General features: G+C 32.9%; 1 protein-coding gene across 1 annotated transcript; it reads left to right on the forward strand.

The window, feature by feature from the left end:
• Positions 1–13407: 13407 nt before the first annotated feature.
• On the forward strand, positions 13408–117598 carry LOC126888088 (alpha-tocopherol transfer protein-like). Its single transcript, XM_050656110.1, has 7 exons — positions 13408–13588; positions 26572–26720; positions 38922–39081; positions 83267–83519; positions 85061–85171; positions 101477–101579; positions 117329–117598. Exons 2-7 carry the CDS (start codon positions 26579–26581, stop codon positions 117475–117477), a joined length of 918 nt encoding a protein of 305 aa, XP_050512067.1. The 5' UTR covers positions 13408–13588; positions 26572–26578; the 3' UTR covers positions 117478–117598.
• The last annotated feature ends 18162 nt before the right edge of the window (positions 117599–135760 follow it).

The raw sequence follows: 135760 nt of genomic DNA on the forward strand, positions 1-135760 counted from the left end.
CAGTATTACTGTATGGATGCGAGACCTGGGCAATAACAGACGGAACTGTCAAAAAACTCCAAGTATTTGTAAACAGGTGCCTCCGAAAAATTTTGAAAGTATATTGGCCCAACATCATAACAAATCAAGAACTCTGGAAGAAAACCAAACAAGAGCCAATTGAAATTGCAATTAAAAGGAAAAGATGGAATTGGCTTGAGCTCATTTTTAACGTCGCATATCTCGAAAACTAATGACTTAAGCGTTACCAGTAAAGAGTATATTATTTACTTAGAAAGTATTGGAGAATCGAAAAATTTCGCTAAAATAGTAATTACCTCAGTGGCGAAGAATTTGGGAAGGGTTAACCATTAACTATCCCATGTCGTACGCCTCTGGCAGTAGCTAGAAACTTTTATTTATCACAATTTAGTAGACTGTATAGTACCCACACTTTCTGCCAAGTATGATAAGGATACGTCAAATAGTTTGAAAGTACTTGGTAAAAATAATTTTTAAATTTTTAAATAAAACACTCTGTAACTCAGTAAGTAGTCACATTTTATTTAAGTGATTTTAGACCAATTTTAATATTTTTAGGTATAGAATCTACAACTTAGAGATTCGACATTTTTAATGAAACTTAACCCTAAAAGGGCCCATAGTAATATAACTCCAAGAAAAAAAAAAGAACAGGAAAAAAAGACAAAAATATTTGTTAATTAGTGAAAAATTACCAGGAACCCAGTTATCGAAACGGCATTTCAAAATATTTAATACTCGTGACGTTATTAAAAAAACAAATTATAAACAAATTTGAATAATTTTCAAATGCCATTTTAGGGGGAAGTTCAATTAAAATTTGAATTTATCAATACATTTATCGAAAATATACATAAGAATAAAAATAATAAGATTTAATACAGGCGAATATTTCTTTGGCAACAACCGCGTTTTTGCGATTGAAAATAGAGTAACATTTGATAAACAAATTCCATATCTTAAAAAATATTAAATATTTTTGGACCAATTTTTTTTTATTAATACTGATAACATAGCGCAACTTCTTCTGTAAAATAAGATATTTTATAGTGCTTATTTAAAACGCTAAAAATATTTTTTTGCAAATTTGCTTTTAAAGTTTTAATGTATAATTATTTAAATAAATAGGGGGTCAAATTTTATTTAGTAAGTCTTATGTGACATATTTACCCTTCAAATTTGCAGAAAATATTACTATAGACCTTTATTAGTAATTGAATGACCTCAGCAGTTAAAAAAGTAATTTTTTGCAAAAATTACCCATTTTTAATTATTTAAACAATGATCCCCTTGTATGATTTGGATACTTTTTTGAAAATATCTTTTGTACCCACCTAAACCTTGATATAAAATTTGTTTCAACCTGTATGAATTTACATTTTGATTTACATGTAGTGTAATTTTATTTTACTAGACTATATAGTAAATTACACAAATCAGTAGTTAGCTTTACTTTTTGTTGTGGTATTACGACTACAGAAAATATTTGTTAAAAATTAAATGTCCAACAACAACTTTTGACATTTATTTAACTTAATTTAAAAAAACACTCTGAATATTTTTTGTTATTAGTCATTATAATTAAAACTAACAAAGTTATTTTATTTAAAAAAATATTAAAATAAAAAAGATAACATAAAATAAACAAACCAAAATTTATTATATAGGAACTTACTTCAGGTAATCTGTATTCCTATATAGTATTAAAGCAGGAACTTTTTTCTTAACTAATAATAATAAAAGACACTACAAAATTCTTAGGAATTATAACTATAAAATATATAAATAAGTAAGAGTATACTCTTGTGAGTCAGAGAAATTTTCTTCAGACAAGCTGGACTCTGTATTATGAGGAGTATCTCTCCGTCTCGCTTAATCTTTCACTTTCTGATATGGAGTTAGAGTCTTGCCCTGGTTCCAACAGATGAGTTATAGAAAGACTCTCATAACATACCATTTTTCCTTGTTGATGTTCTTTTAGGAATTTTGTTATTATGAACATTAACTTCCCTGCTCTATCTATAGTCAGTCTATTTCTCCTTTTATTATGTAAAGAGTATGTGCTATAACTACGCTCTGTTTTAGCGTAGGAAGCTGGTAACCCCAGTATTGTAATTGCCAAATCTTTTAAAGAAGTTTTGGTGCACATTCCTTGTCACCAGCTTATACAATCTACTGATCGTGCTGAAAGCCAAATAAAATCCATTGACCGAAGGTCTGCTTTTGCACAGAACTTTGTTAGTTATGTAAAAATGTTTTCGTTTTTGTCAATAAACTTGGGATGATTGGTTAATATCTTGTCTATATACTGCATAGCTAATAATATATGCTCTTCACCAGTGAGGCTTTGTCCTGTTAAAGAAGAACCATTTTTTTCTTTTTTCTAATTTAGCTAAGCATTCATTTTCCTCAGACTTACTGATTGGAAGTAAAGGAATATTCTCGGTAAAAACATATTCTGCATCCTTATATGCCTCCACAACCTAGGATATTTTAAACCAATTGCCTTCGAATAAAGTAACTAATCAATTTCACAATTGGTTCTGTTTAAAATTCCGTGAATATTTTAAATTTTACGAATAATAAATTGAATGTTATTTATACAATTAAGGATTGAACCCCATCTAGTCTTTACAGTAATAGTCCTGTCGCCAAGGGGGGTACAACGGCCTCCTGTATTCAGATGGACTTACCCAAGTTTTTTTTATGTATTTTGACCTGTAGAACACGAATTTTTTGGGTAACAGTTGATCCGGATGTCGATAAGATTGTTATAAACCAAGAAGTTGAGGAATCACATAACAGCGATTTCTCGCAAAACAAAACATTTTTTTGTATTTTTTGGGCCATTCTAACCAAAAAATGTTCCTACAAATTTTTTCTTAGGATGCATAGTTTTCGAGATAAACGCGGTTGAACTTTCAAAAAATCGAAAAATTTCAATTTTTAAACCTGAATAACTTTTGATTAAAAAATAAAATAGCAATTCTGCTTACCGCCTTTAAAAGTTTAAGTAAAGTTTTATCTGTTTTGAATATTTGCATTGCTAAAAATTTATTTTTTGATTGTTAAAAAAAGCTATAAACACATAGTGTTTCTCGTGCCTAATACATGCGTTTTAATGCATGCTACGTAGAAATAGCGCCGCTTGCACTCTTACCTCCTTTACCTACTCATTCGATTTTAAATGAGAAATCATTGAAAACATCACTCAAGCACTAGGTGTTTATAGCTTTGTTTTAACAATAAAATAATAAATTTTTAGCAATACAAATAATTAAAACCGATATAATTTGACTTGAACTTTCAAATGCGGTAAGCAGAATTGCTATTTTATTTTTTAATCAAAAGTTATTCGGGTTCAAAAATTGCAATTTTTCGATTTTTTGAAAGTTCAACCGCGTTTATCTCGAAAACTATGCATCCTACGAAAAAATTTGTAGGAACATTTTTTGGTTAGAAAGGCCCAAAAAATACAAAAAAATGTTTTCTTTTTCAAGAAATCGCTGTTATGTGATTCCTCAACTTCTTGGTTTATAACAATCTTATCGACATCCGGATCAACTGTTACCCAAAAAATTCGTGTTCTACAGGTAAAAATACATAAAAAAATCTTGGGTAAGTCCATCTGAATACAGGAGGCCGTTGTACCCCCCTGGCGACAGGACTATAAGTTTTAATGATATATGTAACTTTATTTTAGTTTTGAATTTTTTCTCTTTTGCAATAATCCCATGCATTATACCTATACTACAATCACAATAAAAATGCACTAGAAATAAACAAACGAAGACACATTGAATGTTCGAGGAGGACTCCCAAATCATGATTTACAATGTATATACATTGTAAATCCCAAATCATGATTTGCAAAGTTTATACATTGCATATTATGATTCGGGAGTACTCCTCGTAACATTCAACGTGTTTATTTATTTCTAGTGCACCTTTATTGTGATTTTAGTATAGTTTTAAGAATTTTTAGTATAAAAAAATGAAGGTAATATTCAAAACAATGTTCCTTTTGTACTTGGCAGTGGTATAGGTTCGCCGGCCGTGTGAATTAAATAGCGCTACTTTCATGTAAATTCAAATTACCTCACTGACTCTTATGTCCAAAAGGCTCTTGGAAATATTCTCAAAAGTTCTCGGAAATGTTGTGGAAAATTCTCGGAAACATTCTTGAAAGTTTTCGGAAATATTCTCGAGAATTTTCCATTGAAAGTTTCCGGGAATATTCGCGGTCAGGAGAATATTTCCATTTTTTATAGGACCCGTGTTGAGCTGGCCCCCCCCACTTGCAAAAATTAAAAAACAAATAGCCCTGATTTATGAGCTATTTATGAGCTCTCATATTCCGCAAACTAAAAATTTTGAGCTCGTTCCACTGAGCAGGAATTTAATACCCTAGTGGGGGGGCTGAGTCAGCCCCCCCTCCCCACTACTTAAAAATAGGAATATTGAATCGGTTTTTGGGGCAGAATTACGAGCTATTTATGAGCTCTTGAAATTATATAGTTTCGATTTTTGAGCTCATCCCCTTCACCCCCAAACAACCCTTTAATTGATTTAACTTAAGAGAAAGATGCTGAGAAAACTTAAAATATATCGTATTGCGGATATAATTCCTATAGCTTATATACTCTAGGAATAAACTATTAAATCAAGGGCATTTCGATTATTGAGCTACAACCCCTTCGCAAGAAAACCACCCTATCTTCCCGGCTTAAGAGAAAGTTGTACTTAAAATGCGTTAAACTAATTATTTGGCGACTACATATCATTTAATAATTTATAAGCTTCCAAATTACGCGCATTTAGATCAGTAAATTGCAATTTATTTTGTATAGTGCAGTCACTGAAGGTAAAAATCAACGATTACCTTCAATTTCGGTGAACCTTCATCGATTTTCACGAAACTTGGTCAGTGGTTAGAGGATACGTCAAGAAACAAAGGTGACATGGTACCACCTTGCGCCTTTACCCTGAGGGTGGATACCGCCCCTTCTTGGGGGTGAAAATTATTTTATAAAAAATAACTGCACAAATCAATAAAAGAACAAATTAAAAGCAAAATTTATTATACAAAGTTAATAAAATAAGTCAATACTTTTTAAGTTATTAAAGATCAAAGATTTTAATTATTTGTGAAAAAAATGCATGTTTTGAAGAGGTTTTTTGTAAATCACTGAAAAACTGTAAGTTTTTACAAAAAAGTTAATAGTAGTGTAATTCGTATAGCTTATATTCTAAGAATAAACTCTAAAATCACGCGCCTTTCGATTATTGAACTACAACCCCTTCGCAAGAAAACCATCCCTTATTCCCGGCTTAAGAGAGGGTTGTACTTGAAATAATTTAAATTAATTATTTGTCGACTATATATTGTTTAATAATTTATGAGCTCACAAAATATACGCATCTCAATTATTGAATTGCCATTTTCTTTCTATAGTGCAGTCACTGAAGGTAAAAATCAACTATGACCTTCGATTTCGGTAAATCTCCATTCATTTTCGCGAAAATTGGTGAGCAGATTTTGATACTATCAACTTTTTCTGGATCTTATTTTTGATGGGTATTTCAAAGTACTTTGACAAGTATTTAGTACCTAAGTGTTATAAAATGCATCTTTTTCCCGTTATTTAAGCTTGAACCCTTAGATTTGAACAGTCGCGGAAAAAAATATACATTTAATTACCAATAACTTACTTTAAATTAACATTAAAGGTTTTTCAAGTAAGCAATTTATTATATTCTTTATTAGCTTCAATTTTAATGATGAAAACTTTTTTGTAAAAACTTACAGTTTTTGAGTCATTTATGAAAAATCGCTCTAAAGCATGCATTTTCTTTCCAAAAATTAAAATATTTGATCTTTAATAACTCAAAAAGTATTGATTTATTTTAATCACATTATATAACAAATTTTGCTTACAATTTGTCCCTCTCTCGATTTGTGGGGTTATTTTTAATAAAGTAATTTTCACTCCCGAGAAGGGGTGACATATACCCCAGGCTAAAACGCCAAGTTGTTATTGTCAATTCGTGAAAATAAATGGAGATTTACCGAAATCGAAGGTAATAGTTGATTTTTACCTTCAGTGACTGCACTATAGAAAGAAAATGGCAATTCAATAATTGAGATGCGTATATTTTGCAAGCTAATAAATTATTAAACGATATGTAGTCGCCAAATAATCAATTTAAATTATTTTAAGAACAACTCTCTCTTAAGCCGGGAAAATGGGGTCGTTTTCTTGAGAATGGGTTGTAGCTATGTAATCGAAAGGTGCGTGATTTAAGAGTTTATTCTTAGAATATAAGCTATGCGAATTAAACTACTATTAACTTTTTTGTAAAAACTTACAGTTTTTCAGTGATTTACAAAAAACCTCTTCAAAACATGCATTTTTTTCACAAATAATTAAAATCTTTGATCTTTAATAACTTAAAAAGTATTGACTTATTTTATTAACTTTATATAATAAATTTTGCTTTTAATTTGTTCATTTATTGATTTGTGCAGTTATTTTTTATAAAATAATTTTCACCCCCGAGAAGGGGCGGTATCCACCCTCAGGGTAAAGGCCCAAGGTGGTACCATGTCACCTTTGTTTCTTGACGTATCCTCTAACCACTGACCAATTTTCGTGAAAATCGATGAAGGTTCACCGAACTTGAAGGTAATCGTTGATTTTTACCTTCAGTGACTGCACTATACAAAATAAATTGCAATTTACTGATCTAAATGCGCGTAATTTGGAAGCTTATAAATTATTAAATGATATGCAGTCGCCAAATAATTAGTTTAACGCATTTTAAATACAACTTTCTCTTAAGCCGGGAAGATAGGGTGGTTTTCTTGCGAAGGGGTTGCAGCTCAATAATCGAAATGCCCTTGATTTAATAGTTTATTCTTAGAGTATATAAGCTATAGGAATTATATCCGCAATACGATATATTTTAAGTTTTCTCAGCATCTTTCTCTTAAGTTAAATCAATTAAAGGGTTGTTTGGGGGTGAAGGGGATGAGGTCAAAAATCGAAACTATATAATTTCAAGAGCTCATAAATAGCTCGTAATTCTGCCGCAAAAACCGATTCAATATTCCTATTTTTAAGTAGTGGGGGGGGGGCTGACTCAGCCCCCCCCACTAGGGTATTAAATTCCTGCTCAGTGGAACGAGCTCAAAATTTTTAGTTTGCGGAATATGAGAGCTCATAAATAGCTCATAAATCAAGGCTATTTGTTTTTTAATTTTTGCAAGTGGGGGGGGCCAGCTCAACACGGGTTTTTATAGGCGAATATTCTCGGAAACTTTCCAATGTTCGCGATTATTCGCTTGGAAATATTCTCGGCTCACATCACTACACTGAACCTCCGAAAAAAAGACAAGACGGATCTTAATAATTCTTTTTGCATTCGATTTGTGAACGCGCCAGAGGAAACATTGTGAACCGGAGCCATGATATAATATTGAATAACTACATACAAAAAATGCATTATTAAAGTGCATCTCAAACAGACAATAAAAAAAATTCAGAACTCGTCAATTATCGGCGGAAATGAGTACAATTTTGTTACTCGAGGGTTTTTGGGATCGCTGAAAACGAATATGACGTCAAATTTGATCTCCGGAGTCCCTGGTGCCCAGGGTACCTACTGTGTACCTCGTCTTGTGGAGTTTTCGGCAAATTCATTAAAAATTAATCAAAAATTAGTCAAAAATCATTACTTGGGGGATTTTGGGGCAGCTAATGACGAATATGATATCGAAAGTAATGTCCGGAGTACCTGGTGCACAGGGTACCTAATGTTTACCTCGTCTTGTGGAGTTTTCGGCAAAAAATTTATTAAAAAATTAGTCAAAAATAATTACTCGGGTATTTTTGGGGTCGCTAACGACGAATATGACATCGGAAGTGATCTCCGGAATACCTGGTGCCCAGGGTACCTACTTCTTATGGAGTTTTCGGCAAATTCATTAAAAAATTAGCCAAAAATCATTACTCGGGGTTTTTTTGGGTCGCTGACGACGAATATGACATCGGAAGGCCACTACGGAGTACTTGGTACCCAGGGTACCTACTGTTTACCTCGTTTTCTTGAGTTTTTGGCAAATTCATTAAAAAATTAGTTCAAATTCATTACTTAGGGGTTTTTGGGGTCTCGACATCAGAAGTGATCGACGACAAATATGACATTGGAAGTGATCTTCGGTGTACCTGGTACCCAGGGTATCTACTGTTACGAAGTATTCTTACGAAAATCATAAGAGTGTGGATCTTTACCCTAACTAGTCGATATTCTCAGCATTTCAGAGTATTGTGTTTTTAAGGCATTGCGACAAAGATGGACTTAAGCCAGTCTATGGGAACTACTCCGGTGTTATAAAATATATTGCATTACAAGTTTTACCACTATCTTTGTGTTGTGTTCCTGTGTTCATCTATTAGCTTCGGCAACTCAGTTGGTATATCATTTAGCTAAACCATAAGCTTCACTAATTTTAGCATAATTTAGCGTGTTTCATAATTTCTGGGCCGTCAGTACCTATAATTTTAGTAGAATGATTCAAATTAGTATTTTTTCTTTTAATTTAACCACCATTTATTGATGGTTCCTCGTATGTATATCTATATAAAAAACCAATATTAAATTTGGGAGCCCCTTGAAACCCCACCATCTCAAAACAACAATTCGCGAGAAACCTGAAAAGTGTGCACCATCAGAAGTTAGAAGTTTTATTTTTACCTTGACCTCTGTTTGGTTCATTGTAAAGACACAATATTTATAAATTGTTTCGCGGCCAGCGTGTCGTTGATTATTTTTAATTATTAGTTATCAACATTAAATAATTAACAAAGCACCGATAAATGTCGTTGCTTGCAGTTTTTATAATTCACTAACTGGTGATTCTTGTTATATTAAATAGTTAATCGTGGTTAAAATATATATGAGTGTTGTTATTTAGATGTAAGTATAAAAAGTATTTATTAAGTTATGTATTATAGTTAATTATTGTTTGGAAGCAATTATTTTTTGTGGTATCTTAATGCAATTTACTATGTATTATGTTGCTATAGGCCACAAGTTTAGTTTAGAATTAAGTTTATTTGACGTTTCCATTTTCATTTCGGAAATCGCTATTAAAATACAAAACACTAATAATTAAACAAATTTTGTTTTTCTCGTTTGGTAAAAATTTTTATCTGACTCACTCATATTGTCAATGCAGACATTTAGAATAAATTACCTGCTTTAAAATATTATTGCCAATATTTATTTATGAGTTGCGTTCCTGGAATCCTGGGACGAATTTACTGGAAGATAGTTCACTATTAGATTACAATATGATATCAGCTTTTACTTCTTAAGAATATCCGTCAGAAAAATCATAGCACGTGATTTGTCTTTAAAAAGACACCGACACGAAATGATGACAGTAAAATTCTTCTGTTAGTGATCCTATGGTAAATCATGACCTCATGACTTACCAACATGGTAAATTTTAACAATACCATACATAAAACGATTATAGGAAAAACTTTAAACGATAGGAAAAAAATCAACATTTTAACAACATTCAAAACGACAAACACAGTGCTGTTTAGATAATATTTTATTCCCATTCCCATTCATTATTATAATATTTTATCTAAAACAAATCCTAACAATGAACACGAAAAAACAAAACTTTGTATTTATAAAATACCATGTGAATGCGAATATTTTGATTTAGGTGAAACATAAAGTTCATTAAATTTTAGAATAAGTGAACATCAACCATTTATTAAAATAAAGAATTTGATAGATCTCAAATATGTGAACATGCATAGGAAAATTAACATAGAGTTCAGTGAAAAGATTAAAGTATAGTCCTGAAATAAACAGAGGGTAAAAAGAGAGATCAAAGAAGTGGGATCGCAAATTACACAGCAGAATGCAGTAGAGTCTAGTTACCCATATTAAAAGAAGAAATCAATAGAACGAAAATACCACTATTAGTAGGTCAATAACAGATCGAGGATACATCATTTATGTTATAAAATAACATACATATAAAGTCATAATTTAGTAGCAATTTTGAGGGTAAACTAAATGTTTTACCAAATACCTACCATGTCGGGATAGTATCATAAAGTTTTTTCCTGTTTTTTTCCTCAGGATTTACTATGGAGTCACTAACAGGAGAATTTTACTGTCATCGTTGCATGTGGTTGTATTTTTAAACACAAATCATAATAGACTAAGTTTTCAATGTAATAGCACATAAAATAGTAATAAAAATATTACTCTACATTCCACCAGACTGAAAACAATGGGAACCTTCTCTGGTTACACCTCCGAGGCTTCTACAATTTGCAAGCCATACGGATGCCGAGACTAACGAAGATGAGGGAATTTTACAATTTATAATTCACGTCCCATCTGCTCAGCGCGGTAAAGTTCCAACGAGAATGGTACCCTTCGTACTCCAATCAGAGTAAACATGTAAATCAGATAGGTCTGGATCCCGCGTATGAAAAAAAATTGATTAATAGCAAACTGAAAATTTGTTAATAGCTTAAGGGTGTCTAGTCGGACAAACTTTGATATATGGGAACACTGGAACAGGGGAAGTTTTAATTGTGGAACATGTTAAAAATTTGGAACGGTCAGACCACGAAAACGGCACATGTATTTTGTCCGACAGAACAGACTTAAACTCTGCGAACAGAGATTAAACTCTCATGCAAAAACTAGACTGCTATTTATCACCAAATGGGCGTTTTAATGAGTGGAACATGTAGAATATGTCAAATGACAGGAATTATGACAGGTGATAAATAGCAGTCTGATTTTTGCATAAGAGTTTAATCTCTGTTCGGAGAGTTTAAGTCTGTTGTCTGTCGGACAAAATAAATGTGCCGTTTTCGTGGTCTGACCGTTCCAAATTTTTAACCTATTCCCCAATTAAAACTGCCCCTGTTCCAGTGTTCCCATATATCAAAGTTTATCCGACTAGACATCCTTAAGCTATTAACAAATTTTCAGCTTGCTATTAATAACATTTTTTTTCATACGCGGAATCCAGACCTAAGAAATGAATTACCATTTTCAATTGCGTTGCAACAGGAAACTACAGCCGCATTATATTCTAGTTCAATCAGAGAGTGCAGCAAGCACCTCTACCGGTTTCGAAACTTATTAGTCTCTCATCAGGAGGCGTAACTGCACGCCGGGCCGCCGGGATTTGTCCTGGTTGGGTCAGAGAGAGCAGCATATGTGCCTCCTGATGAGAGACCAATAAGTTTCGAAACCGGTAGATGTGCTTGCTGCACTCTCTGATTGAACTAGAATATGATGCGGCTGTAGTTTCGTGTTGCAACGCAATTGAAAATGGTAATTCATTTCTTAGGTCTGGATTCCGCGTATGAAAAAAAAATGTTATTAATAGCAAGCTGAAAATTTGTTAACAGCTTAAGGGTGTCTACGCAACGAAATTGAAAATGGTTATTCATTTTTGATTTACATATTTACTCTGACTGGAGTACGAAGGGAACCAATATCGTTGGAACTTTACCGCGCTGAGCAGATGGGATGTGAATTATAAATTGTAAAATTCCCTCATCTTCTTTAGTCTCAGCATCCGTTATGGCTTGCAAATTTTAGAAGCGTCGGAGGTGTAACCAGAGAAGGTTTCCAGTGTTTTCAGTCTCATGGGATGTAGAGTAATATTTTTAATATTATTTTATGTGCTATTCGACTGAAAACTTAGTATTTTGTACTAGGGCATACCCGCCATTTCGTTCTTTGCAATACGTAACTGCACGCCGGGGTTTGTCCTGGTTGGGTTAGAGAGAGCAGCATATGTGCCTCCCGATGAGAGATTAATAAGTTTCGAAACCGGTAAAGGTACTTGCTGAACTCTCTGATTGAACTAGAATATAATGCGGCTGTAGTTTCGTGCTGCAACGGAATGGAAAATGGTTATTCATTTTTGACAAATTATAATTATTATGGTCTGATTTTTCTGAAGGATATTCTAACTTAAATGTGATTTCATGTAATCGAGTGAACTATCTGTCAATAAAGTCGTCCCAGGAACGCAATTCAAAAATATTAGCAATATACAGGGTGAGTCACCACTAACGGGACGGAAGATTACAGCAAAATGGTAAAAGATTTGAAAATTTTTTAAAATTAGTAGTTTGTAAGTTGATAAAATCTACATTTTAAAATTATTTTGAAACATACAGGATGTCCCAATAAATGGCGGCGTATCAAAGTTATATTTTTTCTTGTGGAACACCCTATATTTTATTGCATTTTTTAATTTTCCGCAAAAAATAAGGTAGAGTTTCATAAGACTTCCCTATACCTATGTACAGAGTGTTCTGATTTATGTTGACTTTTCTTAAAATGTAAAGTTTTAAAAGACGGTTTATTCTCAAGTTATTTAAGAAATTATAAAACAATTACTTTTACATTTAAATATTTGGATATTGGTTGAATGTATTTCATGATTAATTATTACACATTTATTTACAGGGTGTTCAAAATTTACAGTTTCATTATTGGATTATTCAATGTGTCATATGATTCTTATTTTAAATGGAACACCATGTATATTATTAAATAATTATACTAAATAATTTTACCTCTTTTGAATGGTATATGGATGTCCTATACCTAGGTCTCATAGTTTTTGCGTAATATACAATTATTTAAATTCTTAATCTGTAAATCGATTTAAAAAAAATGTAGTTAATTAATGGGATTGTATGACATTGTCACCTTATGACAGTACGGTCTGGCTTTTATTTTATAATTAATGTATTCCATGATTGATTATTACACATTTGTTTACAGAGTGTTCAAAATTTACAGTTTCATTATTGGATTATTTAATGTGTCTTATGATGCTTATTTTAAATAAAACACCATGTATATTAATAAATTATTGTACTAAGCACATGTTCCCCTTTCGAATGGTATAGGGATGTTCTATAACTAGGAGTAATAATTTTTGAGTAATTTACAATTTTCTTAAACGTTAAGTTGATTTTAAAAATTATATTTATAGTCACTCTCGATTTTTAAACTGTACGAAATAAATCTTTGTTTACTGTATCATAATGAAATGAAAATTATGTCTATTTACTAGACCATTATTATGAAAAGTAGGTATATTGGTCTGTATACAATACATTAAAAAGTCAGGATCTTCTATAAAGTCTAAAGTCCATAAACGATAAGTTAAATATTTATCATAATCCTGTTTGGTCCAATTCTGGTGTAGTTGAGTTGTATATGGATAATAGTGGTTTCTCTTAAATATTCTAACAGTTGTTTGACTGATTTACAATTCACCTGAAATTTTTTCTTTACTAGTATTTGGGTTTTCCGTAGCAGAAAGCAGGACATCAAGCTCCTTGACGTCATCACAAATAACTGGTTTATTTTTATTTAACTTTCCGTATGCAACATTACCAGTAGCACGGAATCTATTGAAGTCTCTCAAAAACGTCCTTTTTTGGGTGTCTTCTATCAGGATAATTTTGAGCGTAAACTTAAGAAGGTAAGATACAATTTTGCAAACACTCCCCAATGCAAAGTACCATGTCTACTCTTTCGTAGATAACGTGATTATTCATTTTAGGAACAATTAAATTTGAATATCATACAGGGATGTTTATATTTTTGATAATTACCAGACCGTACTGTCATAAAATGCCAATGTCATACAATGAGATAAATCTTTTGTTTTAAACTCGATTTACAGATTAAGAATTTAAATAATTGTAAGTCACGCAATAACTATTAGACCTAGGTATAGGACATTGGTATACCATTCGAAAGAGGTGACTCCGTTTAGTATAATGGTGTATTAATATACATGGTGTTCCATTTAAAATAAGCATCATATGACACATTGAATAATCCAATAATGAAACTGTAAATGTTGAACACACTGTAAATAATTGTGTAATAATTAATCATGGAATACAGTCAACCAATATCCAACTATTTAGATATAAAAGTATTTTTTTTCATAATTTCTTAAATAACTTGACAATAAGCCTTCTTTTAAAACTTTATATTTTAAGAAAAGTCACCATAACTCAGAACACTCTGTACAAACTATACCTTATTTTTTGCAGACAATCAAAAAATGCAATAAAATACAGGGTGTTCCATAAGAAAAAATATAACTTTGATACGTCGCCATGTATTGGGACACCCTGTATATTTCAAAATAATTTTAAAATGTAGATTTTATCAACTTACAAACTACTAATTTAAAATTGTTTTCAAACCTTTTACCATTTCGCTGTAATCTTCCGTCCCGTTAGAGGTGACTCACCCGTATATTGTCAAAATTGATAATATATATCTGAATTATCAATATGAATCAGTCAAATAAAATTCAATAATTATTAAGAGGATTTTTTCAAGCAACAAAAATAAAAACAAAGTAATTTATTAAGAGGAAACAGTAGCGATCAACAGGTAGCGAAAACGCGTTCCAAGATTGGGGCTGTAATTTTTAATATCTTTTCGAGATATTTGGCACACGTATTCGTAATATAATAAAGAATGGCGGTACAGAGCCCAATTTGAGAAATATATTAATATGTGGAAATTACTCTGTAATTAAATACAATATTAAAAAAACGAGCAAGGACCGCCATTAAGAAGAACAAAAAAATACACTTTCTTCAAATAAACTTTTTTATCCGATGCCTACATTTTGTGTCATTTTGGAACTACTAATGAAATAAAAAATTTTAGTAGTTCCAAAAGGACACAAAATCTAGGCATCGGATAAAAAATTTATTTAAAGAAAGTGTATTTTTTTGTTCTTCTTAATGGCGGTACAGGCTCGTTTTTTTAATATTGTATTTAATTACAGAGTAAGTTCCACATATTAATATATTTTTTAAATTGGGCTCTGTACCGCCATTCTTTATTATATTAAGGATATGTGTGCCAAATATCTCGAAAAATATTCAGAATTACAGCCGCAATCTTGGAACGCGTTTTTGCTATTGTTGATCGCTACTGTATCACCTTAATATTTTGTATCTGGAGAACGATTTCTAAAATGCAAATCGAAAATCGAAACGTCAATTAAACTTATTTTAAAGTAAAATTGTGGCTTATTCCCAACAATAGTAGTAAATTGCAATAAATATACTTACTTTAGAATACCATTTCTCAATCAGAGTGTATGACATTAAGCATTATACAGTTGATCCAGGGTTCTTTACCCGTACGTCATCATTTACAGTTTAAAGCATACTAAATAATAGACCAGTAAGGATCTGCGAAAAAACGTCTATTTTTGGATGTGAGAGGTGGCATTCGGATTTTTGCAGATAAAGTTAGGTGACACCTTCAGCCTAGGCGTAACCAGGGGGGTTTTGGGGGTTGTAACCCCCCCCCCAAAGGGAAGTACTTTGAGCTCTATACGCTTAACACCATAGCCCTGAGAGACCTTCCAGTATTTGTAACCCCCCCCTTTCAGGTAGTTGTAACCCCCCCATTAGGATCATCCTGGTTACGACTATGACCTTCAGTAATAATAATTGACTTATGCTCCTTCTCAAAAAAATTGCCCGGAACATTATTAAAAAAATTAAAATATTTAAAAATTTCGAAAAACATCGATTTTTTTCTGCTTTCCTTGCTTATAACTTTAAAACGATTCGTTTTGGAACAAAGTCGTAGAGAAATAAAATAAAGATAATTGAATTTTGTATGATATGCGACTGGTAAAAAATGTCTTAAGGTATTACCTCTTCTGCAATATAGCAATAAATACAGAATAAGGCGGCAAAATAAGTCTGTTGTTTTTCAATATTTTTTAACCACATTGGTGGCACTTAGAACCTTTGTAATTCGCTTAGGAAATTCTTTGTAACATACTTAAATCGTGTACTAAATTTCATTAAAATCGACCTAGTAAATTTTGCATAATAAATTTGCAATCTAAATGTTTTTAAAAAGCTTCAATTTTTTTAAAATCTTTCTGAACAAAAAGTAGACCATTTAGAAGTTGGCTAATTTTTTTACATATAAAGAGGTACTCTACCTATCTAATACGACTAACGGTCGTCCTGTAAGGCTAGAAATTTTTCTAGTGATAATTCATAGCACACCAAGGCTAAAAACCATGACCTGGCAGGCCTCAGCGGTGCACGTGTATCTACCAGGTGAATCGAAAAATGCAAATTTAGGGGGTAAAATAAACTTTCTCCTGTAAGGTTTAAATTTAATATGTGTTTGAGTAAGTCATTTAGAAGAAATGTGTACAATGACAGGCGATTCTGAACAGCATAAGACCTTGCCAGGCGAGGGGAAAGATTAGGGGTGTTTCCTAAAATTATTCTTTTTGCATCGAACAAATTTTTTTTAAGGTTTTTTTAATCATTCCAAACAGAGAACGTCTTTAGTGATTTTTCTCTTAAGTTAATAGTTTTTGTTATATAAGCGATTGAAAATTTTGAAAATTGCGAAATCGGCCATTTTTAACCCTAAATCGGACATTTATCTAAAAATTTCAATGTTGCCAAGGTACGTAGAAATTCTTTAAACATTGATTGATGAAATCCCGAAGAATTATTTGCAATCAAATATCGAAAACCCCTTTGTTTCTTTAATTGCTAATCAAGCGGGCGCGTCACTGTAGTATAAGTGAGGACGTTTGAGTTTGCATAAATTCATTATCTCGAGAATGGGCAAATTTCAAGAGAAATCTTCAGACATGTCGATTTTTATTTTTGAATTAGGACTTTCTGGCAGATATATAATACTAGTGACGTCATCCATCTGGGCGTGATGACGTAATCGATGATTTTTTTAAATAAGAGTAGGGGTTGCGTGATAGCTCATTTGAAAGGTTGTATAATTCTCTATTCACTAATATAAACATTAACATAATTATTTATACAGGGTGTACAAAAAAAATGTTCTTCTATTTGTCAAATTTAATCAACGTTAATTTAATAAAAAAAAATTTTTTGTACACCCTGTATAAATAGTTATGTTAATGTTTATATTAGTGAATAGAGAATTAAATAACCTTTCAAATGAGCTATCACACAACCCCTACTCTTATTTAAAAAAATCATCGATTACGTCATCACGCCCAGATGGATGACGTCACTAGTATTATATATGCCAAAGAGTCCTAATTCAAAAATAAAAATCGACCTGTCTGAGGATTTCTCTTGAAATTTGCCCATTCTCGAGATAATGAATTTATGCCAACTCAAACGTCCTCACTTATACTACAGTGACGCGCCCGCTTGATTAGCAATTAAAACAACAAAGGGGTTTTCGATATTTTATTGCAAATAACTCTTCAGGATTTCATCAACCAATGTTTAAAGAATATCTACTTACATTGGCAACATTGAAATTTTTAGATAAATGTCCGATTTAGGGTTAAAAATGGCCGATTTCGCAATTTTCAAAATATTCAATCGCTTATATAACAGAAAGTATTAACTTAAGAGAAAAATCATTAAAACGTTTTCTGTTTGGAATGATTCAAAAAACCTAAAAAGATTTGTTCGATGCAAAAAGAATAATTTTAGGAAACATCCCTAATCTTTCCCCTCGCCTGGCAAGGTCTTATGCTGTTCAGAATCGCCTGTCATTGTACACATTTCTTCTAAATGACTTACTCACACACATACTTAAATTTAAACCTTACAGGAGAAAGTTTATTTTACCCCCTAAATTTGCACTTTTCGATTCACCTGGTAGATACACGTGCACCGCTGAGGCCTGCCAGGTCATGGTTTTTAGCCTTGGTGTGTTATGAATTATCACTAGAAAAATTTCTAGCCTTACAGGACGACCGTTAGTCGGAGGGTTCACTAGCTCTTAGACTACTATATCTGTTCAATGTACTGAGTCTAGGGCGTTCATAAAAGTAACATGTCTTTGTATTTAATAACAGGCAGTAGCTGGTTTAGCTGGGATTGAATAAATTAAAAATCAGTCTCTGTCTGTAACCATCGAATATAAAACAAATTTTTATTGCTTTTTCGCCTAAAATTTTTCAAATATCAAAGTGTAACTTTGATATTTGAATTATATTAAAATATTATACTTGTTCCAAACCAAGGTCAGAAAACAAACCAAAAAAATATTGGCCTCGGCAGATTATCGGAGAATAGGCCAATTTTGGGAAAAGTTATTTACCAGCAATTTTATTGCTGAAATCGAGACTTATGATTGTATATATTAATAATATAGGTATGCAAAGTCCGCAGATAGTGTTCTACTTTTTTTATAAACAAAATGGCGCCCGAAAATCGTATTTTTTCAATTTTTGCTCTATAACTCCAAAGATTTTAACTTTACACAAAAACACTCAAATAAAAATTCACCGTAATTAAATTATGCATAGAGACGTGTTCTTCCCGATTTACTTCGACAAAGCTTTTCCCCGGAAAATGCGGGTTTTTCCAACAAAATCTTTAATTTGCAACTAAAATTTTATATAGGTAATTGTTTATCAATAATTAAATAACTTGGTAATATCAAAGCTCTTTTCATATAGATTATAATTCCAGAAGCCGATGGAAATTAAATGAACAATTTAACAAAAATTTAATTGTGAAATAAAAATTTTCGGTCGCTATAATTAGCACAATAATTACGATACATAAGAATAACAACTATAATTTTTGTATAAAAAGACAATTTGTATATCAAATTTATAATAATAGTCTCCCGTTTTATACCGCACGCGGCTTTGGGAGTATAGCAGGGTAGTCTGCTATATCTAGGGCCTACGGTATACAAGGAAGGTAACAGGGCCAGTGCTACGCTTCAACCGCCTATTATTACCCCTGGTTTTACCCAAGGTGCTCATTTTTTTATTCAGGCTGAGTCGACCTGGGGCCTATAGACATTTTAAAAATGTCTAGTTTTTCTTGCCGGCGGTAGGATTTGAACTCCGGACCACCGGCATGCGAGGCAAGCACACTACCACCTGCGCTACGCCGGCCCATATCAAATTTACTTTACAGATTTGAAATTGGACTATTTAAGCGGCCTCAGGAATATTTTAAAATTATAAACAATTTTTGGGCTTATAATCAAATAGAATATCTCGGGAAATGTTAATTTAAATTAAAATCATGAAAACGGCATCGGAAAAAAGGGGCAGGATGCTTCTTTTAAATAAAAAACTTTTAATTATTGTGATGAGTGAGTCCTGAGATACAACCGATCAAAGTTGACCGGCATTAACGGCAAAGATATAAACAATAGGATCATAATTTTCGAACCATCACCTTTTTATTTCAGTCCTCTTTCTTCACACCAATTTTCATATATTTAAAATACTCATAACATATATTATTATAATAAAAGACTATCGATATTACGAGCGAAAAGTGCCAAAAATAGCAAAATTTCAATCAAAAATTAGGTTGGAGAAAATGTAATCTCAAAGTTCAAAATCAGTATATGTTAAAAAATGGATTTTCTTGGCTTCCCATGAAGCAATTTCCTTCATTCGTTTTTTGTTCCCAAGAAACTCGAGTAGAGCCATCTAACTAACGCATTATTAAATGTTAAAATTGCTTTTGTTTTGTTATAATAAATTAATTTATTTATTATTACAAAATTTTTTAATTTGTTTAAATAAAGATTGTTTAAATAATTATACAACTTTAAAATGAGAATATTTGTGTTTTTAATGTTAAAAGATACACCTGTAATTATTTTTTTTTAAAGTCTATAACTAGAAAAATGTGTAGTTTTCTTTTCTTATAAAATAAATTGATCTATTAACAAAACAAAAGCAAGTTTGACATTTAATAATGCGTTCGTTACATGGCCCTACTCGAGTTAAGTAACTCGAACAAAAAAAGAATGAAGAAAATTTCTCCACGGGAAGCCGAGAAAATGCATTTTTTTTTAACGTATACCGATTTTGAACTTTGAGATTACATTTTCTCCAACCTAATTTTTGATTGGAATTTTGCCATTTTTGGCAATTTTCACTCGTAATATCGATAGTTTTCATTACAATAATATATGTTGTGAGTATTTTAAAGATATAGAAATTGGTGTGGAGAAAGAGGACCGAAATAAAAATGTGATTGTTCGAAAATTATGATCCTATTGTTTATATCTTTGCCGTTAATGTCGGTCAATTTTGACCGGTTGTATCTCAGGAAACACTCATCACAATTAAAAGTTTTTCTTTTTAAAGAAGCATCCCGCCCCTTTTTTTCCAATACCGTTTTCATGATTTAATTTAATTTACTTAACATTTCCCGAGATATTCTATTTGTTTATAAGCCAACAAGGTTTTGTTGGAAAAACCCGAATTTTCCCGGGAAAATTTTTGTCGAAGTAAATCGGGAAAAACCCGTATCTATGCAAATTTAATTACGGTGAATTTTTATTTGGGTGTTTTTGGTGTACAGTTAAAATCTTTGGAGTTATTGAGCAAAAAATTGAAAAAAAATACGATTTTCGGGCGACATTTTGTTTATCAAAAAAGTAGCACACCATCTGCGGACTTTACATACCTATATTATTAATATATACAATCATAAGATTCGATTCTAGCAATAAAATTGCTGGTAAATAACTTTTCCTTGTATTTTGCTAATTAGCCCAGAGTATATATATTATAGTGAAATGGTCGCAATGCTATTGTCTTCATAGGCACTTTTTAGTCGACGGAAATAGTATAAATTAATGATGCAATACAATATTTTCAATTGTAGTTTTTGCAATCTGCAATGATCCAAGATATAAAATTTTTCAACATGAGCATTGTCAAAATGAGTAAATTTATTCTTCTTTAAATTAGAAATAAATCTACAGCTAACAGGTTTATACATATGTTACAGTTTAAGTTGATTCTCAGTGGTTAGAGTTAACTATACCTAGTTTGAGTCAACTTAAACTAAAACGAGCAGTAAGAGTTGATTCGAAAATTTAATTCAACTTTTACTAGTTTTAACCCTTGTTAACCCTTAAGTACTAACATCTTAAAGTAATGGCGTAAACACTAACTAACCGCCTGACAGACGGGTTTAACATTTTAGTGGTAATTTTTGTTTTTGTTAAATATATTAATGCAAAAAAATATCTCAATGACTTACTGAAAGTATTGATTACCTAAAAAACACAGTAATTAATCTAGTTTTTATGTACTTATTAAAATAAAAAACATTATAACAAGAATGGAAGGATTGTTTGTGTACCTTTTTACTCCTGAAAAAAAGTGTGATAAAAATGAAACAAATTATAGAATCTTAATAAAAATTTATAATCAAGTTAAACAAAGAGTAAGAAAAATGAAAATAAAAAGGTTTTTAAAAAATGTTAAAACAAAAAAAAACTGACAGGTACTATAGTTAGTACAGTGTAGCAATGGTAGTCAGTGAAAACATTTTCATCACAAATTGATTCCACTTCGCTTAGGTCGGCTTCTACCTCATCAAACCATTTCAAAAGAGTTTCCTCAGGGTCTTTATTCCCTTATTTGATGATTTTTGACGAACTGGGGCACATTATGTGTAATGACAAACTGGGCACAAACACTAACACCCCGTCTATTAGACGGAAATCACACTTTGAGCCTAAATATCTTTCGAATAACAACCTGCAGCAAATTGCCGAATTCAATACTACTAAAGAACAATCCAACTTGAAAAGTCATAAACGGGTGACCTTCAAAATTTTCTAGAAAGGGAAATATCCCACTTTCGACAAGCGATGCCGTCTGAGAGACGGGGTGTTAGTACTTAAGGGTTAATGAAAGTAGATCGCGGAAAAAAGAGAATTAACTCTTACTATTTTAAGTTGACTGTTCCGGGATCTCCTTCTTCAAGTGCCATCTCCGCGACGGAGGTCGGCAATCATCTTAGCTATTCGGACTTTGGAGACGGCTGAAAATATTTGGAAATGTTGAATAAAAACCACCACTTTATAGTAGAAATCAAATTTTACTAAAAACATCCCTTTGAGTGGACTCTAACTAGAAATAGTCAACTGCAACTCGATAATCAACTTGAACTGTAGCATATACATTTATCTGCTCTTTTACTTGATTATTTGAAGTGCGTCTTCCTCTGTTTTCTTTAATGTCGTTTCCACGTTTCTCACATACATCACTTCCTTGTGATGTATAGTGAGCGTGTTTCGTAATTAGTACAGTCGAACCCGCTTATTGGAATAGCCTTCTTGCCAAGCAAAAATATTCTTATAACCAGGATATTCTAATAACCGATCATTGGTGGCTAGCTCTAATAAGTGTACCGAATGTACGTTATAATAATACATACTATGTTAATATGTATATGTATATGGTTTTAGGTCTTTTTATGTCAATAATACAATAGCGTAACGTATTAATTAAAAAACCAAATTACATTATATTATGTGGAGGCATAGAGTAATTAATATGAAGTGTATGCAATATATGAAATGAGATATTTTCGTATTAAACTACATAACATACTTAATAAGGAAATTACTTATTTAGTCTTGAAAAATAATCGGTGATTGTAGCTTGTTTTCTTGTTATATAAAATACTAGTCAGTTTTGTTGCTCTGAATTATTATAAAAGTTAGAAAAATTTACAATGGTTTGGCCATCCCGGAAACGTTTTATAACTTTACAAGCGATTAGGATGGGCGAACTGTTTCTTAAAAATTTTATAACAAGCAAGAGAGTGCATGGCAATATGTATAGTTTGTAGACAAAGGAAATTATTTTACGACTGAATTTGTCGGTAAACGATTGAATTGGTACTCATGACAACGCAATAAAATATTTATTACCTATCTGACAAACCCAAATAATATAAATAAAACAGCACTACAGGCCTTCGAAGCCCTTGGCGAGAAACCATAATAAGACATAATTTAAATTTTTAGAATATTCGAAATTATAGGTAAAAATTTATTCGTTGACCTGAATAATATTCTAATAAGCGGTCTTGTTTTATTAATACGTATTCCAATAAACGGATAAATTTATTAAGGAGTGAATGGAAACGTTTCGGGACCTCGAATTTATATTCCATAAACCGGGATATTCCCATAACCGGTACTCTAATAAGCGGGTTCGACTCTATTCATTTTTCACCCCTTCAAAATCTTAACGATCCGAGTTTCGTCGACCGTGTTTCAGCGCAGTACGTAACCTCCAAGACATTATTTGTACGTAGCATCAAAGGATACTCCAACCAACGTTGGTTGGGGTATTCTTTGGTAGCATTAATAAAAGTCTGTCTTTAGCATCGTGATTTGGTTGCTTCGAGAAATGTAGTTCTCGCTATTGCAAAATCGGTTTTTTACTTTTTGTTTAAGTTCATTTGTCATTCTCTATAAAGGTAGTCGAATTATTTAACATGTTTGATTTGAAACCTCTCACTTATAATAATCGATTTGGTTTTACTTCTATTAATCTTTAGGATGCTATATTTACCGATTTATTGTGGTTAAACGATCTTGGACTTCCTGTATCTAATCCGTCATTAAGGATGTGTCATCGACGAAATATAGATTATTTTTTTGGTATTCTATTACTTTATTTAAAGTTTGATAATATGCCTCCTACAAATAAAAACCAAAGGGAACATTATACATCCCTGTTGGACACCTTTTTTTATTTATATTACGTTGTTTGGTACCATGATATTTTTTTGAAGTCTTTTATGGAGTATTCGAAGGCATGTCTTTATAATACAACTCTTTATCAGTGTGTAGGATTGACAGCAATGTTTCTGTGTTTTTTGAATTTTGCAATGAAGGTTTACTGAATCTGTTGGTTTGGTATATTCCAGCTGTCGTAGATATATTTCATTGAAACCGTTACATAGATATTTTACGTCTAATATTTACAATAATTTTGTTTTGTCCTACCCCTGTATTTTTTTTATCACAACATAATCTGGGGACCTGAAGAAATATTATATCTACATTTTTGCGTCTCTATTCTTAGCTGTAGTATTCTTGGTGAACTTATAAGAGATTTAAACCAGAAATGCAGATATAGACAGAATATAAAGCTCAACTTTTTGAAGACGCTGAAAGAACCGATGCATCAAAAGAATTTAAATATGACACTGACAAAGAGAATATGCATTGAAACAAGCTAAGACTAAGAGTGGAAATTGGTCTTAAAATTGTGAGAATTCAGCCTAATAACTTACTTTTGGATATGTTGTCATTGCCTGTTGTAGTCAAATTCACTTAATATAATACCTGTTATTGCAATATCCCGCTTTAAGGAATAGAAATTTGAGTAAGTTATTAGAATATCCCGGTTATAAGAATACTGTTGCTGAATATTTTTGCTTTTTAAATTTATTCTCGTTACCTCAGCTATTTTTTTACATTTTTATACATCATTTAGGTTGTAATCCATGCTTTCTTTGCTTCTCTTCTGCCTTCTACGATTACTGTCTCTGTTGTCTTTTTCATGTCTGTTTATACCACTGTTAATTTTCTTCTTTACTTCCGTTCTTTTTTCCTTTTCTGGTGTATTTGCTTGAAATTACATTGTTAGTTCATTGTTTAAATCCTTTTTTTGATTTATTTTTTAAGGCTTATAAGGAAGCTTATGAAGCTTATGAGGCTGTCTTAATAGTTTTTCTCTAAACGTGAAATATCGTATTTGTATATTATGATCGAAGCCACTATAAATTTGGAGTAGATATTCGCTGTCTTGGATGGCTCTATTGGCTCCATTGGACCAAATTTTACCTGTCAAACCATTTGTAGTCAGTGTTACGAAACATATCAGTCACTCTTGCATAGTTTTTAACTAGTAACAAAAAACTCTGTCAGTTACTAGTAATTTGCAATCTCCTTATCGTACTATGAATAATTTAAATCATACAGTTGTTCAACGCATAATCCACAGATTCCTCTCAAAAGCTCAAAGCTCTACATATTAAACTGAACCATATCTTCTCACTTTTTTTTCTATAACTTTCTCAATGGGACGGTAAAAACTGACTTTGTTCTTCTAAGGTTTCACTTCTAAATAACAATATCATCTCAAAGTGTGAGTTTCAGAAATTTTTTTGGAGCCTGAAGATAAGTAGGACTTTGTAAGCACTCAAAGCAGATCGCTTAAGTACAAAATCTGAAATCTTCTAAACTGTTGTTATAATATTAGTTTAAATTTTGAGACGTCTTCAATTATTAACAATCGAATTAAAAAAAGTTTTACAAAAGTTTTGATGTTTATCCATTGACATAAACTTAGCCATTATTCTTGCTTGGAGAAGTACACGAAACATAATCATTCAGATTTAAGCTTTTTAAGCATATGTTGGTCTAGTATAGTCATATTTATGCATTTTCCTATAAATTAACCTTATCGAAAACAATAATGGATATTCTATTGTACCGGATTGATGCGAATAACTTATACTAAATTTACAATCAAGATGCAGTAGAAATAAACAAACCAAGACACGTTAAATGCTACTAGGAGCACTCCCATGATTTGGGATTTACAATGTATATACATTGTAAATTATGATTCGGGAGTGCTCCTAGTTGCATTTACCGTGTCTTGGTTTGTTTGTTATATCTACTACTGGTAGGGGAGCCCAAGCGGGGATTTTTGCAGTTACTCGAGCGCGTCAGATTATCATATGGGGATAAACCTGTTACCCTGCAGATGTACCTCTACCATATATTGGCTCTTAACACAGGGGAGTTCGTTAAGGGGGGCCCGAAATAAAAAATATATCCTTAAAAAAATTCGAAATTGTCAGATTAAGATAAGGTAAGTTTAGTACATGCAAAAGAGTGTATATTTAAAAAATCTGACGATTTGAGCCGGGCGTAAGGAAATGGGTGAGTCCCAAAGTTTCACAAGAAAAAAGCGAATATTTCGCGAAATGAATGACAGATCGAAAAACTAAAAAATATATGCTCAATATTTTTTAAAAATCTATCAAATGATACCTAACACGACTTCCCACGGAGAGGAGTGGAGGATAAATTTAATATTTTAAATACGAATCCCACGATCTTTCGCGAAAGGAACATCAGATCGAAAAACTGTAAAATATACTTATTCAATATTTTTTTAAAATCTATCGAATGGCACCAAACACGACCCCACGCGGATGTGGGGTGGGGGGTTACTTTAAAATCTTAAAAAGGAGCCCTCATTTTTTATTGCAGGTTTGGATTCCTTACGTAAAAATAAGTAACTTTTATTCGAAACATTTTTTCGAAATATGGATAGATGGCGTTATAATCGGAAAAAACGATTGTTGAAAATGGAAAAATAAATTAAAAAATGGCAAGCGCCCACTAAAATGGAAAACTTTACTTAACTTTTTTTGGTTTTAGGATCTACTCTTCACAACCCAATAGGTCCCCAAAACGCTCGAGTGACTGCACATTTAGCATACTTTGCTCCCCTATCATACATTTTGATTGTAAATTTACTAAGCGAAGAAATATTTTCGAGTATGAGTCCTTAAGCTTACTGTTTTTATAGTAGAATTGCATATAATAAAATTTACTATTTTTTATTTTTAGCCTGAAAATGCTAACAACTAAAGACCTTTTAAAAACGGATCGACGGAAAATTAGAGAGCATTGGAAGAAAAGCGATGCTCAGATGGAAATTGAAATTGGCATAATAAGAAATTGGATTAAAACTCAAAAGCATTTACCCGAAATACCATGTAAGTAATTTTATATACCAGGTGGACCAAAAGTCAGTTAGCCGTTTTGTATATCAATAAAGAATGTGTGTGTACTTTGTACGCACGTAAGGAGGTATACTTCTATTATAAAATAATTTCAACGAAATAAATATGCCTACTTAACAGTTACAATACAAAAAATTAACAATAATTACCAAAAATGGACCAAAACTTAACAATGCCAAATATTAAAAAAAAGAAAAAAGTATGAATCGTCCGGGATTTGAACCCGCAATCTCGCGATTTTTTGATCTCTGGTCCAATGCTCTACCAACAAGGCCATCAAGCCGCATGCTACTTATCTTTCAGATATACATAATTATACATCACGGTGACAAGTGAAATATAAAAATAGATGTTTTATTATTTTACGCCCAAAGAAGACAAATCCAAAGACACAAAATTCTAATAAAAAACCTTTTAAACCACCTTTTTCAAATTGCACAAGTTGTAGTATTAATATTAATGTTAATAAATGAAATATAAATATTTTGACGTTTCACAATTTGACAATTCACTTTTAACTGCAGTGCCTTAAAAATTTTAAAGCACTAGTGCCTTAAAGTAGCATTTTTAACGCTCCTATGGAGTCCTAAAAATTGCATTTTTAACATGTTTGTAGAAAAATATATTTAAAAACACTAAAATATTCTTTCCACACCTTTTCTAGACTGATACATACATAAATTAAAACATTTTGAAGTATAACTTCAAAAATATAATATGAAAACTATTTAAAAAGGCAGTATAACTATTAACTAACCTTCGTTTGTTGTTTCTCTTCCCACAAATTTTAAAACGTAACAACCATACATAACCAAACCGTCAACCGTCCAAACCACAGGTGCGCTACAGTTGCCATATTGGATAATTTTTGACATGTCATTTGAACATCCAATCAGAACAAAGTTATAATGCGCATGCGCCCGGATCGTAGGTTTTAACATATAAAAATTCACCCTCATATCGCGCGCCAAGAAGTATAACTTCAAAAAGCAAAAATAACTGAAGTAAAAAACGTTTATTGTTTATTATAAATAAGTAGTTACAAAGAAGTGCATGCTTTACATTTTACCTGGAAACTTTTGGCAACGCTTATACACAGTGAAACAAGTCTTTCTACAGACTTCCAAATTGGCACGGAGTACTTCAAATTGGCAAAAACTTTATCTTTAAGTACTCCCCACAAGGCATCACAGGGCGTCAAATCTGGCGAACGCGCGGGCCATTTAATTGTGTCTCTTCTCCCTATCCAATCACTAAAGTGGTCATTTGGAAATTCAGGAACTTGCATTCCGTAATGAGGCGGTGCACCGTCTAGCTGAAAATATCGAATACAGTAGAGCGTCGATTATCCGAACGTCGATCAACCGAACCACCGCTTATCCGCACTCCCGAGTTGTCGTGTAAAAGCTCAATTAAAAATGCCTAAACGTGAGCGTATTGTTTTTTTATGAAAAATAAACCCGATATTAACAAACGGTTAGAGGAAGGTGAATCTGCAACCAATTTCTCCAATGAATACAAAGTTGGTAGGCTGGTAAAGGGTAACGGATAAAAAACAAAAGACGGAAATAAGTAACTTTATGTTCCAGCTTAATTCTTCTGACGGATCCACAAATCGTAATGCTTACCTTAATCACGGATTTAGATAATGCTGTATATGTTACAGTTTAAGTTGATTATCCAGTTGGGGTTGACTATTTCTAGTTCGAGTCAACTCAAACGGCTGTACTTTGCAAAGTCTGGGACTTTGCAAAACACCAAGGACGTTGGTGTTTTATCGAGTATGGTAGACGTATTTTTTGGGGAAGACGACAACGACAATCCAACGTTGAGAATGAGAATACCAACGTTAATTATTAGGTTAAAGTTTAACGTTAAGCTGACGTCGGGTATAACCTCTATATACTACAATGTAATTTACTGGAAGATATTTAACGACTGCTCAACGTCGGGGATTACAGAGTATTTATTAGTATCGAACCCAACGTTCAGGAGACGTCGGGTGTTTTCTCAGTAGGTATATGGTAGATTGCTGCGTGTCCTTGCGGGAAGGTGAGAACGACAATACAACATAGGTAATAACAACGTAGTACTTAAGTAAAGTTGTATACGTTAACCTGACGTCAAAGTTTTTTTATAAGATACCTGTAATTTACTAAAAAACGTCGACGACTATCCAACGTCGTAAAGTAAATTTTCGACAATTAATTGTTTAGTTTCCAACTACAAAACGACGTAAAAATTTGCTGATTATGGCTTATCTGACTTGACTCCTCTTGACTTATATGACTATAATATGACAGATATTACATTGCATAACATATCCTTACTTTTTTACACTTGGTTTTTCTAGTTTTTCTATAAACAGTATATTAACAATAACAATTTATTGAATGAAAAACCTATATTTAAAAAAATATATTATAGTTGTTCTTTGAGAAAAACAATGTCTCAAAATGAAGGGGAAATGCAAGAAATCAAAAGCTTTTAGACATTCAACATCTTTTTACAGACAAAAAGCTAAACTTTTGAAAATGGCACATACAGAACCTGAAGAGCTAATTTTTAAGTAAGTTTGCGCTTACTTTAGGACGTATTAGGTATACCAATAGGTAAATTCGAGGTGTGCAAGGTAAAAATAGGTTATACTAAAGGTCGGCAGGGGTTGTCCTTGTCCAAATCAGTTAAAATGTAGTGCAATTTAGGTCGCGAGTCATATCCGCCATTAATGAACAATCGCCATGGTTCATCCATTTTTTGAAACATAATGTTTGGCAAATTTTTGCTAGATTTTAATGAATATTTGATTTTAATTAACGAATTTTGTTTATATAAAAATCAAGGATAATTTTGTATGGGTCTAGACATAATAATATGTTTTTTAATTACGATGGTTATTTCTATTTTTACCGTTTTGTTCGATTTAACCTGTAAATTTCTGAGCCGCTTTCAGTTTTTAGCAATTTTTATATCTAGTTTAACAGTACACTTCCTTGCGTTTGTAAATTTTCGACCGCATTATGCAATGAGGCAGATGATTAATAAAATAATAATACAAGTCACTTAGGTTATATTCTGAATAGAGTAGGAACCTACTTAAATAAGTATCATTAGTCCGTCACGCATCTTAGTTTCTGATGATTTAATATCCTCCAAGATTATTAACCTATTTGGTAAAAATGAAGTGTGTCGGCCGTACTTATGTGGTAGAGAATTTTATACTATTACTTTACAAGACAAAAGTCCTAAAAACTAACGTAATTTGACGATAAAATATCTCGAGCTGAGAAGTCGAGAGTTTTTATATCTAGTTTAACAGTACACTTCCTTGCGTTTGTAAATTTTCGACCGCATTATGCAATGAGGCAGATGATTAATAAAATAATAATACAAGTCACTTAGGTTATATTCTGAATAGAGTAGGAACCTACTTATATAAGTATCATAATCCGTCACGCATCTTAGTTTCTGATGATTTAATATCCTCCAAGATTATTAACCTATTTGGTAAAAATGAAGTGTGTCGGCCGTACTTATGTGGTAGAGAATTTTATACTATTACTTTACAAGACAAAAGTCCTAAAAACTAACGTAATTTGACGATAAAATATCTCGAGCTGAGAAGTCGAGAGGGGGACGTCGAGGCAACCCGTATTTCTATTTCCCACTTAGGTGCAAATAGCGGTTTTCTGACCGTCGTCGCAACGTCGCGTATTAACGTTGGGGCATTTAGTCCAACGTTAAGACGTCGTAATATTACGTCCAATTGCTTCTTGGGATCATATTGCAGAATACTTATCCAGATTGTTCTTATTGCATGGCACAGGTTTTCTTTTCTAATTTTGCTGGAGGACGTGGCAATCGATTTAGGTGTCGACCTACATGTTCTAATGGATGCCAAATTAGCTAATCTTGATGGCCACTCCAAAGTCTCTATATAGTCTGGGCAGGTTATCGGAGGATACGCCATTTTTCGGAAAAGTTATTTATCAGCAATTTTATTGCTAGAATCGAATCTGATGATTGTATATACAATCATCAATTGTATATACAATTGTATTAATAACATATATATGCAAAGTCCGCAGATAGTGTGCTACTTTTTTTATAAACAAAATGGCGCACGAAAATCGTATTTTTTTTTAATTTTTTCTCTATAACTCCAAAAATTTACACCAAAAACACCCAAATAAAAATTCACCGTAATTAAATTCTGCATAGAGATGTGTTTTTGCCGATGTACTTCGATGAAAATTTTCCCTGGAAACTGCGGGTTTCTCCAAGAAAATCTTTAATTTTCAACTAAAGTTTTAAATAAGTAATTGTTTATCAATAATTAAATAACTTAGTAATGAAACGCTCTTTTCGTATAGACTATAATTCCAGAATCCGATGGAAATTGAATGAACAGATTAGCAATAATTGAATTCTTAATTAAAAATTTATGGTCGCTATAATAACCACAATAATTACGATACATAAGAATAACTATGATTTGTGTATAAAAAGACACTCTACCTATCAAATGCATTTCACAGAATTGAGATTGGACTATTTTGCCGTACTTTGGCAAAACCTAGTAACTATGATTTAGACAATTATTCAGGAGAACAGATTTTGTAAAATTGGATTGCCCTTATTTCTAATAAAAGCTGAAACAAGACTAATGATGGAAATCTATATACTTTTTAGCGAAAATTTCGATAAAATAAGAAAAAAGTAACCTATGCTAGTCCTTTATAACTAAATCTTACTTACTATGTTTTGCTGCGGCTAAGATTGTGTTTTTTTTTAGAATTAAGCAAATCGTAAAATATAGTATTTTTAGTTGCTAGTTTATGCTTAGGCATCTCAACTGACAATTATGTTCACTGAAACTGAAACAAAATTGTCAAGTCCTTTGTACTTAAAGGACGTAAGTATTTGTAATGAAATAATACTCGATGTAAAATACTTTATTTTAAAGAATTATGCACATGGTTTCCATTTTCTATCGCCGTATTCAGTATCTGACAGCTGTCGTTCAGATGATAGTAGTACCAACCTACATTCATGGTTAAGGGAGTTTTACACGAACATAACACCTCCTCCCTTGACCATGAATTACAAAAGTTAACTAGAAGTAAAAGTACTTACAAATTCAGTCTGGTAACAGGTTTCCTTACTCTAGTGGAACGCCTTAAAATGGGTTCCTCAGTTTCAGTTTGAGCCCCAGGTACACTATTCGAACTTTCCATATTGTTTGAAATTTCGGATTCATCAGTAATCACGTCGGTAGGTGGTGGTGAGACACTGTGCTCTGGAATTGATGCCTCCCTCGGAATCAAATTGTGAGTAATGGTATCCGGAATGTAACATGTTGGATTATTTTGAGATGGAGTATATTCCCCAATTTGCCGTATTTGGTCTACATGACGTTTCCATGTTCTACCATCATCTAACTGAATTAAATAATGCAATAACCCTAATCTGAATACAATAATGCCAAATTGCCATTTAGAATGAAAATAATCCCTCACGGAAACCCTAGTTCCTATATCAAAGTTTCTTAGACTCATATCAGTATAGGTAACTCTATCACTACATGAAGGTTTAAGTAAATCTAATCTATTCCTTATTTGTCTTCCTAACATAAGTTCTGAGGGACTTTTACCTGTATGTGGGCTTCTGCGGTATTGCATAAGTAGCTTACATAATTCAAACTCCCTGTCATTTCCCTCACTTCGCATAGCCCTTAAACATTTTTTCAGTATTTGGACATATCTCTCTCCCTGTCCATTAGTTGCAGGATGGTAGGGTGCAGTAAATTTTTGTGTAATTCCATTATCTTTCATAAAAGTTCTAAACTCATGAGAGTCAAATTGTCTACCATTGTCTGTAACAAAAACTTTAGGAATACCAAAAGTTGTAAAAATTTTTCGGCAAATTTCAATAGTAGTTTTTGTAGTAGTATTTTTTGTAAAATGAATTTCAGGCCATTTACTGAAGGAATCTACCAATATAAAATAATAACCTCCATTGAAAGGTCCAGCGTAATCAGCATGCACTCGTTCAAAACAAAATTTTGGTGGTTCCCATATATGAGAATTATCTTTAATTGGGTTGTTCTTGTGCTTATTGCACTCTAAACAATTTTTACAAAGTGACTCAATATCCTGGTCTATGTGAGGCCACCAGCAATAACTACGAGCTAAAGATTTCATTCTAACTATTCCAAAATGTGCAGTATGTAATTCTGTCAAAATTTTATTTCTCAATTTAGTAGGTATAACTACTCTTTGTCCCCACCTGCTAATTGGGAAAGTAGGTCATCTGGTGTAGGTAAAGGGTATTCATCCACTTCAATGCAAGGGTTTAATGTGATTTTAAAATCACCACAAATGCGTATGTCCCCATTTTGTTTAACTACAGGAACAATAGGAGTTGCCCAGTCCGAAAATGCTACTTTCTTTAAGACTCCCTGATTTACTAAGGACTCTAATTCTGCCTCAACTTTAGGGCGTAATGCAAAAGCTACAGGACGGGCCTTACAAAATTTTGCTTTAGTACCAGGTTTTAGATAAATTTCAGCCTCTAACCCTTTTATTTCACCAACTGACTTTTCAAATAAATGTTTATATTTATCTAACAAAGTTGCAATTTCAAAATTTTCATGTAGAATTGTATTTACCTGATGTAAATTGATTTCCAGAGCATGTATCCACTCTCGACCAACCAGTGAGTAGCCATCACCATCCACCACATACAACTTTAGAGTGTGCTTTAATTCCTGGTGCTCAACCTCCACTGAAACTAAACCTAAAACATTCAAATTATTTTTGCAGTATGTAGTTAATTTAACATCCGATTTTTGTAATTGTAATGCAGGAAAATATTTTTCAAATATATTTTTATTTATGATTGTAACAGCAGCGCCAGAATCAATTTCAAAATTTAAAATATTACCATTCACTTTTAAATTTATAAAAAATTTATCTTTGCAATTTCCAGCATTTCCTTCTAAGACCTATTGAGCAGAGTTTACTGAATTTACTTGCCTGTGTGAATTTTGTTGTGCCTTTAAACAAACTTTTTGAATGTGTCCGACGTTTTTACAAAAGTTACAGATTAAATGCTTTCTATTACATTTATCGGCTAAATGCGAGGTGTCTCCGCATCTATAACAAGCCCTATTAGGGTTATTTGACATTGTAGAAGTATTATTAGGAGAGCTACTATGATTATTTACTGTATTATTATCATTAAATTTACTAGTGTTTGTATTTTTATGAGAACTTTTTGCTTTCGCATTTAAAACATATACTAGCCTGATTGTAATTATTGTTGTGAGAAAATTGATTACTATCCTTTTCTGAAGTTTCCATGCTTGCTGCAATTTCTACGGCTCGGTCCAAGTCCAATCCCTTTGTTTCTAATAGTCTGGCTTGAATCCTCTTTGACTGTAAACCAAAAACAAACTGATTTCGTATAGCACTTTTTAAATATGTGGAAAAGTTGCAGTTTATGGCAAGTTTCTGTAGAGAATGTAGGTATTCTTGTATACTTTCGCCTTCTGCTTGTCTTTTTGATTGAAACCTAAATATTTCAGCAATTTCAAGTGGTGCAGGGTTGTAAAAATTATCCATTAACTTAACTGTATCCTCATATGACTTGTCTTCAGGGACCTCTGGAGCTAGTTTATCACACAGTGTATCGTATGCTTCCGACCCCATGTAATGTAGTAAATAGGGCAATTTCATTTCCTCTGGAATTTTAAAAACTTTGTATGCTCCTTCCAGCCGTTTTACCCACCTGGACCATTTTGTAGCTGTCTGGTTAAAAGGTTCAACGGAAAACTGGAATGTAGAAACTTGTGTAGATATTACTGGAGCTGTAGCAGGTGCAACTATCGCAGTTGTAGTCGAGGAACTCGTGTTTGTACCGGCTGTAGTTGGAAGCGTTGTAGTTGATGTAGTGTCTGTAATATTTGTATCCATTATCCTCGTCGCCAAATGTCAAGTCCTTTGTACTTAAAGGACGTAAGTATTTGTAATGAAATAATACTCGATGTAAAATACTTTATTTTAAAGAATTATGCACATGGTTTCCATTTTCTATCGCCGTATTCAGTATCTGACAGCTGTCGTTCAGATGATAGTAGTACCAACCTACATTCATGGTTAAGGGAGTTTTACACGAACATAACAAAAATATAGTAAGTCGATGAAATAAAACGAAAAAATTATTTTATTATAAAATTTATTTTTTTTAAATAAACTGAAATACAACTTAAGATGTTTCTAAAGTTTTAATGAAAAGTATGTGCGCTTATCATTGACAATAAACAATAAACTTAAACATGTAGCTTATACATTAATATATCCAACATAATAATAAATATATGAAATATGTAAAAAATATAAATATATTATATAAATACTAAACTTATATACTAGACCTCGGATACTGTACATAAATCACGAGAATTATTGTTTGATGGTAAATATGTCCAGAATAATTTTTTTCTTTCATCACTAAACAGTGGGCAGAGCGTTTTTAAAATCTTCTCTTTTTTATCCGTGTTTATCCCTATACATTCCGAACGTGGAGCGGATGGCATATTTGGTTCAAATTTTGTCTTTAGAAAATCTGATTCGATATATACCTCATTGGACATTTTATTCTTATAAAAAAGGTTTTTGGAACCTTTACGAAACTGAACTTGTTTAATTTTATCAAGTAATGGAATATTGTTGTTTTTACGTTTCTTACAACCATCTATTCATTCTTTTTGATGATAAAGCCTCCTGCATTCTGGTTTTTACATTCGACTGTTTAACATGTGAGTCTAGAAATAGCCGTCGTTCACCAAAAGTCATTGTCCAAAAAGCAACTCTTATTTTATCTCTTTCGAGCAGATCAGTTTTTTTAACAGACCCTGCGGCATTTGTTATTACAGGGAGGTAATAAAGGATGTTTCTGAATTTGATCTATGATGCTTTTCTTCTTATATTTGTCTTTGGTTGCACAAACTTTATCTAACATATCTTCAGTCACTTGTGTACAAACAGAGAGTATGTCAGCTTCTTTTTTAGTACTTGCTTCCTCTAAAACCGGGCTATTGCAGACATTTTCTTGGATATTCTTCGAAGAGTCCTTGGCAGGTGCAAAATCTTGAGCCTTGGTAAGATCCAGTTTTGTACTCAAACTTACAAAACCAGTTTCATGCGAATCAAATACATTTTGCAAATTAAAATATGTCTTATGCCTTTTATTTTCGTTCTCAGGTTCATAATCAAGATCCGCATCTGAGTCGTCAAAATCAGAGGGTTCTTCGGGTACATTTCGTAGAATATTATCTTGCGGAAATTTCTCAAATAATTGATCCCTGAATGGACATTCTTTGAAGTGCCGGGAACTGGGTCTAAAGGCTCTTTTAAATTATTGTCCTCAGAACGTCCTCTAAAAACAAATACAATCCTTTTTAAATGTGCAATTTTTCTTTATACACTCACATTTAAATGATATACCATGATAATAGTGAATATCTCACACAAGTTTAGTGACGTCTTAAAATTCGATAATTTTATCACTATACCTAACAACCACCTTACTAACAGCTCGTTTAGTGGCAGAAAAGTTGCGCATTTGTGTGCCCAAAACTATAGGTTTATTTTATTTTAATTCAACTCTTGTTTTTATTATGGTTTCCATATTGAATTAATGTTGAATTTACGTTTTTAAAATGTTTACAAAAAGCAATTCACCCGTGTGTTAATAAAAAATCAATAGGTACGGCCTAGCGCAACATCGTAGGCCTACAATGTTTTGACGCCATTTCTATTATCGCCGCTTCCTTTTACCCATGCCCTGAGAATTTGATGATCTTAGCTTCTATAATAAAGAAAATATTGTGGTTTTTGAACATGCACATTTTCATATTTTCACCCTGTATATCCGTAGAGATACCAATTTTAAATCGCAAAAAGCAACGAACAAATTACGGTTGGTCACGCATTAAAGTAGGTTCGCAACTTTTTTCCCATTTATCCGACTCTATAACCCTGTTTTCGATTTCTCTTTTTACCCCCATGTACCTCATTTTAATCTGGACACCCAGTATTTCACCCATGTTTTCTCTCTATGCCCTGCACACTCAAGTAGAAAATGACCTATGCTTTAATCGATTTTGAAACAAATAAAAAAAAATTTACTTTCTATTTCACCACTATCACAGATTCTAATGGATAGAAAAATTATAGTAAATCATGGCGCTTACCTTTTAACACACAATGACACTAATAATTTACTCCTATTTGAAAGATAATTAGAATTATCCATTTTACTTTAATTTTTAACTACCGAACCCAAACAAAACACGTCTGTTCTCGTTGATTAACTACTGAGCTCTGTTAGTTATGCAGCAAACTCAAGAGAAAATGAAATGTGTAAAACCTAGCATATTGATATGCTACTATCAGTGGTCGTTGAAATGGTGGAAATAAACGTTGTATAAACTAGTAACTGAAAGTTGCTGTCTTCTGACAAGTTCCTGCGCCAAAATTTTTAGGTCAAAATAATTATTTAAAAGCTAGTATCTTCAAACCACTGGCGCCAATATATTATAAATTTTGACGAAATAATTTTCCAAAACCTAGTAACTTAAAATACTAGTTTTTACATAATGCAGATCTTAGTAAAATAAAGAAGAGCGAGGTAGTAACTTTATTTGCTATGTTCTTCTCTAGGATATCTATGCTATTCATCGACTTACTAAAAAAAGAGATCAGCTGATTGGGTTAGCCTGTAGAAGGTAAAATGTAAAAAAAATATATAATACGTAATTTTTAACGGGGATTTCAAAAATCATGTAATTTTTTAAAACCTAGTAACTCGAGTTACTATGTTTTGTTAAAGTAGGGCAGTATTTAAGCGGCCCCAGAAATATTTTAAAATTATAAACAATTTTTTGGCTTATATTAAACTAAATCATGAAAACGGTATTGGAAAAAAATCGACAGGACACTTCTTTTAAAAGAAAAAACGTTTAATTGTGACGAGTGGTTCCTGAAATACAACCGGTCAAAGTTAACCGGCATTTACGACAAAGATATAAACAATAGGATCATAATTTTCGAACCATCACCTTTTTATTTTTGTCCTCCTTTTCCACGATATTACGAGTGAAAATTGCCAAAAATAGCAAAATTCCAATCAAAAACTAGGTTGGAGAAAATGTAATCTCAAAGTTCAAAATCGGTATACGTTAAAAAAGCATTTTTTTGGCTTCCCATGGAGCAATTTTCTTCATTCTTTTTTTGTTCCCAAGTAACTCGAGTAGAGCGATCTAACTAATGCACTATTAAATGTCAAAATTGCTTTTGTTTTTTTATAATAAATTAATTTATTTATTATTACAAAAATTTTCAATTTGTTTAAATAAATATTGTTTAAATAATTCTACAGCTTTCAAATGAGAATATTTGTGTTTTTAATGTTAAAAGGTACACTTGTAGTAAGTTTCTCTAGAAAAAGTCTACAACTGGAAAAATATGTAGTTTTCTTTTCTAATAAATAAATAAATCTATTATAACAAAACAAAAGCAAGTTTGACATTTAATAATGCGTTAGTTAGATGGCTCTACTCGAGTTACTTGAGAACAAAAAAATAATGAAGAAAAATGCTTCATGGGAAGCCGAGAAAATGCATTTTTTTAACGTATACCGATTTTTAGCTTTGAGATTACATTTTCTCCAACCTAATTTTTGATTGGAATTTTGCTATTTTTTTTGCAACCAAGACAAAAGCACACATCGGCATAGGGTAGACTCTGAATAAGGAGATATTTTCGAGCTATTCCTAAAATTTCATATAAAATCCATGCAGTAGGATAGAATTCGGAGGTAATAATCTGTTCTTGCTCTCATTGACTGCCCTAAATAAGTTCTCACGTATTTTTCTACAAATGTGGCAAAATCGTTAAGTACCAAGCAAGATTTGACTGATAACATCATAAACATGGTCACCAGAAAATTCGAAGCCAGTTGAAAAACACTAGATAAAAGTGTATTAGAATATAAATATTTAGAAAAAAAAAACGTAAAAGCTTTAAATTACTACTAGAGTGGATATTTTTCTTAATACTATTTTTTATTTTTTATTTTTCATTTTCAAGAATTTTTCGTATTTTTTAGGTGATAACACGATTGAATATTTTTTAACAAATTGTAAATTTAGTACTGAAAAAACCAAAAGAACATTAGATATGTATTATACTGTTCGAGATTTGATACCCGACTTTTACGAAAATAAACATCCTGGCTCAGATCGCATGAAACTGATTAATGAAGTACTGTAAGTATCAAATTTTTTAAACTAATAGTTAAGGTCATCCAACTTTTAGATGCTTGACCTCAAACAATAGTATTCTGCGCTACAATATAAATCTTCGTATCATATACGGAGATTAATGTATTTGGTGTCAGGTCATTCTTCAATACTTCTTCTTCTTCTCTTCCTTATATACTTTTGCCATCTCAGGCGGGGGATTGGGATTCCGCTTCTTCCTTTACCAATTTTTTTAATGCATTTCTATTTTTGACCATGGTCTAATTATTAAATACTTTTCCGTTTCTTCCTTTCTATTTCTTTGATCTGATGTATCTATTTCCTTCTGGGTTCACAATTTACCTTCCCAATTCTAAAATTTTCCTTGTAGTTTTTTCTGGTTTAATTCTATTAATATGTCTGAACCACAACGTTTGCTTCTGTGTATCGTACTCAGTGATAGGTTTCTGCTTTCTAATTTGTCTGATATCTCTATTTCTTATTCTACCATTTTGTTTTCCCGCACATTTTTTTCAAATATTTCACTTAGATTGCGGTGATTTTTAATTTATATTTTTATTAATTGTAAGTATAGCTAACTGGGATATACGACGACAGCACCAGGTCCCTATATCAGAATAGACTGGAACAAAACCTTGATCAAATTGACCTGATAGGTAGCACCCATACAATATACGACAAAATAACATTTGCGATTTAGGAAGCAGCCAGTGAAGCATTAGTATGGAAGAGATAACAAACACTAATAAAAATAACAACATAATCTGGAGCGATGAACTTGAACAACGGAAACAAATAAAGCAACAAATGTATCATAAATGGTTGAAGTCGCAATCGCAAAACACATACGATAAAACCCAATAGCGCGAAGGGTTAACCAAATATAAACAAATGTTAACAAACAATGAGAACGAAGGCTGGGAACAGACATGTAAGGAAGGTGGAATGTCACCTTGGTGGGAACATATCCTCAGAAGTTTGGAGGTTCATTCGAAATCTAAGAAGTGATAACATAAATAATACAAACCTTCAAATTATTGGTATATAAATACATCATCTAAGCACAACAATTGAAATGGACAAGAGGTAGAATTAAATGATGAATTTGTTGAGAGAATGTTAAAATCATTTAAAAAAAAAGAGTGTCCAGAAGGAATTCCAGCGGAACTTAAAAAAAATGGAACTGCAAACTTGATGGAATTAATAACCTTAATTTTCAACAAATACACAAATGGAGAAAACATACCTACCAGAAAATTGGAAACTAAAAACTGATTGAAAATGAATATGCACCTTTAGGGATCGAACAACAAGCAGAATTCCGAGCAGAAAGATCGTGCATCGAACACATCCTCACGTTCAACCAACTCAACGAAAAAAAAGTAGACAGAGAAATACATCTACTATTCGTCGATCTAACTAGGGCATATATGCGATATCATATATGATATCGTACCACTGTGTAAATTATGATAAGTTCTGGAAAAATCCCCTACTAAAATAATTTTAATAAAAGCAGTGCAGAAATTCTATAACAACCTCCAAGCAAATATAAAAATCAACAACAGCTTATTCGATAGCTTCAACGTGAATAAGGAACTACGATAGGGGTTCAGTTATTGCCAACACTGCTTAAAATCTATACAGTTAAAAATATACACTGTTTAAAAATGTACAGGGTGAGTCACCTCTAACGGGACGGAAGATTACAGCGAAATGGTAAAAGATTTGAAAAAAATTTAAAATTATTAGTTTATAAGTTGATAAAAGCTACATTTTAAAATTACTTTGAAATATACAGGGTGTCCCAATAAATTGCGGCGTATCAAAGTTATATTTTTTATGGAATACCCTGTATTTTATTGCATTTTTTAATTGCCCGCAAAAAATAAGGTATAGTTTCATAAGGCTTCCCTATACCTATGTACAGAGTGTTCTGAATTATGTTGATTTTTCTTAAAATGTAAAGTTTTAAAAGAAGGCTTATTCTCAAGTTATTTAAGAAATTATAAAAAAAAAGACTTTTACATCTATTTTACATCTAAATAGTTGGTTATGTGTTGAATGTATTTCATGATTGATTATTACACATTTATTTATAGGGTGTTCAACATTTACAGTTTCATTATTGGATTATTCAATGTGTCATATGATGCTTATTTTAAATAGAAAACCATGTATATTAATAAACCATTATACTAAACGAAGTCACCTCTTTCGAATGGTAAAAGAATGTAATATATACCTAAGTCTAATAGTTTTTGCGTAATTTACAATTATTTAAATTCATCTGTAAATCGATTTTTAAACAAAAGATGTATCTTATTGTACGACATCGTCATTTTATGACAGTACGGTCTGGTAATTATCAAAAATATAAACATCCGTGTATGATATTCAAATTTAATTGTTCCTAAAAATGAATAATCACGTTATCTACGAAAGAGTAGACATGGTACTTTGCATTGAGGAGTGTTTGCAAAATTGTATCTTACCTTCTAAAGTTTACCTACGCTCAAAAGCATCCTGATAGAAGACACCCAAAAAAGGGCGTTTTTGAGAGATTTCAATAGATTCCGTGCTACTGGTAATGTTGCATAAGGAAAGTTAAATAAAAATAAACCAGTTATTTGTGATGACATCAGGGAACTTGATGTCCTACTTTCTGTTACGGAAAACCCAAATACATACTAGTAAAGAAAAAAATTCGGGTGAATTGTAAATCAGTCAAACGACTGTTAGAATACTTACGAGAAACCACTATTATCCGTATAAAACTCAACTACACCAGTATTAGACCGAACAGGATTATGATAAATATTTAACTTATCGTTTATGGACGTTGGAGAAGATCCTGATTGGTTTTTAAATTTATTGTGTACAGACCAATCTACTTACTTTTCATAATGATGGTCTAGTATACAGATATAATTTTCATTTCATAAAGATACAGTAAACAAACATTTATTTTCGTACAGTTTAAAAATCGAGAGTGACTATAAATATTATTTTTAAAATTAATTTACCGTTTAAGAAAATTGTAAATTACGCAAAAACTATGACTCCTAGTTATAGAACATCCCTATACCATTCGAAAGAGGAACCTGTGTTTAGTATAATAATTTATTAATATACATGATGTTTTATTTAAAATAAGCATCATGTAACACATTAAATAATCTAATAATGAAACTGTAAATTTTGAACACCCTGTAAATAAATTTGTAATGATCAATCATGGAATACATTAATAATAAAATAATTACCAGACCGTACTCTCATAAAATGACAATGTCATACAATGCCATTAATTAACTACATCTTTTGTTTTAAAATCGATTTACAGATTAAGAATTTTATTAATTGTAAATTACGCAAAAACTACGAGACCTAGGTATAGGACATCCATATAGTGTTCCATTTAAAATATGAATCATATGACACATTGAATAATCCAATAATGACACTGTAAATTTTGAACACCCTGTAAATAAATGTGTAATAATTAATCATGAAATATATTCAACCAATATCCAAATTTTTAGATGTAAAAGAAATTTTTTTATAATTTCTTAAATAACTTGAGAAGAAGCCTTCTTTTCAAACTTTACAGTTTAAGAAAAGTCAACATAACTCAAAACACTCTGTACATAGGTATAGGGAAAATATATATGGCCTTATGAAACTGTACCTTATTTTTACGGACAATTAAAAAATGCAATAAAATAAAGCGTGTTCCATAAGAAAAAATATAACTTTGATACGCCACCATTTGTTGGGACACCCTGTATATTTCAAAATAATTTTAAAATGTAGATTTTATCAACTCAAAAACTACTAATTTAAATTTTTTTCAAATCTTTTACCATTTCGCTGTAATCTTGCGTTCGGTTAGTAGTGACTCACCCTGTATAAATGAGGTCTTAAATAATCGGAATTGGCAGAAATCATGTTCTGGCATGCGGATAAAGCTAAACGAAGACTCAATACTATACATACTACATTTTGTTGACGATCAGCTGGTCATTGCTCAGGATAAATATGATCTATTTTTTATGAAAAATCGGCTGTTTCGAGAATACAAAAAATGGAGCCTATACGTCATTATAGAGAAAACCAAATGTATGTGTAGGGAGGAGAGAGGAAATGAGTTACAAGAGTAAAATAAATCACTTGAGAAAGGCACTCTGCCGAAACAGCTGTAGTGACATTATTTTTTTTTGTTCTGATTCTGGCCTTGGTTTATAACCTTTAGCCATAAATAAATTTTTAATAAATTTTGTGGAAATTTATAATAAATTTTGTGGAAATATTGAAAACTAGAGCTTCACGATATTCGATAAAAATATCGATATTGTATTGATATCGTATCGAAAATCAATACGATACCGATACAATCCTAGCAATATTAATGTCGGTACGATACTCATGATTTGAAATCAATACAATATTCTTGTATTGTCGATACGCCTGCCTCGATATTATTGAGAATATCGATATCGAGAAAAAAATATAAAACACCACGTGAGTGCTGCATAAGGCCTATTATACAGTTAAAATATTATAGGAGTTATAAGACGCACACGCACAAGCGCGTATGCTCTCCATTAGTGCAAGAGAGAAGGAAGATGAAGCCAACAACTCATCAGATGATACAAGGGGAGGGTGATAAAGTCATCAGATAATATCGATATTTTTGAAAAGGAAATTGAAAACTACTTGCAATCTCCAAGACCTGGACCAAACACAAATATTTTATTATGATGGAAATCATACACTAGTGTTTTCCCCGTTTTATCTCGGTTAGCTAGGGATATTTTGTTTGTCCAAATGACGTCCGTACCAGTCGAGCGGCTCTTTTCTGAAGCAGCGCTGGTGAACAAATGGATGAAGTGCTCTTTAAAGGATTACATTTTTTGTGAGGTTACAATGTAATTTCTCCTATTTCTTGTATATTTTTTTGTAGAAATTTTTTTAATGAAGACAGTGAGAAATTAATAAAGAATTGTTTTTTATTAATTTAATCCTTTTTATGTCGATATTTTATCGAGTATTGTATCGATCTCGTATCGAAATCAATATCAATATGATATCTTTGTAAGAAATTATTGCCGATATCGATACAAGATACGGTACTTCATTGGCATAACCAATACAATACTCAATACTTGAAAAATATCGATATTGTATCGTATCGTGGAGCTCTATTGAAACCAAAAGTTTTCCAGTGTTTTATTGTTAGGAAAAGTATTTAAGGCAATATATAGATCCATACTCACCTTCGGTTGCGAATCGTGAACATTAACACAGAGGCAGAAGAGCAGAATACATGGGATGGAAGGGAAGTACGTAAGTCTTTCCACCACCAGAGAATAAATGCAATACCTCCTGCAGCAAAATATCGACTAAAATAGCCAAACACATAAAAAAGAAAAGAATAACACCAGTCTTCAGGACAAACAACAAATCCAGCAAATATATACAAGGTGAGGCAGATAAAGGGCCTATTAGAAATATCTCGAGAACTAAAGATAACAGAATAATGAAAATTTGAATACAAGGGTTTTGAGGTATAAACTATTTAATGAAAATATTTTGGTCTCTTTGCTACTTCCGGTTATACCGGAAGTTGATTGTAGGACACCCTACATATTTTTACATTTTTGGATTCTCCTAGACTTATTCTTTCATAAAATGTAAGGTTCTGTAATATTATACAGGGTAGGTTAACAGATAATTACGTTTTCTTATTAAGTTCGTAGCAAACTGCACACCCTGTAGGATTGTAGTAGTTTGACATAATAAACTCTATTAATGTTCAAATGATTTTTATTATAGGATACTATTGTTAAGAGTTATTGGTATAGTTAAATTTTTCATTTTAGTATACAGGGTTGGTCGAAACTCGGAATGAGTATTTTCTGAGTTTTCTTAAATCGAACACCCTGTATTTTAATATTGTAATGAAATATTATTTTATGGTACTGTTTAATTTATTAAGCATTCCCTATACCTAACTGCTTTAATTCGTGAGTTATTGGTGATTCAAATCAAACATTAATTGCAACACAAAATGGGTGACATTGTATTAGGTTGGCCGTGAAAATATTCAATCACAAATAATTTTTTGGAAATAAATACATATTATTCTAGACTTATCCTTAAAATTACCAATAATGGTTGAGCTATCAAAATACCATCGAAGTTAAGATTGTTGGTGCGATTAACAATTAAGCACAAATTAAAGCAGTTAGGTATAGGAAATGCTTAAGAAGTAAAGAAGTATTGTACCCTCGGAAATTGGTGGAAAAGATTTACACTGAAAATAACAAAATTAAGTTTGGCAACATTGTGTGATTGTGTGAGTAGTCTGGTATATCAACAGGGCCGTATTGTGCTTTAAAATTTCTTACAATGATTTATCAATGTTGCTCCAATTAAAATAAAAAAGTTATGATTTTAAATAGAAATGCATGCATATGTATATTTTCCATTACATAAAAGTTATATACATTACATAAGTATCAAACATGAAAATATATTAATCCAAGTATAAATACTAGATACGGAAAATAAAAGTCAATTTCTAATTATAGGTCAAGTATAAGATTTATTGGAAACAGCCAGATTTGTAGGTTTTGGTAATTCTATTTTAAGCTATACTCCGGAGGCTGGTTTTTGCTGGTAATTAAATATGCAATTAAAAATATTTATTTTTTACTTGCGTATATACCGTTATCGCAGGGCATATCGTATGCGCTAAAATTAATTTTAACTATTTTTTTCTTTACATTTAACCTTACAGGGACCCTCCCTCTTATATCGCATGCTTGCATTAGTAACTGAAATAGAATAGCTTTTGTAATTACTTTTGTTATTGTTAGGATTATTAATAAAAAAGAACTTAAAAAACAGTTAAATATAAAACTAACGTAGGTATACAGTTCAAAAATTTTAAAATTCAGTAAAAAATGCAAGCATGTCCGCGCTCTTTGTTTTTATTTATTTTTTGTACTACAAAATCTAAAAATATAACTTACTTTAAAATAATTAAGTTACAGCAATCAACACGTTACACTCTACAAATGAATATCTCTAAACCACTACTAAAAATAATTATAGCAAACAACACTTTACACTTATTATCATCGAACTGTAAACCACACACCTACACTACATCAAGGCACTGCTATCAAACTAAATGTTTTGCATTAAACTTAATAAATGTCTGGTCGACCCGGTTGGATGAGTGTAAAAAAACAGATGGGTTCAAACGAACCGCTTCTTAAAGCGTTTGACTAAATCTTTTACTTGAACTACACGTTATTCAGAATCACTGTCGCACATTATATCACTATCATCACCGCTATTGTCTAAAGTTGTAATTAAATTTGTTAACGTTGCCAAATATTTAGCGTATTCGTTTTCCACCCCCATTACGTGTTTAATGGCATTCTTCCAACTTGTCGCTGTAATGTTTTTACTTCTTCTGCAATTAATTGGAGAACCGCTGATGAAAATTTAGGAGCCAGACCCACATTTTTTCTTCTTATATTTCCTTTTAATTGCGCCCATATTAATTCTATCGGATTTAATACACAAAAATAAGGAGGCAGTCTAAGGACGGTATGTCCATTATTCAGAGCACAATCATCAACAAAATATTTCTTTTGAAATTGTTTACTTTGACTAACCTCTAATAATTGCTTTTTCGTATACGTCTCTTCAAAATATAAGTCTTCTTCGTAGAGAAAGTTTTGGATTTGGGATTTATTCCAAGTAGAATTCGGTATCTTTTTGATTAATCTTGAATGGCATGAAGCATTGTCCATGACAATTAGGCTGTTTTTGGGCAATTTTGGGATAAGAGTATTTTCAAACCAAGAGTCAAAAAGGGCACTGTCCATATCATCGTCGTAGTCCAATGACGTATCTTTAATTTTTTTGGCAGATATCAGTAGTGCGTCGTCGATCCATCCATTTTCTCCACCGCAGTGTAAAATAATTATTATTTTACCTTTATTGGAAGCTAATGCAACTGAACATTTTTTATTGTTGTTTTTCCAGCCTTTTTTTACGGTGTCATGTGTATCGTACCATGTTTCATCCAAATATACAATATTTCGTTTCATTTTTCTATACTCCATGATATTTCGAACATACTCGTTTCGCAAAGAAATTATTCTGCTGCTTTCCATGAGTGTTTGACGTTTATCTATAGTTCTATACTTAAAATTATTAGCTTTAAGCCAAGCCGCACACCAAAGAAACATGAAACGAAAAACATTAAACATGAAACGAAAAACGTGTTTCATGAAACTAAAACACTGCTAAACAAATCTCAAATTCCGCCTACCAATGAAACGAGTGTGATTCATGCTCATGACACATTTTTATTTTCGGAGAGTTTCATAAATGGCTGGACGTATATTTGTTTAGCAGTGGTTTATTTCCATGAAACGTAATTTACGTTTCATGTTTCTTTGATGTGCGGTCGGGCTAAGGAAAACCCGAAGTGTTGTTGCCGAACAAGAAACGATATCTTTTCGAATTATTTCTAGTCGAAGAGTTTCAATCGTGGGAAAATGTTGGCTGCATACATTTTGTATATTGTTGTACTGATAGGTTCAATCAAATGGCTTTCTATTTTTCGGAACTTGCCACTATCTTTCCTCTTTTTTTCTTGATGCAGATGTCCCTCCTATAGTCGCATATACGGTTGTTTTTGGCACTTTTGTTAAAAAAACAGTTTCTTTAATGGCCCCGAATTTAGTAAGTTCAGAGCACAGTCCTTCATAAACATTTTTCACTATACCTTTGGCATCGTTAGAGAGATATTTAATATTTCGCCTGCTTTCCGTATAGTCGCCCTGTAAATCTTTAAACTGATAGGGAGCTTCTTCTATTGGTGCTCCAACCACATACTCGGAATTATTGTTCTCCCAAGGACGCCACATTTTAATTTATCACTATCTTTTCACTGCAACAAGCACACGTAACTTAATAAAGAAATTTTAAAAGAATTAATTAACGAATTTTCACTACAACAAGCACACGCAACTAATTAAAGATTTTTTCAAAGAATTAATAAAATAGTTTTTACTGCAACAAATACACGCAACTAGTTAAAGAATTTTTTAAATATTAAAAAAATTTACCTACAAGAAGCACATGCAAATCAATATATCCCAGGCTAAGTTTGAAATACAACTTAATAACGAATAACGGTTTTAAAGTATGTCTTGCTCACAACTATTTGCAATCATAAATATTAATTTATCAAAAGATGATATATCTATGATTCACAAACTTTCAAATTCGGTTAAAGTGATTAGCCGATTAAACATTATTTCCATTCCACTAATAATTATTACGTTCGCAAAAATTATTGTGAGAAAATACGGACCTTCATATTATGCAGTCAGTTATCAGTAATATGACACAGAAGAGATTAAAACCGTCGCAAGTGGTTATCTTCAAAGCGCCGGCTACTCAAATTACATAAACATATACCAAACATTGATAAATACATTTTTAACAGATTCCCACCGATCTCCGCGCGAATCATACCATGGAATATCATTGCATTACAATACTAAAATATTGGGTGTTCCATTTAAGAAAATACTCATTCCGAGTTTCGACCCACCCTGTATACTAAAATTAAAAATTTAGCTACACTAATAATTGTTAACAAAAGTAGACTATATTAAAAATCATTTGAACATAAATAGAGTTTATTATGTCAAACTACTACAATCCTACAGGGTGTGAATATTGCTACGAAATTAATAAGAAAACGTTATTATATTTTAACCTACCCTGTATAATGTTACGATACCTTATATTTTAAGAAAGAAGAAATCGAGGAAAATCAAAAAATGTAAAAATATACAGGGTGTCCCATTTAAAAAAAAACGAAGTTATAAGCAACTTCCGGTATAACCGGAAGTACCAAATTGATGAAAATATTTTCATTAAATAGATCAGGGTTCAAAACCCCCTTATTCCAATTTTCATAATTCAGTTGCCTTTAGTTCTCGAGATATTTCTAATAGGCCCTTTATCTGCCTCACCCTATATAGATCCATACTCACCTTCGGTTGCGAATCGTGGACATTAACACAGAGGCAGAAGAGTAGAATACATGCGACAGAAAGAAAGTAGGCTAAGTCCTTCCACCGCCAGAGAAAAAATACAGTACCTTCTGCAGCAAAATATCGACTAAAATAGTCAAACAAATAAAAAAGAAAAGAATATCACCAGCCTTCAGGACAAACAAAAAATCCAGCAAATATATTAATGCTCTGCCTGGGCTAATTAGCAAAATTCATGGAAAAGTTATTTACCAGCAATTTTATTGCTGGAATCGAATTATAGGATCCTATATATTAATAATATAGGTATGCAAAGTCCGCAGATAGTGTGCTACTTTTTTTTATAAACAAAATGGCGCCGACAAATCGTATTTTTTTCAATAATTGCTCTATAACTCCAAAGATTTTAACATTACAACAAAAACACTCAAATAAAAATTCACCGCAATTAAATTCTGCATAGAGATATGTTTTTCCCGATTTGCTCCGACGAAAATTTTCCTCCGAAAATACGGGTTTTCCCAACAAAAACTCTAATTTTCAAATAAAGTTTTAGGTATGTAAATATTAATCAATAATTAAATAACTTAGTGACATCAAAGCTTCTTGGTATAGATTGTAATTCCAGAAGCCGGTGAAAATTAAACGAATATTTTAGCAACAATTCAATTGTTAATTAACAATTTACGATCGCAATAATAACCAAAATAATCATGATACATTGATCAAACTTATAAAGATAATAAAGATGAGATGCTTATTTAATATTTTATCGACAAAATATAAATTTTTCATTTTTTTGCATAATTATTAAATTTTGAAAAAAATACGCTGGTCTAATTAGTAAAGTACAAAGAAAGGTTATTTACCAGCAATTTCATTGCTGGAATCGAATATTATGACCCTATATATTAATAATATAGGTATGCAAAGTCCGCAGATAGTGTGCTACTTTTTTTATTAACAAGATGGCGCCCTAAATCGTGTTTTTTTCAATTATTGGTCTATAACTCCGAAGATTTTAACATTACACCAAAAACACTCAAATAAAAATTTACTCCAATTTAATTCTACATATAGGCATGTTTTTCCCGATTTGCTCCGACGAAAATTATTCTTGGAATATGTGGGTTTTCCCAACAAAATCTCGAATTTTCAAATAAATTTTTTGGGCAAGTAATTATTTATCAATAAATAAATACCTTGGTTAAATAAGAGCTTTCTTGGTATAGATTATAACTGCAGAAGTCGGTGAAAATTAAACGAATATTTTAGCAACAATTCAATTGTTAATTAACAATTTACAGTCGCAATAAAAACAAAAATAATCATGAGACATTGACCAAACTTAGAAAGATTATAAAGATGTGATGCCTGTTTAATATTTTGTCGACAAAATATAAATTTTTTATTTTTTTGCATAATCTTTAAATGTTTAAAAAATAGTTATAAACAAATTAACATTTCTCAGAAATTGTTTACTATATTCTAATTTTAAAAAATAATTAAAATGTGTATTTCAAAGGTCTTGAAAATGAATGCTTCAAAAAATTTTTCCAACCATTTGCAAAAAATTATGAAACAGCAAAGTAAATATACAATTGCTCCGTTGTTTATAATTTGTTTTAATTGTTTTAAAGCTTAAAAGTAAGTCTGTGGTACAATTTAATTACTCACAAAGAATATCAAATATTAGTTCAATGGTTCTATTTTAATCAAAAATTAAAAATACTTTTTTTTGTAATTTTTAGCGCGAAAGTAGGTTTGATACAGAGCCGGAGATGTTCACTCGAAGCGACTGACACGCTTTACTCGCGCGAGTTGTGTATGTGGACGGGTATAATACATAATACATAGCTACGGTACTCTATTAGTCTACTTTCGCGCGTGTAAATTACAAAAAAAATATTTATAATCTTTAATTAAAATATAACCATTAAACTAATAATCGTTATTTTTTGTAAGTAATTAGCTTGTACTTTAAACTCACTTTTACGCTTTGAAAGAATTAAAAAAATTATAAACAACGCAGTATTCGTATGTTTATTTTGCTGTTTCATAACTTTTTTGCAAATTTCTGTAACAAAGTTTTAAAACATTCATTTTCAAGATATTTGAAATATGGATTTTAACTATTTTCTAAAATTAGAATATAATAAAAACTTTCTGATAAACGTTAAGATGTTTATAACTATTTTATTAACATTTAAAGATTATGCAAAAAAATAAAAAATTTATATTTTGTCGACAAAATGTTAAAAAGGCATCTCATCTTTATAAGATTTCAAAGTTTGATCAGTGTATCATAATTATTTTGGTTATTATTGCGACCGTAAATTATTAATTAACAATTGAATTGTTGCTAAAATATTCGTTCAATGTTCACCAGCTTCTGGAACTATAATCCAAACCAAGAAGGCTTTTAAGTCACCAAATTATTTAATTATTGGTTGATAATTACTTATCTAAAACTTTATTTGAAAATTAAAGATTTTGTTGAAAAAACCCGGATTTTCCGACGAAAATTTTCGTCGGAGCAGATCGGAAAAACATATCTCTATGCAGAATTTAATTGCGGTGAATTTTTATTTGAGTGTTTTTGTTGTAAAATTAAAATCTTCGGAGTTATAGAGCAATAATTGAAAAAAACACGATTTTCGGGCGTCATTTTGTTTATAAAAAAAGTAACACACTATTTGCGGTCTTTGTATACCTATATTATTAATATATACAATCATAAGTTTCGATTCCAGCAATAAAATTGCTGATAAATAACTTTTCCCAAAAATGGCCTATTCTCCGATAATCAGACCAGACTATAAGAACAACGTGGTGAAGTATTAAAAACAAAAGTTTTCAGTGTTTTATTATTAGATAAAATGAACTTCTCACAGGTAACAGTCCAATTCATCATCAATTCTTAGTTTAATTTGATAGTATGTGCACAGTGTGCAGATAGATTCAGGGCAAAGTAGATCAGCTGGAAATATCTGCAGAAACGGTTAGAGCAATTTATGGAGGAATATGTACAGAATTTGGGTGGAGAAGAAGAACAAATCGAGAAATAGAAAGTTTATTAATAATATGCAAACAAAACAAGCTTTATGAAGGGTCAAAAAGTAGATTGGTTAGGATATAGAAATTCCTGAAAATAAAATAATAGGAAAATTAGTCTTGCGGAGAAAGTCACTAGAAAAGCGCAGAATAGAGAGACAGCGCAAAAAATGACTAATTGACGCTTTAAAATGATGATAATGTTAATAATTTTAAAAAATATTTAGAATGCTAGAAATTGGAATGCATGGAAAAATCTTAAAATAGGATATTTTTTCCCCATAATCATCACTACAATGATGATTATTACAATTAAAATCTGGTCATAATTGACCAATGAGCAATTTTAATTTAACTTAAATTACTACTGTTCCTTAAAGTTAAGATCTTGCCCCATAGCGTCTCTTATCTAGTCTAACAATATAGTACACTCTTCTAGCATAGACCCTAACGCGCACAAGCACTATGCTCTGCTTTTCACTATCGACTATCACCTATCACTTAAACTAGTTCAAAAGGCTTTGTCCGCTTTAGTCTTCTAATTTGCCCAGTGGTATCGAGGAGCTGGATTGCCTCAATATTCTCGTGCATATGAAGTCGTTGTTCGTAACTTCCTGCCATCTTCTTGATGATTATATCCATAGTTTCCATTCTTAGGTCCTTATGGAGATCATTGTTTGTCACATACCAAGGAGCATCTACAATATTTCTTAGTATTTTGTTCTGGAATCTTTGTATTACTGTTATATTACTTGGTCTAGTGCACCCCCTATACTTGGAATACTTTAGTATATTACTTGGTCTAGTATTAGTCTAAGAGCTGGAAGCGGATTTTGTGCGTGATAAGTAATATGGAAAAACTATACGTGGATATGTTGAATTAGTTGTGTACAAGACTTTCACCAACGGCCGGAAACCAGAGTTGGGGCCGAGGGTAGTTATCAGGGTTCAAAGTTGCGGTTTTTATTATTTTTTTTATGACGCTCATGATCGAGATAGTGCACCAAAATTTGGGATTACGTAGGACATGACGTACCTAAGTAAAATCTCTAGGGGCGCAACGCTGTGTGGCCGACAACGGGGTGGGGGTAGGGGTGAATATAAAAAATATAAGGGGCTTTTTGCGACGTTCATGATTGAGATAGTGCACCAAAATTTGCGTATAAGTAGATCATGATATAAGTAAGTATAATCCCCAGAGCCGGAAACCAAAGTGGGGAAAGAAGCTGGTTATAAGGGGTCAAAGTCCCGTTTTTAATATTTTTTTTTGTGATGCTCATGATCGAGATAGTGCACCAAAATTTGGGAATAAGTAGTTCATGACGTAACTAAGTAAAATCTCCAGGAGTGGAATGCTGCGTGTCCGACAAAGGGGTGGGCCAGGGGCAAAAACAGGGGTTTTTTGCGACGTTCGTAATTGATATAGTACACCAAAATTTGGGAATAAGTAGACCATGACATAACTAAGTAACATCCCCAGAGGCGGAAACCAGAGTGGCGGATGAGGGTAGTTATAAAGGGTAAAATTCGCCGTTTTATTATTTTTCTTTGTGGCGCTCATGATGAAAATAGTGCACCAAAATTTGGGAGTAAGTAGGTCATGACGTAACTAAGTAAAATCTCTAGGGGCGGAACGCTGCTTGGGGTACAAAGGGGTGGTAGGCAGGGGTGAGTATAAAAATATATGGGGGTTTTTTTGCCGTTCGTGATCGAGATAGTGCACCAAAATTTGGGAATAAGTAGATCATGACATTACTAAGTAAAATCTCCATGGGCGGAACGCTGCGTGGGGGACAAATTTTGTGCCAGGTAACAAAAAATAATACACACTGCGACTTGTACCCCTTAAAACTACCCTCATCTCCAACTCTGGTTTCCGGCTCTGGGGATTTTACTTAGCTAAGTCATGGTCTACTTATTCCCAAATTTTATTGCACTATCTTAATGTAGAACGTCGCAAAAAACCCCTTATATTTTTTATATTCACACCTACCCCCACCCCTTTATCGGACATGCAGCATTCCACCCCTGGAGATTATACTTAGTTACCTCATGATTTGCTTATTCCCAAATTTTTGTGCACTGTCTCGATCACGAGCGTCACAAAAAAAAATAATAAAAACGGCAATTTTGACCCCTTATAACTACCCTCGTCCCCCACTCTAGTTTCCGGCTCTGGGGATTTTACTTAGTAATGTCATGGTCTACTTATTCCCAAATTTTGGTCCTCTATCTCAATCACGAACGTCGGAAAAAACCCTTTATATTTTATATATTCACCCCTACCCCACCCCTTTGTCGGCCACGCAGCGTTCCGCCCCTAGATATTTTACTTAGTTACGTCATGATCTACTTATTCCCAAATTTTGGTGCACTATGTCGATCATGACCGTCACAAAAAAAATAATAAACCCGCGACTTTGACCCCTTATAACTACCCTCGGCCCCCACTCTGGTTTCCGGCCGTTGGTAAAAGTCATGTACACAACTAATTCAACATATCCCCGTATAGTTTTTCCATATTACTTATCACGCACAAAATCCGCTTCTATCTCTCCGACTATATACGCACCTACAGCAGACAAATTAGACGAAGTAATAGAGGCTTTTTATTACGATTTAACGAAAGTCCTAAGTAAGTTAAAAACCAATGAAGTAACGCTAGTTATGGGTGACTTTAATGCCAAAATCAGTAAGGGTGGTTATGGTGAAATAGTAGGTTCATGGGGTTTGGGTGAGCGAAATGAGAGAGGAGAACGCCTACTCATATTTGCTACGGAAGAAGAGTTGGTAATCACCAATACACTCTCCAAATTACCATACAGAACGTTGTACACATGGCGCTCACCCGGTGAAACGCCGGAAAATCTCATAAGAAACCAGATTGACTATATTTTAATAAATAAAAGATTCAAAAACTCAATAACATCAGTGAAAACCTACCCTGGTGCAGATATTAAGTCAGATCATAACCCACTTGTCGGTAAGTTTTGTCTAAAGTTTAAAAAAATCCACAAACCTAATCCTATAAGCTACGATCTCAAACAACTGAGAGATGATGACATAAAGCAAGAAGTACGGGAATATCTGAATAACAGCATATCTAAGTCAGAAGTAGTTAATGATGTTGACACAGAAATAGACCACTTAGAAAACATCGGGAAGGAAATATTAGACCAATACCTGCGACCGAAAAAGACATAAAAGAAAAAACCATGGATAACCGACGGTATATTACAGATGATGGACAGAAGAAGAGAATCCAAGCGGAAAGACTATGTTGCATATCAGTTTCTAGACAAAGAGATAAAAAAATCTGTCAGAGAAGCTAAAAACAGAAGACGCTCAAGGAAATCCAATAGTTGATATTGAAGAAACAAAAACAACATGGATGAACTATGTGACAACAACATTTCAAGACGATCGGAATGTCACCATCACACAAAATGAAAATGACGATACCGGACCACCTATTCTCGAAGCGGAAGTAGAAGCTGCTATAAACAATATTAAGGAGGGAAAAGCCACAGGACCAGACGAGTTCTACTCAGAATTTTTGAAAATTATGGATAAAGACGAAGTCAAAAGACACCTTGATCTTCAACAATATATACCAAAGTGGAAAAATACCCCAACAGTGGCTAAGATCAACTTTTATAACAATCCCTAAAAAAACCAATGTCAAAAAATGTGAAGATTATCGAATAATAAGCCTTATGAGCCATCTCCTGAAAACTTTTTTAAAAATTATACATAAAAAAATATATATAAAAAGTGTGAAGGACACATGACAAACACACAATTCGGCTTCAGGGATGCATTGGGTACTCGAGAGGCACTTTTTGCAATACAAGTTCTCTTTCAAAGATGTAGAGACGTGAATTGTGATATATATGTGTGTTTTGTTGATTACCAGAAAGCGTTCGATAGAATAAAACATGACGAACTTATGAAAATATTAAATTCAATTGGTCTAGACAGCAGAGATCGCCGTATAATAAACAATATCTATTACGAACAAACTGCAGCTGTTAGAGTAGGGGATCAGTTAACAGACACATAAAGATAAAAAGAGGTGTGCGACAGGGATGTATATTGTCCCCATTACTGTTCAATACATATTCAGAGTACATTATGAACCTAGCGCTAACGGACATAGACGAGGGAATACTTATAAACGGAGAACGAATGAACAACATAAGATATGCTGATGATACTGTCATTTTTGCAGACAGTCTTAAAGGTCTACAGACACTTGTCTCCAGGGTGGCAGAAGTAAGTAGCAGGTTTGGGCTTGATTTTAACCTCAAAAAAACCAGATACATGGTTATAAGCAAAAATAGGATACCACCTGGTCAATTACTAGTTAACCAACAACCTATAGCACAAATCACCAACTTTTGTTATTTGGGTGCAAACTTAAATAAACAGTGGGACCAATCGACGGAAATTAAGATAAGGATCGAGAAGGCAAGATCAGCTTTCGTCAAAATGAAAAAAGTCTTTAACAGCCACAATATAAAATTGGAAATAAAGGTTCGTTTACTAAAATGCTACGTATTCTCCGTTCTTTTATATGGCGTGGAGTCATGGACCTTAACTGAAGCATCACTGAAGAGACTCGAAGCATTTGAGACGTGGTGCTATAGACGAATGTTGAGAACTTCCTAGATAGACAGAGTTACCAACGAAGAAGTTCTACATAGAATGGGTAAAGAGCGCGAACTAGTCGTAACCATAAAATGTCGCAAACTGGAATACCTGGGCCATATAATGCGCAATGAACAACGATATGACCTACTTCGGATCATACCTCAAGGTAAAGTGCATGGGAAAAGAGGTCCAGGACGAAGAAGGATATCCTGGCTGCATAACCTGCGAAAATGGTTTAACTTAACCACTACCGGACATTTCAGGGCAGCAGTCAACAAAGTCAGAATAGCCATGTTAGTGTCCAACATCCGTAACGGATAGGCATCATAAGAAGGAGTACACCCCCACAGTGGGCATCCATAAATCCATACAGTTCTCAATATTTGTTTATAAAGTAGTAACTTATTATGCATCGACAATGTAAAGTTTCTTCCAATTAGCCAATGCATTTTTCTATATCTTATATTTAGTTCTTCCCTTTTTTTCTTAACGTGCACCTTCCAGCGTAGTTTTGCATCTAATGTTATACCCAAATACTTAGCAGTATCTGCATATGGTACTTGGATATTGTTGATTATAACTGCTATATATTGTATTTTTTTGTTGCTGAAATTAACATGGACAGATTTAGCTCCATTCAGCCTGATTCTCCATTTTTGTGTCCAGTTATGGTTTGGTTAACTGCTATTTGGACCTTGTTGGTCGCCTCTTCACTTGTCGTCCCTACTGCTTGAATAGCTGTATCATCAGCAAAGGTGGCAACTGTGTTGTCTTTCAGTACAGGTATATCACCGGACCGGACCCAACACACTGCCTTGTGGAACACCTTCTCTAATTTCTTTTAAGTATGAAAAACAGTCTTCTTGCTTAATTCTAAAATGTCGTTTTTTATGTACGATTGTGAGAGTACTGTATAGGTAAAAAACATTTTAGTTTGTATGTTAAACCTTCATGCCAGACTTTATCAAAAGCCTGTGCAGCATCAAGGAATACAGTTGAACAGACTTTCTTTTCTTCTAGGGATCTTTCGATAATATTTGTGATTCTGTGCACCTGGTCAATTATTGTTGAATGCTTATTTCTTAATCCGAATTGATGTGTAGGTATCAAATTTCTTGCTTCGATAATTGGTTTTATTCTCTTGAGCAGCAGTTTCTCAAACAGCTTCGATATTACAGGAAGCAGAGATATCGGTCTGTATGACGAAACCCCATGTGCTGGTTTTCCTGGTTTAGGAATCATAATGACTTCCGCCATCTTCCATATCATTGGTACATACTTTAATCTGAATGCACCGTTAAAGAGGTTTGTTAATTTTACGATAGCTCTTCGCGGAAGATTTTTCAACAGCTCACCGGTAATTAAATCATAGCCCGGAGCTTTCTTCGGATTAATATTTTCTCTTATTTCTTCAAGCACTTCTATTGGTGTAGTTAGCCGAATTTCTTCCTCTAATTGAAGGGGTTTCTCCCATCTTTCTTCATCCCCTTGCGGTTCATTTGGTTTGAATGTATTTTCAAGATGTATGGCAAAAATTCTCTGCTTTTTGTGCACTACTTCTGACCCAGTTACCATTTTCTAGTTTAAATGTTCCAGAAATTTTCCTTATTTCCTTTGGATAAATGTTTCCTTTTAGCCTAGGTTTCAGTATAGGAGTGTTTTCCGCTGCTTGCTGGATATTGTTCACCAACAATTCTGCTTCTTTACCTAATTGCTCTGCGTTTTGTATTGGTACACTTAGATTTATTCTCTCTTCAAGTTACTTTGTTTTTAATAATTCGGTCACTCATGGTTAGTAATATGGGCGAATGATCAGAATTTAAGTTCCAACAGTCATCAATGTCTATGAAATTAGCTGAAATATTCTTAATAATAAAGAAAATAAAGTAACTTTTTGTTTTGTAACTAGAAATACTTTTTGCATTTATGTAAAATTGGTTAGAGAAAGATTAACTCTAAAGCTCTAACCGTAGGTGGAATATTTACTTTAAAGATCCTAACATATTTTACCATGGCGAGTATGCAATTTGGCTTCACTATATTTTTCTACACTAAGGATTTCCGGGTTAATTTTGTATTTAAATTATTTGCAGATTTAATTTACTGATATCTTTTTTATTTAAATAGAATAAATTATTACTGGTTATTTTTGGTCGCCTTTTTATATAGTCTGGAAGAATTATTTAATATCATAAATATTCAAGGCCAAAAAATTTACGCATAAGGATTGTTTAAATAAGTAATAAAATAAACTAGTTTTTTCGTTAAACAATTTTTAGTCTGAATATATATTAAAATTATTTGGTAAACAACCTTGAAATGAATTAAATTTTTTCATATATATTTTTTCCAAATTGCGTTTTTATTATTAATTGAATTCCATAAAAAATTCTTCCAATATAGCTCCTTTGTTTTTATTAGTTATCTCCTTCGGGTGCTAAAAGTGGCCAATCTACTACCTAAAAATGTCTCTCTTTCAAAAACAAATTTCGGTTCGTTTGTATAGCCCAGTAAATGAACGGAAAATAGGGCGATACCGTGTAATTTTCAGGGCCAACTCCGAATTGCATGAACATTTGGATTTAGGTTTTACGGGTATTTATCCTCCACTGCAAAGTTGAACTTGTAACCCCTATTTAAATAAACGTTAAAAAACGTGTACAGTGGGAAAAATGAAAGAATACCCATGAACGAACATATAAAACACGCTGTATTTTCCTGTCGCCGTGTCACACAAAAAATTGTCCAGCGCAAGTACATGTAAGAATTATTATTACATGTACTTGCGTTGCACAATTTTCTTTGTGACACGGTGACAGGAAAATACAGCGTGTTTTATATGTTCGTTCATGGGTATTCTTTCATTTTTCCGACTGTATTTAAAATAAGTCGGGAAATGGATAAACTGACTAATTCTAGGCAACACTTTAGTTATATAAGAGTATTTGAAAAAAATCAATATTTTCGAGTTATCTGCGAATGAAAGTGTTTATTTTTTGAGAAAAAAAATCAAGTTTTCTTTCAGTTTTTCACCAATAACTGAAAAAGTAAGTATTTTATCGAAACAAATATTTTAAGCAAAAATGTAGCTCGTAGAAAAATGAAAAACCATTTATTAATGCAGTGTATAAACCCAGTAATAGAAAAGTTGTAGCTCTTAAAAACACGTTTTTATTGGTCAAATTCCAAATCGAATATTTCAACGTGAAACCACCAAAAAATGAGGCAATTTTCTGCTTTATTTTTATTATTTATAAAAGTCGGTAGCATCAAAACTAAGCGAGTTACGATTAAAATAAAGTGGCTCTTTTTATTTTGGTAAAATATAATCGTGATCTCCCCCTAGTTAGCACCCCAAATAAAATTAATCGTTACCGCTTTACAAACAATTTACTTTTATTATATATTTTTATATGATCTGTAAGTTTCACCAGTATAAAGTGTTTATTTTTGATAGGGTTATAGTTGATATAGCTTAAACGAGTCACTAATCACAAGTGTATGCCAACTTTGAATAGTCATATCAGAAAAACAAAATGAAACAAGCATATTTATAAAAGCAAAACCTTAATTTTTACTCTTTAAGATTTTTCGTATCGCTAATATTTTTAAGTTGCATTGAAAAAAAATGCATTTTTCCAAAATTTGTAGAATTTTTTTTTTTTAATATGAAACGAAATTTTTTTAAAACTAAGCATTTCGAACCGGTCAAACTTACAGATCGTATAAATATTGCACTTACATATAAAATAAATGGTAAAGCGGTAACGATTAATTTTATTTAGGGTTCTAAATAGGGGGAGATTTTCACGATTTTTTTTACCAAAAAAAGGGGCCAACTTTATTTTGAGCGTAACTCGCTTAGTTTTGATGCTAGAAACTTTTACATAAAATAAAAAGAAATCTTTTTTTTAACGAGTAAAAAAATTAAATTCCAAAAATTGCTTTATTTTTTGGTTATTTCACGTTGAAATATTCGATAAGGAATTTGACGAATGAAAACGCATTTTTCATGATCTAAAACTTTGCTTTTACTGGGTTTATAGACTTAATTAATATAACACTCTCTTCGTTTTTGTATGACCTATATGTTTGCTAAGAATATTTTTTCGATGAATAGGTACTTACTTTTTGAGTTAACTGCAAAAAACCGCCTGAAAACGTGTTTTTATTTGTTGAAAAATACACATTTTAACTCGCAAATAACTCGAAAAGTATTAACTTAGTCAAAAAACTCAATAGAACAAAAAATACTCAGAATTAGTCAGTTTATCCATTTCTGGACTTATTTTAAACGCATATTTTATCGCCCCTAAGAAGGGGCGACTTTCACCCCCCAAGTAAAAGCAACCAGCGGTACAAGTTTAACTTTGATTTTGAGGGTAAATAGAACCTAAAACCAAATTTTCTTGCAATTCGAAGTTGACTCTGGAAACTACACTCCAAAACGGTCATTTATTGGACTAATAGAAGTCTGTGTATTTCCTGGTAGAATTGCCCCATTTTGCCCTTCCCGCCTATCCGCCACTACCTTTGTCCCTAAAATTTTATCTTCGATCTGACACAGTCTATCAGAGTCTCAGATTTTCAAATATTTTAGCTACTTTGTTCAAAAATAACCAGCGGCATCTATTTTCTGCCTTACAAAAGGAAACTCATATCACCTGGAATAACACCTTGATAGAGCACACCAAAATGCCAATATAACTTAAAATCAGACTGGACTGCTCAGTAACATACAGATTCCACTGTGAAAAAACCAAAAGAAAGTGTATGCTCGCAACAATTTCTTAGGGAAACTAAAATCATAGGAAATGGAGCGCCAATCCCACAGTATTAAGATCAACAGAGTAGGCGCTATGCTTCTGAATGGAGGAACATACATATCCGGTATGGAAAAGATCTGCGCGCGACAAGAAAATAAATGGCAGTCTGAAAAAAACTTGTAGACTTATTATCGGCTGTACAAGATTAATCACTCTCTTCAGGCAGCTGGGATACTGACTCCTGTAAAACGGCCCAACAATTCACCAAAAGATCCAAAGAAACCTTCGATAACCGCCACAGCCTTTTTGAAAACGAACCCTATTCTGGCATACTGAAATAAAGAAAGCGTTTTCTTAACACCCTAGTAGCCGAACCACCACTCTGTTATCCACCAGCGGGAGTTCACGCGCCAGGTCGACGTGGCGCATACTGCGCCGTATAACAACTGGTGAAGCATCGACCAAGTCAAATCTTGTTAAATGGAAATGACGATAAGTGTGACTGTGGAGCAATAAAGAATATGAAACAGCTACTTCTTCTTCTTCTTTAGGTGCCATGTCTGTATTCAGACGTTGGCCGTCATCATGTTTACAATTTCCTGAAATCTCTCTCTATCGGCTGCTGCGCGAAATAATTCTTCTACTGTGCAGCCACACCATTGTCTAAAATTACGCAGCCATGAAAGTTTCTTTCGACCAATCCATCTCTTTCTCTCTACTTTTTCTTGTATTATAAGGCAAAGCAGATGGTATTTAGGTCCTCTAATTATATGGCCGAAGTATTCTGTTTTTCTCCTCTTTTGATGCTTATGAGCAGACGTTCTGAATTCAGCATTTGAAGAACATCTTTATTGGAAGTGTGCGAAACACACGATATCTTTAGGATTCGTCGATAACACCACAATTCGAATGCTTCTATTTTGTTTAGCATTGTGGTTTTTAACGTCCATGTCTCACAACCATATAGTAGGATAGACCACACATAACATTTCAGCACCTTCTTTCGAATATTCATCGACAGGTTCACAGGTTTCTGTTACACAAAACTGGTTTCCAGGTCATAAAAGCCTTCCGTGATATGTCGATCATAGTTATTATCTCTTCATCAGAGGCACAATTTACATTTAACCAGCTGCCAAGGTACTTGAAATGATTTACCCGTTCTAACTCCTCTCCATCAAGAGAAAGCTGACCTTGATCTATATTATTCTTTGCAACTGCCATCTACTTTGTTTTTGAAATGTTGATTTTAAGGCATTTCCGATAACCTTCATTAACTAGATTTAGTAGTTTCTGAAGATCTTGTAAATTTTCAGCAAGAATGGCTGTATCGTCAGCGTATCTAATATTGTTGATTACTTCTCCGCCTAGTCTTACGCCCTCTTGTCTGCCATCCAAAGCCTCCCTAAGGATTTTTTCAGAGTACAGATTAAAAAGGGTGGGTGATAAAACACAACTTTGTCGTACTCCACGTTTTATCGGCAGTTTTTCAGTACGACTGTCTCCAATTTGGATAGAGGCTACTTGATTGTAATTTAAGTATTTTAGCAGTCTTATTTCGTAGTGGTCAAGTCCTATTAGTCGGAGAGATAGAAGCGGATTTTGTGCGTGATAAGTAATATGGAAAAACTATACGAGGATATGTTGAATTAGTTGTGTACATGACTTTCACCAACTACCGGAAACCAGAGTTGGGGCCGAGGGTAGTTATAAGGGGTCAAAGTCGCGGATTTTATAATTTTTTTTATGACGCTCATGATCGAGATAGTGCACTAAAATTTGGGAAAAAGTAGGTCATGACGTAACTAAGTAAAATTTCTAGGGGCGGAACGCTGCGTGGCCGACAAAGGGGAGGGGGTAGGGGTGAATATAAAAAATATAAAGGGTTTTTTGCGACGTTCGTGATTGAGATAGTGGACCAAAATTTAGGAATAAGTAGATCATGATATTACTAAGTAAAATCCCCAGAGCCGGAAACCAGAGTTGCGGGTGAGGGTAGTTATAAGGGGTCGAAGTCGCCGTTTTTATTATTTTTTTTGTGACGCTCATGATCGAGAGAGTGCACTAAAATTTGGGAATAAGTAGGTTATGATGTAACTAAGTAAAATCTCCAGGCGTGGCACGCTGCGTGGCCGACAAAGGGGTGGGGCGGGGGTGAATACAAAAAATATAAGGGATTTTTTTGCGACGTTCGTGATTGAGAGAGTGTACCAAAATTTGGGAATAAGTAGACCACGAAATAACTAAGTAAAATCCTCAGAGCCGGAAACCAGAGTTGGGCATGAGGGTAGTTATAAGGGGTCAAAATCGCCGTTTTTATTATTTTTTTTGTGACGCTCATGATCGAGGTAGTGCACCAAAATTTGGGAATAAGTAGGTCATGAGGTAACTAAATACAATCTCCAGGGGTGGAACGCTGCGTGACCGATAAAGGGGTGGGGGTAGGTGTGAATATAAAAGATATAAGGGGTTTTCTGCGACGTGCTAGATTGTGATAGTGCACCAAAATTTGGGAATAAGTAGACCATGAACTAGCTAAGTAAAATCCCCAGAGCCGGAAACCAGAGTTGGGGATGAGGGTAGTTTTAAGGGGTCAAATTCGCAGTGTGTATTATTTTTTTTGTGACCCGGCACAACATTTGTCCCCCACGCAGCGTTCCGCCCCTGGAGATTTTACTTAGTAATGTCATGATCTACTTATTCCCAAATTTTGGTGCACTATCTCGATCACGAACGGCAAAAAAACTCCCATATATATTTATACTCACCCCTGCCTACCACCCCTTTGTACCCCAAGCAGCGTTCCGCCCCTGAAGATTTCACTTAGTTACGTCATAACCTACCTACTCCCAAATTTAGGTGCACTATCTCCATCATGAGCGCCACAAAAAAAAAATAATAAAAACCGCGACTTTTACCCTTATAACTACCCTCGTCCGCCACTCTGGTTTCCGCCTTTGGGAATATTACTTAATTATGTCATGGTCTACTTATACCCAAATTTTGGTGCACTATCTCAATTACGAACGTCGCAAAAAACCCCTTATATTTTTTATATTCACCCCTACCCTCACCCCTTTGTCGGCCACCCAGCGTTGAGCCCCTAGAGATTTTACTTAGGTACGTCATGACCTACTTATACCCAAATTTTGGTGCACTATCTCTATCATGAGCGTCATAAAAAAAATAATAAAATCCGCAACTTTGACCCCTTATAACTACCCTCGGCCCCAACTCTGGTTTCCGGCCGTTGGTGAAAGTCATGTACACAACTAATTCAACATATCCCCGTATAGTTTTTCCATATTACTTATCACGCACAAAATCCGCTCCCAGCTCTTAGACTATAACCAGCTATTAACACTATTAGCAGCTATACAGTTACTATTAACAGATACTTCTTCTTCTCCAAATGCAAATCCACTAATGGATGTTGGCGATCACATTTTCCATTAACTCTCTGTTTCTTGCAATGTGGATCAGTGATTGTATGTCGGTAATCCCTGTCCATTGCCTTATGTTTCGGAGCCAGGACATTTTCTTGCGTCCTATTCCTCTCTTGCCTTCAATTTTACCCTAGATTATAAGTTGAAGGAACTGGTATTTTTCGTTTCGCATGATGTGACCCAAATACGCCGTTTTTCTTTTCTTGATGTTTTCGAAAAGCTGACGTTCTTGGTTGATTCTTTTAAGGACATCCACATTTGTGACTTTCGCCGTCCATGGTATCTTTAGGATACGGCGATAAAGCCACATTTCGAAGGCTTCTAATCTGTTTATATCCTTCGTTTTGAGTGTCCAGCCCTCTATGCCATATAGCAGCACCGACCACACGTAGCATTTAGTAAACCTTAGTCTCAGTGTAAGGTCGAACTCTGAGCAGCTCAGTACCTTCCTGAATTTTACGAAAGCTTGTCGAGCTTGCTCAATGCGACATTTTACTTCCCTGTCCGATGCCCAGTCTTCAAAAAGCCACGTTCCTAGGTATTTGAATTTGCTCACTCTTAATTTGAATTTGAATTTGCTCTATCTAACAGATACTAACCTACCTAATTGCCCACATAGATGCACTCTCGGTGACGTATGAACAGGCAAGCAACTAGAATTGGACACAGCCCAATATTGGGCTCAGAAACTTAAGTTTTCCGGACACTAAAAAGTAAAGTAAGTAAGTATGTATTCCAAAGTAGATGGAGCTACGTGGGAATAATAGTCCTTAAAGTGAGAAGTTTACTTAACGATGAGTGTGATGAGTTTTAATAAAGACAAAATATCTAGTTTAACTAAAGATGTATTTTAAAAATGACAGATATTTATCCCTTCTGGTGCATACTAGGCCGCACTTTCTAAGTAGGTTACAGAAACTTGGTCTTGTTCCGAATCGCGATAATAGTTATTTCTTTTTTAAACTTTTAATTATATAATATATACACCGTTTTTTGGCGTCAACTCCATTCCGGTAGGGATCTATGGAGTAGTATCACCGAGCCATAAGCTCTTATCTCTTACCATACCGCTCCCCCATAGGCCGATCAGACACCAGCTTATTCTAGGCCAAGCCGTAGATTCTTTAGAATTTTAGGCTACGACGTTAGCCTTTTTATTTTTCTATTCAACGGCTGGGGCTCGAACCTCGACGCCCATCCTCTAGATTTTTCATCGAGCGCCTCAGATCGCTAGGCTATCTGACCGACAAACTTTAATGATACCGATTCACAAATTAGTCGACAACTAAATTAATTCATTTATTATCATTATTCACAACCCAAACTCGCTATGAAAATAGTATATTAAGTATGGAGAACGGTAAGGGTTTTATACCGATCGAAGACAACTGTTTGGAGGAGGAGCGGCGCGACGACGATTGTCTGAGATCGGTTACCCTTAACGTTCGACATGCTTATAACGTTTTTTGCACGATTGATACCATTATAAATTATAAAATTAAACATTTTCGTCATATTGACTACTTTCATTCATTTTATCAAGATATATACTTTGGTTGTTAGGTAGTAACTAGGGTGCATAACAACAATGGAGAATTGAGTTTTTATTTAGTTGTCAATAATTTTAAGTACAATTTTGATTATTATAAATTAAAATATGAGCGAAAGTGAATTTGAAGAAATTGAACGGGCTTGGGAAGAAGGGTGTTCCGCAATTATTCCCGAAAAATTCAAAATCCGTTATCAAAATACCTACGAAAATTTTAAAAAATGGTGCGAAGGCAAGAATTTAAGCATCGAAGAAAAGACTCTATTGGCATATTTCGTTCAAAGACATATGCAGTTGAAAGCTCCTGGAAGCCTCTGGGCAGAATATTTAATGATTAAATCCACCGTTTTTCTTTATGATGGCATTGATATTTCCAAGTTTTCAACTTTGATCGCGTATTTGAAGGGAAAAATTAAAAAATTGTACCATAAGTTTTAATATTAATAAATAATTCGTTAGTTTTCTTTATTCTTTCAAGAAATAAATTAAAATTAAGAGATTTTTTAACTCGACGGTAAGTGAATTACTTACCGTCGAGTTGGAGTACTTACCGTCGAGTTGGATTACTTACCGTCGAGTTGCTAGTAAATGTCACTGACGTAAAATCTGTCACGGTAAACAGTCAGAAATGATCAATCGTGCAAAAATAATTATTTTAAGAGCGTAGGCGCATATATTTTACGGTTATCCCTACTTTTCTTTCTTTACACGGCAAATTACGTGTAGTAAAATTCTCACTGGTAAGGAAGCTGCAGGAGATGTAAAGATTAGTCGACAATGACACTACCACCAGCAACATAGAGTTGCTGGTGAAAGTGTCATTGTCTAAAGTACTGTAGACTACAGTACTTTCGACATACCACCACATTTCTAAGAATAGAGCTTCAGTCCATCTGAAACGAAATATGCTATCTTTCTCCATTTTTGTTGGGTTCGCCCGTATTTAACAAATTATATCAAATTAGCAGTCATCAAAACACTCATACTCTAGTCAATGTGTCAGAATTGTACATTTATGTACACATTAAACAAATTCTGATGTCCTAGACGCTTTAATGTAAAAGGCCTTAATAATTATTCTAAGTCTATTGTTTCCACATTATGTTCTTAATGACTACAAAATATTGTTGACTGCATAACTACCTTTAACCTAAGTATTATGTCTTCATATTCATCTATTTAATTATTGCATATTTCACAGTTTTTGTTTTACATTTAGGTTCGAATATTTTTAGTCCCAATATATGGATATTTGATAATGTTTTATATTCAGTATCAACATAAACTTTAAATTCTTTAGTTGAAGTAACAATACAAGTTCATAACGTTACGTTGACAGTTTGTCTTTGACATACTTCTAAACTTCCCTTACCTTTAGTTGATATTCAACTCTCAATATGTGAGGTTCATCCCTTTCACATTACATCTACGTGGGTTAGAGTCCTGTGTTTGTTAACATTCAATATTATTATTAACAATATGTAGTACCATATAAGATTTTGTAATATTTAAAGGGTTTTTACCCATAACATTTTGGTGGCTTAAGCATAAGAAGGCATGCTATTGTAAGTATGCCCTCTGGCAATTATTCTTAATCTTAGGCAACATTTTACATTTTCCTTTATTATTTAGGTTATAGGTCTGGAACCGGCGTAGTAAAAAAAATTTGATTAACAGCAAGCTGAAAATTTGTTAATAGCTTAAAGGTGTGTAGTCGGACAAATTTTGATGTATGTGAACACCGGAACAGAGGAAATTTTAATTGTGGACCGTGAGTTTAATAATTGTAGAACGTGTCATCTTGACAAGTTTTTGAATCTGAAAACTAGCTGGTTGTTTATATGTTTACAAGAATAAAATATTACGTGGCGCGAAAACGTATTTTCATTTTGATGCAAAACAAAATTCTAGTTTTAATTTAAAAGATTTTTCCATAATATTTGTTAAATTTGAAGTAAACGCGCCACAAAAGATTAACTTTAATACAGTTTGAATTTTGAAACTCTTTTGTGGCGCGTTTACTTCAAATTTAGCAAATATTATGGAAAAATCTTTTAAATTAAAACTAGAATTTGTTTTGCATCAAAATGAAAATATATTTTCGCGCCACGTAATATTCATATCAGATCTTTTGTAGCTGGAATATTGTATGCGCCACTCATTTTTACGGCGTTTAGCGGTTTTATATTCTTGTATCAGGAGTTTTTCAAAGTTATTTGTAAATTAAGTGTATGAAGTTGAATGCAATGTTTCTCAATTACACGTTAAGTTTTATAAATGGTCGCCTTTGTCGTATTATTTCCCAAATGATCTAGTGTCCATCGAATGGACACTAGATTTTTTTCTATTCGGAATAGATTGAAAAAGATATTGGAATGGCCGGTAAATAAACTCGGATCGTAAACTCTGCCCGTTGCCAGATTAAATTTAGAATAAACGGAATAATCATTAATTGGATTATACTTTTGTAGCTTAATAACTTCTAAAAGGCTTAACCGATTTTGATCCCTAAACATGAGTTAGAAACATGCTGACAAGTAATATCTGATGCATTGAAGGTCAAGTAAGATAACTGAAGCTATTACAGGAATTATTGAGCTTGAAAAACCGTTTTTCCCATAGATAATAGATTCGATCATATTTATGAAGCCTATTACTTAAAAATTCGAATTTTCCCGAATATGAAGTATACACCGTTAGATTTGTCTGGAGTCCTTCTACAAATGCTCAGTTATTGGCGTAATTCGTAGGTTAAAATTTTGAGTAATTGTCGAAAAACCAAAATTTTCAAAGTTTAGTTGTTCAGTTTTGCGGCTACACTGAGCCGAGTATATGTCTGATCCTGACGGCTTACACACCATTTGAAAGCTTAACTCAACACTATTGATAAGACTATTAATATTAAATCCTTTTAAAATCCTCAGTTGCAAAAAGAGGTGACTTTGAAAGGCTTGGTAAAGGTGGGTTTTGCATGTTATTACAAGTTTTAATTGTCTGTAGCTCACTCAACTCTTGTTGTAGAAAAAATTTTCGTAAACCAAGTTCTTAAGAATTAAACAAGCTACATTTTCATATCTAAATATTTTTTCGCATATCTGATGCTAATCTTTCTATTCTGAAGAAAAGGGCATGTTTCATCAAACTACAAAAATTCGTTATTCGCTTTTAACTCCAGTTTTTTAAAAACTAATTGTTTTAAGCAGGTCAAACTTCTGTAATCTATTAAAAATACATTAATAAAAAATACGAAATAATGTCGATGACGAATTTAAATTAGGGTGGTAATTAGGGGGTTGTTTCCGATACCTTTTTGACTGAAAAAATAGGGACTGGCATTCTTTTCATTATAATTCACTTAATTATTAAGATACATACTTTATTTTTTATTTTTGAAGATAGATCTTTTTAAACATTTAAAATTAGTTTCTGTAAGTTATCCTCGAAAAATGCATAGTTTTTCCGTCTTTTGACTTTGAAACTACATATAATATTTAGTATTTGACGTAGAGAAGCTAACCTATAATAAAGTACAGCTCGATTACTATTGGTCTTAAAGAAAATTAAAAAAAAAACACTTTGTTTCTTTTTTAATAAAAGGTATATTATATTCGTTAATTAAAGTTGTTTTGATAAAGCAATATATTTTTGAGTTATTAGGAGAAAACTGATTAACAACACTGAATTTTTCGATATGAAGCTAACACTTTCGATAACCAATAAATCGAAAACTATTAATTTTATCAAAAAAATTAATAAAACATTTTTTGCTTACAATTAATATTTTTACCAACATTTGCGGTCAAAATATAATAAAAAATTTCCACTCCCAAGATGGGGTGGTAACCACCCCATCGTAAAAGCGTCTTTTGGCATTATATAGGCATTATATATATATACATTCTGTAAAAATTGCGAAGTGAAAAGTTTCAGTTCCTGGACTAATTATACATTTGGAGTTCTATAACTTTTAAACGGCTTAACTGATTTTAATCAGTAAACATGAGTTTGAAACGTATTGACAAGTAGTATCTGAAGCATGCAAGATTAAGTATGATAACTGAACGTATTGCAGGAATTATTGAGCTTGAAAAATTGTTTTTCCCATAAGAAATAGATTAAATCATATTTATGAAGCCTATAACTTAAAAATTCGAATTTTCCCAGATATAAGGTATACACCGTTAGATGCGTCTATAGACCTTCTACAAACGCTCAGTTATTGGCGCAATTCGTAGTTTGAAATTTTGAGTAATTGTCGAAAAACCAAAATTTTCACAGCTTAATTTTTTAGTTTTTCGGCTATGGTGAGCAGTGTATATGTCTTAGCTTGATAGATTAGGCACCGTTTGAAATCTTAACTCAACCTTATTGATTTAGTGTACTTGCGGTTTTCCGATCTCTCCTTTAACCTAAGATATATACGCCCAAAAAATATGCTATTTTGTATCTACCTAGCCCTCTAGCGGGTTTACCGGTAGTCAGAAGTCAAAAATTAGACCGGTTCTGAATCGGCCCTCACACCCTCTTGAAACACAGAAAAAATTCAGATCGGTGTAACTTTTCCACACACATACAAACATACATGTTGAGTCCGCGAGTTTTTACCCGTGCGTCACCATTTATAGTCCATTCTTTCACGGTTTTTGCTCTAAATTTTAAAGAACCGCTTGGATTGACATGAAATTTGGCATACGTATAGCTTACATGTCAAAGAAAAAAAGTGATATTGTGCCGATGTGTGCTTTTGCCCTGGGGGTGACTTTCACCCCCTATTGTGGGTGAAAACATATATATCCAAAGTAAGTCCGGAAATGGGTAAACTGACTAATTTTAAGTAACTTTTGTTCTATAGAGCCTTTTCGCCAAGTCAACACTTTTCGAGTTATTTGCTAGTGAATATGTTCATTTTTCAACAAATAACCAGATTTTTAGACGCTTTTTCGCAAATAACTCAAAAAGTAAGTATTTTGTCGAAAAAAAAACGTTCTTAGCAAAAATATAGCTTATAAAAAAGTAAAAAAAGATGGTGTAGCAGAACCGGAGTTATAGCCAATGAAAAATAGATTCATATTCACCAAATTTCAAATAGAATTTTCTATAATTTTTATTTCGACGTGCAATATCCAAAAAATTAAGCACTTTTTGGGGAAAACCCATTATAACTTTTTTATAGTGTTTAAAGAAAGCTTTATTCATGTTTTTACAAAAAGTTTCTAGCATTAAAGTTAAGCAAGTTACGCCCAAAATAAATGTGGTCCCTTTTGTTTTTTCAAAAAAAAAATCGGGAAGACCACCCTCTAATTAGCAACTTAAATGAAATTAATCGTTACCGCTCCACAAATTATTTTACTTATGTTGTGTTTATATGATCTGTAAGCTTCATCAATTCAAAGTGCTTATTTTTGAAAAAATTTGGTTTCAAAATAAAATTTCTAAAAATTTAAATTTTGAAAAATATGCTTTTTTTCAAAATAACTTAAAAATTGTTAGAGATACCAAAAATCTCGAAAAACATAAAAAAGTCAGATTTGCTTTTCTGAATATAATGTATTTTTTGTTTTTCTGTTAGACAAAAATTGATTAAGATTTGGTGTTTCAAAATTTGCATACATTCGTGATCAGTGACTCGTTCAACCCCTTTTAACTACAGCCCTTTCAATAATAAGGACTTTGAACCGATGAAACTTACAGATCATATAAACAATATATACACGAGTCAAGAAACTTGTGAAGTCGTAACGATTAAGTTCATTTAAGATACTAATTAGGGGGTGATTTTCTCGATTTTTTTACCAAAACCAAAAGGGACTAACTTTATTTTGAGCGTAACTTGTTTAATTTTGATGCTAGAAATTTCTTTTATAAAACAAAAATAAAGCTTTTTTAAACACTTTAAATAAATTGTAATGAGTTTTCCCCGAAATGTGCTTCATTTTTGGTTATTTCACGTTAATGTATTCCATTTGGAATTTGACGAATATGAACCCATTTTTTATTAGCTATAACTCTGCGTCTACTAGGTGCAGAGACGTGATATATACACCATTTTTTTAAAAATTTTACAGCCTATATTTTTGCTAAGAACGTTTTTCGACAAAATACTTACTATTTGAGTTATTTGCGAAAAACCGTCTAAAAGCGTGATTATTTTGTTGAAAAAATGAACATATTCGCTGCCAAATAACTCGAAAAGTATTGACTTAGTGAAAAAACTCTATAGAACAAAACTTACTTAAATTTAGCCAGTTTATCCATTTCCTGACTTTCTTTGGACGAATATTTTTTCACCCGCAAGAGGGGGTGAAAACCACCCCCAGGGCAAAACCACATATCGGCACAATATTACTTTTTTTCTTTGACTTGTTAGCTATGTGTATGCCAAATTTCATGTCAATCCAAGCGGTTCTTTAAAATTTAGAGATTTTGAAATATTTTACCGTTAAAGAACGGACTATTAAAGCATACGAAATAAGTCGGAAATCTATTTCATGCAACAACTGACAGAAAGTGGCTACTGTTCCGATTACTGGTTTTATTATAAAATTTGACGTTATCAAATATATAGAATGTCAAATGTAAGTTTTGCTTCAAAATTTGTGTGCAGAATTACAGCTACATTTGAAGTAGCTTAATAAATTCGTTTATTATTATTGATTAATAAATAAATAAACAATTTATAGAAAAATTCAATAGCATATTTTATTTTTGTTATTTTATTCACTTTGACGGAAATCTAAACACAATCATTTGTTTACTGTTTGAATGACGTTAGCTTTGTATGTTTTAAATATTAATTGCCAAAATATAATTATTTACCTTAAAATTTCAAAGCCCAATATAAAATTAGTTGTGAAAACAACTGTTTGTGTAATATAAAGAAACTTCAAAACGCAAAAATTCGACAAAAACCGCAAAAAATTCAACTGACTGACAGCCACAAAAGTCAACAAAGCAGAAACGTCAAACAAATTGTGCTTAAAATATGAAAACATACCGATGGTCTTTTCTTGTACCTATCTCGTTCTCGTTTCAATGCACTGAGTCTAGATGGTTCATAAAAATCACATGTGTTTTTACTTAATAACAAACGGCAGCTGGTTTGTCATGAGTTTCATACGTGGAAGAGAATAATGCTAGATAAAAAGTATGTGTTTTATCTCACCAGGTATTAATGACGCACGGGTAAAGACTCGCGGACTCAACTGTACAAACATATTCACAAATATTTTCCCCTTTTTAAATAATAATTGAGTATAATTCTGAGCTCGGTAACTTTTGAACGGTATAACCGATTTTCAAAATTAGACATTCGTTGGAAAGGCAATGATCAGTACTATCAGAAGCCGTAAAGGTCGGACTTAAATTTTTGAAATTTTTGGGAGTTTTGGGCACGAGAACGAAAAACAGACCCTAAATGGGAAGGGCCGTAAAATCCACACCCTTGGACCAAAATGGAGAGTTGACATATGGATGGGTGAGTTTTTCCTAAACTTTAAGATGGGATTTGGTCCAGTTTTAAATTCAGTCAGATTTAGAAAATCGAAAATTTCGTGTATATATAGTGTCGCTTGTAGGTGTATTGTTGTTGGGGTTGTGCGCCACTGACGAGAACTGCCGTTCTCTGGTAATATGTTTGTGTAATGTAAAAAATTTTAAAATGTAAAAATTCGAAAGAAAACAGCAAAAAATTCAACTGACAGCAATTCAACTTCGACTGACAGCCACAAAAGTAAACAAACCAGAAACGTCACAAATGTACTTCAAATCTGAGAACATCCCTACGCTTCTTTTTTTGTACTAGTCTGGGCTGATTATAGGAGAATAGGCCATTTTTGGGAAAAGTTATTTACCAGCAATTTTATTGCCGGAATCGAATTATAAGATCCTATATATTAATAATATAGGTATGCAAAGTCCTCAGATAGTGTGCTACTTTTTTTATAAACAAAATGGCGCACGAAAATCGTGTTTTTTTTTCAATTATTGCTCTATAACTCCGAAGATTTTAACGTTACAACAAAAACACTAAAATAAAAATTCACCGTGATTAAATTCTGCATAGAGACGCGTCTCTCCCGATCTGCTCCGACGAAAATTTTCCTCGGAAAATTCGGGTTTTCCCAACAAAATCTTTAATTTTCAAATAAAGATTTAGATAAGTAATTATCTACCAATAATTAAGTAATTTGGTGACTTAAAAGCCTTTGTGGTTTAGATCATAGTTACAGAAGCTGATGAAAATTAAACGAATATTTTAGCAACAATTCAATTGTAAATTAATAATTTACGGTCGCAATAATAACCAAAATAATTATGATACACTGATCAAGCTTTGAAATCTTATAAAGATGAGATGCCTATTTAATATTTTGTCGACAAAATATGAATTTTTTATTTTTTTGCATAATCTTTAAATGTTTAAAAAAAAATAGTTATAAACAAATTAACGTTTCTCAGAAAGTTTTTATTATATTATAATTTTAAAAAATAGCTAAAATGTGCATTTTAAATATCATTAAAATAAATGCTTCAAAACTTTTTTACAACCATTTGTAAAAAAGTTATGAAACAGCAAAATAAACATACGATTACTACTGTGTTTATAATAATTTTTAATTCTTTCAAAGCGTAGAAGTGAGTTTAAAGTACAAGCTAATTATTTACAAAAAAATATCGATTATCAGTTTAATAGTTATATTTTAATTAAAGATTATAAATATATTTTTTTGTAATTTACACGCGCGAAAGTAGAGTAACACAGTACTGTAGCTAACATTTTCACTCGGAGCGACGACCGGCCGCGTGATGTACACTTTTAATAAATAATGCATGCTGCGTGTCAGTCGCTTCGAGTGAACATTTTAGCTCCGACTCTGTATCAGGCCTACGTTTGCGCTAAAAATTACAAAAAAAGTATTTTTAATCTTTGATTAAAATATAACCATTGCACTAATTTTCGACATTCTTTGTGAGTAATTAGGTTGTACCATAAACTAACTTTTAAGCTTTGAAACAATTAAAACAAATTATAAACAACGGAGATTTGGTATATTTATTTTGCTGTTTCAAAACTTTTTTGCAAATGGTTGGAAAATTTTTTTAAAGCATTCATTTTCAAGACCTATGAAATGCGCATTTTAAATATTTTTTTAAATTAGAATATAAAAAACAATTTCTGAGAAATCTTAATTTGTTTATAACAAATTTTTTTAAACATTTAAAGATTATGCAAAAAAATGAAAAATTTATATTTTGTCGACAAAATATTAAATAGGCATCACACCTTTATAATCTTTCTAAGTTTGATCAATGTCTCATGATTATTTTGGTTGTTATTGCGACTGTAAATTGTTAATTAACAATTGAATTGTTGCTAAAATATTCGTTTTATTTTCATCGGCTTCTGAATTTATAATCTATAACAAGAAAGCTTTTATTTCACCAAGCTATATAATTATTGATAAATAATTACTGGCCCAAAAAAATTATTAGAAAATTCGAGATTTTGTTGGGAAAACCCACGTTTTCCGAGGAAAATTTTCGTCGGAGCAAATCGGAAAAAACATGACTCTATGCAGAATTAAATTGGGGTGAATTTTTATTTGAGTGTTTTTGGTGTAAAGTTAAAATCTTCGGAGTTATAGGGCAATAATTGAAAAAAATACGATTTGTCGACGCCATTTTGTTTATAAAAAAAGTAGCACACTATATGCGGACTTTGCATACCTATATTAATAATATATAGGATCTTATAATTCGATTCCAGCAATAAAATTGCTGGTTAATAACCTTTCTTTGTACTTTACTAATTAGACCAGCGTATTATAACTATTTTTTTTTCAAAATTGAAAGATTATGCAAAAAAAAAAAGAAAAATTTATATTTTGTCAATAAAATATTAAATAAGCATCTCATCTTTATAATCTTTATAAGTTTGATCAATGTATCATGATTATTTTGGTTATTATTGCGATCGTAATTTGTTAATTAACAATTTAATTGTTGCTAAAATATTCGTTTAATTTTCACCGGCTTCTGGAATAACAATCTATACCAAGAAAGCTTTGATGTTACTAAGTTATTTAATTATTTATTAATAATTACTTACCTAAAACTTTATTTGAAAATTAGAGTTTTTGTTAGGAAACCCGCATTTTCCGAGGAAAATTTTCGTCGGAGCAAATCGTGAAAAACATATCTCTATGCAGAATTTAGTTGCGGTGAATTTTTATTAAGGTGTTTTGGTTGTAAAGTTATAATCTTCGGAGTTATAGAGCTATAATTGAAAAAAATACGATTTGTCGGCGCCATTTTGTTTATAAAAAAGTAGCACACTATCTGCGGACTTTGCATACCTATATTATTAATATATAGGATCTTATAATTCGATTCCAGCAATAAAATTGCTGGTAAATAACTTTTCCATGAATTTTGCTATTTAGCCCAGAGTATACCTAGTATCTCTGTTCGATCTACTAAGTCTAGCTAGAGCGTTCATAAAAATAACAAATACCTATGTATTTTTACATATTTTATGTATTTTTCATACGTATTTTTAACAGGCGGTAGCTGGTTTGTGTTTAGTTTCATGCGTGGAAGAGAATGATTGTAGATAAAAATGGTATGTGTTTTATCTCTTCACGCATTAAAGACGCACGTGTAAAAAAATCGTATACTCAACTGTACTGTGTTGCATCCTGTAAAGGCGTATATTGTAAGGAGTACATCGTTCATATACCCAATGGCTCGCTGAATGTCAGCAATAGTGCACTGTAGTGACGTTTTCCAGCTGGCTGATTGGTTTATATTTACTTGAAAAATTCACTTTGGTTTATATTTACATGGATTAAGTCTTAAACTTTTACTCCAATCCTAGAACACGCACTACGTAAGTGTTCTTCATGTTCTTGCTTGCTGGTATCCATCAAATACAACATGATAATCCTCTGTTGTGCATCTTAGCCTCTACTGGACAATAATATGATTGTATAAAATGGATGTTTAATAAAATCCATCAGTTATTTCTGTTCATCTTTATTTTACTGAAAAATCTAAAAATTACAATGTCTTCATGTACACTAGGGTGGAGCGCTGTTATATGGAGAAAAAAATATCAGTTTTTACAAACGCGTGGTGCGGAATCGACGCTACTGTGGGAAAGGATTGGAGAAGTTAATTGTCATTTTTTTATATTTTGACTCTAACATCTGCCCCAACGTGATTCAAATTTTGAAATTTGAAATTTTTTTTTTGTATTTTTACCTACGCGAGGTGCGGTATCAATTCGCTTCTAGGACATGAATCAAAAACTTCAATAACACTTATTTCTATTTTTATCAGAATAACTGCCCCAGCGCTACTTAAATTGATCTATTTTGAATTTCGCGCCAACTCTCGACCTAACGCTGCAACCAAAGAGTTATAACCTGTCACAGGAGCCAACCTTCATTCTCCCACTCAATTTCAATTATAAATTAGTAGCACACAAAACAATATTGGCTAGAATTATTATAGTTTTCCACGATAAGTATATAACATTATTGAAACCTTATGAAGGCAGGAAGGACGAAGACGGTTACAAAGAGAAGCTATTAAAGTTTGGTGAGGATAGCAAGAAATTGTTTGATATTGCAACTTGCAAATGTTTAGAATTCAGAGATTGCAACTGTCCTAGAAACCGAAAGATTTCAATACCAGGAGGAAATTTCTTAATTGACCAACGAACTGACCATAAAATAATGATTAATAGTTTAGATCGTGAAGCGACCAAAAAAATTGAGATGGATTTACATAGATTACACCAACAAGAGCAACGTGAAGAAAATAGTCTTGAAAATAGGGGTGGAATCTCTTCCTAGTACTTCTAGTTTACCTTCAACTTCAAAGATACGACCGAGTATCAACTTCAAAGCGGTGAAATTGAGGACTTCCAATCGCAATCGATTATTTCTACTTCTTTACTCACAATGACTGATGTCACATTTCCGGTTGTTGCCAGAACATTAGATCGTTATGGGGTTTGAGATCGTGCTGGAGTAGCAATAATTTCTGCAGCTTTCCACGACATTGGTCTTATTAATGAAAACGATTCATCACTGGTTATAGACAGAAATAGAGTTCGACGAGCTCGTTCTAAAGCTAGTACTTTGTAACTCTATTCTGACATTTATTTCCTCAAACTCTATCGATGTAAATCAAATAATGGCTGTTGGTTGTGATGGGACTGTCGTTAACCAAGGAAACAAAGGTGGCATTATTCGTTTATTGGAAATCAAGTTTCCACCTCCACTCCAATGGATCATATGCCAACTACACGCCAATGAACTGACACTGCGTCATCTTTTTCAACATCTAGATGGCACTAGAAGTGGGCCAAAAGATTTCACAGGCCCCATTGGCAAGGCAGTTACTAACTGTGAAGTATTACCCATTGTTCCGTTTGATATAATTAAATGTACGTTGCCGGATATTACCAAATCGACACAGGAATTAAGCACCGATTAACTATATCTACTACAAAAATATGTCAGTATATCAATAGTGGACATTGTGATGAAAATTTTGTGAAAAAAAAATCCTGGTAAACTAGTTCACCCTAGATGGTTGACATTGGTTAATCGGATATTGAGATTATATGTCTCGAGCCAAACTCCGTCAGAAAACCTAATTATACTAAGCACATTTATTTTAACGGTCTATGCTCCTATGTGGTTCAGGATCAAGACTAGGCCAATTTGTATTTTTGGTGCCAAACATTTATATGATACAAAAAAACTGTCGCGCTATTTGCCAAACCACTTGAAGAATGTTATTGTCCCAGTCATACAGAGAAATGCATTCTTTGGACATGCAGAGAATCTACTACTAGGAATATTAGCCGACAACAGACAGTACGTCAGAGAAGTTGCACTCGCAGAATATTGAAGATCAGAGAGACATCATACATAGGAGCCTTACATATTTTCCAAGTACCTACTTTAAATATGAATGCTGATGATTACATCGATATGATAGATTGTAAAACCAAGACAGAACCTCCACTTACGAAGAATTTAAGTACCGAAAGGATATCTCAGGCCATCACGGAAAAATTCCGTGTCACACACAATCCTCTGAAAGGTGTGTCAAATTAGTTACAGAAGCAAATGCTGCCCTCTGTGGGTCACAGAGGAGAGACGGATTCATTCAGAATAAGCTCAAATCATGCCTTTTGATGCCTAAATTTCATACTAAGAAAGACTATCGTTAACAATGTTACATTGACTATTTTTCTTTTGTTTTTTCTTCATATTATAGTCCTAATAGCTTAAATAAATGAATAAAACATTATCGTTGACCCTAGTTGACTTTTTCGATTTTTTTTTAGAAAAATTCCAAAATTTCTATCACCGTGGGACACTTTTTAGACTGAAAATACGAAAAAATGTCATCTAAGTTTTTCATTCGAAAATGAAAGACGCATCAATTCCGCACCCCGCGAAAATGAAATTCGAAAAAATAAATTGGCGCTCCACCCTAAAGTACACTGTATACCCTCCGTAACTTTGTAACTGTTCCTTTTAAAAGAATTATGCATAGGACCTTTTTTGTATCAAATTTAATGTAGAATATTTTTGTATAGAACATTGTTCACGGTAAACCGCTTCGTTTTAGAAATACGTAAAAAATATCAATTTACCGACATCTTCCTACCCAATCCCCCGACTCTTAAATAATTAGTGTAACTTTTTCCTGAACAATATGTGCATCGTATAGAACAATTTGGTGTTGGAGGGAAACTTTTACTTTGGTTGTCTGGGTTAGGCCTTTTTTGTACCAATTGTATCATTAGGAATTACTATTTTATTTATTTATCGTATGGCATAGATACAATAAGAACACATAATTTTAAAAAAGTATATAAAACATTACATGAAGTATCACAAACGAACATCTAATGTATTATTATAATGTAAAACATTTTCGGTCGCATTCAGGAACTCATCGAAAACTCTAGGTTACCGCCTTCGGGGGCATTCCTCAATAATAGGTGCGTTCGCGGGTACAGTTGACAAATTGTCGCCGACAATTTCTAACCTCATTTAATATAAATAATATCGTTAATAGATAAATAAACAAGGTATATTTACTTTTAATTAATATTAATAACTAATTATTAAATTATAATAGGTAAATATACCTTGTATATTTATTAGTCCTGTCGCCAGGGGGGGTACAACGGCCTCGTTAATTCAGATGGACTTACTCAAGTTTTTTTTATGTATTTTGACCCGTAGAACACGAATTTTTTGGGTAACAGTTGATCCGGATGTCGATAAGATTGTTATAGACCAAGAACTTGAGGAATCAAATAACAGCGATTTTTGGCAAAACAAAACAATATTTTGTATTTTTTGGGCCATTTTAAGTAAAAAATATTTCTACAAGTTTTTTCGTAGGATGCACAGTTTTCGAGATAAACGCGGTTGAACTTTAAAAAAATCGAAAAATTGCAATTTTTGAACCCGAATAACTTTTGATTAAAAAATAAAATAGCAAGTCTGCTTACCGCATTTGAAAGTTTAAGTCAAATTATATCGGTTTTGATTATTTGCGTTGGTAAAAATTTATTTTTTTATTGTTTAACAAAGCTATAAACACGTAGGGTTTCCCGTGCTTTTACATGCGTTTTAACGCATGTAACGTAGAAATAGTCTTGATTGCACTAGTACCTATTCTACCTACTCGTTCGATTTTAAATGAGAAATCATAGAAACATCACTCACGCACTAGTTGTTTGTAGCTTTGTTTAACAATAACACAATAAATTTTTAGCAATGCAAATAATCAAAACCGACATAATTTGACTTGAACTTTCAAAGGCGCTAAGCAGAATTGCTATTTTATTTTTTAATCAAAAGTTATTCGGGTTTAAAAATTGCAGTTTTTCGATTTTTTGAAAGTTCAACCGCGTTTATCTCGAAAACTGTGCATCCTACTAAAAAACTTGTAGAAATATTTTTTGCTTAAAATGACCCAAAAAATACAAAATATTGTTTTGTTTTGCCAAAAATCGCTGTTATTTGATTCCTCAAGTTCTTGGTCTATAACAATCTTATCGACATCCGGATCAACTGTTACCCAAAAAATTCGGGTTCTACGGGTCAAAATACATAAAAAAAAACTTGGGTAAGTCCATCTGAATTAAGGAGGCCGTTGTACCCCCCCTGGCGACAGGACTATATCTATTAACAATATTAATTATATCATTTTAAAGTGCGCATGCGTTTTGCTGCTAATTTGTCGCCGACAGGCACCCGCGAACGCACTTAATGTGGCGGACGGTCTGCCGTTGCGCACCACAGTCACACTCAGGAGTAAGCGCATTTCCCCATCTATGCAAGCTGTCACCACATCTACCGGTACCTATTCTTATTCTGTTCAGCGACGTCCATGTATTGCGGGGCAGTTCAAAGCCTGGCGGTTTCTGATCGATACAGGCCATTTGGTGTGATTCCTGTGGTGAGTCGCTCTCCCATTGTCTTCTCCAAGCGTTGGTGAGGTCCAAATGTTCCTGATGTAGGAAGGTGGCACTTTAACAATGGGGGATATCTGGAGCGCAGTCTGTTCATTTCGATATCAAGCTTATTATGGTGGATGGGTAGTTGACGGTTAGTCTCGACTTTTCGATATTCTCTGAGAAGAGAATGACTTTTTCTTAGTTTCGGCGGTGGAATGTGACTCAGAATGGGAAGCCAATAGTTCGGTGTTGGTCGAATTGTACCTGAGATCAGTCGAATTGTCTGGTTTAATTGCGTGTCAATGATCTTCGTGATGACCTTGATGATTTCCAATCTCCGATAGGAGTGGCACAAGAAGAAGAAGAAGATCTTCGTGTGTTTGCGATTGAGCCATACCGGCGAAGCATATTCAGCCGCCGAGTATACGAGTCCGAGAGCGGATGATCTGAGTACGGAGGCTGAGGACCCCCATGTGGTGCCACATAGATTTTGGATTATATTATTTCGCGTCTTCAGTTTTTCTGCCGTTCTTTGTAGGTGTTCCTTAAAACTTAAAGTTCTGTCAAAGTCACTCCAAGATATTTTGGTGTTGAGTTATGAGTGAGTTTTCTGTTTTCAAAGAAAAACTGGAAAATTAGGAATTACTGTTAGGAATCTAATAATCTAAAGACAAAAGTGTTTGTAGTGTATCTATTACAGATCAATTTGATTATCCAGTTGATGTTGACTATTCCTAGTTCGAGTCAACTCAAACGGCTGGTTTTAGTATAAGATGGTATAAATTAATTATAAATATAAAATGAAGTAATAAGTAGTTGAAACTGTCAAAACAAAGAGACGCACACTCGTTAAAAAAGCACGTGAGATTACAATCGTATTACTAATAGTCAACTCAAACTAGTAGGAGTTGATTATATTTTTACCGCGATTTACTTTTACTAACAAGGGTTAGGAAGAGTCTACTTCAACTAGTAAAAGTTAAATTAAATTTTTCAAATCAATTCTTATTGCTCGTTTTAGTTGGATTTGACTCGAACTAGGAATAGTCAACTCTAACTGAGAATCAACTTGAACTGTAACATATCAATGTATTGCATAAAGTATACTAAATACCTTAATATTTTAGTTATACGCTTCCACTACCAGAGCTCACAGAAAATCTTCATAGGATAACTATATTCAAACTTAATGATGTAGATCCAGATTCATTTGATATATATGATCATGCAGGGCAGTTTTTAAGGAATCTATTTGAAATTAAAACTAAAGAAGACCTTACGTTGGGAGAAATTTTTGTTATGGATTGTAAGCACGCTAAATTTGCGACTATAATTAAATGTACTCCAATGTATGTTAAGAAAATTGCTTTTGTATTGGAAGTAAGTATTGTTTGTTTTCTTTGTATTCTGTAAAATATTATAGTGCAGTCGCTGAAGGTGGGTATGGATGAGCTATTACCTCCGATTTCGATGTTGAAAAGTGATATGGTGCTAACTTGTACTTTTACCCTGGGGATGGATGCCACCCTTCTCGAGGGGAACAGTATTTTATTAAAAATAACCCCACAAATCAATAGAGGGACAAATTCTAACAACATTTGTTATATCATATTATTAAATTGAATCAATATTTTTTGAGTTAGGAATTTAATTTTTCGTGAAAAAATGTATCTTTTAAAGCGGCTTTCCATAAACAACTCAAAAACTATAACTTTTAACAAAAAAGTTATTATTATCAAAATTGAAGCTAATAAAAAACTTAATAAATTTCTTACTTGAAAAACCATTTACTATTATTTAAAAATGAGTTATAGGTAATTGAATATATATTTTTTCGGCGAGTACTTAAATCTATGAATTTAAGCTTAAGCAACGGTAAAACGATACATTTTATGACATACTTAAATACTTTCTAAATACTTCTTAAAGTACTCAAAAATTTCTATCAAATGAGGTTCCGAAGAAGTTGATAGCATTTAAAATTTATGCTCCAAAAATTTTTCAAAATTTATACTCCGAATTTTTTCAAAAAAATGTTATTGTTTTTTCTTCAGAATAACTTCAATATTTTTTATGATATCAGGTTTATCTAAAATCCGTTTAAAAGGTAGTTTCAGGGGGTATAAAATAGTATTAACTTAATCTTTTATGTTCCTTATTTTTTTTTAAGATAAAAGGTTAACGGGCCCCGGTTACATGGTTCTCGCAGTAAAATTTATGTTATAAACGTTATTACAGTTATTTTTTATCCTACAAAAATAATAAAAAAAATAATTAAAATATTTTCTAAACAAAAAACTAAAATTTTTCATTCTATCATTTTTGACGTATATTGATTAGGTCATTTTGGAGTTATTATCAAAAGAAAATTAAATTTACGAAAATTTGAAAGTTATTTTTTAAATTTTATTTTTTTTTTCAAAAATGTGATTTTTAATCCGATCAAAATTTTTGAGGTTATTACTTATGCTAAAATAAAGATAGTCTTATGGGGCCTATTATACATTTTTAATTGAGTTGAAATAGAGTATGTTTAATTTTTCACTTTTTCCTAAAAAATTTTAAAGGGTTCTCTTATTTACATCATAGCTTGCTTAGCTTTGATGCTATCAACTACATCTGGAACTCACTTGATAAGTATTCTTCAGTAATTTGACAAGGGTTTTGTAAGTATATTTTATTAAATGCATCGTTTTCCCGTTAAAACTTGAATACTTAGATTTGAGTACTAGCCGAAAAAAATAAACCTTATGGAGTGATTTTTGTTTTTTTTTTCTCTTTTGATTTCTCAGTTCTCTTTCAAGATCTCCTCTCTTGACGAAAAACAAACTGTTCCGTAAAGTTTTGTTTTTAATTTTAATATAATTCTAAGTATAAATGGTAAGGTATGGAATTATTAATACATAACATTAATTTTTTAGAATGTATGGGCCAACAGACTTAACGAAATGCACTTAGTTAATGTACCTACGTATATGGACAGACTAATAGCTTTGTCAAGGACATTGTTAAGTAAAAAATTACGAGAGCGGGTAAGTTAAAGTGATGAAAATATAACGAAACTTTTTACAGGTTATACTTAAATACAAGGATGCTATATCCAGGTTGACACTATGTTTTATCGATTCGATTCAAGTTTAATTATTTTAGTATAATTCTTATTGTTCTTCTTCTTCTTCTTCTTCTTCTTCTTCTTCTTGTTCTTATTATTCTTCTTCTTTTTCTTCTTCTTCTTCTTCTTCTTCTTCTTTTTCTTCTTCTTTGAGTCATCATAATCATACATCTCCAAGTGGAGCAAAGGGCACCTTGCGGTGTTTCAAGTAGCATGAGGAATGATGGTGAGGTTGCTAGTCCCACGCATCATCTGTTGAGTTCCGTCCAATTTTGTTTACTAGTTTTCTCCATTCTCTTCTGTTTTTTGCTATCTTTTTTGCATCGTTCCATGTTAAATTATTTTCTTTGAGTTCTTCCTCTATTGTTCTTTTCCACGTATAAGATGGTCTACCCATTCTCCTTTTGCCTTGAGCATTGTAATGTAGAGCTTGTCTAGCAATATTTGTTGCTGGTTTTCGTAAGGTGTGTCCTATCCACTTCCATTTCCGTTTTTTTATTGTATGTTCTATCCTTTCTTCATTTGTTATTCTCCACAATTCGTCATTAGTAATTTTGTTTGGCCAAAATATTCTCAGTATAATACGTAGGCACCTGTTAATGAAGGATTGTATTTTCTGAAAGAATTTGTTATGGTGTTTCCATGTTTCTGCTCCATATAACAGGACAGACTTTACATTAGTTTCAAATAATCGTAGCTTTGTTCTTCTGCTGATGTTTGTCGAGGCCCATATCTTGCGCAAAGAGTTGAAAGCGTTTTATGCGAAGCTGATTCTTCGTGTTATGTCCTTTTCTGTGCCTCCTGTTGTGTTTAGCATGCTGCCCAAATAACAGAAATCTTTTACTTCTTCTATTTGTTTCCCTTCCAAATATATATTGTTTCCGTTCGTTTTCCCATTTGATAGTATTTTCGTTTTTTTGGGATTTACTTTTAAGCCGGTTGTTTTTGCTATGTTGTTCAATCTGGTGATTTTGTTTTGCATGTGTTGTCTGTTTGATGTTATGAGACATATGTCGTCAGCGAACTCTAGATCCTCTAGTTTTGTAAATGGTGACCATTGTATACCTCTTTTTTTTATCTTCAGTTTGTTTCATTATCCAATCTATGACTATTATAAACAATGTTGATGCTTATTTGTTGGGACCTTCATGTTCAACTCTGGCAAAACATTCGTCGTAGAAAAGCCTTATTACTCTTATATATTTGTCTAGTACTCCATAGAGTTTTAAGATCCTCCACGTCATATTACGATTTATTGAATCAAACGCTTTTTCGAAGTCTACAAAGTTGATATAAACTTCCTTATTCATTTCCGCTGATTATTCCAGGATGACTCTTAGGGTATTTATATGGTCAATACAGGAACTGTTCGGTCTGAATCCTATTTGGTTAATTCTTAATTTTTCATTTATCGGATCTTTAATTCTCTCCAATATTATTCTGGCCATTATTTTGGTAGCTACAGTGAGAAGAGTGATTGGTCTCCAGTTTTCGCATAGTGTGAGATTTCCTTTCTTTGGTAGCTTTATTATAACTCCTTCACCCCAATCTTTTGGTATCTTTTCCTCGATCCAAATTTTTTTAAATAGTAAGTAGTACATATCCACTGAGAAGTTTAAGTGTGATTTTATCAGTTCTGCGGGAATTCCATCAACACCAGCCGCTTTGTCGTTTTTTAAAAGGTTTATAGCATACCTTATTTCGTCCTTCGTAAATTCGTCGTTTCTTATGATTAATGTTTCGTTTCTCTCTGTTTCTTCCATCTCTAATTGTGTCCATCTTTGGGCAATTTCTTTTTGAGTTGTGAGTGTTTCTCCTTCTTTCCCCATTAGTTTCGTTCTTTGCTGGCTCTTGCCCCCTTTAATTTCTTTGGTTATTGAGTAAACTGTCCTTGTGTCATGTATTATCGCTGCTTCCTCTGCTTTTTCTGCCATTTGTTCCATATACAGCCTTTTATCTGTTCTGGCTTGTTTTTTAACTTCTTTATTTTTTTCTGTGTATTTTTCCTGAATTTCTTTTTGTTTTATCGGGTTTGTTGTTTTGATCAATTCAGTTTTGATTGCTCTTCTTTCCTTGATTTTTGTTTTAGTGTCCAGCGTTATCCATGGTTGATCAGCTTTCTCCTTGCACCCTAATATCTCTTTCCCTGCTTCCATGTACGCGTTTTTATATATTTCCCATATACCTTCAATGCTAGATTTTCCTACTTGTTCCAAGTTCCCCACATGCCTCTCCAACGTTTGTTGGTATTTGTTTGTTATGCTAGAGTCTCTTAATTTATTTGTATTGAATTTTCTCTATTTTTTGTTTGATTTATAATTAGCCTTGAGGCTAACTTTTATTTTTGCTCTCAATAATTCGTGGTCTGATGCACAGTCGGCTACTCTCATTGCTCTCACGTCTTGTAAGGAATTTTTCCACTTCTTTTCAATAAGAATGTGGTCAATTTGGTTCTTAAATTTTCCTCCTGGTGACGTCCATGTTGTTTTATGGATATCTTTATGTTGGAATAATGTTCCCCCAATCATCATATCGTTTGTCGAGCAAAGTTCTATTAATCTCGTGCCATTGTCATTCCTTTCTCCCATGCCATGAATCCCCATTACATGTTCCTTTCCATTATTATTAGATCCTACTTTGGCGTTCCAATCCCCCAAAACGATTTTTATATCCCGTTTATATGTTTTTTGTATTTTTGCTAGCAACATATACATCTGGTAGTAGAACTCTTCCTTTGTTTCATCTTCTTGTTGATTTGTTGGAGCATACACATTAATTATTATTAAGTTTCTAAATTTGCTTTGAAATCTTCCCCATATAATTCTCTCAGAGACATTCTCCCACTCCACCAATGCTTGGGCCGATGCTTTATTTAACATTAATGCCACCCCTTTTTCTTTGTCTGAGTTTACATCTTTGCCAGAATAGATTCTCATTTGAGTACTTTGCCCAAATAGGCGTGGGCAGACTTCCTTGACAATTTGCCGATACTGTTCTCGATCTTGCGCAACGTGTAACAATTCATTTGCTGATAAGCCAGTCATGAATATTTCTTCCTACAAATTCCTATTGTTCCCTCAATCTTTCTGTTTAGTATTAACTGCAGTTTTCAATATCTGCTACCTACCATTATATGCCACAGATATACAAGTTATCTCTCTTTTATCATCTTCGTCAAGTAACCTTCGTCTTAACCCATTCTGGTTAAGACTTAGGCTGAATTGAATTGAATCTATGATATTTTGAGCACTCTGTGATAGGGATGGGAAAAACCTACCGGTTATAACCTAAAACCGATTTTTCTACTTCGTAATAACCGGTTTTACCGGTTGTTTTTTAGGCACGGTTATAACCCTTTTTTTAAAAACCAGAAAATTTACCTCTGGACAAAATATGTAATTCATTCAGACAAAAAATGAAGAGATTTCTATCTATTTTCGATGCCAATCAGATATTATAAAATTCTAAGTATGTAATTATTCCAAACAATCATAATTCAAATTTTAACAAATAAAGAACGGAACCAAAGGGCCACATCGTGAAACAATTAAGTTTATTATTGTTTGGAAATAGGTATTTAGATCATAATATTTACGTAAAACATAAAACTGTAATAATTGATCTCGTTGAAATATATAGCCCAACAATCACCGAGTATAATTTTTTATACTCGAGTGCTTGAGACTCTTGTATGTTATGATTATAGGTTTGTTCCAACCCGTCACATTACCGTTCCTGAATGGTTACGAGGATCCACAGTAACGAAAAATGTGTTACTGCGCATACTCGTAACCATTCAAGAACGGTAATGTGACAGGTTGGAACAAACCAAATGAATACTGTTACGATGGTCAATAGTTTACAATTAATCCATTATATTACGAAAGGAAGTTATTTAACTAAAACTACATTCAATCTTTATTATAGTTAACAAACTAAGTTATCAATCGAAGTAGCGCAGAAAACGACAATAAATATCGCCTCCGTACCACCAGATTGACAACAGGTGGAATACTTTCATTGGTTATACCTTCTGAGACTTTCAAAATTTATAAATCATACAGGGTGCCGAGGAAATTAAGATGAGAGAATTTTAAATAATTCACAACTCATCTACTCAGCGTGGTAAAGCTCCAACAAGAAAGATTCCTTAATACTCAAACAAAAGAGTAAACGAATTAAAAATGTATAAACATTCTCAATTTCTTTGCAAAATGAAAATGCAGCAGCTGCATAATACTCTGGTTAAAGCGGAGAGTGCAGGAAGAGTCTATACCGGTTTCGGAGATCTTTTTCCCCTTATCAGTAAACCCATATCCTCTTCTCTCCGCCTTAACCATTTACCATAGCTTGGGCCTTCCCGAATTGCAAAGAAAGAAATATCACGGATGAACTAGGGCCATCTACCGAAAAACAAACTAAGTTATCAATCGAAGTAGCGCAGAAAACGACAATAAATATCGCCTCCGTACCACCAGATTGACAACAGGTGGAATACTTTCTTTTGTTATACCTCCTGAGACTTTCAAAATTTATAAATCATACAGGGTGCCGAGGAAATTAAGATGAGAGACTTTTAAATAATTCACAACTCATCTACTCAGCGTGGTAAAGCTCCAACAAGAAAGATACCTTAATACTCAAACAAAAGAGTAAACGACTTAGAAATGTATAAACATTCTCAATTTCCTGTTGGAGCTTTACCACGCTGAGTAGATGAGTTGTGAATTATTTAAAATTCTCTCATCTTAATTTCCTCGGCACCCTGTATGATTTATAAATTTTGAAAGTCTCAGGAGGTGTAACCAAAGAAAGTATTTCACCTGTTGTCAATCTCGTGTTACGGAGGCGATATTTATTGTCGTTTTCTGCGCTACTTCGATTGATAACTTAGTTTGTTTTTCGGTAGATGGCCCTAGTTCATCCGTGACATTTCTTTCTTTGCAATTCGGGAAGGCCCAAGCTATGGTAAATGGTTAAGGCGGAGAGAAGAGGATATGGGTTTACTGATAAGGGGAAAAAAGATCTCCGAAACCGGTATAGACTCTTCCTGCACTCTCCGCTTTAACCAGAGTATTATGCAGCTGCTGCATTTTCGTTTTGCAAAGAAATTGAGAATGTGTATACATTTTTTCTTTTTTATAGTTGTTTATTGAATGAATTGACAAGCTCTCCCCAGCCCCTGATGCCTATGCAACCCACTATATTCTAAGGTGCAAAGTGGTGTGCATAGTCAACTCACAACATCTCCCCTCTTAAGTTCTAAATACAAATATAATTGCTTAATAATTAATTACCATATAAATATTTAATAAATGTAATATATTTATGTTTATACTTTCTAACCTAATCAAACTTATTGTTATTATTGACAATAATATTTCAAATATTTTGGTTTTTTTTAACCATCCTACCACTTCTCGTTACATATTGATCACCTCCAATATGTTCTCTTTCCTCAACCAAATCTGGTTCTACCTGATCATTTTTTAACTCAGATTTGTCGTGTCCTTCCTTATCTATGGTTAGCTGTTCTTGGTTTTGAACAGTTGGAGAGCCCCCTTTAGATAAGGAGTCCTCCAGCAATTCATCAAAGAGTGAATCTGATACAAAATTATTTTTCGTAAATTTGCGTAAATACTTTCGGTTCCTACTGTAACATTTACCATTCCTATCAATCCTAACTACATATGATCTTGGTCTCTTTTTATCAACATCGAGTATTGCCCCAGGTTCCCAGTTCCTTGAGTTTAATTGCACCATAACCTTATCATTAGGTGATAGCAATGGTAAATGCTTAGCCGTCTTATTGAAATATTTTTCACTTTTCATCTTTTGAAGGCATGTTCTACATTCTCTACATCAAATTTTGGCTGCAGCTGTGCATCACTTACAGTGACAAAACCTTTTAACCTACGGCCAAATAGCAGCTCTGCAGGAGATGGTATACAATGACTTATAGGTGTATTACGAATTTCTAATAAAACAACATACATATCTTTTTGATCAAACAAAATTTTTTTAAACATCTTTTTGTAGGTTTGCACATATCTTTCAATAAACCCATTTGATTGTGGGTATCTAGGTGAACTAGTTTTGTGAATAATTTCCCATTCCTTAAAAAACTTTTGAATGTACCCATTGGTGAACTGAGGACCACCATCCGAAAAGATAACATCTGGCCTGCCATGTCTTGCAAAAATTGCTCTAAGATTATGAATAACAATTTCATTGGTGGTGTTATCATGCAAACAACTTACCTCTGGGTACTTTGAAAAACTATCGACAAGTAACAAATACTGTTTGTTACCAAAATAAAAAAAATTAACAGCAACTATTTCCCATGGTCTTTTTGCAATTTATTTGGGTATTAACATTTTATCGTATTGGAATTTTGATGAGTTAAACAAGCTGGACAATTCTTTATCAGATCTGTTATTTCTTTATTAATAAATGGCCAAAATACATGGTCTCTTGCTCTTAAAATAGTTTTTTCAATTCCTCAATGGTTGTAATGTAACCTGTCCGATATCTCCCTACGCATAATTTTGGGAATTATGATTTGTTCTCCTCTAAACAGTACCCCTTTCATTTCTGATATTTGGTTTTTAAAATTCCAATATGGTTTTATCATTTCATGAAGTTTATGCTTTTCTAATGGCCATCCTGATTTAACCAGTTTTGATAACTCTCTTAATTCCAAATCCTGTTCTGATTCAATATGTACTTTTTCAAATTTATTTGGACTTATCTCATAGTAATCGATTAAATCTACTTGTGAATGCATATCTTGCTCTACAATTTCAAAATTAGTATCATCACCACCTGAGCGCGATCAGCTCACCTGAAGGCATCAGCCAGGTATAACTGTGATCCTGGTTTATATTTGACAGTAAAATCATAATTTTGTAAATTAATCCTTAATCTTTGTAATCTCAGAGGGCATTGATTGAGTGGCTTTCTAAATATGGCCTCCAAAGGTAGATGATCATTCTCCACAATAAACTCTTTACCATACAAATATTGATGAAAACGTTGACACCCAAAAACAATTGTCAAACATTCCTTTTCAATATGTGCATAATTTTGTTGAGTAGGTGTGAGAGATTTTGATGCATATGCTACTGGACCTCCATTCTGTAAAAGGACTGCTCCTAAATCGTCCTTTGAACTGTCCACTGATAATACAATTGGTTTATTTCTGTTATAGTAGTGTAACACTGGAGTATGTACTAATAATTCTTTTAATGTTTCAAAATCCTGTTGATGAACTTCCAGCCAATCAAAATGAACATTCTTTTTCATCAACTTTCTAAGATTACCTGTTAAATTTGACAGATTTGAAATAAATTTTCCTAAGTAAGTTAGCATTCCCAGAAAACGACTAAGTTCTTTGACATTTTTTGGTGTAGGCATTTGCTTAATGGCTTCAACTTTACTATCATCAATTGCTATACCATGTTTAGATAACACATGACCAACATATTTTACTTCAGTTACATGAAACTTACAATTATTTTTATTAAACCTTACCCCTTTTTCCTTTGCTCTTGTTAAAACTTGTCGTAAAATTATGTCATGTTCTTGCCTAGACCTGGCATAGACTAAATTTCATCAATATAAATTTTAATTCCATCTATGCCCTCAAATATCTCACTAAACGTTCTATAAAATACCTCTGGGGCCACTTTTACCCCATAAGGAAGTCTTAAAAATCTGTATCTTCCATAAGTTGTCCCAAAAGTCGTTAAAAATGAAGCATTTTCTGTTAAAATTATAGACCAGAACCCTTTATTCACATCTAAAATTGAAAAACATTCAGACCCCGCCAGATCACTTCTTATCTCCTCAAATGTAGGTAACTCAAACTGGGCCCTCATTAAAGCATTATTTAAATTTTGTGGATCCAAACAAATTCTAATTCCATTAGCTTTTTTCACCAAAACTATAGGAGTCACAAACTCTGTTGGGTCAGTAACTTTACAATAATATTCTGATTGATTATTTTATCTAAGTCACTCTTAAGTTGCTCCATTAGTATAAATGGTACCTTTCTGCAAGGTACTATAGCTGGTGTATAATTATCCCTTAACTTAAATTCACAAGGAACATTATTTATTTTCCCAATCCCTGTAAATAACTCACCGTATACATCCAAAATCCCTGCAGTAGTTATTTCATTTATGTTACACCTCTGAATTAAATTTAAAACTTGAATACTCTTAATACCTAATATTGGAGCTGATTTATTATTGGTTTTCACAATTACAAAATTCAGAACATAGGTTTTATTATTATTTTCAACTTCTAGATCACAAGAGTCCACCATAACTAACTTTTGACCACCATAATTACTAATACCAATAGTTACCTTTTTTAGACCAACATGTATGTTTAATCAATTAAAAATATTTTCGGGAATTACATTTACCTAAGCCCCTGTATCTAATTTAAATTTCACCATTTTATTACATCCTGCTAGTTTTAACACTTCAAACCAGTTTTCACACAACATATTGATTTCTACAGCCCCCAATACAAATTCATTATCTTTCCCTTGCCTACTACTACAAGCTTCATTAGACATTTCATTACTGTTATATTCTATAGCATTAACATTATTTTTATAAAAACAAAATGTATTAAAATGGTTATACTTATAGCAATTTGTAGATTGTTTTCCCATTGCAGGATAGGCATTAAAAACATGTGACCTTCCACATCTGCCACATTTTGCTGTGGAACCTCTTGCTACGTTCTGGTTTCCTCTCTGATAATTTGTGTTTTGTTGATTATTAAGTTGTTGTTTATCTTGACTTCTGTTTAAGTTTCTTTTTCTCACATCACTTACCTCTAAAGTGTTTGTTTCGTCCATTAACTGGCGGACGTATTCCTCTGTTTGTTCCGCTGCTTTACATATTTCAATTGTTTTTGCTAGTGATAGATTGGTTTCTCGAAGTAACCTGTCTTTTGTTTTCTTGTCTCTAATTCCTATGACTATTCTATCTTTAATTAGTCTGTCTTTTAATGCACCGAAATCACAACCTGAAGCTAGTCTTCTTAAATCACCTAAAAAAGAATCAAAACTCTCACCTGGTTCCTGCTTTCTTCGATTGAATCTATGTGACTCTACTGATAAATTAGTCTGTGGAACAAATTCTTCCTCAAATTTTTCTATCATTACCTCATAATTCTGTTTTTCTGCTTCTGTTAAATTCAAGCTCAATTCAAAATGGTCAAGACATCTTCTCCAATGCAATGAAGAAAAACTGCTGCCTGAATCTGCTGAGATTTTTCCTTACATCCGGTTGCTATACTATACAGTTCAAATTAATTTTTAAATTTCTTCCAATATACTGCCATATGTATCTCCACTTACAGACATGGCCTTGGGTTGTTTTAGCATCTCCATTTTTATTTCCTTTTACTACTTAGGATTTTATAGAAATTGTTATTTTGTACCTCTACCTGGGTTTGTAGGTTCAATTCTTTAGATTATAACTGCGCCATGTTACTTAGGGATGGCGGTTTTTGACAAAACACCGGTTTTCGGTTATACCGGTTTTTTCCGCTTACGGTTTAACCTGGCGGTTATAACCGGCCAAAAAAAAAACGGTTTTTGGAAAAACCGGTTTTCGGTTTTTTTAATCCAATAGGTTACAAAGTTACATTTATATAAATACACTTTAGTTTGCGATACTCCATTCGACTCGATATCAGTATGATCAAAATTAGTAATATCGAAAGAACATGTATTACTTTTAACACGTTTGTATATTTGTAGAATAGGTATATTTAATACTTCCTGTATGAGTGTATCGTTTTGAAAACGTAGCGAAATTCTTGGAGATTCGTATTCGTAATCAGTAATTCGATATTCATAGTCAGAGCATTATTTTTGGTAATCAGAAACAGTCATTTAACCACGTTCAATGTCAAGAGTTAAGTGTGAAAAATAGATGATGTTTGATGATGCTAATTCAACCAGATCAATTTTGATGTAAATATTATGATTACAAATACCTTTTCAAGGAAATATTATAATAAAACTTAATAATTGTTTCTCGCTGATGTGAGATTGCACTTTCAGTTTGCTTCTGTATTTTATAAAATAAAATAAAATTTGAATTATGGTTTTGTTTGGAATAATTACTTGAGAATAATAATTATGATTGGGATCCGAAATAATACCTAACCTAATCCTAATCACCGTAAAAACCTAATAACCGGTTTTTTACTTTAAAAAGAAAAAACCGGTTATAACCGGGACAAAAAAACAACCGGTAAAACCGGTTATTGCGAAGTAAAAAAACCGGTTTTAGGTTTAAACCGGTAGGTTTCTCCTATCCCTGCATGTTACGATGGTCAATAGTTTATAATTAATCCATTATATTACGAAAGGATGTTATTTAACTAAAACTACGTTCAATCTTTATTATAATTGTATATTGAATGAATTGACAAGCTCTCCCCAGCCCCTGATGCCTATGCAACCCACTATATTCTAGGTGCAAAGTGGTGTGCATAGTCAACTCACAACAAATACCGAAATACGTCTAGCAATTTACATAAACAATACATAATTCTTGGTATTATACAAACGAATTAAAAATACTACCGCCTTTTCAAAAACCATAAATCAAAAATAAATTGATTTCTGTATTTCGCATGATCTTTGTAGTAATAATATTAGCATTGAGACATTGAGAACAAAGCGTCCCTTATATCAAATTCTTCTTTGAAACCGAAATCTTTGTTTCCCATTGTTTCTTCCAATTTCTGTTTAATAAAATTAAGAATAATTACATAACTATATAGAGTCCTTACATGATGACTTTATTTTTTTAGTGAGTGAGATAAATGTAGACTCTAACTATACTAACTCTAACCAACTACAAATAATTTGTGGCATTATTCCAGTTTCGTATATGTACATGTAGTTTTAAACGTTTAGTTCAGTCGGGTTAGGCAGTGTGATACTCAACCTGCAACCCGCGGGCCGCATGCGGCCCTCTAGCGTTTTTTAGGCAGCCCGAATACTAACTAAAGGGCCCTGTGATCAAATTATTTGTCAAATTTCACGTGTTTTTTCTAATTATTTGATAGTGTGCCGATGTGTTTAAGGCGTGTTTGGGAGTGAGGCAGACAATTTAATGACTTTAAAAAGACTAAGTTTTCACTCTAATGGCATATAAAACAACATAATGCTATTCTACACCCCACCAGAATTAAAAAATTACCATGAGCCATTTTTAACGATTTTAATTTTAAATATTATATTGAAATTTTTAAGAACTCTGATTAAAAAGCAAGGTATTAAAAGTTAATGAACAAATACTCATTTTACAAATAATCAATACTTATTTACTACATTGCAACGACCCATTTAGTAATCACAAGAAAAATGCACGTCCGGATTAACAAAAAAAAAATAATAATTGTGAGTTTGAAACAACACCCTGTATATTAAAATTTTCAAAATACGTCTGCACGTTTAAAAAGAGCATAAAAACTAAATTTAATTGCTCGCTTCATTTTTTTGCGCAGGCAATTTAATGACATTAATTTTAAAATAATGTTTTCGAAATTTTTGTTTTGAAAGTATGAGTTCCTAAAAATTTCGACATAATTTCAAAATTAAAGTCATTGAATTGTGTGTGCCAAAAATGGGAGCTCCATTAAAGCTCTTTTCAAATGTGCAAACGGGTTTGGAAAAATTTCAATATACAAAATGTTGTTTCAAAGTCAAGGTCACAAATGATTTATAATTTTGTTTAATCCAGACTTGGCTTTTTCTTGTGATTAGTAGTTGGGTGGTTTGGGTTCTAAATGTGACATATCTGTACAAAATATCAAAAAAATATACAAGGTGGTTCTATAGTTATGGGTCCAGAAAGAAATGGGCAAAATCGATAAAACACCCTGTAACTCGGTTATAAAGTCGGTGGATCAATAAATTTAGTATGTCTAAAACCGCCTCATTTACCTCTATTCACCATTCAAGTATTTCCATTTCCCAATGAAACACCCTGTATACAACTTCATCTTGATTGCGGCCCGCAAGCTGTGGCAATAGCAGCTACTATGTGGCCCAGGAAAGAAAAAGGTCGATTATCGCTGGGTTAGAGGTTAGAGGTAGTTAACAGGCCTGACCTTGCTTTACGAGCTGCCCCAAATTTTATTTGTCTAATCTTTAGAGGGGTCAGTAGTAGTATAAATTTAAAATCTGGACTAAATTCCGCCGTTGCGTTAGCCGCCGCCATCTTGATTTTAAACGAGAACAGTTTTTGCTCAATATCTCCTCCATTTTCAACTTTTAGACAAAAAGTATAGGAACTAAAATGGTTGAAAATGTGATTTTCTATAATTTCTTTTATTACAATTTTTTCGTGCGGTCGATATTTTCCGAGTCATGGCGAAAAACAGTGACAGTTAGAGCATAAATTATTGAAGTATCTCGTTTATTATTAGTTTTACGACAAAAATGTATCTATACGAAAAAAGAGAGAATTAAATTTTACATAATATTGATTTCTTTCATTTTTTTGCTAAAATTAATATTTAAGGTAGTACGTATGCGGTAAAAGCGCGAACGTAAGACCCGTATGGTTTTACAGCAATTGTTTTTGTTTAATATTTTGGTCATTTTCAACTTTTTCACAAAAAGTGTAAGGACTGAAACTGTTGCAATTGAGATTTCCTACTTTCCTAATTTTTCGAGAGAACCAGCGGAGGATCTACGGGGAGGAATGGAAAATTCCCCCAACAGGGTCCAAAATTTAACAAAAAATTGTTGAGATATAAAAAACGTATTAGTGACATGAAACTTAAAATATCGACAGACAAATTCAACCAACAAACCCGCGCTAGTGAATAAACTTAAGTGAACTTAAAAGTTATTATTAAGTTTGTTCTAGCAAACAGTCAAACTAGTCAGAAACCCTCAGCAAACAGTTGGTCAGTGAGAAAACATAATACAGTCACAAGTGTTATCCTCTCTACTCGCGCTGGTCGACTATTCGCTGATGGTTTCAAACCGTTTAAAACTGATGCTAGAACAAACCTAATATGTCTTTTATGTATTTTATGTAGTTTGGTTGGTGTTTCATTGGAAGTTTCAAAAATTGTAAAAATATAATTCTCTTTATGTCTTTATGTACAATTATCTTGTAAAGTTTAATAAATAAGACAATTCAATAATTATGCTTCCCCTCTACTTCTACTATTTCCCCCTTAATTCGGAACATATTGATCGCCTAAAAACATTGTGGAAAAGAAATTGTAGGAAATAGCATTTCCAACAATTTTAGTCGAAACTACTATTACTATTTTTGTCAAAAAGTTGAAAATGGCGGAGATGTTAAGCAACAACGGATCTCCTTTAAAATCAATAGCTCGGCTAACGCAACGGCGTCGCGATTCAGTCGCGATTTTAAATTTGCACTACTATTGACCTCCTCTAAAGGACAGAATTATAAAAGTTGGGACAGCTCAGAAACAAGATTCAGTTCAAAAATTATTCTCCCCCCTCCCCTTTTTACTATTTTCCCGCTTAATTCGGAAAATATCAACCGCACGAAAAAAAATTGTTAAAAAGAAATTATAGGAAATCATATGTGGAACAATTTTAGATGTGGCCATTTTTGTCTAAAAGTTGAAAATGGCGTAGATATTGAACAAAAACAATTGTTATAAAATCAATCAGGTCTTACGCTCGCGCCTTTACCGCATACGTACTACCTTAAATATTGATTTTACCAAAAAACGAAAGAGATCAAAATTATATAAAATTTATTTCTCTTTATTTTTGTAGACATAGGTACATTTTTGTTGTAAAACTAATATTAAACGAGATAATTTAATATGCTCTAATTGGCACTATTTTACGCCATAACTCGGAAAATATCAACCACACGAAAAAGATTGTAATAAAACAAATTATATAAAATCACATTCTCAACAATTTTAATTTGTATAATTTTTGTGGAAAAGTTGAAAATGACAGAGATATTGAACAAAAACCGTTCTCGTTTAAAATCAAGATGGCGGCTAACGCAACGGCGGAATTCATCGAGATTTTAAATTTACACTACTATTGACCCCCCCCCCCAAAAGGTTAGAAAAATAAAATTTGAGGCAGCTCGTAATGCAAGGTCAAAAAATGCTATCCCGACTATGGGTTAGTTTGTTAGTTCTGTGACAATATCATCATATAAGTTTCAGTCAGTGTGATGGTATTTGGCCAGGGCCTATAGTTTTCCCATTTTTGATTTTGTTTCACATAATATATGATACTTATTAGTAGGTATAATTTCATGTTATTATAAATCATTAAATATACTCATTTTTAAACACCAAATACTTTTAGACAAGTCTTCACGTTCTCTCTCCATCTATTTTGTAGAAATTTTATAATAATAATAATAATAATAGTCTCCCGTCTAATCTAGGGCCAACGGTATACAAGGAAGGTAACAGGGCCAGTGCTACGCTTCAACCGCCTATTATTACCCCTGGTTTTACCCAACGTACTCATTTTATTCAGGCTGAGTCGACCTGGGGCCTATAGACATTTTAAAAATATCTAGTTGTTCTTGCCGGCGCGGCGGTAGGATTTGAACTCCGGACCACCGGCATGCGAGGCAAGCACACTACCACCTGCGCTACGCCGCCCGGTGGAATGTAGAAATTTTAACATGTGCAAATTCATATGAGCGGATTTATACGCTATATAGGGTGAGGCAGATAACTGGCCTATTAGAAATATCTCGAGAACTAAAGGTAACAGAATCATGAAAATTGGAATGAAGGGGTTTTGAGGAATGATCTATTAAATGAAAATATTTTCATCTCTTTGCAACTTCCGGTTACACCGGAAGTTGCTTATAACTTGGTTTTTTTAAATGGGACACCCTGTATATTTTTACATTTTTGAATTCTCCTCAATATCTTTATTCTTAAAGTATGAGATTTTGTAATACTATACAGGGTATTTTAAAAGATATTTACGTTTTTTTATTAATTTCGTAGCAATATTCACCCCCTGTAGAATTGTAACAGTTTGACATTAAAAACTCTGCTTACGTTCAAGTGATTTCTAATATAGTCTATTATTGTTAAGAATTATTAGTATAGCTTATTTTGAAATTTTAGTATACAGGGTTGATCGAAACTCGGAATGAATATTTTCTGAGTTTTCTTAAAAAGAACACCCTGTATTTTAGTATTGCAATGAAATGGTATTTGATAGTACTTTTTTATTTTATAAGTATTCCCTATACCTAACTGCTTTAATTTGTGAGTTATTGGTGATTAAATCTAAACATTAATTGCAAAAAAAATACGTAAAATTTTATTAGGTTGGCCGTGAAAATATTCAATTACAATAAATTTTTAAGAAATAAATACATATTAATCCAGACTGACCCCTAAAATTACCAATAATGGTTTCGCTATCAAAATACCTACGTAGTTAAGAATGTTGGTGCGACTAACAATTAAGCACAAATTAAAGCAGTTAGTTATAGGGAATGCTTAAGAAATAAAAAAGTACCATAAAATATCATTTCATTACAATACTAAAATACAGGGTGTTCCATTTAATAAAACTCAGAAAATACTCATTCCGAGTTTCCACCAACCCTGTATACTAAAATTAAAAATTTAGCTATACTAATGATTCTTAACAATAGTAGACCATATTAAAAATCATCTGAATGTAAGTAGAGTTTTAATTGCCAAACTACTACAATTCTACAGGGTGTGAACATTGCTACCAAATTAATAAAAAAACGTAATTATCTTTTAAAATACCCTGTATAACATTACAAATCCTCATATTTTAAGAAAGAAGGCATCGAAAAGAATCCAAAAATGTAAAAATATACAGGGTGTCCCATTTAAAAAAACGAAGTTATAAGCAACTTCCGGTATAACCGGAAGTTGCAAAGAGATGAAAATATTTTCATTTAATAGATCATTCTTCAAAACCCCTGTATTCCAATTTTCATGATTCTGTTGCCTTTAGTTCTCGAGATATTTCTAATAGGCCAGTTATCTGCCTCACCCTGTATATAAGACTTTTGCGAAAGGTCTAAGAGTATTTATAAAATTGTCCTTCTATTTATTGTGCTATAAACAATAGGTACACTGCAAGCACCACTCAATGCATTATTAAATTTTCATAAAATTTTATAGGATGCAGTTATAATGGCATATTTTTTAGATTTATGTTCACGAAAGCTTGGACGATATGTTTAAAGCTGTCCCTCAAGAGCTTTTACCCAGTGATTATGGAGGAAAAGCTCCATCAATGGATGAACTTAAAAGTAAGTTTAAATTAATTTTGATAAAATACAGTGTAGGCCAAACAAAGAAAGTCCACCTCGATATTTGGCAGTACTTATTGGATTTTAAGGAAATGAAGAAACAGGTCGATTTTTTATCTAAGGGGGAGTAATTTTTTACGATACATACATCTGTCATTTGTCAAACCCCTCCTTTCCACTTTCCCCACCACTTATTTTTTTAATAGGGAATAGAGGTCGTGTGCTAGCTCATTTGAAAGGTTATTCAATTTTCTATTCAGTAATATTAACATTGACATAATTTCTCTAATCTTGGTAAAAATTAAGACATTTTTGGCCTCGCATTGCAAAAAAATGGTATTCTTGTTCTCATGATCATTTTTCAGTGCGTCACAGTTTTTCGATTTCTCTCTAATGCATTAAGTTAGATGAGACGGAAAAAGAGGTAGCTTCGTGATTAAACACAAAAATAATGCAGCATTACAATGGTTATATACATAAGATGTCTATTACTAACCTACGTTTGATTCGTTGATATTTAGAATGCGCGTTTTTTCTAGCCAATCAAATACTCGTATTACGAACATTTGACGAAAACTTCGTCCATTTTGGCCATTTTTTAGAAGTGTCAAAGAGTCAAGTGACGGTTATTATTCAGGTCAGTATTTTGTGTACCTGTCATTTTGAAATTCGAATTCGACTTCCCTTGTGTTTCACAACGTTTTTGTGCATTATTTTGTGTTTTGGTTTAGAATTTAGTTCGTTAAAAGTTAGTCATTGGCGTGAGGAGACTAGAGACATTCGAGATGTACCGAAGAGTGCTAAAAATCTCATGAGTAGATAGAATAGCCAACGTGGAGGTAATGAGACTTACGCATAGGGAACGAGAAGAACTAACAAATAAGAAGAAAACTGAGATATATGGGACATGTGATGAGAGATGTATATCTAATACTCCAGGTCATTATGCAAAAAAAGATCCATAGTAAGGAGACGTAACTCATGGCTGAAGAACCTTAGGAACTGGTTTGGATGTAATAACAATGAATTATTTAGAGCCGCGGTTTCAGAAATAAAGATCTCTCTGATGATTGCCAACTTTTGAAGCGGAGACAGCACCTAGAGAAGAAGATAATAACACAGTTTATGGATAGTTTTGTGTCATTTTTTAATGTTTCCATATGTATAAATTTAATCAACAATATTGTTTACTTTTTAATTTTATTCCCCATTATAAAAAAATACCTACATGTTATCATATTGTGTAAAAATCAAATCTACTAAATTACTAATTAGTTTAATTCCACAAGCTTTTCACCTATGGCGAAGTACGATTCTGGCATCTGTCAGATTCGTCAATAATTACATGAAATAAGTCTCGACACACCCAATACAGTATGTGACCTCATAATTAATGACGCACTGAGAAATGATCATGAGAACAAGAATATGCATTTTTATTTTATTGACATAATTATTTATACAGGGTGTCCAAGAAAAATTATTTTGAATTGAAATAATTGACACAAAGAGAAGAATGTATGTAATTTATTTAACTTAAAATACATTCTACATCTGACAGAATACAGAAAAAAAAATGTTTTTTGATAAATAAACATTGTTTGTTGCTTAAATTCAATATTCAACCTACCAAGAGGCAGTTGGGTGGCAGGTTGAACATTGAAATTAAGCCAAAAGCAATATTTATATTTATCAAATTATTTTTTTTCTGTTTTGTGACAGCAGTAGAATGTATTTTGAATTAATTAATTTACATACATTCTTCTTTTTGTGTCAATTAATTTAATTCAAAATAATTTTTCTTGGACACCCTGTATAAATAATTATGTCAATGTTAATATTACTCAATAGAGAAGTGAATAACATTTCACTTCACTAAAATGAGCTAGCACACGACCCCTATTCCCTATTTAAAAATAAGGGGTTGTTGGATTTTTATTATTTTTAAATTATTTACCAACCTACCAAGGCAGCCAGTCCAACACGATTTTGTATTCATTGTTGCTTTTCTATCGCGATATGAAAGAGCTTAATACTGCAAAAACTAGCCTTGTAGTTTTTGAAAAAGGCGAAAGAAGTGAGTTGCTACTCAGCCACGGTTAAGAGAGTTTGCCGGTGTTAACAGCCTAGATTGTAAGACTTTTTGTATATAGACTTGTACGCAGTGTGGGTGATAAATGCAGTCGAGGGCCCTCTGACCAGATGAAGGATTGAATCGGAAAATAGACCTCTTTGCGCCCTCGTTTATCTATAATTTTATTCCTTTTACTTTTTTGCTCAAGTTTAAGTTTTTTTATTGACCCGGTAGCAAAGCGCCTTTATAAAAACATAGAATCAGCCCCTATGGTATGATATGAATATCAAAGATCGCACAGGGGTGAGGGAAGTGGAAGGGAGGGGGTTGACAAATGACAGATGTATGTATCGTAAAAATGTGTCCCCCTTAGATCAAAAATCAACCTGTTTCTTCATTTCCTTAAAATCTAATAAATACTGCCATATGTCTAGGTGGACTGTTTTCTTTGGCCCACACTGTATATTTGAAGCAGTCAAACGTCACGTTTCATTTATCATATATACTAACCAGCAATAAAGTTAAATATAAATCACTTCTCGTCTTCTTCTTCTTAAAATAAATCAGGTAAAATAAATATGCTGTCTTATCTCGGGAACTTGTTAGTAGATTATTTGTACCAAAACATAATATTCTTTCATTAAACTCTAATCAGTTTTAACGACGTTCTACACCTTCGTTCCGGGGTATGCCTCTCAGAGGAAAAAGGGGGAAACTTATATGCAAGCGAAAGTTGGTAACAATGCATTTATAGCAGAATACTCAAATCATATGTTTCAGTATTGAATACTTTATAATAATAAATTATAATAAATTACGGAAATTACGGAATAAATTACGGAATTAATTATAATAAATAAATTAAAAATAAATGGTACGGTAAACAATACTCATTTTTTAATATGTTATTCCTTACAAAAAAACCTTTCATTTAAGCACAAATAATTAAAAATCGTAAATTTGGGTCAAAAGTTATTAACTTTTTAAGAATTCCCATAAGAGCCCATGTTAAAACTTAACTTTGACCCTTAATAGTAATTAAACGGCACGGTAAAACAATTTTTAAAAAATCAAGTCTTAGTTTTTTTAAGTAAACTATAACATACTAAAATTTCATGAAAATCCTTAATTCTTTGCCGAAGGTGTAGAACGTCGTTAAGAAGTCATGTGCTTTTAACCAAAGTTGGCAGCTTTTTTAAAAAAGATTTATCATTAATTTCTCCTGTCTCAATACTTGTTATCGGCGCATACCTAGTATACCTAAATACTATTTTTTATATCATCAAATTATCCGTAACACACTACTAAAAAGCTTTTTCGTAATGAGGCATTGCCCATTTATAATTTGGAATATTTGTTTTTGGTTCTTGATTAAAAGTGTATATTTAGGTAGGTACTAACTTATTTATATTTTATACTTAAAACTTTTATTTTTTGTGTTATTCCATATTCGTTTTAAATATTATTTTATAGACAAAATGTTTTTCTCATACATATACTCAATACAGCGTCTCAATGAGACAATAGCGCCTCACTCTCTCTTAGAAGAAAATTACCTACGGTATCAAAACGATTGACCTGTGGTGGGAAGCTTTCCGTATTATCGAGTTCTAGGTGACATCGTATGTTGGAGCATCTCTCAAAAATTTTCATATACATCTGGACGTCAAGAGTAGTGCAGATTTTTGCATGGTTTTATAAATATGTTCACTCAGACCCAGCTATTTTATGTTTTCTAGAAAATTATTTTTTATTTGCTTCCGGTAAATTTGTTGCGCTTGCTGTACTCCAAGATATTTTTTAGACTCCAACATAAATACAAGTAAAGAAGAAATGAGATGAATCAAGATGTACACAAATAAAAAAAAATGTTCACAAAAAAGAGCAATCAGAAAATCTTTAAGAAAAATATAATAACGAAAAAATCCAACAAACGATACAGTCAAATAAAAGCTTGAAGTTAGCGAGGGGTGAGACTTTGTGACTTTCATGCTCAAAATACTAGAACTTTTTAATTTATTAAGAGAAAATTCAGTACCGTCTAAATTTAATAAGGCTGTATTTATTATCCCTGAAACTGCACACAGGGGTCTGAAAACCCCAGGCGCATGAGTAGACAGCCAGCTAGAGGAATTTTATTTTCCTCATGGATAAAAATCATGTTCCATTTCTTTCAAAAAACGTTCCCAGTAATATTTTTTTTTCTTACGAGTGAATGTGTTTCATTTCGTATTGTCTTATAATTATCGTATGCCTCTTGTGTTTCAGTTTACATGTATTTTATGTAAGGTTTTTTCTTTTCTTTACATGTTTCCTTCACTTCTGTACAAAATCATGGAGCCCTTCGTCTTAGAGCAATTTAATTTTATAAATGTTTCTTCATTGAAAAAAGCATTGGTTGAAAGTGACAACTTCCTTGGCTGAGGATAACATATTAGACTTAATGTTTCCCAGCTTTCTTCTAATCGATCACTTTCTGTAATATAATATGCCTACATGTTTCTAATTCTTTCGGTTATTCTTTTTTGGAATAGGTATCTATTTGGAGATAAAATTGATATAGAACACTATCGACTCATTTACCCCAGGCTGTGGGTGAAAAAACGTGATATAATTCAGAAATTTTTGAAACCTATTAGGTGTTGCAAAGGACGATGCCAGGAATAACTTATACTAAAATGTAACCAAATGTAAATGTAAATTTACAATTTTTAAAGATTTTTAATTTTGCAGCTTAGGATATTCATTTTAGAGAAAAACTTTTAAATAGAAAATTGTAGTAAATTAAAAAACCTACAATTTGATCGATGGTAAGTTTAATTTCGTTTATAGGTTATTGTAAAACAGCCTGCGAAAGGTCCAAAATGGCCGTTTTTTGCAATTGTCTTATTTATTGTAAAAATAACTTTTATATATTTTTTAAGGTTTTAAAATGAAGATCATTCAACACTAAATATAAAAAAAATTGTAGTGCCCGATTGGTGAACTTGTTTAGATATTATAATTTGTTTATCCCAAGAGGTCAAATGTCCAAGGCTATAACTTTTTGAAAAAAAATCGTAGAGTTAATCCAAGATCCGCTCTCCTTCTAAAGACTTATGTTTTCATATTCTGATGTAAATATATGCGTATAACATTTTTCAACCTACTATTTCGGGTTTGAAAATAAGGGGGCAAATTTCGTTATAAACATTTAGAACTGAAGCCGCCCCTGTACATCCTATGAGTTTTTAACTTGCAGGTTAGTGTTTCTGAAGACAAAATAAAGATTAAAAATTAAATAAAAATTTTTACGACCAACTGAAGTCGAGATAATTGTCTTTGTTTCTTAAATCGTAGTGACTTTATTTATAACAATTAAGAAATTATTTCACAGTCATTGACTAAAGAAAGACTTATATTATCTTAAAATAAAAATTATTTTAACCGAAAATTATATTTATTTATTAAAAATAATTTTTAAAATGTAATGGAGATTTATTTTTCGTTACGACTATGATTTATTGGGTCGGTTACCCTCAGCAACGTCTAGCAACTTATAATACATTGTATCACGGTTTTTGCTTTAAATTTTAAAGCACCGATTGGATTGACATGAAATTTCGCAAACACATAGATAACATGTTTAAGAATAAAAATGATTATGAGCCTCTGTGTGCTTTTGTCCTGGGGGTGAGTTTCACCCCTTATGAGGGGTGAAAAAATATATGTTCAAAATAAGTTCGGAAATGGATAAAACGTCTTTTCGTTATACGCACTTTTCGTTCTATAGCATTTTTTCACCAAGTTAATACCTTTCGAGTTATTGTGAGTAAATACCTTAATTTTTCAACAAAAAAAAACACGTTTTTAGGCGGTTTTTGACAAATAACTAAAAAAATAAGTGTTCTATTGAAAAAAATGGGTTTTAACAAAAATATAGAAAATTAAAAATTGAAAAAAATGATGTATGCATGAAATATCTAGAGCCAGTATAAACAAAGTTCTAGCTAATGAAAAATAGGTTCATATCTGTCAAATTTCAAAGTGAATTATTTCAACGTGAAATAATCAAAAAATTATGCACTTTTTGGAGAAAAATCATTTTTAAAGTATTTAAAAAAATATGTATATCTGTTTTTAAAAAATGTTTATAGCATCAAAAGTAAGCAAGTAACTCTGAAAATAAAGTTGATCACTTTTTTTTTGGTCAAAAAACTCGAAAGTCAACCCCCAATTAGCATCTTAAATCAAATTAATCATTACCGCTTCACAACTTACTTTGCTCATGTATTATTTATATGATCTGTAAGTATCATCGGTTCAAAGGGCTTATTTAAAAAAAATTGGTTTTAAAGTAAATCTGTTTTAATTTTTAATTTAAGAAAAAATGTTTTTTTCTAAATAACTTAAAATTTATTAATGTGGCCAAAAATCACAAAGAATAAAAAAAATAATTTTTGCTGTTACGAATATTTTGTTTTTTTTTGCTTTTTTTGGAAGTCAAAAATTTGTTAAGATGTGGCTGTTCTAAATTTGCATACACTCGTGATTATTGACTAGTTCAAGTCCTTTTAACTAATGCCCCTTCAAAAATAAGCACTTTAAACCGATGAAACTTACAGACATAAACGAAATATACACTAGTAACACAACATTGAAGTAAAATTGATTAAATTCATTTTTGATGCTAATTAGGGGGTGACTTTCCCGAGTTTTTTGACAAAAAAAAAAGAGATCAACTTTATTTTCAGCGTAACTTGCTTACTTTTGATGCTATAAACTTTTTTTTAAAACAGATATACATATTTTTTAAACACTTTAAAAAAGTTGTAATAATTTTTCTCCAAAAACTGCATGTTATTTCACGTTGAAATAATTCACTTTGAAATTTGACGGATATGAACCTCTCTTTCATTAGCTAGAACTTTGTTTTTACTGGGTCTAGAGATTTCACGCGTACACCGTTTTTTTCAATTTTTAATTTGCTGTATTTTTGATAAAACTCTTTTTTCAATAAAATACTTACTTTTTGAGTCATTTGTCAAAAACCGCCCAAAAACGTGTCTTTTTTGTTGTTGAAAAATGAAGGTATTTACTCGAAAATAAATCAAAAGGTATTAACTTGGTGAAAAAATGCTATAGTACAAAAAGTGCTGAGAGTTATACGTTTTATCCATTTCCTAACTTATTAGAACATATATTTTTTCACCCCTTATAATGGGTGAAACTCACCCCTAGGAGAAAAGCACACAGAAGCCCAATATCATTTTTATTCTTTAACATATTATCTATGTGTTTGCCAAATTTCATGTCAATCCAAGTGGTGCTTTAAGATTTAAAGCAAAAACCGTGATTCAATGTATTATAAGTTGCTAGCCGTTGCTAAGGGCAACCGACACAATAAATCACAGTCGAAACGAAAAATAAATCTCCACTACATTTTAAAAATAATTTTTAATAAATAAATGTAACTTTCGGTCAAAATAACTTTTATTTTAATAATATCAGTCTCTCTTTAGTCAAATGACTTAGTCAAATAACTGTGAAATAATTTCTTAATTGTTATAAATAAAGTCACTGAGAATTAAGAAAACAAAAACAATTATCTCGGCTTCAGTTGGTCGTAGAATATTTTTATTTAGTTTTGAATCTTTATTTTGGCTTCAGCAACAATAATCTGCAAGTTAGAAACTTATAGGATGTAGGGGCGGCTTCAGTTCTAAATGTTTGTAACGAAATTTGCCCCCTTATTTTCAAACCCGAAATAAGAGGTTGAAAAATGTTATACGCATTTATTTACATCAGAATATGAAAACATAAGTTTCTAGAAGAAGAGTGGATCTTGTATTAACTCTGTACGATTTTTTTTTCAAAAAGTTATAGCCTTGAACATTTGACCTCTTGGGATAAACAAATTATAATATCTAAGCAACAAGTTCACAAATCGGGCACTACAAATTTTTTTTATGTTTAGTATTGGAAGATCTTCATTTTAAAGCCTTAAAAAATATATAAAAATTATTTTTACAATAAATAACCCAATTGCAAAAAACGGCCATTTTGGACTTTTCGCAGGCTGTTTTGCAGTAACGTATTAACGAAATTAAACTTGCAATAGCTCAAATTGTAGGTTTTTTAATTTGCTACAATTTTATATTTAAAACTTTTTCTCTAAAATGAATATCCTAAGCTGCAAAATTAAAAATCTTTAAAAATTGCAAATTTAACAAATGAAAATCGTCATAAATAAAAAACCGCACAAAATTTTTGGTTACATTTTAGTATAAGTTATTCCTGGCATCGTCCTTTACAACACCTGATAGGTTTCAAAAATTCCTGAATTATATCCTGAAATCGACCTATTTTTCACCCACAGCTTGGACTATTAGCCTATGTAGCCATATGTACAAATTCTTTATAAGAATCATAGCAACGATTGAATAAAAAACTGCACGTGTACCGTAACAAAACGCAAGCAGGATTTCGATCAAAGTTTGGGACCAACGACCATCTGCAAACGATCAAAAAACTCATTAAAAATACCTCTGTTATTAGTGTTTATACAGGGTAGCGAGAAAGAATGGAAACACGGTAATTTCTCGGAAACCGCTTGAACGCTTGTTATAAATTTTGGTGGGTAAGAGTTCTAATAGGACCGATTTTTTAGTGGTAACTACACTGTTGTCAAATCTTCCGTTTTTCTGGAAATCTAATGCACTTTCTTAATTTAAATGGAATACCCTGTTTATTTTTTGCGTTTTGAAGTCCTTAAGAAATACTGATTGTGTTTTATGTTATGTTTCCTATACCTAGATGCCATAATTTCGGAGGTATTGCTACATTTATTAAAAAAAAAAAGAAGGATACTGGATATGAGAATCAAGTGTATAGAAAACCAACACACACCAACAGATATCTCAATTACAAATCAAATCACAACATCAACGTTAAAAAGGGAATCATTAAATCTTTATATGATAGAGCCAAAATTACTTGTTTTAACAAAAATTCATTTTTAGAAGAAAAACAATTGTTAACATCTGTTTTATTAAAAAATGATTATCCCTTATCGTTTATAAATAAGGAATTATCAAGATTGGATCGAATGGAACAGAACAACTTAGAACGGGATCCTACAACATTCACAAGAAATAATATGAGGGAAATATCAATACCATATATAAAAGGACTATCCGAGAAACTTAAAAAAATAGGAAATAAATTAAACATTTCAACAACATTCAAAACAACAAACACATTGAGATCTATTCTATCTAAAACTAAACTTAACAATGAACAAGAAAGAAAAAAGAATTGCATTTTTAAAATACCTTGTGAATGCGAACAATTTAATTTGAGTGAAACATCAAGACCATTAAACGTTAGAATAAGTGAACATCAGTCTTATATTAAAAATAGAGAATTTGATAGATCTCAAATATGTCAACACGCATGGGATAATGAAAATAGAGTTCAGTGGAGAGATTCAAGTATAGTCCTGAAAGAATCAGATAGTAAATAAAGAAAAATCAAAGAAGCGGCTCTAATTATGCTAAATGAAACCAATTGTGTCGCAAATTCCTCGGTAGAATGCAGTAGGATGTGGTTACCCATACTGAAAGAGAAAGTAAATAGAAATAAAATGCCATGATTAGTAAGTCAATAATATATCGAGTTACTACAAATTTTATATTTTAGTATTGCTTATTGTATATCTATGTATTATTAATATTATTTATAATTTAAACATATTAAAGTCAGAATTTGGTATTAGTTTTTGAAAGTAAATTAAATGTAAGGCCAAATACTTACGATGTCGGGATAGTATCACGAGGTTTTTTCCTGGTTTTCCCTCGTGGTTTACTATGGAATCTCTAACGCGAGAATTTTACTGTCATCGTTGCATTTGGTTGTCTTTTTAAAGACACATCACATGCTATGATTTTTTTGTGACGGATATTCTTGAGTTGGGATTGATTTCATGTAATCGAATGAACTATCTTTTAGTAAAGTCGTCCCAGGAGCGCAGCTCATAAATATTGGCGATATCATTTTAAAGTCTTCTACATTAAAATGTATAATATACGTCTGAATTGCCAATATAAATGAGTCAGATTAAATAGATTATTACAAGATTTTTTTTTACTTAGCAAAAACATTTTTGTTTAATTTAGTAGTTTTTTGTATTTTGAAAACGAAACCCGATTTGGGCTTCGAAACGTTAATAAAATTATTTTTTCAATTTAATTGTGGCTTATTTCCCATCTAAATAGTTAATCATAAAAATGCCACAAGGAAATAGCTTCACAACAACAAAAAAAAAATTTAACAAATTATAAAAAATTATTTTTTTGGACCAGGTAGATATTATTTTAGGTTCTTTGGGTTATTGGAAACAAAAAAGGTCTTTTGTAATTTTCCTCAAAAGTTAATCGTTTCCGAGCTATAAACAATTTAAAACAGAAAATAATCGAAAATTGACGATTTTCTGGGTTCAAAAACATAAGTAAAAATAGTTATTTATGAAGCAGTTCGTGAAGTATGCTTCGCGATTTATAGAGCACGCAGGGCCGTCTTAACCATACACGGCGCCGAGGTGCAAGATTCATCTTGGCGCCCCCTTTTGTCAGAAGATTATATAGAATTAAAACTAATTATGTATGATTTCTTTATTTTTATATATTAAAAAACGTGGTTTCAGTAATAAAAAAAGATCAATCTTATAACACTATACCATACTTTTTAAAGTACATAGGTATATCCAAATCAACTTTTCTAGCTCTTAAGTTGCCAAAAGATTTTATTGCTTCGGTGTTCGGTATTTTTATTTGATTTTCTATACTTATTAAAGCCAGGTGTGTTAATCTGTCTTGGTCCATTGTTGAGCGCAGGTAGTTTTTGATCAATATAATTTAAGTTTAGAAAATGACCTTTCTCCTTCAGAAAGAAGTCCTTTACTGGAAGCTGGAAGTGTTAAATATATCCTTAGACTTGTAGAAAGATTTGGGATTTTTTTCAGTTTTAAATTGTTTATAACTCGGAAACGATTAACTTCTGAGGAAAATTACAAAAGACCTTTTTTGTTCCCAATGATCCAAAGAACCTAAAATAATGTCTACCTGGGCCGAAAAAATTGATTTTTATAATTGTTAATTTATTTTTTTTAATAAATATAGCAATAACTCCGAAATTATGGCATTTAGGTATAGGGAACATAACATGAAAAATAATCAGTATTTCTTAAGTACTTCAAAACGCAAAAAATATACAGGGTGTTTCATTTAAAATAAGAAAGTTCATTAGATTTCCAGAAAAATGGAAGATTTGACAACAATGTAATTACCACTATAATATCGGCCGCATTAGGACACCCCTATTCGCCAAAATTTATAAAAATGGTTCGAGCGGTTTCCGAGAAATCACCGTGTTTCCATACTTTCTCGCTACCCTGTATGTAGATTTTCACAAATTGTTTGACTAGGTAGACCTAGATGTAGTTGAAGCATTAAATGAAAGTTACATTGACAGCCGTTATTCACGACTAGTATACAGTTTTAATAGAAATGCTACAAATGTAACAAAATTGAACGAAAACAGTTAGGACTGGATCCCGCGTATGAAAAAAAAGTTGATTAATAGCAAGCTGAAAATTTGTTAATAGCTTAATGGTGTCTAGTTAAACAAACTTTGATAATACGTGGGAACAATGGAACAGGGGAAGTTTTAATTGTGGAACAGGTTAAAAATTTGGAACGGTCAGACCACGAAAACGTCACATGTATTTTGTCCGACAGAACTTCCAATTGATTTGTTACCTGTTCATTAAACTCTCATGCAAAAATCAGACTGATATTTATCACCTGTCATAATTCCTGTCATTTGACATATTCTACGTATTCCTCTCATTATAATTCCAATTTGGTGATAAATAACAGCCTGATTTTTGCATGAGAGTTTAATGATAGGGTAACAAATCAATTGGAAGTTCTATCGGACAAAATACATGTGACGTTTTCGTGGTCTGACCGTTCCAAATTTTTAACCTGTTCCACAATTAAAATTTTCCCTGTTCCAGTGTTCCTATATATCAAAGTTTGTCCGACTAGACACCCTTAAGCTATTAACAAATTTTCAGGTTGCTATTAATCAACTTTTTTTTCATACTCGGGATTCAGACCTAAATAGTGACGAAATAAAAATTTAAAGGGATGTTTTTTTGTAACTTTTTATAACTTTCCTAGAACGTGATTTTAAAACCTTTGATTGGGATCATAAACGAATAAGTGGCAACAGGGAAAGACTGCACCACCTAAGTTATGCTGACAATATAGTCTTTGCAGGTGATGACCTACGCGAAATCAATACCATGTTAGAATAACTGACGTGAGGAATCAAGAAGAATAGCACATGGATGGGGAACTACTCTTAAAAACCTATATAAAGACAGCAACATACCGATTAATCTGAAGCGGAAAGTCATCGATCAGTGTATTCAGCTTGTAACAACCTAGGGTGCGAAACACTGTCCCTAACAGAAAACAATCCTTAGCTGTATTCGTAGTCGAAAGGTCGTCCATGATAGTTGGGTCAGTGGGTAGACCCATTGTTCTTAAATCTGACCAAATATTGTTTCTTCATCGCATTCGTGCACGTCCTAAGGGCATCTCCCTATGGGGATTTCCTCCCAGATTAACTTGGCAAGGAGGTTATTAGGGAGTCTATGGACATGGCCAGCCCATCTTAGACATTGAGATTTAATTTCTTGGACTACGTCGCTTGCCCTATATATCTCAACATTTGTTCTCTTCGGTATTGGTTGCTATTAGGGTCGTGATAAGGTCCAAAGATTCTTCTGAGGATTTTTCTCTCAAAACATCTAAGTTTTCTTTTCATTACTGATGTGATGCAAGGGAAAATGTGAATTATTAAAAATCAACTTTAATTACATTTTATATTCTGACAGAATATAACCTAACAAAACTTATCCGTTGACAATCGACATAATTCTTTTCTTCTTCTTTTATAATATACTACAATTACTTTGATCAGAGTCCACGTCTCACACCACCCATACATGAGCACCGGTCGAATCACTGTTTTATATATTCTGATCTTTGATGCTCGTGTTAGGCTCTTAGATTTAATAGTATTATGGAGGTTATACATATATCTGTTTGCTGCCTAAATTCTCCCTTCAATCTCTTCCGTCATATCGTTATCTGCAGTGATTTTTGCTCCTAAATATTTAAAACTTTCCACTCTTTCAAAGTTATATGGGTCTATCGCAGTGGTTCCCAACCTTTTATGTCTGGCGACCCACCTTCTGATGTTTTTTCATATTTGTGACCCATCCCTCACCCATGATGATACGCTATTCTGTACTCTGCACGTCACTCAGCTACTGTAAGAGCCACACTGCGATCCACCTAAAATCTGTCCGCGACCCACTAGTGGGTCGCAACCGACCGGTTGGGAACCACTGGCTATCGTAACATTTTGCCCTATTATCTCGTCTCTTTTGTCTGTTGATGCACATGTATTTGGTTTTCTCTTCATTTACCCTTAAACCAGTTGTCTTTGCCTCTACATCCAATTTGCTGGATCCTTAGATATTAAATACGAGGTATTACAATTAAGAAATGAGACTGATTTTATTGCCGTGCTTGTGGCAAACCTGCGACCTTCAAATTCCTATCCCCTTCCCCGGCATCCTTTCCCCTTTCGATTGATATATTGACCATCGCTCGAGCTTGTTTAGTTCGCCTGCGGTGTCGTGTTGAGTAGACAAGTGTTAGTGGTGCTCGTCACGAAAATGGAGAAACGAAATCTAGAGCAACGCGTCGCGATAAAATTTTGCGCCAAATTGGGCGAAACAGCTTCGGAAACGTACGCTAAAATTGTAAAAGTGCATGGTGATAGTGCTCTTAGTCGTGCCCAGGTATTTTGATGGCATAAAGAGTTTCAGGAGGGGCGTGAAAGTGTGGAAGATGAGGGGCGGAGCGGGAGACCAATCGAGGTGCAGACTGATGCAAATGCGCAACGTGTGCGGGCCCTAATCCATAAAGATCGGCGTTTAACAGCCGTTAATCAAGTTTACTATCGCCAAGTACTCGAAAGATTGCGAAAACGAGTCAACAGGGTGCGCCCAGACATTGCTCACAACTGGATCCTTCATCACGACAACGCGCCGTGCCACACCGCCCTCAGCGTGTCCCAGTATTTGGCCTCTAAAGGGATCGCCGTGTTGCAACAGCCGCCTTATTCGCCCGATATGTCACCTTGTGACTTTTTTCTGTTCCCTAGAACAAAATCGGTGGTCAAAGGAACCCATTTTGAGTCGATTACGGACATCCAAGCGGCCGTGACGAGGGTACTCGCGGACATCCCAGTCGAAGCGTTCCAGAAATGTTACGAAGCGTGGAAAACGCGCTGGAATTGTTGTATAGCTGTCCGAGGGGACTACTTTGAAGGGGATGGAAGAGTTGTAGAATAATTTTGAAATATACGATTTTCATGGAATCAGTCTCATTACTTAATTGTCACACCTCGTATGTTATTCCTTGATTTAGAAATGATTGGTTTCCTGCAGATAAGAAATAACATAATTAATTAATGCTGATAAGTACTCATGAAAACTCCCAAACTTCTTAGACCAAAAGTTTTGAAGTTTGTCTGGTCCAGTTATAAGCTATTTGATAAATTCCTACGCAATAATTCAATATTTCTTAGCAGCCGTTTTCCCGTGGTGCAACTCTGTTATCTCGTATTTCGGTATTATTTACATCGTCGTGTTCTGATCTTAACGCCCATAAAATTGGTAATTGCTGTTGCTGCGCAGTAAATTTGCATAGCAAATACTTAAATACTCGTTTTCTTCTTCATTTTCTTCTCCTTCTTCCTTTACTTCTTCTTCGTCTTTATACAAAATTCTGCTTGTTCATTGTCGGATTGATACCTCTATGGTGGGTTGCCACTTCATCTTTTTAGTTTCTAGTAGTATTTTTGTTGTGGCTGTATCGGGTATTATTTCTGATGAATATGTCATTATTGGTCTTACACTGGCTTTATAAATTCTTGATTTCATCTCAGTGTTAATAGGTCGCTTTCGCCGTATAGTGTTATTAAGGCATCCTGCCAGTGTATTTGCTTTTTGTACTTGATTTCTCACGTCTTTGTATCCAGGTCACCGACATTGCAATTCAAGGTATTTTATTTCCATTACATGTTCAATACTGATGCCATCCATTTATATTTTACATTTCATTGTTTCTTTACTGATTACTATTGTTTTAGTTTTCTGAGATAAAATTGTCATATTGAATTCTTTTGCTCTTATGTTAAAACTATGGACTAATTATATTGGAAGTACAATCATTATACCTCCATCTTTAAAATGTAGTACTACCCAAGTACCGGTAATCAAATTTTCTGATTGTCCTTCGTCTAGTGTATATTAAATATTTGTTATATGGTAATTTAAGTTGCCACCATTCAGACAAATGCTAATGACATTCGAGAATACCTTTCTTTTTTGACGAAATGTACCTGAAGATGCTCTAGGAGCGAAAGTATACTTGGGCAAGGTTTAATAAAACACAGTGCTCGATATCTGCCTTTTTATTTCCGTAAAATTTGTAATAAAATGTTTTTCAGCACTTGATTCAAGTCTATAATATGATAAATTATTTTTCAGAACTATGGATAGCTAAATTTAAAGAATATACAGAGAGATTTGATAAAATGGAGGAGTTAAAAGTCAACGAAAAATTGCGACCAGAGAAGATGGAAAATAGCGAACTTCTTGGGTACCACGGAAACTTTAAAAAGATCGATGTTGATTAAATTAAATGTGTTAGTGTGTTAAATTAATGTGTTAATTGTTTTTAATGTTTGATTTTCAGAAAAAACTACGCATTGTTTTCATAAATTTATAATAAATCTTACTATGTATAAATAATACCTACTTTAGAACTTTTTTTACGTGTGTGAAGAGAGAAGAATAAGAAAAAAAAAATTTTGAAATACAAATTTTTTTAGAAAAATGTTCAAATTTTCATTTTAGCTTCATTTTTACATAATTAAATTATCGAATATAGATTTTACTGAATAAGAATATGAATTATTACTGGATATTATCTTTTCTGTCACTTAAAAAAATTTATGTGATTTCAATTTAAATGTGGAGAAGAACAAGAGAAGATTTACACACAATAATTGGTTTTATTATAAACTGGACAACTGGAAAATTACAACTGACCTTCAGGTACCCAATAATAACCCCTACTTAACCATTAAAAAATTTGTTATAGATTTCTAAGTATAAATTATTATGTTAAAACCAAGCCGATAATGAGCAAAATGTATATGGTACAAGTGAGAATATCCTACAGACAATTGTGAATAAGTTATAACCAAATAAACTTCCGTAGATCAACTAAGAATATGACAGGAATGGCATGACTGTAGATCTGTTTATTGAACTTGATCCACTCATACAAAGATACATAAACATATACAGATAAACACATATACATAAAAATACACACACATCAATCATATACAATGGCAGCACGATCCCACTGTAGCGTAATGAATTCCTCCTCTGCGAGTAGCCTATCTGCCTATCTGCCTCTCATCGAAGAAATCATAGAAGAGAGCCACTGCCCACTTGATGTATAATATCCATTGTTTGTCAGTCTAGTGGTCTTAAAAAGACGGTGACTTTGTTATATTAATTTATGCAATGAGGTGTGTTTGCACATAAGGTAAATTTCAACAGGTTAACACCAACTACAGAGCTGACATATGCGGCAATCTGCAGTATGACCTGGCCTCTTGAGACTAATCCAGGTCGTTTCCTGATGGGATTGTAACGAGTATAGCGATGGACTACCCAGCTAATTGAAATAATATTCGAAAATATTACCTCAACCAACCAAGATAGCCATCGTTACACCCTTAGCTTAGCTCAGTCACTCAGGTGTGTGTTCGTCTTGTCCTAACCTTAGATATGAACTCTGAAAATTCAGAATGGAAGCAAACGAAACAATAATTTTAACCAATCATATTTATTGTTCATAAAGATATAATAAAAATATAACTTAGTAAGTTGCATTAACAAATATATCCAAATTCTTGCCAAAAAGTAACAATTCTGGATTATACTTATGGCTTTTGGTATTCGGCTCGATGGTAACTTCTTGATGTCGAATGGTACTGCTGTTGTGGACTTCTCGTAGGCCTGGGCGGATCTTCGGCCCTAGGCCACTGCAGCTAAATATGTTGGATGCTGGAGTCTGGATGTCATGGTCCGCATTGTGTCAGCCTTAGTTCCATCACCGGTGTGGATGGCTTGAAGCTCCCGAAGGGAGAAAAGTGATTTTATCCAAAAACTATAAAATAGAGACACATATCAATAATCAAGAAGAAAAACCAACGTGTGCCATCTGCCGTTCTAATCGTCAGATTTAATCGTTCTAATCAACAAGAATAAATTAAATGAAATTTAGATGAGAATAGTTAAAATTATGATTACTAAACGTGCATACATGTAAATTAAAAAGATAATTATATTTGAAACTAAAATATCAGAACACATAGTCTGACATTGGAAGTTAGGTTGGATATAAAAAAAACATTAGAAAAACTGTTAGACGGAGAAATATAATTACAATATAATATTATTCTTACCCCAAGAGGAAGATTTGTTGAAATAAAAATGATTTAATTTTGGAATTACATGCCTTTTTAAGGATTAATTTTTCCCTTCCAGTTTATGTCAGGAAGTAGGGGTCAAGTCGATGAAGTGACACTGTCATTGAGAACGATAGTTAAAATGACAACCAGGTACTATGAAGTAGCGGCATGTTCCGTATTGAAAATACAGATATTTAGAGAGTATGAATATATGTCAAAAATGATTTATTTCGAATGCCACTTCTAAATATTTAAATTGTAAAAAATATGGTGAAAATGGATAAAAAAAACCTTCAAAATATCATGAAAATTCTTATAGAAAACGAAGTCCCGCCAGAATTTTATTAGAAATTTTTTTAGTTTCGATAAACAAAATTTAACATTAACTGAATTAGTGAGAAAAGGAGCCCAAATTTAAAGAGAGATGAGAGAAAAAGAATGAACAAGATTATATTCGATTCCTTTTTGTAAACTTTAAGATAAATTCATGTTGTTTTATAATCTAAATTTAACCCTCACGCACAAGTTGTAGTCCATGTGACTAACAACTTCAGTGAGAAACTGGGTTTATTTATTATGTACTAGGTTGCTACAAATAAACTCTATTTTTATTATTATTATTATCCAGATTTAGCCATACGGCTCACACTCCCTCTAAGGGGAAAATTGACTCATCCCAGATACCTACGGTATCAAAAGGATTGAGCTCTGGTGGGACTCTTTCCGTGTTATCGAGCCCTAGGTGACTTGGAATGCAGGTGTATCTCCCAGAAATTTTCGTACGCATCTGGCCGTCGCGAGTAGTACAGCTTTCTGCATGGTCTTATAAAGATGTTCATTCAGACCCAGCTTTTTTATGCTTTCGAGGAGGGTCTTCGGAATGACTCCAGTAGTAGAAATAATAATCGGTATCGTCTGGGTACTTTGCATTCTCCATTGTCTTCGTATTTGAATTTCTAGATCTCTGTATTTGGCGATCTTTTCAGTAAATTTACTACGTAGATTATTGTTGTTAGGTATCGCCACATCAATTAGTGTTGTTTGTCTTGTTAATTTATTAACTAGTACGAGATCTGGTCTATTATGTGCCACTGTTTGGTCTGTGAGCACAGTGCGGTCCCAGTATAGCTTGTAGTTGCCATCCTCAAGCATACTCTCAGGGACATATTGATAATACGGGAGATGGTCTGTTTGGAGAAGTCCCAGCTTGATAGCTATCTCTTGATGAAGGATTTTTCCCACTGCATCATGCCGTTCCTTGTATTCAGTTGCAGCAAATGCCTGGCAGCCCCCTGTAAGATGTTGGATGGTTTCTTGGGCTTGACATCCATATCGGCATCTGTCGTTTTGAACCTGAGGGTCTTTGATGATATATTTCAGGTAATTTCTGGTTGGTATAACCTGATCCTGAATGGCCAGTAATGACCCCTCCGTTTCAGGGAACATCTTTCCTGATGTCAACCAGTAGTTCGACGCTATATTGTCGACATAATCTTGGCTGACCTCATTGGGATGTCGCCCGTGCAGAGGTTTACCCATCCAGGCGCGCACTTTTTCGTCCTTAGTAAGGTGATTTATGCGCATTTCTGGTTCCCTCAGTTTGATCGGTGTTGTGTCATCTACTGCGCAGATAGCGCGATGTAGAGTAGATGTCTCAGCCTGCATCTGAAAATAAGTTCTTAAATTAGCAATTTGTTTATCTAATTGCTCACCTATATCCATAAGTCCTCTTCCTCCTAGATTCCGTGGTAATGTTGTTCTTTCTACTGCACTTTTAGGATGGTGTTTTTGTGCTTTTGTGAGGTGTGTTCGTACTTTTCGCTGTAGAGCTTCTATATCTGTTTTTGTCCACTTAACAATACCAAATGAGTAGCTAAGCGCGGAACATGCGTAGGTGTTTAGTGCCTTAAACAAATTTCTACTGTTAAGGTGTGAGCGAAGCAGCTGTTTTACCCTTCGTATAAACTCAGTAGTTATCTCTGTTTTCATTTGTTTATGGTCAATTTTCCGCGCCTGCTTTACCCCAAGATATTTATACATATCGTTTTCACCCATGGCCTCGATGTTCTGGCCATTTTGCATATCGAATCCTCCGGGCTGTACTTTTTCTCTAAATATATTTAAAATACGGCACTTGTCTAGTCCGAAGTGCATACTAATATCATTAGAAAAAGTTTCTACAGTTTTTAGCATCTCGTCGAGTTGGTTTCGAGTGGAAGCCATTAATTTCAAATCATCCATGTACAATAAATGATTAAGCTTCGCCACCACATTGTTGTTACTTTTAATGCTAAAACCTGCATCTGTGGAGTTCAATAGCTGAGATAGTGGGTTCATAGCTAGACAGAACCACAGAGGACTCAACGAATCTCCTTGAAACAGGCCCGGCTGTTATTATTATTATTATCCCGATTTAGCCATACGGCTCACACTCCCTCTAAGGGGAAAATTGACTCATCCCAGATACCTACGGTATCAAAAGGATTGAGCTCTGGTGGGACTCTTTCCGTGTTATCGAGCCCTAGGTGACTTGGAATGCAGGTGTATCTCCCAAAAATTTTCGTACACTTCTGGCCGTCGCAAGTAGTACAGCTTTCTGCATGGTCTTATAAAGATGTTCATTGAGACCCAGCTTTTTTATGCTTTCGAGGAGGGTCTTCGGAATGACTCCAGTAGTAGATATAACAATAGGTATCGTCTGGGTACTTTGCATTCTCCATTGTCTCCGTATTTGAATTTCCAGATCTCTATACTTGGCGATCTTTTCAGTAAATTTACTACGTAGATTATTGTTGTTAGGTATCGCCACATCAATTAGTGTTGTTTGTCTTGTTAATTTATTAACTAGTACGAGATCTGGTCTATTATGTGCCACTGTTTGGTCTGTGAGCACACTGCGGTCCCAGTATAGCTTGTAGTTGCCATCCTCAAGCATACTCTCAGGAACGTATTGATAATATGGGAGATGGTCCGTTTGGAGAAGTCCCAACTTGTTAGCTATCTCTTGATGAAGGATTTTTCCCACTGCGTCATGCCGTTCCTTATATTCAGTTGCAGCAAATGCTTGGCAGCCCCCTGTAATGTGTTGGACGGTTTCTTGGGCTTGACATCCATATCGGCATCTGTCGTTTTGAACCTGAGGGTCTTTGACGATATATTTCAGGTAATTTCTGGTTGGTATAACCTGATCCTGAATGGCCAGTAATGAACCCTCCGTTTCAGGGAACATCTTTCCTGATGTCAACCAATAGTTCGACGCTGTATTGTCGACATAGTCTTGGCTGACCTCATTGGGATGTCGCCCGTGCAGAGGTTTACCCATCCAGGCGCGCAGTTTTTCGTCCTTAGTAAGGTGGTTTAAGCGCATTTCTGGTTCCCTCAGTTTGATCGGTGTTGTGTCATCTACTGCGCAAATGGCGCGGTGTAGAGTAGATGTCTCAGCCTGCATCTGAAAATAAGTTCTTAAATTAGCAATTTGTTTATCTAATTGCTCACCTATATCCATAAGCCCTCTTCCTCCTAAATACCGGGGTAATGTCGTTCGTTCTACTGCACTTTTAGGGTGGTGTTTTTGTGCCTTTGTGAGGTGTGTTCGTACTTTTCGCTGAAGATTTTCTATATCCGTTTTTGTCCACTTAACAATACCAAATGAATAGCTAAGCGCGGAACAAGCGTAGGTGTTTAGTGCCTTAAACAAATTTTTACTGTTAAGCTGTGAACGAAGCAGCTGTTTTACCCTTCTTATAAACTCAGTAGTTATCTCAGTTTTCATTTGCTTATGGTCAATTTTCCGCGCCTGCTTTACTCCAAGATATTTGTACATATCGTTGTCGCCCATGGCCTCGATGTTCTGGCCATTTTGCATATCGAATCCACCGGGCTGTACCTTTCCTCTGACTATATTCAAAACACGGCACTTGTCTAGACCGAACTGCATACTAATATCATTAGAGAATGTTTCTACAGTTTTTAGCATCTCTTCTAGGTGTTCTCGAGTGGAAGCCATTAATTTCAAATCATCCATATACAACAGATGATTGAGCTTCGCTACCACAGTATTATTGCTTTTAATGCTAAAACCTGAGTCAGTGGAGTTTAATAGCTGGGAAAGGGGGTTCAAAGCTAAACAGAACCACAATGGACTCAACGAGTCTCCTTGAAATAGGCCCCGGTTGATTGCGATATTTTCGGTTTCGATATTGTTTTCACCAGGTATTTGGAGGTGAATTTTAGTCTTCCAATCTCTCATTATATGCCTTAAAAAGGTCACTATGTTATCATCGACTTTGTATATTTTCAATATATCTATTAGCCATTCATGCGGTACTGAATCAATTATTATTATTATTATTATTATCAGATTTAGCCATACGGCTCACACTCCCTCTAAGGGGAAAATTGACTCATCCCAGATACCTACGGTATCAAAAGGATTGAGCTCTGGTGGGACTCTTTCCGTGTTATCGAGCCCTAGGTGACTTGGAATGCAGGTGTATCTCCCAGAAATTTTCGTACGCATCTGGCCGTCGCGAGTAGTACAGCTTTCTGCATGGTCTTATAAAGATGTTCATTCAGACCCAGCTTTTTTATGCTTTCGAGGAGGGTCTTCGGAATGACTCCAGTAGTAGAAATAATAATCGGTATCGTCTGGGTACTTTGCATTCTCCATTGCCTTCGTATTTGAATTTCTAGATCTCTGTATTTGGCGATCTTTTCAGTAAATTTACTACGTAGATTATTGTTGTTAGGTATCGCCACATCAATTAGTGTTGTTTGTCTTGTTAATTTATTAACTAGTACGAGATCTGGTCTATTATGTGCCACTGTTTGGTCTGTGAGCACAGTGCGGTCCCAGTATAGCTTGTAGTTGCCATCCTCAATTATTATTATTATCAGATTTAGCCATACGGCTCACACTCCCTCTGAGGGGAAAATTGACTCATCCCAGATACCTACGGTATCAAAAGGATTGAGCTCTGGTGGGACTCTTTCCGTGTTATCGAGCCCTAGGTGACTTGGAATGCAGGTGTATCTCCCAAAAATTTTCTTACACTTCTGGCCGTCGCAAGTAGTACAGCTTTCTGCATGGTCTTATAAATATGTTCATTGAGACCCAGCTTTTTTATGCTTTCGAGGAGGGTCTTCGGAATGACTCCAGTAGTAGACATAACAATAGGTATCGTCTGGGTACTTTGCATTCTCCATTGTCTCCGTATTTGAATTTCCAGATCTCTATACTTGGCGATCTTTTCAGTAAATTTACTACGTAGATTATTGTTGTTAGGTATCGCCACATCAAATTAGTGTTGTTTGTCTTGTTAATTTATTGACTAGTACGAGATCTGGTCTATTATGTGCCACTGTTTGGTCTGTGAGCACACTGCGGTCCCAGTATAGCTTGTAGTTGCCATCCTCAAGCATACTCTCAGGAACGTATTGATAATATGGGAGATGGTCCGTTTGGAGAAGTCCCAGTTTGTTAGCTATCTCTTGATGAAGGATTTTTCCCACTGCGTCATGCCGTTCCTTGTATTCAGTTGCAGCAAATGCCTGGCAGCCCCCTGTAATATGTTGGATGGTTTCTTGGGCTTGACATCCATATCGGCATCTGTCGTTTTGAACCTGAGGGTCTTTGACGATATATTTCAGGTAATTTCTGGTTGGTATAACCTGATCCTGAATGGCCAGTAATGAACCCTCCGTTTCAGGGAACATCTTTCCTGATGTCAACCAATAGTTCGACGCTATATTGTCGACATAGTCTTGGCTAACTTCATTGGGATGTCGCCCGTGCAGAGGTTTACCCATCCAGGTGCGCAGTTTTTCGTCCTTAGTAAGGTGGTTTATGCGCATTTCTGGTTCCCTCAGTTTGATCGGTGTTGTGTCATCTACTGCGCAAATTGCGCGGTGTAGAGTAGATGTCTCAGCCTGCATCTGAAAATAAGTTCTTAAATTAGCAATCTGTTTATCTAATTGCTCACCTATATCCATAAGTCCTCTTCCTCCTAAGTACCGGGGTAATGTCGTTCGTTCTACTGCACTTTTAGGGTGGTGTTTTTGTGCCTTTGTGAGGTGTGTTCGTACTTTTCGCTGAAGATGTTCTATATCCGTTTTTGTCCACTTAACAATACCAAATGAATAGCTAAGCGCGGAACAAGCGTAGGTGTTCAGTGCCTTAAACAAATTTTTACTGTTAAGCTGTGAACGAAGCAGCTGTTTTACCCTTCTTATAAACTCAGTAGTTATCTCAGTTTTCATTTGCTTATGGTCAATTTTCCGCGCCTGCTTTACTCCAAGATATTTGTACATATCGTTATCGCCCATGGCCTCGATGTTCTGGCCATTTTGCATATCGAATCCACCGGGCTGTACCTTTCCTTTGACTATATTCAAAACACGGCACTTGTCTAGACCGAACTGCATACTAATATCATTAGAGAATGTTTCTACAGTTTTTAGCATCTCTTCTAGGTGTTCTCGAGTGGAAGCCATTAATTTCAAATCATCCATATACAACAGATGATTGAGCTTCGCTATTACAGTATTATTGCTTTTAATGCTAAAACCTGAGTCTGTGGAGTTTAATAGCTGGGAAAGGGGGTTCAAAGCTAAACAGAACCACAGTGGACTCAACGAGTCTCCTTGAAACAGGCCCCGGTTGATTGCGATATTTTCGGTTTCAATATTGTTTTCACCAGGTATTTGGAGGTGAATTTTAGTCTTCCAATCTCTCATTATATGCCTTAAAAAGGTCACTATGTTATCATCGACCTTGTATATTTTCAAAATATATATTAGCCATTCATGCGGTACTGAATCAAAGGCCTTTTTATAGTCAATAAAAGCAGTAAAAAGGTTCCTTTTTTTAGTGAATGCCTGGTTAGAAATGACTGAGTCGATGATAAGCTGTTCTTTGCAGCCCATGGAACCCTTAGCGCATCCTTTCTGTTGAGGCTCTATGATATTGTTTAGAGCACAGTGTTGGTAGATACGCTGGGTTACACAGGATGTGACCAATTTATACAAAGTTGGAAGACAAGTAATTGGGCGGTACTTGGATGGATCTTGGGTGTTATTTTGATCCTTGGGTATTAAATAAGTAGTTCCCTGAGTTAGAAATGATGGTAATTCCTGCGGATTAGAAATAACATGATTAATTAATGTTGATAAGCACTCATGAATACTCCAAAACTTTTTAAGCCAGAAGTTCTGAACTCCGTCTGGTCCAGGAGATTTCCAGTTATGAAGCTCTTTGATGACATTTGAGACTTCTTCAGTCGTGAATGGTTCGTAGTTAGCAGTGACGTAGTGGTGACAGTTGTGCGTCGTATCTTCTATCCAGCCAGCATTGTTGTTAAAAGCAGCTGGTGTGGAAAGTTGATTTCCCCAAAACTCATGAATTTCTTCTTGGCTTGGGTAAGACTTGTCGACACTTTCTACGGTGGAATTGAGTTTTCGGTAAAACGCCTTCTCAGAGTTCTCAAAAAGTGCATTGTCACATTTTCGGTCGCTACTAACTTTATACCTTCTTAATCGTCCTGAATAGACGGAGAGTTTTTGTTTTAATGTATCCAGACACTGTTGGGCTGTGTTATTTTCTGGATCGTATCTCGAGTGTCTTGCAGTGCTCCGCATTATTTCTTCAGCTCTCTTAATGACTTTTCTACTTGTTACACCTCTTATATATTCTGTGACTTGACCAATATCCCTACGCAGTAATTCAATTTTTCCGAGAAGTCTTTTTTCCCATGGTGCAATTCTGTTACCAGTCCTTCCGTTATTAGTACCCCGTCGTGTTCTGATCTTAACGCCCATTACATTGGCAATTGCTGTTGCTGCACAGTAGATTAGCATATGCAGATATTCCAATGTGTGGGCTTCTACGACATAATTGGGTAGGACTTCAGTGTTCACAATTTGTAACAGCGCGCCTAGTTTCTTACAAGAGTTTATTCGTGGTAGCGGTGGTCTGCTAAGTGGATTTGTTCCATTAAACTCTTGTACGGCACGAGCCATTTCGTTTTCTAGACTATGGCGCAACTCGTTGTTTTCCTGCTGTGTATTGTCAGGTTGAGTTTCTGGTATGGGAATCTCAGGAATCTGCTCCTCAAGGATTTCATTAGGGACTTGATCTAAAACTAGCTCTTGGTTATTAATCTCCCGTTCGACTTCGCTTTTGATGGCATCGCGTCTAGTCTCTGGGATAAGATTATTTCTTATGATTACCCGGTATTGATCTGATACTCTTTGCTCCGATACTTGAATATCTGGGTACTCCCTGCAAAATTCGGCATACAGCTGTTGTCTGTAGCCGATCGTTTCTTGACCGAGGTTTGTCACCTTATAATAGAAGCGCAAAATGCTTTCGTTGATGGACACAGTCCATTTCATGCGCTGCCTCGGTCGTCCCGCTTGAGTGAGCGCCGGCTGATGATCCAGCGCAGCACCTTCGGCGGGTGGAGCTCTTGTTGTTATTTGGCTCGCTTGTGGTTGTGGTTGGGCTGTAGCTGATTGTATGACAGGGGCCCGCCTCCTCAACACCCTGCCACCTTATTATTATTATTATTATTATTATTATTATAAATATACGAGGTATGTTCAGTATGTTCAATCGATGATTTAAATGAAAAGAGATATAGTAAATAGAAGATAATAAAAGAGGGTATTAAAAAAGGATAATCAAAGAGAATAATCAAAGAGGATAATAAAAGAAAATAATAAGAGAGGATAATCAAAGAGAATAATAAAAGAGGATAATAAAAAAGGGCGCCAACCGATTTTTAAAGGGGAAAATAGGTAAACCAAATAGAAGAAGATAATTATTAATGAAATATTAAAGGAAATAAGGTCAAATAATTATTTAAAAATAAAATATCAAAGATGTGACGTTTGTAACGATACACACTCCTCTCACCCATCAGAAAAATTTTGAACACAAGTGAGAAATTTTTCTCAAAGAAAACAAGAATGTTACACACTCCCTCCACTCATCAGAAAAATTTCGAACACAGGTGAGAAATTTTTCTCAAGGAAAACAAGAAGACAAAGTTCTAACAAGAAATAAATATATGCAGTAGTAATCGTTCAGAACAAATCAAAAATAAATACTCATAATAAAGTAATTATTAAGTCAATGTGTATAGTTAATTTAAATTATTAATCATAAAAAATTTTAAAATACCAAAATAATTTTCAGATGTTACTCTGGGGAAAATAAAAATATTACCCAATGAATTGTAGTATTCATCACACTATAAAATATTTATTTATTATAAATAAATGACTTCAGAGAATATCTATCTCTGGAAAAAAATAAATGTACTTTAAAAAAATATGAAATCAATTTAAATATATAAAGACTTATAGTACAAAGTCTAAGAAATAATCAAATTTAACTAATAATCCAAAAGTAAGTAAGTATCCACAGTCAAATAATGTAGACATTTTAAAAATAAATTGCATTGCAAATATTCTGGTATTTATATAAAATAAAAGGCATATACCCAAATTTAAATAAATATAATGGATATCACATCCCAAATAAAGTAAATAAATAGCTAGTGGAGCTACTAAGAAGTGAATCTCATAACAAAACACCAGTACCCTGGATAACTCGAGTACGGAAAGTAAGGTAATAAAAATAATAATCAATATGACAAGGTAAGTAAAAGCATATAAAGATGGGACTACCCAGCTAATTGAAAAAATATTCGAAAATATTACCTCAACCAACTTAGATAGCCACCGTTACATCCTTAGCTTAGCTCAGTCACTCAGGTGTGTGTTCGTCTTGTCCTAACCTTAGATATGAACTCTGAAAATTCAGAGTGGAAGCAAACAAAACAATAATTTTAACCAATCATGTTTATTGTTCATAAAGATATAATAAAAATATGATACACTGGGGCCCCACGTTGGGCGCCAGTGTAACGAGTATAGCGATGGACTACCCAGCTAATTGAAATAATATTCGAAAATATTACCTCAAACAACCAAGATAGCCATCGTTACACCCTTCGCTTAGCTCAGTCACTCAGGTGTGTGTTCGTCTTGTCCTAACCTTAAATATGAACTCTGAAAATTCAGAATGGAAGCAAACGGAATTCGAAATGGTCATTAGGATTCATAGTTTTCGAAACATGATTTTTTTAAAGTTCGCCACTCACAGCAATTTTGGGCAATGTTCCTTGTTATTTCGCAAATATTGTTCTGTAACTTTTTTCTACGTAACTTTAGGTATATGCAATGGTACATGTAATAGGAAGATAAATAAATTGTCTTTAAACTGGTTTACTGTATAATGTTGTACGACTTTTTTTAAGAGATTATGGTTTTTTAAGATTTTATACTTTTAACGATTTTTTATATTTTTTACGATTATTTTTTAAATCCATTATTATAACTTTTTTTCTTCTACATTTAGGTACATATTATATTATACAATAAAAAAGAAATATTATTTTGTTTACTTTAAAATGGTGTAATATAAAAAATTCTAGGAATATTTTTGAATAAGATATGCTTTTTCAAAATGTAATAAGTACCTGCAACGATTTTAGATTTTAGGATTATTTTTTAAATTTCTCATTATAACTTTTTTTTTTCTTGTACATGAATATACTATATACATATTGCTCAATAAACAGAGCTCACTTTCTGTTGTTTAAAATGGTGTCTCATCAATATTTAAATAATGGAAACCGAGTGGTTCTTTGATATTTTTTTACATGTATTATTTAAAATTATTTTTTTTACAAAAATTAGATGAACATTAGTCTTAGAAAACATCACTTTATTTAAAATTATTTAAACGTTGACATTTAAAATTTTTTCAAAATCAAAGTCCATCTCTTCGTTAGCATTAGCTTCAATATCTTCCTTTGACATCTCAGTTACCTTAGAGTTCTAACAATTAATACCCATGCACCCTTTGCAGAATATTGAACAACTAATTCCTATCTTCCTACAACCGCAGTTTTTTGTACATCCTTTGGTACATTTACATGCTATTTTTTTAAGCAAAGCTTGTGGTGCAGGAGCTTTGGCAGTAAATATCGGAATTACTTAATCCATATTTTGAGGTTGCCAGCCTCAGTAAAGTGGATCCAAAGTATTACCTATAAAAAAAAATTAATCATAACACACAATGACATAAAAAAGTTATAATGAGAAATTTAAAAAATAATCTTAAAATCAAAAATCGTGGCAAGTACTTATTACATTTTGAAAAAGCATATCTTATTCAAAAATAATCCTAGAGTTTTATATAATACACCATTTTAGAGTAAACAAAATAAGCTTTCTTCTTTATTATATAATATACACCTAAATAAAGAAGACAAAAAGTTATTATGAGAAATTAAAAAATATTCGTAAAAAATATAAAAAATCGTTAAAAGTATAAAACCTTGAAAAACCATAACCTCTTTAAAAAACGTCGTACAACGTTATGCAACAGACCATTTTAAAGGTAATTAATTTATCTTCCTACTACATGTCCCATTGCATATACCTAAAGTTACGTAGAAAAAAGTTATAGAACAATATTTGCGATAAAACAAGGAAAATTGCCTAACATTGCTGTGAGTGGCGAAATTTGAAAAATTATATTTCGAAAACTGTAAATCCTAATAACCTCTACCAAACACCAATTTAAAGAGGAAAGATGTAAGTATTTTTTTTGTGAAGCAATATCTATACATATATCCCCGTGGACAAAAGTTATGGAACAAAAAACAAAATTTCTTTCTTTTGGGTCTCATTGTGCTTTTTCTTTTGAATATATTTATGTAAAAAAAGTAACTTTGACTTTAAAAAGTGAGATTTAGATAGGAAATTTAACCAGGAACAATTTTTATGTAGACGTGTTTGTACCAAAAGTGCATAGAACTCACCCTAATGTAACTTGTGCCCAGGGACTAATTCACCCATTTCTCAAAAACGCACCCCTGTAAATGGTAGCACTTCACGGTTTTTTCATATATAGAGATCCACTGACCATATGAAATTATAAAACCCCATTAACGTTGTAGTTCCTTTCTACAGTACATAATCAATAGCCTATTACAACTGCCGTTTATATCCAAATTCAAGAAAATAAACAAATTTAATATTTTATATTTAATAAAAGTGTTTTCAAACAAATATTTTGAAATTAATAGTTTTTTTAGCTCATTTAATACAATTATTGTAAACAACGATTTACATGTAAATCAGTTCTTATTGTTTTCTATTATTCGTTTTTTAGATTTAAAAAAATGTTGTGTACTATCTTGTTTTTATTTTAATCTATTAGTATTGTTCAAGTCAAGTTTGATTTTGTGATCAATTTCAGCGGTTTATAAATTAGGAAACGCAAAATATTTCATGACACATAAAACAAACGGTGAAGTACATTTTACCAATTAATACAAATTAACTAAATATAACCAATAATTCAATGCAACATTATGGGAGTCAATGTTTTTTCGGAAAAAATCAAGCAAGTTTATATTTCTTAAAACCTTTTTTGATGATTTATAAATATGTTCTACTGATACTATGAGTAAAAAGTTCTACTCACAAATTTGGCCGCTGATTGTTTATTAACTACAACAAAACAGAGAACAAAACAACTAAAAACTGTCAAGAATAAATTAAAACTTGAAAACGCATTTGAGAAACTTTTAAAGGAGTTGCAGAACGAAACATGATTTGAGAATATTGATATGAAATTGCTAAAATTGAAGATAAAAAAAAACAAATAATGTTTAAAGGCAAGAAGTGAATAAAATAAGTCTAAAATAAGTGGAAGTGGTATCTAATGATGATTTGTACAAGACAAAGCTGATATGATTTCTCGCGGCAGATAGTTTTTTACGGAGGGAGCACGGTTATGAGCAAGGAAACAAATGAGCAGGGAAAACATACAATTCCTATAAGAATGGAGATCTTCCACTCCTATCTCATTTAACAGTCGTTCTGACCCACTTTCTCGCCTTATCAAATCTCTAATTCAAACTCGTTTTTTCCTGTTTTTCTTGCGATGTAAAAATAACTATTAAGCTATTGGAAATTTCGTCTACCAAAACACTGACAGCAGCACACACTACGGCACTTGGAGACATTTTCTTTTCTAACTTCTAGCAAATAAACTTGAAAATATGTAGACAGAAAACCACAAGCAAGTTTAGTGACCGCCAGTACCTTCGGCCAGTAAACTTGCCTAGTGTAAATGAAGCTTAAGACAGCCTGACAACCCCCGATAAGATGTTAGATGTTTTTTTAGACTTTCATCCATATCAGCATTTATCGTTTTGGGCTTGAGAGACTTTGACGATATAATTAGTCGAAGATATTTTTACCAAAGTAATATTTTATTGATCATTTTTTCCGAAGTGTACATAATATACAGGTTAGGGATATAGCCCGATCAAATAAAATTACAACACATGTTAATCAAAATGTAATTCCGTACAGGTTGGAATAAATTTTTTATCAAACTTTAGGTCAAGGCAAAAAATATTTTCAAGAAAGTATATGATTCATATGAGGGGATCATTCTTTAAATAATTAAAAATTAGTAATTTTTGCACAAAATTTACTTTTTTAATTGCTGAGGTAATTCATGATTTAATTAAGGTTCTCACATTTTTTTGCAAAGCTGAAGAAACAGCCTTTTATATAAGACTTACTAAATTAAATTTGACCCTTAATTTATTTAAATAATTGTGAATCAAAATTGAAAAACAAATTTCCAAAAAATAATATTTGCATTATAAATAAACACTAGAAAACATTTAGTTTTGCAGAAAAAGTTGCCCTGTATTACCACTATAAAGCATAAAAAAATTGGTTAAAAAATGTTGAGTAGTTTACGAGATATTTAATTTGTTTATTAAAAATTACCATTTTTTCAATTGAAAAATGCGGTTGTTGCCGATAGAGTATACAAATTTTTAAGATCTGAGTTTTTTTGCTTTTATATACGTTTTCGATAAATACATTGGCAAATCAAAATTTCAATTAAACACTCCTCCTAAATGGCGTTTATAAATTGTTGTAATTTGTTTAAAATTTGTTTTTTAATAACATTGCCGGGATTAAAAAGTTTGAAATGATTTTTCTATATTCGTATTGCCACCACCTCACAACGCAACACAAAATTCGTTGGAGGTGAGAGCACAGGTGTTGCGGGCTAGCTTTTATACAGTGGAGATGGGGTGGATTCCCAATTTTACTATTTTGTTGTTAAAGAGGGCGCCAGACAAATTCATGCCCCAAACACCAATCCAGTGTACCTAAATTCCCGAATTTGCCAAAAGAATCGGAATAATACTACACCTTTGACACTTTAATTGAACACATAATATATTGAACACTTTTTTAAAAATTACACTAAACTAACTACAAAAACTAACCAAACTGAACCAAACAACGACCCCTGATCACTGGGTAAATTACCTAAATATGGGTAGCAACAAAAAAAAATATAAACGTATATAAAAAAAATGCAATTTATAAATCTCGAGACGCAATCGTAGAGCTCTGCGAATGGTAAGGTCGAGTACGCGTAGCGGAAAATAAACAATTGACTATCCGATCAAGAGCCGTGTACATAAGAAATTATAAAAGGAAATACTAATAAATTAAAAAAAAACCAACCTAATGTAGATACCTGAATTCAACAAATAAAATATACAAATAAATTACCGCAACCTAAATTATCAAATTCTACAGATTAAAAAAAAGAAGATCAGCAAATTAAATGGTTACAAATCAAAATATTTAAAGTAACTCATATGAAATCCAGTTATTGAGATCCAAACCCCAAAATAAAAACCACGTGGAAAAACCCTAAAACAAAACAAGCATTAATCCCACTATTAAAATTCACAAGTACCCCTTAGACCCCCCCGAGGTGGGATGTAATATAGCATAACTTACCCAAAATCGATGGGGTCTTCCAGCTTTCAGAGGATCACGTGTCTTCAGTACAACTTCGATACAGAAACGCGTTTTCTGGCCTCAAACCAAACATTCATTCGTATCTAGAACAATTTACTCGTTGTCACACATAATCGATCACCCAATATGCAAATATCACTTACCAAATCGAAGAAATGACACCACAGCCGTATTTTATCCCAAAAATTGGACTAAACTAGTAATATATCCTCAAAATGAATTTTACTAACTCCAATAATTACTAGTTTATTCAAAAGCCTGATTTATAGATCCCAAATTAATGGATGGATCAGATAGATCCTTATTTTCAAAAATCAGACATTTAAAAATTTCGGCGGTGACGTTCAAATCAACAATTTCGATTTTTCAAGCTGCTAAGTGACCAACTACGTCACATTCTTCTTTTAAAAATAGAACTTTGATTTGACAGATTTAAAAGTCCAGAAGCGGTACCATATTGGATACGAAAATGAAGAATTGTCAACGCTATGTATTCAACTAGAATCAAACAAACGTCAGCTATAGAGTAAATGAACAATTTCAATGACAATAAAAAACATAAAATACCTACAAATCGAATTAATGAATTTACGCTATTTATATTTAATCAAATTGATGAAATTGTTTTTATTACAACGAATGTTCTAGCTTATAAATACTTTAATCATGTACCTGAGATGATTTAAAGTTAATCAGTAATTTTGACTGTAACAGTATTTTTGGTAATATTTGACACATTTACAATAGGAAAAAAATTTTCTAGAACCATTTTTTGCCAAGATAGCTGTTCCAAGTTTAAAAATTCATAATTGGTTTATTTATCAATATTAACATTTAAAAGTGCGTGAGTACATCTATCAACCATATTAAACAATGCTATTTATACATACAGTAAAAATTGTAGAATATTTCGAAAAATAATGATTTTCGTAGCGAGCTTAAATGAAAACTTTTTGTCTGAAAATTGGCGGAGGAGAACTTTGCAATATCTCCGTTAGTAATGGGCCAATTTCAATGTTTTTTTTTTTAATTTGGGGTAGCGTATAACAATAATAATATCTACATGACCCTTTTTGCAATAAATATTCGTCAATTTGTTATAAACTATTTCTTTTTTCAATTTTTTTTTCTCTAATATTGTCATAAGTAAGAGTTGGCACCAAAGATAACCACAAAAACAGTAGTAAAACAAATTTTTATTTTAAAAATTTAAGGAAATTAAAATTCTGTTACAGAAACATAATAATTTAATTCTTTGTACCAATCACTGACAAAAGCTCACAAAGTTAATGTGAATACAAAAGAAAATATATAAAAAAATTGAGGACAACCTCTATATTAATATATATACAGTAAAACCTCCCTTGCCCATCTGGGTTAAAAATATCATTATTTTTTGTATTCTTCTTGTATCAAATTATTAGTATTCTTGGTCAAAGTTGTTATTAAAAAATACTATTATAGCCGGTTTGCTAAACTCAGA

This window comes from Diabrotica virgifera, chromosome 7 (assembly GCF_917563875.1).
Source record: "Diabrotica virgifera virgifera chromosome 7, PGI_DIABVI_V3a".
Lineage (NCBI taxonomy): Eukaryota > Metazoa > Arthropoda > Insecta > Coleoptera > Chrysomelidae > Diabrotica > Diabrotica virgifera.

Excerpts from the sequence above, each read along its gene's own strand:
- LOC126888088 (XM_050656110.1), top strand. The coding sequence starts at position 26,579 with ATGCTAACAACTAAAGACCTTTTAAAAACGGATCGACGGAAAATTAGA. Across the intron at positions 26,721-38,921 it reads GCATTTACCCGAAATACCAT|GTGATAACACGATTGAATAT; the intron begins GTAAGTAATTTT and ends CGTATTTTTTAG. Across the intron at positions 39,082-83,266 it reads AAACTGATTAATGAAGTACT|TTATACGCTTCCACTACCAG; the intron begins GTAAGTATCAAA and ends TTAATATTTTAG.